The sequence below is a fragment of the Augochlora pura genome, chromosome 10 (assembly GCF_028453695.1).
Source record: "Augochlora pura isolate Apur16 chromosome 10, APUR_v2.2.1, whole genome shotgun sequence".
NCBI lineage: Eukaryota > Metazoa > Arthropoda > Insecta > Hymenoptera > Halictidae > Augochlora > Augochlora pura.
This window is the reverse complement of record NC_135781.1, coordinates 3,073,052-3,195,525: the sequence shown is the minus strand read 5'-3', so window position 1 is coordinate 3,195,525 and position 122,474 is coordinate 3,073,052. Positions and strand designations below refer to the sequence as shown.

The 122,474-nt window shown below is 39.3% G+C and overlaps 17 protein-coding genes across 25 annotated transcripts; 8 read left to right on the top strand and 9 right to left on the bottom strand.

Moving 5' to 3' along the window:
• The first annotated feature begins 35,052 nt into the window (after positions 1–35,052).
• Positions 35,053–44,640, top strand: LOC144475966 (band 7 protein AGAP004871). The gene is made up of 6 exons (XM_078192437.1): positions 35,053–35,113; positions 36,905–37,120; positions 37,487–37,667; positions 39,164–39,325; positions 43,341–43,506; positions 44,378–44,640. Exons 1-6 carry the CDS (start codon positions 35,053–35,055, stop codon positions 44,558–44,560), a joined length of 969 nt encoding a protein of 322 aa, XP_078048563.1. The 3' UTR covers positions 44,561–44,640.
• Positions 44,641–59,706: 15,066 nt separating this feature from the next.
• LOC144476277 (uncharacterized) lies at positions 59,707–62,124 on the bottom strand. The gene is made up of 3 exons (XM_078192990.1): positions 62,021–62,124; positions 59,951–61,172; positions 59,707–59,892 (listed from the first exon to the last, which is right to left on the bottom strand). The coding sequence occupies exon 2, from the start codon at positions 61,150–61,152 to the stop codon at positions 60,406–60,408; it is 747 nt and encodes a 248-aa protein (XP_078049116.1). The 5' UTR covers positions 61,153–61,172; positions 62,021–62,124; the 3' UTR covers positions 59,707–59,892; positions 59,951–60,405.
• Positions 62,125–62,761: 637 nt separating this feature from the next.
• Fib (rRNA 2'-O-methyltransferase fibrillarin) lies at positions 62,762–65,423 on the bottom strand. 2 transcript variants are annotated; one of them, XM_078192989.1, is made up of 6 exons: positions 65,313–65,423; positions 64,494–64,858; positions 64,239–64,412; positions 63,744–63,989; positions 63,482–63,663; positions 62,762–62,876 (listed from the first exon to the last, which is right to left on the bottom strand). In XM_078192989.1, the coding sequence occupies exons 1-5, from the start codon at positions 65,323–65,325 to the stop codon at positions 63,493–63,495; spliced, it is 969 nt and encodes a 322-aa protein (XP_078049115.1). In that variant the 5' UTR covers positions 65,326–65,423; the 3' UTR covers positions 62,762–62,876; positions 63,482–63,492. The 2 variants fall into 2 exon arrangements, with proteins under 2 accessions (XP_078049115.1, XP_078049113.1); XM_078192987.1 differs by lacking the exon at positions 62,762–62,876 and having other exon boundaries at positions 63,117–63,663.
• Positions 65,424–65,762: 339 nt separating this feature from the next.
• On the top strand, positions 65,763–69,122 carry Xpd (general transcription and DNA repair factor IIH helicase subunit XPD). The gene is made up of 12 exons (XM_078192844.1): positions 65,763–65,914; positions 65,992–66,091; positions 66,175–66,429; positions 66,527–66,760; positions 66,832–67,052; positions 67,126–67,259; positions 67,326–67,855; positions 67,930–68,105; positions 68,167–68,446; positions 68,520–68,630; positions 68,702–68,800; positions 68,859–69,122. Exons 1-12 carry the CDS (start codon positions 65,910–65,912, stop codon positions 68,991–68,993), a joined length of 2,280 nt encoding a protein of 759 aa, XP_078048970.1. The 5' UTR covers positions 65,763–65,909; the 3' UTR covers positions 68,994–69,122.
• Positions 69,123–69,255: 133 nt separating this feature from the next.
• On the bottom strand, positions 69,256–71,652 carry LOC144476187 (tubulin-specific chaperone E-like). 2 transcript variants are annotated; one of them, XM_078192845.1, is made up of 7 exons: positions 71,456–71,652; positions 71,088–71,270; positions 70,340–71,011; positions 70,149–70,278; positions 69,795–70,083; positions 69,506–69,723; positions 69,256–69,444 (listed from the first exon to the last, which is right to left on the bottom strand). In XM_078192845.1, exons 2-7 carry the CDS (start codon positions 71,267–71,269, stop codon positions 69,352–69,354), a joined length of 1,584 nt encoding a protein of 527 aa, XP_078048971.1. In that variant the 5' UTR covers position 71,270; positions 71,456–71,652; the 3' UTR covers positions 69,256–69,351. The 2 variants fall into 2 exon arrangements, with proteins under 2 accessions (XP_078048971.1, XP_078048972.1); XM_078192846.1 differs by lacking the exon at positions 71,456–71,652 and adding an exon at positions 71,322–71,450.
• Positions 71,653–71,920: 268 nt separating this feature from the next.
• LOC144476264 (lactoylglutathione lyase-like) lies at positions 71,921–73,544 on the bottom strand. Its single transcript, XM_078192970.1, has 4 exons — positions 73,423–73,544; positions 72,685–72,980; positions 72,520–72,587; positions 71,921–72,407 (listed from the first exon to the last, which is right to left on the bottom strand). The coding sequence occupies exons 1-4, from the start codon at positions 73,510–73,512 to the stop codon at positions 72,220–72,222; spliced, it is 642 nt and encodes a 213-aa protein (XP_078049096.1). The 5' UTR covers positions 73,513–73,544; the 3' UTR covers positions 71,921–72,219.
• A 59-nt stretch (positions 73,545–73,603) lies between these two features.
• On the top strand, positions 73,604–76,410 carry LOC144476263 (BRO1 domain-containing protein BROX). The gene is made up of 7 exons (XM_078192969.1): positions 73,604–73,815; positions 73,980–74,210; positions 74,286–74,381; positions 74,447–74,625; positions 74,703–74,878; positions 74,942–75,174; positions 75,270–76,410. Exons 1-7 carry the CDS (start codon positions 73,715–73,717, stop codon positions 75,514–75,516), a joined length of 1,263 nt encoding a protein of 420 aa, XP_078049095.1. The 5' UTR covers positions 73,604–73,714; the 3' UTR covers positions 75,517–76,410.
• Positions 76,411–76,828: 418 nt separating this feature from the next.
• Positions 76,829–80,412, top strand: L(3)02640 (porphobilinogen deaminase-like protein l(3)02640). The gene is made up of 6 exons (XM_078191800.1): positions 76,829–77,321; positions 77,861–77,933; positions 78,124–78,307; positions 78,657–78,927; positions 79,047–79,363; positions 79,450–80,412. The coding sequence occupies exons 1-6, from the start codon at positions 77,268–77,270 to the stop codon at positions 79,622–79,624; spliced, it is 1,074 nt and encodes a 357-aa protein (XP_078047926.1). The 5' UTR covers positions 76,829–77,267; the 3' UTR covers positions 79,625–80,412.
• Tom20 (translocase of outer membrane 20) lies at positions 80,401–82,552 on the bottom strand. The gene is made up of 4 exons (XM_078191801.1): positions 82,339–82,552; positions 81,975–82,069; positions 81,715–81,888; positions 80,401–81,640 (listed from the first exon to the last, which is right to left on the bottom strand). Exons 1-4 carry the CDS (start codon positions 82,463–82,465, stop codon positions 81,596–81,598), a joined length of 441 nt encoding a protein of 146 aa, XP_078047927.1. The 5' UTR covers positions 82,466–82,552; the 3' UTR covers positions 80,401–81,595.
• Positions 82,553–83,783: 1,231 nt separating this feature from the next.
• On the top strand, positions 83,784–87,615 carry LOC144475676 (WD repeat and HMG-box DNA-binding protein 1-like). Its single transcript, XM_078191797.1, has 13 exons — positions 83,784–83,894; positions 84,032–84,183; positions 84,269–84,377; positions 84,453–84,695; positions 84,770–84,985; positions 85,051–85,332; positions 85,417–85,633; positions 85,714–85,938; positions 86,013–86,233; positions 86,303–86,545; positions 86,618–86,993; positions 87,060–87,439; positions 87,522–87,615. The coding sequence occupies exons 1-12, from the start codon at positions 83,835–83,837 to the stop codon at positions 87,392–87,394; spliced, it is 2,679 nt and encodes an 892-aa protein (XP_078047923.1). The 5' UTR covers positions 83,784–83,834; the 3' UTR covers positions 87,395–87,439; positions 87,522–87,615.
• Positions 87,616–87,747: 132 nt separating this feature from the next.
• LOC144475677 (organic cation transporter protein-like) lies at positions 87,748–90,383 on the top strand. The gene is made up of 9 exons (XM_078191798.1): positions 87,748–87,856; positions 88,225–88,508; positions 88,577–88,680; positions 88,747–88,901; positions 88,982–89,150; positions 89,222–89,547; positions 89,628–89,932; positions 89,998–90,134; positions 90,250–90,383. The coding sequence occupies exons 1-9, from the start codon at positions 87,835–87,837 to the stop codon at positions 90,269–90,271; spliced, it is 1,524 nt and encodes a 507-aa protein (XP_078047924.1). The 5' UTR covers positions 87,748–87,834; the 3' UTR covers positions 90,272–90,383.
• Positions 90,384–90,748: 365 nt separating this feature from the next.
• Positions 90,749–93,280, bottom strand: LOC144475678 (epoxide hydrolase 4). The gene is made up of 6 exons (XM_078191799.1): positions 92,661–93,280; positions 92,094–92,218; positions 91,732–92,007; positions 91,488–91,645; positions 91,172–91,426; positions 90,749–91,103 (listed from the first exon to the last, which is right to left on the bottom strand). Exons 1-6 carry the CDS (start codon positions 92,871–92,873, stop codon positions 90,925–90,927), a joined length of 1,206 nt encoding a protein of 401 aa, XP_078047925.1. The 5' UTR covers positions 92,874–93,280; the 3' UTR covers positions 90,749–90,924.
• Positions 93,281–95,370: 2,090 nt separating this feature from the next.
• On the top strand, positions 95,371–108,295 carry LOC144475696 (guanine deaminase-like). 6 transcript variants are annotated; one of them, XM_078191838.1, is made up of 14 exons: positions 95,371–95,648; positions 95,797–95,968; positions 96,042–96,255; positions 96,327–96,454; positions 96,531–96,829; positions 96,906–97,183; positions 97,254–97,382; positions 97,455–97,660; positions 97,748–97,905; positions 97,980–98,212; positions 98,306–98,500; positions 98,559–98,699; positions 98,780–99,078; positions 106,341–106,471. In XM_078191838.1, exons 1-13 carry the CDS (start codon positions 95,549–95,551, stop codon positions 98,978–98,980), a joined length of 2,454 nt encoding a protein of 817 aa, XP_078047964.1. In that variant the 5' UTR covers positions 95,371–95,548; the 3' UTR covers positions 98,981–99,078; positions 106,341–106,471. The 6 variants fall into 6 exon arrangements, with proteins under 6 accessions (XP_078047964.1, XP_078047962.1, XP_078047965.1 ...); XM_078191836.1 differs by lacking the exon at positions 106,341–106,471 and adding an exon at positions 105,693–105,836; XM_078191839.1 differs by lacking the exons at positions 95,371–95,648; positions 95,797–95,968; positions 96,042–96,255; positions 106,341–106,471 and adding an exon at positions 105,693–105,836 and having other exon boundaries at positions 96,421–96,829.
• On the bottom strand, positions 102,055–105,832 carry LOC144475700 (uncharacterized). Its single transcript, XM_078191848.1, has 10 exons — positions 105,585–105,832; positions 105,174–105,250; positions 104,314–104,656; positions 103,880–104,212; positions 103,455–103,737; positions 103,226–103,391; positions 103,014–103,156; positions 102,607–102,934; positions 102,347–102,537; positions 102,055–102,191 (listed from the first exon to the last, which is right to left on the bottom strand). The coding sequence occupies exons 1-10, from the start codon at positions 105,697–105,699 to the stop codon at positions 102,101–102,103; spliced, it is 2,070 nt and encodes a 689-aa protein (XP_078047974.1). The 5' UTR covers positions 105,700–105,832; the 3' UTR covers positions 102,055–102,100.
• On the bottom strand, positions 107,864–109,411 carry LOC144475698 (low molecular weight phosphotyrosine protein phosphatase 1-like). Of its 2 annotated transcripts, XM_078191845.1 has the most exons (7): positions 109,249–109,411; positions 109,104–109,146; positions 108,838–109,028; positions 108,620–108,781; positions 108,464–108,542; positions 108,294–108,385; positions 107,864–108,003 (listed from the first exon to the last, which is right to left on the bottom strand). In XM_078191845.1, the coding sequence occupies exons 2-6, from the start codon at positions 109,138–109,140 to the stop codon at positions 108,360–108,362; spliced, it is 495 nt and encodes a 164-aa protein (XP_078047971.1). In that variant the 5' UTR covers positions 109,141–109,146; positions 109,249–109,411; the 3' UTR covers positions 107,864–108,003; positions 108,294–108,359. The 2 variants fall into 2 exon arrangements, with proteins under 2 accessions (XP_078047971.1, XP_078047970.1); XM_078191844.1 differs by having other exon boundaries at positions 109,104–109,411.
• Positions 109,412–109,637: 226 nt separating this feature from the next.
• On the bottom strand, positions 109,638–110,537 carry LOC144475699 (low molecular weight phosphotyrosine protein phosphatase-like). Its single transcript, XM_078191846.1, has 3 exons — positions 110,350–110,537; positions 109,958–110,071; positions 109,638–109,789 (listed from the first exon to the last, which is right to left on the bottom strand). Exons 1-3 carry the CDS (start codon positions 110,384–110,386, stop codon positions 109,776–109,778), a joined length of 165 nt encoding a protein of 54 aa, XP_078047972.1. The 5' UTR covers positions 110,387–110,537; the 3' UTR covers positions 109,638–109,775.
• Positions 110,538–110,757: 220 nt separating this feature from the next.
• On the top strand, positions 110,758–113,038 carry U3-55k (U3 small nuclear riboprotein factor 55K). Its single transcript, XM_078192477.1, has 8 exons — positions 110,758–110,886; positions 111,006–111,118; positions 111,184–111,287; positions 111,357–111,584; positions 111,662–111,774; positions 111,857–112,053; positions 112,130–112,467; positions 112,551–113,038. Exons 1-8 carry the CDS (start codon positions 110,836–110,838, stop codon positions 112,778–112,780), a joined length of 1,374 nt encoding a protein of 457 aa, XP_078048603.1. The 5' UTR covers positions 110,758–110,835; the 3' UTR covers positions 112,781–113,038.
• The last annotated feature ends 9,436 nt before the right edge of the window (positions 113,039–122,474 follow it).

The window sequence follows — 122,474 nt, the reverse complement described above, 5'->3', positions numbered from 1 at the left end:
GACATTAAAAAGCGCAACATTTGCGAAAGAATTCTTCCGCTTGATTCACGAGACCGTTTCAATTACGGAAGGAAAATCCCCCGGGTACAGGAAGGGGGGGGGAGGGGTCCGGCCGTAATGTACAACTTTATTCATATGCAAAGAGAAATTCCAAACAAGTTTGCGAACTTTCCGGTAGTGTGCCGCACGGAAAAGGATCGCCGCCGTTTCCCGAGCAAAACCTCGGAAAGGGCTCTCGCGTGTTCATCGGACGTGTTCCGCGCGCCGGACTCGCCGTCGAATCGAATCGAACGGAATCGGATCGGAGGGGCCGCGACGGCGGCGGCAGCGGCCACGTAAAAGTATTACCTGCCGTCGCGTCGTCCGGACGTAATCTGTTTCGGAAGACAACGGTTTCCACGGTCGCCTCTCTCTCTCCCCCCTCCCCTCTCCACCCGATACCGGATAAAGCAAAGACGTTTGCTTTCGTTTCGGTCGGTCGAAACGCAAACGTAATAGCGGACAAAGGACGCGGGGCGACGGCGGTGGGGGGAAGAGGTGAAGGAAACGAAAAGAAAAGCGGCTGTCGAAAGTTGGCCAACGGTTCTTTCGCGTTCGGCCGTCGACAACGTGGCGAAACTATTACCGGGGGGGGGGGGGGAAACTTGCCGGCTTGTCGCGAACTTTGCGACACGGATCGACGAGGAGACCGTCTCGAGAACTTCCAATTTGCGGCATCGACGTTTTTCTCCGAATCGGTTGACCGATGTTGTTCCGGCCCGGGCTCCGCTCTCGGTTTCGTTCGACGATTCTACGGACAAGAACCCGGCGGCACAATTGTGACACGCAAACACGTTGCCGGAACCGCCCGTCGCAATTTTTACACGGTCTACGTGGACGGCGGATGAGGCGGAAGCGCGGGCGATCGACGGTAACGGCGAAATAACTCGGACAAAGGGGAGGTTCTCGTGCTGGAAGTTTTAGCGCGGCTTGGGCAAACGATGTTTACGAATATTGTTCGCGGATCTTTTAATTCGATGATTCTTTCGGAAGAAGAGAGCTTTTCTTTTAACAAGGCTGTCGTTGTGGCATAACCTTGACATGCTATAATATAATAATATACTAGATATACTAGATACTAGATAATATATACTAGATACTAATATACTAGATACTAGATAATATAATAATAATACTAGAGCATATATTTAATATATTATAATATGTATATTATAGCATTAGAAATAGCATTAATATAGTATTTACATAATATAGCATTAGATATAACATATAGCATTGAATATAACATATAGCATAGAATATAACATATAGCATAGAATATAACATATAGCATAGAATATAACATATAGCATTGAATATAACATATAGCATAGAATATAACATATAGCATTGAATATAACATATAGCACTGAATATAATACATATCGTCGAAAATTATGGTACCATCGATGATGTGGTATGATCGATACGTATTTAAATAGTATAACTATGGTCTTTGAAACTTCCTTTGCCTTTCTTCACTCTGAAATAATGATTTCATCTTAATCGCCAATCTTTGTCGTAACATATTTGTGTAAACCAAATTTCATCGGTAACATAGGATTTAAAATCAACCACTATGTCAATCTTAAGTCTATTAATCTTATTAATTAAACTGCATAAATTTCGCGCAATTATTTAGAATACTGATAGGACAACGTAAATGTCACTATCTAAAAATTAATATAAACTCTGCTATGTTATTATATCTTTTTTGCCGCGCCTCAAAATTTACTGAATCCGATAAAAACACCAATAAAACAATAACTATAAAACAATCTGCTCAGCTGACTAAACACAAAATCGTTAAACGGCAATAAAATAAACGTTCCGTACAAGGTTCGCCGGTACAAAGATACTCCTCGCTGTTCGCAGCTGCGCGAGACAATCGACTGCTCCATTTCGCGCGACAGAATCGCACAGGTAAATGAAACGGAAGGAATAAACCCGCGCTGCACATGCGTCGATGGCTCGCAAAAGGAGCGCCGTGTATATTCTAATACGCAGAGAGGGGGTGAGAGTGGGTCTCGCTGAAAGGACACGCGCGACGTGCTTGGAAAAATGGTCGAAGCCTGGCGGCGATCGATCGATCGATCTACTTGCCCGGACAATGAAGATCGGCGATCGATATCACGGTAAATGACAACGATCGATGCCGGAGGGATAGCCGGACCGGCGCGACGGCCAATAAGGTTCTTCTTATCTGCGCCCCGATAGCGTCGGTGAACGCGAACGGTGCACAATGGAAAAACTGATATTCCAATTCCGGATAACGTTGCCCCGCCTAGACGCTTCCGATTCGCCGGGGACCGAATCGGAGAAGAAACGCCGCGACGGCTTTCCAGGAATTTCCTAATACCTGCAACGCTTACCCCGGTCCATTGCGCGGCGATAGGCTGTGTCCGGACTCGACCCCGTCCCGCGGTTAAAACACCGGCGATTAAACTGAATTTCGCCGTGCGATCGATACGCAGCCGCGTACTCTATTAAAAACTACATTCGTTCGACGGTATCGGCACGGTCAACCATAATAAACTCGTTCTTTCGATCGGACGCCTGTCGCTCGACCCTTTTCGATACGCGACTGTTGGCTCGGTGAATTAATTCGCGCAGCTCTGTGTATTATATATGCTTGCGATATTATATATACTCGCGATATTATATATGCTCGCGGTATTATAATGTGTTGTCGAATTAAAACTATTACCTTGACAAGTAATTAAATTAATAAATATCAATTCTTATTATACTCTTAAATATTAGTTTATTTTCAAGGGATGATACCCTGGGCTTTCATCAAATACTCGGGAGTGTCTTACAAAAATATTTCGTAAAATATGCGCACACTTAAAAAATACATATTGAACATAATCAATAAGTAATAAATCATATAAATAAAATGGCACCGTTGGGAAAATAATAAAGGAAAAAATCAGTGAGTAATAAATACAAAATAAATTGCATTTGACTTTATCACGAATGAAAAAGAATTCCGCATTAAATTACGAGAATAATTGCTATAGTTAAACGCCTAACCTCTTCAGGGATGAATTTTTATAGTAGGGAGCAATCTATTTAATTGTCTCTTTTTTATTTATCATCCATCTTATTTTATTCGATGAGGTTATGTTAGAATTGCTAAGGAATTCCGTGGCGAATAATTTTTCAACTGCTTCATATTTTCTCTATACTTAGAACTATAATTTGATTTTATTAAAATTTTATTTTATAAATAATAATTTTAAGAAAACTAAAGGTACACATACGTGGCCAAGGGAGTGAAGGGGTTAATACATATATACATATATGTGATAGAATAATTCTCTACGGTCTCTATAGTCTGAAAACCAGTGTCAAAAATTGTTCCACGCAGCTGGAGGTTTAAAATTGGAATAAACAATGCGACCGCGTTCCCAACAATGCATGGAAAAGCAAAAGAGAGAGGTAGAGAGAGAGAGATCGTCGCGGAAAGGGGGTGGCGGTTCGAGCGAGCTGGCCCGATTAAAAGACCACGGTCGGACAGTTCGACGTTGAAAACGCGTCGTCGAATATTCGGGCGCGAAACGCGACCTCTCGTCTCGCGGCCGTTCCCCGCTGGAGGAGGGTCGACAGCCGGGAACGGCCGCAAAACCTTGGGAACACGGAGCTTTATGAATGTTTAATGAAATTGGAATATTCAGGGGGCGCGGCGGCGGCGGCGGCGGCGGCGGCGGCGGCGGCGGCCACCCCGGGCTTCTCACAATACTTATTTCGCAATAAAACTTTTGGTGGTCCGCCGTCGAATTCCCGGGCGCCTCTGCCGTCTCGTTCGGCCGGGGGCTCCGCGGGTCTGAAGAATCCGCGATACGGTATCAAGGCCTTGCATTCTCAATGACCGGTCTAACGGACACCGAGACGGCGCTTATTAGACGCGAAAATTCAACGAACTCCGAACGTTTCGCGGGAATATAGTTTCGAGGGATCGATCGATGTGAGAACGCTCGAGGTGAAGGTTTATGCGAGATACACGCACTGAAAGGAATATTGCAAAAATTCTAGTAGATTTATAGAGGGAATTCCTAGAATTTATGCCTAAAATTCCTAACATTTATGCGTATCTATTTACGGCTAGATTTATAAATTATTATCAAGCATAGCGCTAATACGCTAATTGAATTTCTTTGACAGGGAAAGTAACGTTTTTAGCAGGCCTTTGAAACACTGAATTTTTAGTAATTTATTTTTTACTGCATCTGAGAAAGCGTTATTTTAAGAACAATTCTTGCTAAATTTCTGAAAAGGATACGAGGAAATTTTATGAATAACATTCCTATTTTATGTATTTCTTTTATTGCATTTATTTAATTTGTTTTATTTATTTTACTCATTACAATTAATTCATTATCTAACTAATAAAGTAATTTTAATATTTTCCCTGATTTTCTACAGTTTAAATATGTCATTTAAATATTAGGTTCTGTTGCTGCAAAGAAAATAAAGTCTCAGTGAACGAAACAATATACATATACCTTTCAGAATTTCTAAAAAGGATGAAATGCATTGAGAAACATGCTTTAAATAAATGAAACAAATATAAAAGCAGGTTAATGGACCTCTTACGTTTACAGCCGGATAATTAACCTTTTCACTGGCACCAAATCAAAGTAGAATGATCATTCAATCTTTTTCGTATCATATATCAAAAATAACCCTTTCATGCCACCTTTTTAGAGTAGAAACCTTATAAAACGCCCTCTATACACTGAGATACACTGAGAGACGTATAAACAGCAATCTAGAATTGTACCACCCGATATAGTGATCCACCAATCGCCGAAATTTCGCAGACCTCTCGCAGATCCCGCGAAACAGCTTCGCTCGCCGATTCGCGTCGCGACACGTTCGTATCGAGCGAACCGCGAGCACATTCTTCCGGTGTCCCAGCTGTTCCGTCTCCGACAAAATCACGCTCCGTCTATCGGCGCTGTGCACCGAGCAGTTTTCTCGAGCGGACATTGAAATCTTCAGACTCCCGCCGAGGGAGTTCCGCGATATTCGTTGTCGGCGAACACGTCTTCCGGCTAACAACTGCAAAAGACGCGCGCTCGCAGTTTCCGCCTCGATTTTTCGAGGGATCTCGATTTTCCCCGTCCACGCATTCCCAAGGGTTGATTGAAAAGTCCCCGTCACCTAATAAGCGGCCTCGATTCGTTGCCGTCTTTTTCCGCCCCGGCGCTTCAACAATCTGGAACGAACGTAATTTACGATCATCGTGTGCGACCGTGCCACGATGCCCGGTGCCTGTCGCCCGGCTAACTCCGCAGCAAGAGCCGATTACTTTGAAACTATCGAACGTACAAGAAAGTCTTTAAATGGAAATTAAATGGCACCGGGGGCTCAACTTCCCGGCAGAGATGAATCACTTTTTGCATTATTAATTTCGGAAGCGGCGGCCGGGTGCCCATTTTTCAAACGGGACCCGCCGGTACACTTTTAACTGTGCCGCGCGGCATCCGGCGACGGGAGAAACGGCCGACGCTGAATTCGTTCGGTATCTCTAACACGGCTTTTTATCGCGCTCGTTGCTTCGCGCGGTCGCAGTTTTACGGTCACGGTTGTAGAACGATCATTTGATTAGTGGAATCTGTGGCGGCGTGTCGCGGGAGACGCGCGAAATCGGAACAACTTGTCGCTATGGTTTCTTCATAGCTATCATGATTAGGTTCTTTTTTGATATATCCTAGTTAGAATAGTATATTTGTGTTTATTTTAATTAATAGCTTTTTTTAGTTTACATAAATTTTTTAAGTTGAAGCAGAAATTAATATAATGATGAGTGAGCCATAAGAAGCTATAATAATAATATATAAATTCTAATAAGTTATAATAATAATAATAATAATAATAGATCGAGTTTACAGATAAATAGATAGAGATTTAATATTAATAATAATAATAGAGGTTTTAATAATAATAAATGAACCCTAACAAGTCATAATAATAATGAATAAATAAATCCAATCTTATAGTTAAAGACAAAATAAAATTAGTAAAACAATAGAAAAGCGAAAATTTATAACATTAATCGTATAAATAATTGTCTTAATTATCATAGTCTCCATCAAAGTTCTGCAATCAAAAAATCGTATCAGTCGTACACGTGACATAACAGTCAAACTTTCAGCAACGTTTCGCGCGGAACAATGTTCACGGCTAAAAATGTAGACGTCCACTATACGCGGGAGAAAAGATACGCCGCCCGGCGAGTAAACACGGCTACTTCCGTTTTCTATGGAAATCGGACCGCCCAGGAATTATCATATTACCCGTCGTGACGGAATAATCTTCGCCGCGGGTCGCTTAAGTTATGCGACAGTGAAATTGCGCGATCCAAACGATCGCAGAGCCGCGGCACCAAGTCGAATAAATCGAGAAAGGGCGACGGGGTCCGGCCCGGCCACCATTTTACCGTCGCCTTGACACCTTGAACTATGATTTCATCCGCGGTTACATTGATCAACGCTTCCTCCACGTTGGTAAAGTTCTATATAAAGAAGAATGTTTGAATTTATAAATATTATATATAGAGAGTGTATAATACTGTTACATTGATCAACGCTTCCTCTTGTAAATTTCTATACGGCGAAGAATGTTTAAATTTATAAATATTATATATAGAGAGAGAGAGAGTGTATAAAAATTATTTTAACTTTGGGAAGTGAAGGAAGTGAATTCCTGGGGTCATTTGGAGTAACTTTTTCCTTTACAAAATTTCAATCCGCGGCGTCGTTAACGAGTTATTAGTGGAAAACGGTGGCGAATGAGAAGCGAGCGCACGTGGCGCTAGACGGTCGAGCCAATCGGCAGAGCGTCGACCGTTCGTTGGCTAGGCCGCCTAGCGCCTGCCGAGCGCGCCTCTCATTGGTCAGTATTTTTCGCTAATAACTCGGTAACGACGCTGCGGATTGAATTTTTGTAAAGGAAAAAGTTACTTGTATTGATCTCAGGAACCTCTCTTTAACAATTGTCAGTGATTATTGATTCACCCTGGTATAACCTTTGAAATAAATCTATCGACCTTCGAAGCGTCGTTGCATCTATAGTCTGACGATCCAAATGATTCGATTTGCGGATCCGTGGACGCGTTTTCCTTCTCCGATCGAAGGGGAAACGCGTCCGCCCCCGTGTCACGGCCGTGCATTCGCCCCGCCGCTGCATAAGGCATTCCCGAGTCGGATCGCTGTCGAAAGCCGTAAAGCCGTCGATCCCCGTGATCCCTTCCACCGCGAGAAACTCGTCGGGGTCGACGACGTCGACGTGGGTGTGTGTGTGCGCGCGCGAACACGGCGGGGGGGAGCGGGAGTGGTATCGACGCCCCGAGGATGGTAATTCGCGAGGATCGAGCCCGTCGCTCGACCGGAAACTTGGTATCCGGCCGATAAATACGCGGACGAAGTTTAATACAGGCCGAAGTGGTTCCCGAACACAAGGGCTGCAGTTTATGGGGAGGACGGCGTTGCGCGTCGCGCGGCGGCGACAGCCGGAGCGGAGCGCGCGCGGGGGCTTGCGGAGCGGGTTCCGAGGCGGATCCCCGAGCCGCTTGCAGAAACGGCGCGGACGCGACAGCAGGGTAGGGGGGGAGTGGGTAGGACGAGGCTAACGGGAGACGCTAAAGCGTCAATCTCGACGGAAAGTTTCGGTCGTTGCATCGAGAAATTTCGCTCGCGTACCTCCGGTAACTTCGAGCTAGTTATCGAGAATCGAACACAATCGGCCGGGGGACATGTATACGCGTTCTACGTGGCGCAGCCCCTTCCGACACTTTGCCGATTAGTTGGATGTATTCAAATTGTCGCGAAACTTGGCAGCGCGGTTCGTGCCGGAAGCCGGACCCCGGCGCCCGGGCCCTGTCCCCCCCCCTCCACCCGTGTCTGATTTCGCTGTCTGCCGCGGTGACACCGCCCGCGATACACGCCAATCGCCGGTCAATTAAAAAGATCTACCGACGCTGTCCGTCGAAAACTATTCCAATTCGTTTTGCCGGGCGTCGAGGTACCGACGGGAATTTTTACCGACGCCAATGTACGCTCGACGAGAATTTACAGCGTCGCGAAGATGATTATGTTGGAGTCATTGAGAGTCTTTATATTTTTAAATAGTTCCTTTCGATCCTTTGTGTTGTAGAGAATTAATAATAAGTAATAAGTGGACTGTGAATTTTAAGACAGGGAAAAGATTATTAAAATATTGTATTAATTTTAATGAATTGGGGCTTGCTATAATTTATTAAAATTATTGAAGAGTGAAGCTCCTGTCTCTTACAATCGGTGTCAAGGTTATGTATGCTTGCGCGCACATTCCCCGCTTCAACCATACTTCCGAATTACCATTTATATTATTATAACAAAATACAACTCTCGCAGTAAAATATTACAGCTGTCATAACAACGCTCAAATTAAAAAAATATCGTCGCCTTACAAATAACAGTCGATTGAAGAAAGTTCCCCGAAGCAAAGAGCAAACGGCGCATCGAAAAGTAAACTCGATGTTCCAACAATTCCGCGGTAATTTAAAAAATTCTGACGTTCATTAGGGGCAAGAGAGAGAGAGAGAGAGAGAGAGAGAGAGAGAGACTTTGTCATCCCTTTCAATAAATTAGACGGTCCTAATCGTTGCAGCAGCGAAGAAAATCACAAGGCAGAGCAAGGAGGACGACGCGTCTCGGGCCCGAGGAGATCGATTTCCGCGCTTTGTTGAGCCGGTTCCGCCGGCTTTCGGCGCCGTCGAAGGTTTTAGGGGACGGTAGAGGGTCGCGGGGGTGCGCTCGGATGACCCTAGAAATTCTCGCGTCGCGCGCTCGCAACACCGTTTCAAAGCAAACTGCACCGGACACCGTTAAAGGAGGCAAACTCGCGCGCCGTGGTACGTCTCTCCTGGAAACGTTCCTCGCGCCTCCAGGCTCCTAGCAGTTTCTTAATAATGGAATCCGTTTTGTCTTTTCTGCAGGCCTGTTTTCGTCCAGCGTTTCCATTTCGGCGGCGGAAAGAGAGAGAGAGAGAGAGAGAGAGAGAGAGAGAGATGGCCTTGTCGAGAGAGAAAGAGAGAAGCCTCGTTACCGGGCTCTTTTTGGAAACGATACCGTCCCGTGTTCTCCTACGATTCACGGGCTTCGCCACCGCGGCCGGGGGTGGGAGGGGAGGGAACTTTGATCTGCCGGCCAGGAAACCGTTTTTCCGCCTCTCGAAACGATTCAATAATCCGCCCCGGCCGAAAGAGGATTTTTCCTCTATCGGGAACGCGCGGCGTTCCTTCCGTCGGCTTTCTTTGTAAGCACCTTGCGGATCTTTCTGCGTTTCTCCGAGTCGTACATATTTCTCGAGATAGCGACCGTAGATAGGGAATAGAACTGATATATACGGTTTTCGAACCGCGCGGCCATCGTCTCTCGTTCGTCGAGCACGTTTCCCCGACGAGCCGACGGCAGTCCTCGAACCCCGACGTTACAAAATGATACGGACACGGCGGAAGTTTCGCGAAAGGCCTGGGCCGTCCGGGAGAAAAAGTTCGCGTCGATAAAATACAGGAAGAGTTTCCTCGACGAAGAGAGAGAGAGAGAGAGAGAGACGCGTGGCGGTCTCGCGCCAGGAATCCCGGCGAATCCCCGGGATAATTGTAATTGCCGGGTTGCTCTTTGATTAAAGCGTCGCCGGTAAACTGTGTCGGTAGTCGGTGAACGAGTTCATTAGCATGCCCGGTCCGACCCCGGCCCGACGCGACGCGACGCGACGCGACGTCTAGGTCGGAGGTCTGACGGCGCGGGGGCCGGGCTCGTTCCATGCCACCGACCTAATCTTCGCAGTTACCTGTCGGCTCCGCGTCCCACCGAGAAACTCTCCTCCCCGCCCGGCCCGGTCCCCCCTCCCCGCCGTGTCTCGATCGTCCCTCGATAATCAAGGATGTCCGGTAGCTTCGCGCTACGATCCATCTTACTTAGCGCAACCGGCGTCTCTCCTTTTTGCGGGAACGGCGGACCGTGGAACGGGTCCGCGCGGCACTGAATTTCCATCGGACCGCTGTCGCTGTCGGAAGTTTGATTCGAAATTAGCTGGCGCGACTACACTGTATTAATTAGGGCCGAGTTGTCCGGCGTATGGATACTTAAGCTGCTCGCTGTCCGAGTGATCCTTCATGAAGCGGGATTTAATCCTTACGGATGATACTATTGTTAACAAATGTTTTACTTATGAGATTGTGTGTGTGGAGGTATAGAATTATTAGATTTTATTTGTTTGCGACAAAAATGAGTAGGTTGTTTAAAAATTGAAACTGCATTGGAAGACGTTAAGGGTAATTTTATATTACTAATTTTATATAGAAATTAACAATCTGCAAACGGGAGATAGCTAAAATAATTTGAAGTAACTTTTTCCTTTACGAAAATTTTCTCCGAAGCATCCTTGACGAGTTATTAACGGAAAGCATTGACCAATGAAGAGCGAGCTCTACTGGCGCGAGATGATAGAGCCAACGGGGCCCAGTTTTGCTTATTGGCTCAGCTGCCTCGCGTCAACGGTGCTCGCCTCTTATTGGTCAACGTTTTTCATTAATAAATCATTAACAGTGCCGCGGAGAAAAATTTTGTAAAGAAAAAAATTGTTTAAAATGATGTCAGGTATCACCCATTTTTAAGACATTGTATAATGGAACTATAAATAAATTAGATTATTAGAATTATAATAGAAAGAAAATACAATTACAATAGAACAATAATAGAACTGAAATAGAACTATAATAGAACAACAATAGAACTATAATATAACCATAATAGAACTATAATGGAACCATAATGATACCATAAAAATGTTGTCGCGACAACGGCGCGATAACGTTACGTTCGCCGCGCAATATGAGAAACGTTCGGGCGAAGTCATTTGTTCGCGTCACACTCCCAAGATTGTCGCGTTTCATTTTTCACCGAAACAAAGAGGTTCCCCCACCCAGAGCCGGCCCATTAACGCGACCTTCATTGTTACCAGCGGGATCAAGTCGAACCACCCACGGCCACCAATAATAATCTCGTCGGACTGGCTCGAAAACCGTTCTCCCCTTCTCCCGTATATTAATTCATCCCCGAGCGCCCGTTGTCACGATTTTTCCCGAACGAAACACACATCGCGGACGTTATCGAATTTCGTTTCCGATTCAAAACCCGTGTACCCCGTGCCGCCGCCGCCGCCGATATTAAATTCATCGATTCCCCGTAAAAAAAGTAGCGCGTTGTCGGCCGTGTCGCGCTCCGTTGCGACCGGCTCTCCCAGCCGATTTTTTTCCCGGCCGTGGAAAAAGAGGAACAATAGCATTGAACTTGATATGTTTTCCCGCGCGTTCCGTTGATCACTTTAATACTTTAATCCGCGGAGAACAAAGCGGCAACAATGAAAAGTGAAACACAATTTCAACGGGATAGATTTTCCTCTATTCAGAGCGGGCTCGTGTTGCGCGCTGCGAATGGCGGCTTTCTGACGAGATTGATTCGTCGATAGCATCCTGGAGAGGGGACTCTGGTAGATCAGGAGAGCGGTCGACGAAGGATCATCGGCAGCTTTTGACGATCTCGAGCCGAACCGGCTTCTCCGCTGGCATGGAAAATGCCGAAGTAATTGGCGCTCGCGGAACCGCTGCTTTTCCCCGGTCGGTCGGTCGGTCGGTCGGTCTGGTTACATCTGCACCGAAACTCGGCGCGCAAGAGTCGAAAAGGGACTTTGATCGGGAGGCAAGAGCCGCGGGAGCCGGTCAAAGGAGCTCGACTTGAAGCGGTTCCGGATGGAAAAAAGAAGCAGCGCGCGGGAAAGAGGTGAAGCCGGATCCCTTTTCTCTCGCTGTTTAGGGGTTGTTCGCTACCCCACCTTCCTCTCTCTTTCTCTCTCTTACCCTCTCTCTCTCTCTCTCCCGCCTCTACTCTCGCTCGCTTCCGATGCTCGGAAGAATCGGGAAGTTCAGCGATGCCGGGAGAACTCGGTGAAACTGTATTTATTCACCGGCTTTTCGTCCCGCGATAAGGGTCTTTTCCTGGCTCGCCGGGCACCGTCGCCGTCCCGAGGAGAGACGCGGAGGCCCGAACGAAGAGTATCTTCTTCAGTGGCCGCTTTCTCCCTGCTAATAAACTCCGTCTTATCTCGAGCAATTCGGCTCGCTAGCTTCGTCCCGGCGCTGCGAGGAAGCTGCAATAAAACTACACTTTACCGAAGGTTTTTCCACGGCACCGGCTGGCAACGCCGGCACGCCGTTCCGCGATATATTACGCAAGAGCGTGTACAATCGCTGATTGTCAATCGGATGGATCGGGCCGGGCGATGCGAGGCTATTGCGGACAATTATAGTAATCGTAACTGGTGGTTGAGAGTAGCATTATAGAATTTAAGGGTAGTAGATTTTTATATATATTATATAAAGCGTTGTATTTTATTTGAATTGCATTTATTGTGTCCAATTTTATACTATTTTATTTTATCGTATTTTATTCTATTTCGTCTTATTTCTTGAATTTCATTCTACTCTATCTTGTTCTATAAAATTCAATTTTTAAGCAAAATAAAGATTGTCTAATTTTAAGTAACATAAACTCGGTATAAATGTCTTTCTAAAAATGACAAATAATAGCAAAATAGATTATTTCTTTTAATAAATTGTACACGATATAAAAATATCCTCAGATTCAATTATTTTCATAACAAAATACATAAAATCCACAGCCTAATTACAAATATACCAGCAAACCCCTTCATTTGTTCCTGAACACTTCGAATCAAAAATAAAATAATATAACTATTGGAAATAATTACCGAATTTTTTTAAATTACTATAGATTGTGTAAAAGAGAAGACTTAGATATAACCTGACAGACCTTCTTTAATTTACACATCGCATTACAAGTAAAAGAAAGAATTATCGACTAAAACATTTCGAAGAAACTGAAAATATTCAAACGATATTTGAACTCACTGTTTAACAAATCCATAGCGCACTCATCTTTGGCACAATATTTGATTGAGTTCGCGTAGGCGTTTTTGATACAGTAACACTTACGGTGGCGCGTTGTTTGCCGTGATCTCTTTCTCCTCGGCGGGGGGCATCGGAACCGTCACCGGAACCTTTCCGCTCGACTGCGAGGCTTTCGCAAACATCCGGTGTACACGGAAACGATTCCCAGGGAACCGTTTCCGATTGCCTATCGTCGGCAAATATCCGCGACCGATATCCTCCTTTTCCTATTCATTTTTTAACAACTCGCGCACGCGTCGAGGGTCCTCCGTTCCGCGACAGACGCTGCCGATTCAACGCATCCGGATACAAAAACGCGGACCATTGGAAGATCGACGTATCCAGGGACCTTTCTGTTGACAAATTTTGCCCTTTTGCGGTCTCGAAATCGAGTGCCTTCGTTGCAATAAAAAAATTTCGATTTCTTTGCGATGAATATGGTCGACGCATTGTATGCACTCGATGTTATCAGCTGATACGTTCATTAATTTATATATACATTAATTTGTTTATAAAGAGAGGCTATGTAAAAGTGATAGTAATTGGTTAAACAATTGAGGCACAGGCCAGAATTAAAATCTTTGTTAATACGATTTTTAACGATTTATTAACTATTTTATTTATTAAATAACTGTGTGGACCTTTTTACAGGAAATTTCAAACTTGTCAATAACAATAGCGTAATATAGATATATTTGTAATGAAATTGTTTTAGCTAAATTACTGATTCGGTGAGCTTTTATGTTCATATTAATATTAATCTTTTCGTTCGTTACTGTAAAAATGACGTTTATCCTTATACAGTAGTAGAATAAAATAATATAAATAAAATTAAATTTTTACGAATCTTATATCGATCTAGGATATATTAGAAATGCAAATAAAAATAAAAAATGGCTCAATTTTGTTACCGAACTATTTTATACAACTATTTATACCGAATTAATTTAACAATAGCCAAAGAAAAAAATAGTCGATTGAAAGCAGAGTCAATTAAAGAAAAATGATTGATCCGAGAAAATCAAATTGACACCCTAAAATCTATTTTCCACCCCGTCCGCACAAATATCGACTAGCTCCACTTTTTCGACAATAAAAATTCAGCGAGCTTCGTAGCCCTCCTCAGAAAACTCTTCGATTCGATTCTCTAAAAATTCATCGATCCGTAGCCTCCTCGACGAGTGAAAGACTCTAGGAAGAGTCTGCTAGACGCCGTACACTCGCGAAGAGAATCGAACGGATTCTCTCGGCGCCGGCAGCGAAACATCTCGACAAGGAATCGTTCGTTGATTCAGCTCGTAACGCGAGACTCGAGTCGATATTGAAACGCGATGACGACGACGCGTCGAACGTTCCATATTCCGTCCGACTTCTCGCGCCGCGACGAAAGCGTGCTGCGCGCGTACGACGAGGAAAGTCGCTGGTGCGGAGCCGCGCGCAAGTGAATCGAGCGAAGATCATATTTCGGCTTTGTCCTACATAAATGGAGACCCGCGAATTCGCGTCGCGATTATCCGACGAATTACCTTGGAATCTAGCCGAAGGAATTTAATCGATCGAATTTAACCACTGGAATTTAACCAGCGGAATTTAACCAGGGGAATTTAACCATTGCGATGTGACCAACGGGATTTAACCATTGCTATGTGACCAGCGGAATTTAACCATCGGAATTCAACTATTGAAATTCACCCGTTGAGATTTAAAGATTCAACAATCGCGATTAGGACAATACAATTTAATCATTGGATTTAAGCTATTACAATTTAATCACTGGAATTCAACTACTGGAATTTAATCGCTGGGATTCAACCGTTGCAATTGAAACGATAAAAGTTTAATCTTTGGATGTTAATTATTGATTTTTTAAGATTAGAATTTAATTATTTAATTTCAACCACTACAATTTAATTTCCTCAATTATTAAAATTTGAACGTACGAATTTAATAATTTGAATTCAATGACTGGAATATAGACAATAATATTGGATTTCAACCACAGGAATTCAGCTGTCGATTTCAACCATAAGCATTTAACCATTAAAATTTAAACACTGATGCCACCGATACAATTTTTAACATCTCCACGTTGCTCAGTCATTTTCTCATTCAATATTTTCCTAACCTTCCACCATTGGTTTTAATATTACGAAACGATCTATTTAATAAAAAAATTAACTAAAAATATTGCACATCAACGCATGATCAATCTTAACCACCCTCCTCGATACAATCACCTCCCCGTTCCTTCGCGCCTCGTCCATCCGTGAAGCGAGCAGATTACGCGGCAGTTCCTTGGCGAGAAAGACGAACGCCTGTATTTGATTTTGCAGCCATCGAAGGAACCTACCTGGCCATCCGTATGAACAAAGCTAGCTGAAAAAATTGCTGCCGCGTAGAAGAAGCCCGCCGACGGGGAAGCGGCCGGGCACGATGGCATCCATCAAGGCGATAAGAGGAAGGCAGGGTCGTTAGGGCCCTGCGAAAAACTTGATGGCCCGGTATACCTGCACAAGGCAATTACTTATGACCGTTCCCAATATTTTCGCCGGCGGCGCGTAGCGCCGGCTGCCAGCGACGAATTGATCAATACTGCGAAAAGCTCCGAGGCTAGGCTAGAGAAAATAGAGCGGCGGGCAACGACGGTGGCCGTGAACGCGGCCGGCGACGAACAAAAGGAACAAGGGCTCCCCCGATGGCGTCGTCGTCGTCGTCGGCGGCGGCGAGCGAAAAAATGAATTTATGCGACGGATCGAAAATGCTGGTCACGATGGAACTCGAGGGTATTGTCCTGGCGCGTTCTTTCCACTCCTGCGGGGATGCTGCACCGGCTCTTAGACTCCCGGCTCCGACACCTACCGGGACGAACCGAAGAGTTACCGTAAGTAACGTCGCTGCCTCGAAGATGGATCAAACGGGTTCACGGCGTGCACCTTACCTTTCCATCGACGGACTTTTTGACTGCCTCGATATTCTGAATTTAATGAAATTAAAGTGTTTCCTCTACGATTGGATTGAAATTGAATAGCGAAAGTTCTAAAGGGAAAGCGCTAATTATATATCGTTAGTCAAATTAAGGAATATCGAAGTATTTTGTTTGATAAAATGGAGATTGGAAAGCTAGGTTATATTAATTACTTTTTTAATGAGATTTTGAAATTAAAGTGTTTTCTCCGATCGGAATAGAATTGAAAAGCGAAAGTTCTTGGCGCTAATAATTCCATTAATAAAATTAAGGAATATCGAAGTATTTTGTTTAATCAAATGGAGATTGGAAAGCTAGGTTATATAATATTAATTACTTCTTTAATATTTTAGAAGACTACAGTATTTTATTTATCCCTTAAGGTCCGTCGTAGAGTAACTGACTACGTAGGGTAGCTTTTTAACCTCTGCAAGTTTTAGTAACAATTATTTTAGAGAAAATAAGACAATACAGTAAAATAGAATATAATATTTATTCTCATTGAAATCTCGTCCTTGCGATCTGAATTTTTCAGGTTTATAAAACTAGCTAATTATATCTACGGAAACATTAAAATCCGCGAACGTCCTCCAGAGTTAATCAAATCGAAATTGAGAGGTTAAACTACACGACGCCAATTAATTATTCGAGAAAAATTAAAAAAATAATAATCGGTGTACTTTGCATCGTCCAATTAAAAATGATAGCTTAAACTCTGTATAACTCCAATTCGTCTTGCAACAAAACTAAAAAAGATAAATATTTAATTTCGTCCAATTAAAATTGAAATGTCACACTACATGTCGCCAATTAATTTGTCAAAAAAAAAATGCTAACAAGTATATCAGAGTATTTGATACGGTAGAATTAAAGTTGGAAAATATCATTTACTTTTTCATATTTTTTAGGATTTTTCTTCTCTTAAGATTTTCTTCTTTTATTTCCGAATAAAACTAGGGTGGGGAAGCGGGTAGTATTGGCGTGCGAAGACTGATTTTGAAATCCGAGAAAATGATTCCGTCACCCGTATGCGGGCGACGCGGCGGCGAAAGTGTTAATAAGACAACGAGCGGGATGACTCGGGGATCCAATATGGCAAGGCTGTTTCCCGGGCCAATATTCGCGCAGGACTCGATTCGGCCACGTAGGCAATCCGCGAGGAAAGAATCGCGCGGCGGTGCCATTATTATTCGATATTGTACGCGGATACGGCGTCATGCATAAGGTAGGAACCGGAAGAATCTGTGGAGCTTCAGCAAAAATAAAGACATCGGATTTTTCGGAAAACACGGCACTGTTTCCCGACGCGATTGTCAGCTTTTGTTGCATTTTTCAGCGGACGGTTTCCGTCATCGATCGCTGTATCTTTCGATCGAGATACCTACTGTGAATAAAGAAAATTTTTAAGAATTTATTCGAACACCATTGTCCAATATTACATTATATTACTTTCAATATCCATTTGTTTAAGTTTATATGTAAGTCCTCGATGTTTCGCATCGCCGAATTATTATAAATATTGTGACAATTCATTCGTGGCAATTTGTGCTTCAATGTCATCCAAAGGTCACCGTCTAGCAGGTCGTTGTCTCTATAATTTTTTCTATAATATAATATATTGTAATAATTTGCTGTAAAGTTAAAATTATCTCCAAGATATATATTTCTCAAAAATGATATTTATAAATCGCCATCACGCTGGCAACAGGTCATAAGATTATACTAAATTATTATAATAATACAATAAATATTAGGTGCGTGCAAAATTTATTATTAAGAACAGACTGAATTTCCCGGTAGATCTAATATAAAGGTTATCTTATTTTCTCATCGTAAATCAATTTGTAAAACTTAATTAAATTTAATCGGAAATTTTTACAACTAAGAAATTGCAATTTCTTCTCGGTTAAATACCAATTCACTTTGACGGGAAATATTATTTTTTTAAAGCATCGAAAGGGGTTGAAAGCTCGTGGGAACTAATTTGTATCTCACCCTGTACGTGTACGTACATCGATGTATCCTATATAAAATGGATGCTATAACGAACAAGCGTCTAGAACGAATTCCGTGTTATCCCGTTCTGGCTAGAATATACCTATACGTATAGCCCGTGTACACATATAACTAGCTCTATTTATTTTCCAGGGGGAACAGCGCAATTTAGTTATCGTCGCGAACGCAATTACCGTTCGGGTTCGCAATTCGCCGAAGAAAACTTCGCCCAGTCGATCATGGTACAATTTTAAACGAAACAAAGACCGTCGGCTATTCGCTGTCAATAATAGACACGCGCGCGTGCGCGCGCGCTGGAGAACGTGTTCGGTTCTTGACAAAATTCCGGAATAATTCAGCGATCGTGCCGGGGACGAACGCCGATAAACGCGATCGAGCATTCCCTTTAGGCGGCGCGGCGCGTTTCAACGCGTCCAAGGAATTTTTCGTCAAGCCCCGGGAAACGATCGCGCGACGCCAGAGAAAACCTGTCGGTTTAAATTCGCGTTTAAACGTCATTCACCGTTATTGGCATCGAAAAGCGTCGCTCTGTCCTACGGACGGCGAAACGCGTCCGTTCGATCGCGTTCCACGATTCGGACGAGCTTTAAGTTTCTTCGTGAGATCGATGCTCGCCAAGACTCGGACAGAAAAGTTGCGTTTTTCGGCAGCGTAACAGTTTTGTAAAATTAACAATTTATCGACCGGTCATTTTTCATGTAACAATAATTTTCATGGAGGACAGTAAATGTTTATTCAGTCGTTAATAACGCTTTTATTTTATCCTTGGTACGTGAAATCGTATAATAATTTAAAGAAAATATTTACCCTCGCGTTAAGTTCTTATAATTTAGAATTTCAATAGGACTTTTGGGAGCTGGTATTTTAACCCTTTGCGCTCGAGGCGCCACTGAAATTATTTTATCACATTCTAAAATAATTATATACTAACCAAATTTACATTTAAAAAAATTGTTAACAATAAAACTGTCGATACGAGAGACAAGAATCAATTTTATACATATAAAATACACTTTATCACATAAAATGAAAATATTGTAAACCAAAAAATCGATTTCAGATTTACAATTAAAATGCCTTAAAATACAAAGTAGCCTTTCAAAACCTCAAATTTATTCCCCAAATTCTGTGCCTCGTACAAAAATATTTACACTCTATCTACCATCTGTACGGTCTATTTTCCCTTAACCCTTCACCGGCGACCATCCAACGCGTAAACCAAGACCCAGAGGTCGGACCAGCGCTAGCGCATCTCCCTTACAGCAAACAATGCAGCGAATTAGCCGAAACGCGGCGGCGAAGACCGCGGAACAATAATCAAGCCGGGTTTCAATGACGGGGTCAGCCGGGATCGGCCGCGACGGTAACAAACCCCGATGCTCGGAGGGCTGATAAGGGGCAGCGTGCGGAAACTGGGTCGAACGAGCCAGCAAGAAGACGAATTCATTTCACGTGAGGGAAGAAGAACTGGTGGCTCGAAGAACGAACCCCGCAAACCGTGTAAATCCGAGCCTCGGGGCGCTGGTTACACAACACCGGATTTACTAGCCCGCAAAGTTTACGCAGTCAAGTACGGGGAGGTTTAAAGAATCACCGTCGTACGAGCAGCCCCCGGCCCGTTCCCTCGTTTCCTTCTCCCGTAACACCTAGTTATCCTCGGGATTTACTAGCGGCGAAAGAGGGAGCGGGGCAGAGGAAGAGAGACAGATAGATAGAGAAAGGAGGAGAGATAGATAGAGATAGAGAGAGAGAGAGAGAGAGGTAGATAGAGAGAGGAAGGGAGATAGAGATTGAGAGAGAGAGAGGGAGAGAGATTGAGAGAGGGTTTCTCTCGCGCAGAAGCATAGGAACAACGGCATACATCGGGTGCACAGCAGCGGGATGGGCGAATGTACGCCAAGCAGGATGCCGAGGGTCGTCAGTCACCGATCACCGATCCCTGGATAGCCGATCTACACCGCTACGTACTTTGCTCCGCAGGATTTACACTGTTCTTGGCTTTTCGCCCCTTCCAATCGATGCCGCGTCGTCCACACGAGCACAGACGGCTCTTCAACCCTCTGTACGCCAGCCCTCCGAACTATAGCTGCCCTCTCATGATCCTCTCGGTGTCCTTCTCTACCTTTCTATAAAGAAACGTCGCGTCTTCTTTTAGTATCGTCATTATTTAATGATAATACTTGAAAATATAAAAATACGTGAAAATATTAGAGATTTTTGCAAAATGATGGTGAAAAGTTTATTAGTCATTACGAACAGTATTAACAGTATAGTAATAGTGTAATTTTGAATTCTTTGTATAAATTGTTGCGTCTTATTTTAGCTTAATTTATCGTATCTTATTCTGTTCTATTTTATTTTATTTTACTGAATTTTATTCCGTTCTATCGAATTTTCTTTTATTTTATTTTACTGAATTTTATTCTGTTCTATCGAATTTTCTTTTATTTTATTTTACTGAATTCTATTCTGTTCTATCGAATTTTCTTTTATTTTATTTTACTGAATTTAATTATGTTCTATTGAATTTTATTTTGATTTTATTAAATTCTATTTCATTGAATCCTACTTCATTTTATTTTACATTATTGAATGTCATATTACTTTGTTTTCTTATCCCATTTTATCGCACGGTATGCGACGTTAAGAGGACAAACCGCTCGCAATCCGCAATGTAATCAATAAAGTTCATTAACAAAGCAAAGTCCAGCGGCGCTCATTTTACATTGGTTTTAAAGCAACATCAGTTATTTTATTCTCCGTCGTTGCGGACTTTGCCTCGGCTTTACAGTATAGCCGCGGCCATTGGAAGTTGTTGAACTTATTTCTTTACCCTGAAGCACAGTGCCATAGAAGTTGCGAAGTATTTAAATGAATTAAAAGGATTGCGGTTTTGATGCAATCATCGCAAAATAGAGTAAATGCGATTTAGAATGATAAAACGGATTAAGAGAATTTTAAGATATTCATTTATTATTAGGAATTTATCAAAACTATTGAACAGAGATTTTTCTATTCCTTGAAATCGATGCGGACAGGTTTTATTTTTCCTAAAAATTCGTAGTTAGGTAATCACTGTCAGACTTCGTTAACAAATTATTCTATTCTCACCCGTTACACTGCAAATTAAATACTGGATCGAATCAAATATGGATCGCCCATCAAGAAGTAAAACTGGCAAATGGTTCGCTGAAAAATGAGTTTATCAAATACAGAATAGTGAAAATATTTCGCGAATTTAAAAATATCGTTTGCATTATTAACAACTCATATAAATGGCTAACCCTTCGTCCATAGTAGATTAAAATAAAAAAAATAATAATAAAAGAAGAATTAGTTGACATGACTATGTACAATAAAAGAAATATTATACAAATGTCATTCGGATTAAATTACTTTTCTTTTCAACGTATTCACATTACTAAGAACATTTGAAATAACTTTTTCCTTTACAAAAATTTTCTCTGAAGCATTGTTAACGAGTTATTAACAAAAAACAGTGTCCAATAAGAGACGAGATTAGCTGACTGAAGCGGCCGAGCCAATAAGCGGAACTAGGCTTCTCCCGCTACTTAGCTTAGCCGCCTCGCGTCAGCCGAGCTCGCCTCTCATTGGCCACTGTTTTCTCTGAATAACTCATAAACAAAGCCTTAGATTGCATTTCCGCTAAGGAAAAAGTTACTCCAAATCGCCTCAGGAATCTCTCACTTCAATTGCAACTGATTTTTTAAACACCCTATATACATCACATTAAACCAACTTTTAGTGTCAGGTACTAATCGTTCAAAGAGTTTCGATGCTTGAGCCTAGCAATGAGACAATTTCCATAGAGCATAAAAATCGCGGAGAAACGCGCGAGTCGCAAGGCGACCGGTAAAAATGACGTCGTACGATCGTTTTAATGGTCCAGCGATGATAGCAATCGCGTTAATGTATGTTCGGAGAGGCGGAATATCGATGAGCCCGCTATCGCGACAGCGGGGCCGGCGCCGACGCCGCCGGCGAAGACTCCTTGTAAATTGTACCGTAGGTATACTTACCGGCTCGACTTTAGGCGGCGGCTCTATACAATGGCCCCAAACGAGAGCAATTTTCCCGTCCTTTATTAGCGGCGAATCAAAATGTTCCTCCGCGGGACGCGCCGAGTAAATGGCGGCGTAACGAGATCCACGGAATTTCATCGCGTAATACGATACAGCCCCGGGTTCCCTTCCTGTAATCCCGAATTCCGGCGAGCAGATTGCGAGCGGCCCGTATCCGCTCCGCGCCCGCGCCGGAAACGAATCCCCGAGATCCGCAGCCGTCCCCTGCCCCCCCTCCCCACCGCGCGAAAAGTATTCCAGGGTTATCGGACGCGCGACGTTCGCGGGCGGACGAAGATTGCACGGATCCCGCGCGCCGGATCCAGGCGATGAGGAAGTCGAAACGACTGTTTCCGTTTTACCGCCCGGTCACGCGTGTATCCCGCGCTTCGGGACATCAATCGTCGCTGTATCCGCGAATTCTGACGTCGACATCGCGAGCTGATATGACGAAGATGTTGTTAGGAGTCATGATGTTTAATCAATTTTGTAATAATTCGACTGAGGATTTTTTTGCAAAATAAAAATTGTTCGTATTGATTGTAGGACAGGTTTTCTTGTCTCTTTGATCATTTTGTATAATTTATAATTTTACTTTAGGGTGTTTGCATAGTAATGTGTATAATATGTATATCATAGTATAATATAATATTGCATAACATATAAATATAATATATCAATGAATGTCAGCTGGCCTTACATTAAATATAGTAATAGTAATTTAATTAATTAAATATATACAGTATTACACTATGATATTTTATAATATTGTATAATATAGTATACCATAATATTGTTTAATATAATATTGTATAGTACAGTATACTATAATATTTTATATCACAATATGATGTAATGCAATATACTGTGATGTACCATAATGCATTGTAGTGTAATATAAGATACTGTAGCATATGATATAATATGATAAAATATAAATCGCTCTGTTATTAAAGCACCATATTCTTTAAAACGTCTTCTCATAATTCACCGACTCCCATTTTACATCACAACTTTAATAATTACACTTCGTTAATAATCCAAACTTTTAAACAATTACTAAAAACTAGAAATCGCATCGCGTGCGGACAAAGTATTTTGCAGCGTCTAAAACTGGCCAATGGCTATATTCGCGTCTGGCAGATAAACCGCCGCCATTGCTCGAACAAAATTCGTTTACAAGATAATCATCGACTCCATAATAATTCGTACATTATTCGCGAACTCGAAAATAGGAGAATTTACACAGATAAATTCGTGAATAGCTCACCACCGGTGCCGGAGGCGCAGGTAGGAGAGAGTATGTTAGCCGACGTGACGATCCTGTGGGAGTACTTGAACCGAGATCTCGTTGTTAACCCACCCTCAACTCTGCGCCCTCTCTCTCTCTCTCTCTCTCCCCCCTCCCCCGTCTCTATCTTTTAGTCTACGAGGTCCTCCCTGTCGTTGCACCGAGATTAACAGGTTCACTGTCAAAACCGCCACTCCGAAAAACCGCTTGAAAATCATGGTAATTTAGCTAACTCTATCTGAAATTAAACGCCTAATATTCGAGACTGCGATTGGATTGTAGATTGTGATTAAAGGTAAAACAATTGGAAAAGGTTACAATTTATTGCTACGCGCGTTGGAGGTATTACGTGTTAATTATTTTGTATATTTTTAAATTAGGTTACAGATGGGGGTGGTTTGTAAATGTGGGTTAAAATGAAGACAATTTTCATTTTTTATAAAAGTCCAAGATTTTGTTACATTTTGCTGAATGTAACGTTGCTTCTTTGCAAAACGTGATGACCAGATCAATTAATCTTTATGAAAAATAAAAATGCATTGATTCTAAGAAATGGAAGTTGACTGTAAAATCATTCTAATAATATATTATCGTTCTTAACTTATTCTAACGCTTTTATTACTTAGCGTGTAGTCTCAATTTAAAATAAAAATAAAATTCTAAAATGTCATTATGTTATTTTCTATTTATTAAATTATTGAAAAGAGACTGAACATTTTTATTTAGCATAAAAATCCGCAATCCAGTAATAAGTAACAAAATTCACCAACGTTATCCTTTCATTGAAAATAAAAACATAAATGAATCAACCCATACAAATATCTCGAACAATAAATTCTCTATATTAAATATTCGTACGAAATACGAAACAAATATTCAGACGAAATGTCATTAAATTTTCACATCAAATGTTCGTTATTATTTTTTCATTACTATCTTAATTACGAAATAAATATTCACTGCAAAATACCATTATAAATATCATCGAATTTTCACATCGAATATTCATTATTATCTTTTAATTACTATTTTCATTGCGAAATATTTATACGAGATCCCATCACGAATATAATCAAAAATTCTCATCGAACAATCATTATTATCTTTTCATTACTATTTCCATTGCGAAGTATTCGATCGGAACACCGTTCCCCAGCCTCTCAATTCTTAATTACCACCCCGTCGGTACTCGCCAGCCCCCACCCTACTATCCGAAACGATTGAATAACGATCATAACTGCGAATCAACATGACGCGCGTACAGGGGCGACGATCGCGATTAGGTTTGTCCCGTAGTTGATACCATCGTGGTCAGAACGTCGCTCGGGCAAAGGTTCGACGATCGACCGATCCGTACGGCGTCGGAGGCGGGCTCGATCCGATTCCGCTCGACCCCGCCCGATTATCGGCGCCCCCCGGAGTCGTTAACGATGACTCGCGATAATACCGGCCCGTCCGACCGTTTCGGCAAACGTTTGCAGCACGGGCTCGGTCGCCGCGAGAACGATCGGCCGTGCGTTTCCCGATCTCGGGCCACTAATGGGCGGGACGTGCCGCTCCGTCGAGCCGAGGATCTTCCGGCTGTCGAGCCCTCTGTGCCCGTGGGGCTCGGCTCGCCGACGCGTGTGCGCGACCGGGCCATACCCGTATCGCACCCTCTCGCGAGCATCGTAAACCCGGATTAGACGCGACGAAATTAGTGGCACTCGGACCCCTTCGCGGAAATTCGATTCCCGAAGTTCCTCTGGCCGGTTCGCAGCGATCGAACGTGGCCGATCCGTGGCCAGAAAGTCCGGCCGCCAACTTTCGGGTACGAAAGCCGAACTCACCGGCGCACGGTCCTCTCCGACGTGCCGCGRCGGCCAGCCGTTTCGGACATCCGTCGCTGTACGTCGAACGCGCACCGGCTTGCGGGAACGCTACGCGAGTTCATTGATTTCCGGACACCTGGCGGATCAGCCGAGTCGCGTATTAATGCTGCGCGGATGTTTAGCGAACGGTTGATTGCCGATGCGGCGCAAATAAGATCGTTWCGGGGGATGCGACGGGTTTAACTGTGAAAAGGGAGGACGCTGTTACGATTCCATRGACTTYGTTTYTAACYMCYTGCACTATAACARCGAGTCAAACTCGTGATTCCACGCAAGGTTTTACTAAATATGAATATTATTAATTTCTTCCAAATCGAAGTCAAATTGAATTCTTTGCTTCAAYTTGAAGTCTTTTAAATTGAAAACAAGGAAGTAAATAAAGACAATAGAAGAAACAAAAATGACGTGGCCCTATTAAAGAAAATATTAAAGACAAATAAGTGCTGATTAACGCGGCGTAAAAGTAGTCTTAATGCAAGGGGTTAAAAGCTCTGAATTGACACTACGTTGTCAACTTGGTTCAGAACCGTCGAACCATCATGTCAATTTGAATCTCTGTCGAATCCACGGTGCAAAAGACATCGTCCTCGCTCCAGGATCTTCCCATACCCACGACGCAAAATAATCAAAATAATAATAACGCAAAATAATCAAAATAATAATAACGCAAAATAATCAAAATAATAATAACGCAAAATAATCAAAATAATAATAACGCAAAATAATCAAAATAATAACAACGCAAAATAATCTCTAATAAAGAGATAGAATAATAATAAAGAGAGATTGAAATTGTACTAAATGAATAGAAAGAAGTATAAAGATCGATGTCCAGGATATCGCGCCTTTGTCGCGCGACCGAATAAAACCGTCTGGAACCCGCTGGAAAATCATAGCGGGGGAAACAGTGGCCGCGGCGCGTACAAAAGCCGGCAAAGCTATGAATCTCCGAGCGCAACGGGCAGCCTTGCATTTTCTTCCCGAATAGGACTTTGTCCCCAAAGAAATGCCATTCTAATTAGCTTAGCACACGGAACACGTCTGGCATATTTGCCCCGGGGCACGGCCATTCGTTTCGTCTGGAAGAGCCAGTTGATTCGCGGCCGTGTTTTCGACGTTTCTCCGGCGTTTCTTTCTGTTTGGTCGTTTCCACCCCCTCCCCTCCCCTACTCCTCCTCTCCCCCTCCCCCCGGAGTTGCCGGGGATCCCCATATTAAGCCGAGGAATTAAATTACCGGAATTACACCCCCAGGGCTGTGAACGCCGGATGGGAAAATCTGCGAGTCGAACGCAGGCACCGGGTCTCGCGCGCCGCCGTTCTTTCTGCGATGGTACGCGCCGCGCGGTATCGCTCTCTCCCTCTCTCTCTCTCTCTCTCTCCTCTCCGTGTCCGCCTCCCTTCCAACGAGATTAAGATTCCCTCGCCTTACATTAGCCCGGCGCAACCTTCTTCGCTTCGTCTACGACCCCGGGACTCCGGCTGACTTTGTTATTAGCCCGGCGATATTCTTACTTCGAGATTATGATGAAATTTCCGCGCGGCTCGCGCCCGAGACTTGGCGCCCTCGCGCTCGCGAGGACTCCCGCGACCGCTTCGAAATAACCCGTTCTCTCGCAAAACTATTGTGCCTGGAAATGGGCTCGTCAAAGTTTGAATAGGATGCGCGGGGAATCGACGAGCGATTTTTAAAACGCGAGCGAGGCGAGGTGCGAAGGGATAAATTTTTAAGCAATTTTAAGCTTACTCTAATCTTGTAGTCTTTTTTCTAATGGAACTGGGATCACGAACGCTGTACATTCGTTAAAAATATAGTACTGTTCTTTTTCTAGCGAGGTAATGTAACATGACGAATTTTGAAATAACGAGAAGGAAACACAGCCTGCGTTTTATTCTTCGCATCGGAAAAATCGAGATCCGCGGGAAACCGCTATGAATTTTTATAAACGACAGATTTTTAAAATTGAAAAAATACTACCAGCATTCCAAATCATACGGCAGCATTTCTATCGAATTTCAAGGGAATTCGTGATACAGTTTTTCCCAGAGAAATTCTCAAACGCGACTACAACCTCGAATACACGATACGAATTCAACGTCGAACGAAGCTAAAAAAGCGTCTGTACATTGCAACAAAAACCGTATCTCTGAAACAAAAAAATATCTTCAACTTTCCGCAACACGTATTAACATCCTCTGAAAGTTGCAAGAAAATCTGCGGCACAGTTTTCCCGAGAAAAATTCCCAAAGATCGTTATCCTTATTCGTCGCCGAGCAAGTCGATCGCCGTGCAGCCCGGCGAGAAAACGTCCGCAGATTCGACGAAGCACGATATATCCAAAAGTGAAAAATATTTTCCGTTTCTCAAGACGCCGCGGCAACGCGCCGGAAAAGTCTCGGGAAAATCCCGCGTCCGGTAGCTCGGAGAAAAATTTCGAAAGACCGCCGGTATCTCGACGAGGATTATCAACGTTTCCCGGCGATTTCGGAAAGAAAAAAAAGGTACGCCGTTGCGTCGAGATCGGCCACCGGGGTTTTCCGGAAAAACCGGGCGCGCGGCCTACGCGTCGGTCAGAAGCATAATCCCGGCGGCTGGAGGGTAGGATGGAGGGCAGGGAGGGAGGGAGAGAGGGCCGCATGAATTTTTCATGCGGCCCGTTAAGCGTTCATCCGGGCGGACCGGTTCGTTCGCGCGGCCGGCCCGGCGGACCCGACGGAAAATTTCACCGGCGAACGACTTACCGGCGGGGGAATGTTCTCCTCTGTTTCCGCGTGATTCGCCGGTGTGCCCGCTACCGCAACGGGGAATCCCGATGTTCCCGCATTTGCATTAAAATGCCTCTAACCGGAGAACCAGGAGGATGTAGCTTCTTTCAATGGCTTCCTGGGAATCTGGTCCGGTGCCTGTCCTCCGGCTCTCCGTGCGCGAACGATCTCGCGGGCTGCGCGAGAAACGAACCCCCGCCGCGGCACAAAGGACGCCCGTATTTATCCGCGACGCCGGTCCCGCGACGTTCTTTTTCGCCCGCGAGCATTTTTGTACGTTCCGCCGAGCGCCGATCGTACATTTGTTCGTACCTACGGCGACGGTGAAAAATCGGTTCCCGAGCAAATATCCTTGTCCCCGGTGTTGAAACAACTCGGAGAGCAAATTTCTCTTGCTAATACGCTTGCTGTTCTTACGTCAATGTTATTGTTCGCCTGCGGATTCTTATATAAAATACTAACTTTCTGTGATACTAACTTTAGAAACATTTATTTCTGTTTAGAATCAATTATATTCAAAATCATTATATATTAAAATAATGATAATATATATTACCAATATTATATCATTTGAATTTTAAAATCATGTATATTAAAATATTAACAATATTAACAATATTATTATATTATAATATAATATATTAAAATCATTTGAATTTTATGTCAAGGTTCTGTCTACTGTCTACTCATTTTTTGTTATAAATTCATTAAATCTGCAGTCTAGGTTATTATTACGATTGTTATAAAAAGAATCCATTCCTCCACCGATGCCTCTAATCAATTTTTGTCACGCGACTGCGATAAATAGTAATAATCGAAGGTAAAAAGATGATAATTTAACATAGAAAATTGATTGCTGCAATAGAAAAAATACTGGCAATAATTGAACCGCGAATATTTATACGAGATCAAAATCGTTCGCGTGTATTGTAAGAAGCTGCTAGAATGAATTTATTTATTCTAGAATGAATTTATTTATTCTAGAACGAATAAAGCGAATGAAATGTGCGAAATGAATGGACCGAGAGAAACGAATGAATTGAAATGAGAATATCGGTGCCGGTACCTTAGAACGAAAGACATTTTAGCCGGCGCAATATCCCCGGAAAATGTAAGCAAATTTTTGCGAACAACCCCATCCCCCTCATCCCGAGCGCTGTCTCAATCGTAAGTAGTTCAACGGAGGATTGCAGTGGGGGGGGGGTTAAGACGTTTTATTGGATACGGAAAATATTTCCGAGGAACGCCGTCAGGTTGTTATCGACTGCCGCTCTCTCCCCCCCACTCCTCCAGTATTTTTCTGTTTTTCGATTTCCGTGTATATTCGGCGCGCAGCTATTTCAATGTTTCCCGTCGCCTCTTGTCCGGTCGCGCGTAGAATTTTCAGCGCTCGGCTGCGGGACAGGAAGCCCAGAAGAGAGAGAGAGAGAGAGAGAGAGAGAGAGAGAGAGAGAGAGAGAGAGAGAGACAAAGGGGGAGAGAGAGAGACAAGGTTGTGACGCGTACGCGTTTTATTAGTCCTCGCGACATGGCCGGTCACCGTCAACCATTCATTGCAACGTATTGATAACGTTTTTCCATTAGCGACGCATTCATGTCTGGATTATTCCGCGCTATTTCATCGACAGTGGGTCAAATTGACCGGCCGGCGCGGGAAAGGGGACAGGAAACAAGGAGGCGATCGGTCCGGGCTGCGTCGAGATCGACTTCCGAAACGAATTATCAAGTTCGGAAATTAATTGGACGCCATTCGGGCAGAGCGGGCCCGACGAGATGAGAAATTGTTTAACGCGATTACGTTGCTCGCCGAGATACGATCTTCAACACTTTAACTATCAAATCTTTGAAGAAAATAGTTTATCTAACAATTTATCGCTGAGAAATATTTTTATAATTTCCAGAACCATGAGAGAAAAAATCAGAAGCCAGTCGCTTCGACCGGTTCGATGATTCCGCTGTTGAAACAATCCGCAAGATTAGTGAATCGCGTAAAAAAGCCATTCCGTCCATCAGATCGACACTGTTGCAAACCGCGGCTCCGATTTACACGATATAAAATTTATATATCCGATTACCGCAACGTAATCTGGCAGGCCGGAGAATCGCATAAAAAGCCGGCAGCACGCCGGTCGATCAGATCGACACTCTGTGCCGATTTCCATTGCGGTTTGCATAATATAAAATTTATATCCGGTTAGTATAAAGGTAATCCGTAAAGCCGGAAAATTGCATAAATACCCGCAGCTTATCGATCCGGTTAATTTTTACCGATACAACTGCGAAACAACGCGGCGTCCGCGCCCGGCCGTCCAAGAACAGTGCAAATTCCGGCGGGAGGGGGGGAAGAATTTATTAGAAATTTTATCGGTCGATGAAATACTTTTGTTAATTAGATTAAACCGTGAGAACAGCGAAGCGTTCGCTCCACGGCCCGGTTAACGCGAGTTACAACTACGATCGGACGTTTCTTCGGTCGCGCGGGTTTGCAAGACTATTCAATATTCGTGATCCCGCAACACTCGAGGCTGGTTATCGGTAGAGGGCAAATTCGGCATTACCCCGTGTAATCTAGACGGGAAGCTTCGCAGGTCGTTGGATACTGCTGCGTCGGCTTACCGTTGTATCCTGCGGCTGATTATTATTAATAGGGCTGCGCACGGCTAAAGACGGGCTAAACCCGACCGCGTTACCGGATGTCGCAGCCGCGGGTAACAATTTCTTCGGGGCTCCGCTAAACGGAACTCGAATCACAGGACGCCTGAAAATTCCGCGACGCTGAACGTCCACGGAGTGATCGGAACGCCGACGGTATTTACTCGAGATCTCGAGCTGCTGTAACAATTCGAGGATTTTTATATTTTTATTTAGAAATTTGTACGGGGTAAAAATCCATTGGTACGAAATATAGATAGGCCGTATAATGTGCACAGTCGCGACTAAGTTTGCGAGAAATGAAAGGTGCGAAATTAATCATCAAAATTAAGTAGACATTAATATAGAATTTATAAATAAAATTAATATAGAATTTATAAATAAAATTAATATAGAATTTATAAATAAAATTAATATAGAAATATAGTGTAATTATTATTAACGTTAATATTAACTATAATATTTAATGTTAATATACAAAGTTTAATTATAACATTAATGTTAATATACAAGGTTTAATTGTGGATTGCAGACTTGATTTTTAAAGGATTTCGCAGTCAAGAAGTTCCAGTTTTGTCGAGCAGCCATTTGCAAGACTGGAAATCCTGGTTATATAGGATGTTGTATATGAATAATATCGTACGAATTTTCTATGAACAATACATGAATAATGTCCTTAATTTTATTCGTAACATTCTATTATAAATAATATTCTACATAGCTTATAATATCTGACATACTATTTCACACAAAGTCGCAATTATACCATCGCGTTATTTCTGCTATTTATCAACGCCTGTCAATTTCAATTGCATAATTCTGCTATCAAGAATATTCGGGCACCCGGTATGTAATTTTAAAATGTAGATTTTACGTGCGCTAACTACAGTTTAGCATGCCAGCGCAGTGACGACCCTAAAAGGGTCATAAAAGGAGAAAGAGACTTTGACCAGCGGCGAGCTGTGAACAACGAGAGCCTTCGACCTAGTGGCAACGTTAATGCCCATATTTGGGCATGACGATAGTGCGAATAAGACAGACATGGAAAAATAGAGTGGTGCGTGGCGAGAGGGGTGAGTAAAAGGTCAGTCGTTGTTGGAGAGTCGTGGAGTAAGGGAAAGTCGAGGGTTGAAGTAGAAAGTAGAATCACGTGGTGATTTTAGTTAAATAAGTAGAAATTTAGAGGTTAGTTTAAACCTGTAACTATCTTATACTTGAGTCTACTTCTCACCTTTCCATTTTCTTAACCCCTCGCACTATAATAACTAAATACGAATATTATTAATTTCTTCTGAATCGAAATAAAATTGAATTCTTCTGTTATCAAAGTCTATAAACAGAAGTAAATAAAGGCAATAAATGAAGTAAAAATTATCTAGTCCTATTAAGGACAGTATTAAGGATAAATATATACTAATCAACGCAGCATGAAAGGAGTCGTAGTGCAAGGGGTTAAATCCATCATACACGTTATCTCACATCATATTTCTCGTCAGTTCATTCTGTCCTTATTAATGACGAACTTGAGGAAGAGCTGTCGAACATTCTGCTTAGTTTGTAAGTACCTCCGACGTCGCCCTAGTTGGAGGCGCATCAAACAGTTAGCGCAAGTAGCGTCACGCTGCCTGTCGTCGCAGACGGGGTGATTTATTCGCGGTCTTCGATCAGCTCCGTCGCCGCATGATATCTGGATCGTGATTGCGGCGATGTCCGAACGGTTCGACCGAGCGCGTCCTTCGCGTCCACGTCGAACGCGCTCGGACAGTTTCGTAATAACGAAATCATATCCGTCGACCGTCCGTTCCAGCGTCGCGTGGAACAATACCGATTCGCCGCGATTTTTCATTTCAAGCCGTAGAAGCAGGTTTTCCCGATGGCCGGGGCGCGAGCGAGCGCCGCCTTGACGGCATTGTGCCGCGCGGCAACGAAAGAATGGCAGCGCGCGGTAAAGGCCCGTCACGCTCTTGTTTCACGCTCGAACAGGCCGTAGATTTCAGGCTTTCAGCCGGAGATCATCGGGGGCCACAGCCGCCGCCGACGCCGCCGTCCGGGTTCGGCGTTCGCATCAAGGCGAGCGAGAGAGGGGCTTTCACGCCGTTCGTTTATCGTTTATCGCGGAATTGCGATCCTTTACGCGTCGAGATTCGAATCGAGGAAAAGAACAGTCCCGGGGCAACTGTAAACTCGGCGAGGCCGGCCGCGCTCGCGCCGTTTCATTAGACTAATGGATTCCGATACGGAATAAAGGAGATAGACGGCGGCCGACGCCCGCGCCGTGCCCAGCTACGGAGAGCATCGCGGAGCGTACGCGCGTGCAGATACGCGCGTTTCCACCGCTCGGTAACGGCGATCGATGCCGCGGATGCGATGGCGGACGCGGGGCGACGGCGATGCCGTTGACGACGCCGTTCGCGATGCTGAAAAAAGCCGCGAGAAGATTAAAATCGTGATGGCCGGAGTTGACGCCCTCCGGAGAAAAAGTAAATTGCAGGCGCGCCCCTCCGTGAACGGCTCTCTCTCTCTCTCTCTCTCTCTCTCTCTCTCTCTGCCCGCGGAAAATCAAGGAGATGCTTTTTCCTCGGCCCGTTACACACCCTCCCTGCTCGACGCCAACGGCCACCTTTACAGAGCGCTCCGTTGTCTTCGGCGACGCGTTGCGTCCGCTGCCGCTCGCATTTTGCCGCTTGATCTGTTCGAATCTGCGAATTAGAAGACGTGTTCCTGGCCATGGAAAATGATTAGACTGCGAATGATTTTTTTAGAGCGCGTGGGTTGTGGATTACAGGTTATGGAGGACTGTCAGTGGTTTAGGTCTGCGGCAGGTCCTACGATGGAAAGTGTGTCAACCCTTTGTACTCGAAGCTGTTCTACCTCGAATTTTAACACAGTTTTCCTGAATTACAGTATTTCCATTTTATACGAGTTATCGCATTTTGTTCATATAAAAGTGGATCGTGTGACTGCAGTTGCGCTTTTAATAGCTTTTTAAAGACTGGTAACTATGATAATTTATAAATTATTTTTATAATTACGATAGAACAATTTTTATTGGTGCCCTAGAGTTACGATTCGAGTGCAGGGGGTTGATATCTCTTTAAACTGTTCAACTCTGTTCAGATTCTTTCAAGGGACTTGAATTTTATTTAGATGTTAGAACTACTAGTTTCATTTAATATTAAATTAATATTATTATTATGAATGTTAATTATTGATATTAAAAGAAGAATATAGATTTTGAGAAAATATACATAAATTGTTGATAATGAAAAAGTTGCGTCGCCCAGACCTTAACAAAGACTGACCCCGCCATTAACCCTTTTGGTACGAGAGCCGGATATATCCGGCGTCCACGCGACGACCGCTCCGCTAGATCCGGCGCACGTGCGATGATCGGTACAAATAACAGAATTTTATATAAATAAATCTTAATATTTTATATAAATACCTCTGAATATCTCCTAAGTTACAAGCAACACTTTTGTTCAAAAATGTCGTTTCATTAAGCACAGTTTTTCTTTATCGCTTAGGAAATATTTTCTTATAAAGGAGGACCCGTCACGTGCGGCGGCAATTTTCGGCGCGGGGCCTCGTGCAGCGAGAGTGTCATGGCGGACAGAGTGCTCGTACCGAAAGGGTTAAATCGCATCAAAAACCGATTCCAAAGTTCAACAATTATCATCAAAAATCGGCGCGGATGAGCACTATCTACAGCCGCGCGAGCAAACTGCCCCGGTATGGTAAACAATCTCGGCGAGGATTTCGAGCCGATTCTAGCCAAGAGCCCACGGGGCGATCGAGAGGGAAAGGAGTCGCGCGGGCGACGAGATCCAGACGTCGCGCGAGTTTACGCTGTTCCGCGTGTACATAAACAGCGTGTGCGGCCGCGATGATTAACTCGCTGCAGGTTCGCGCTGTGCTGCGGACCAAAGAGAACACGGTTCGTGCCGGGCCGGGCCGGGCCGGTTAACCAGCGTTCCGCACCGGATGCGTCTCTCAGCCGCCCCCCGGGTCCCGGCGATCTAGAGATCATCTCCTCGCCGTCCGCGGATCCTCCTGCACGCTATTTCGGTAGCCGGTAATCGAATCGCCTGTTCCGGAACCCGCTGCGCGTCTAGCGATTAGTACGCGATCGACGCTCGTCGAAGACGGATCCGTCGCCGATCCCGTGGATCATCGTGCGTGAGGTTGGTCAAGCTCGGGGAACGGCGCTGGGTAGTCGAACCTTTGGGGATACCTTGGGAACCTTTGCCATACTTCGAAGGCGAGGTCGCTTCGAAGGCGCGAACACTTGGCGAGGTTTCTTCCGACGCGAGACACGAGGGAGTAGGAAGTTGCACCGTTTGAGCGATCCATGGTGCACTACGGGTGCACGAAAACCGACAGCGGAGGAGTCGAGTGCTTCGTAGAGTTCAGTGAGACGCGATCGATATCTAAGCTGCGGATCTTTATGCGAAATGAAAATTCGCGCGACTCTTTAAACTGACTGTGTCGATTGCAAGAGGTAGGAGCCGAACGCAAGTTTTTATTTTTCTCGAAGCCCCCTAACACATCGTACTTTGTAATATAGATCGTATGTACGAAGTCTAAATAAATTTAGTCTTGCCATTGTTATGTAATAATTATACGTCAGTCGCATTTAGGACTCGGTAATTCGAGCGTCAAACGCGAAACTGTGATAACATTAGAAGAATTTAAGAATATTGTTGAAAACAATATATTGTCTTAAAGCAAGACAGACATTTTTATCTTACATTTTTTAAAACTAATCTTGACCATTAATCTCGAGTTTCTATTTTGCACAAAGATCTGCAAGCTATTCTCTTTTACTCTTAAGTTAATTAATAATTAAGTGCATGCAAAGCTTTGCTCTATGACTTCTTTTGCAATTCGCATTTTCACCGATGGTTAAACATTGGTAATAGGGGAACAGTATAATGAAATAATTGTTTGGCTAACAGAATAATTACTCGGTTAAATTACTTGGTTAAACGTTAGCTGATTTGTGTAATAAACGGCGCTGTGTACCATCCTGTATCGATTTATCTACACGATCTACCGTATTTCTCTAGTCTATTTACATGATCCGTGTTATCTATTATAATCAAATTACCTACATTTACGTACTGTTTTTCTGTTTGCTGAAAAATTACGGTAGAACGAAACTGTGCAAAAGATATAGCTAATTATTTATTTCTGCTTCGTTCAACCGAACGAAATTCTCATCCGCACTCAACGTAATTGACAAATACGGCTGTCATGCTGCTCCGAATTAATTTTCGTTGAACAAACTGTAACACGTATTACGCGAGATTAAATAGGAAAAACAAATTTGTCAATTCTTTTTTGATATTTAGGTATGTGTGGCAAGATAATATCTTTTACTTTTTAGAAACATAAAAAGAAAGAAAGAAATTTTTTTAGTAGCTCAGAGAGGACATAAGACGGCAAAGAGTTAATTAATTAAAAAGAGGTTAACTTGACATTAAAAACCGAGAGATTAAAAATCCTTTTGGACTGAAAAGATCTGTAAATTGATGACGTGCCAAGTGAATAATTTTATTGAACGTATACTAATCAATCATTCAACACATTTAACCCTTTGTACTCGACGCCGTTCTACCACGAATTGCAAAATATTTTCCCTGATTTACAGTATTTCCATTTTATATAACCTATGGCATTTTATCCAGAAATTGAGTCCACCTATATAATAGAACAATTTTTAGTGATGACTCTAAGGCAAAGGGTTAACACGCGTATCGCGAAACCAAAAGAATCCGAAATTCGCCGAACAAGCTTCGAAAATCAGCTGCCGTCGCGCGTCAACTGCCTCGGTTTTCGACACAAGGGTTAAAGGGGGCCTCGAGGAACGGCGCTCGCGAGACGCGACGAAGAGCGTGAAAACGGCGGAAGCTTTTGTTTCCGAGGACAATCGCCTCCCGTTTGATCACGGACCCGTGAAACGTGTCTCGTCGAGATTAGCCGGGCCCCGTACATCTGTCGGCCCGTGGATCTGCACGCGCGAACGCGCCTCCGTCGATTGTCCCGGCACATCCTTCTACACCCTCTCTCCACCTCGAAAAAGACTCGTCTGACGGCCGGGTTGCTTTCTCGGGAAGCAACCCTTTCGTTCCGGCCGATCACATTTTCCGCTTCTCTCACCGCGATCTTTGCGTTTCCCCCTTTTCTCGCGGAAAGCGCAGAAGAGTCTCCCAAGACCGTCGGATCGCAGATGCCGGAACGACACAGCGTGGACGCGGCCACCAGGCTCATCGAGCTGCTTGCTACCATAGGATCCTTCCTCCTGGTGCTGGTCACGTTCCCGTTCTCCCTCTGCTTCACGTTCAAGGTCGTCCAAGAGTACGAGAGAGCCGTGGTCTTCAGGATGGGCAGGTTGAAGGGCGACGCCAGTGGTCCAGGTGATTATGATAGCTAATTATATCACGGTGTGATCGAGGCGAATTTTTATTCAATTTAATTATTTGAATCGCTATTTTAGTTATTAATTTGAAATATAAATTTGTTATTTTATTCATTTTTTATTTTATCATATAAATTTATTATTTATAATATATATTTATTATTTTATCATATAAATTTATTATTTTATCATATAAATTTATTATTTTATAATATAAATTTATTATTTTATCATATAAATTTATTATTTTATAATATAAATTTATTATTTTATTCATTTGTTATTTTACGATATAAATTTGATTTTATGTAGATTTCTATTGTATTTTGATTAATTTAATTATTATTTTTCATTTAATTGGCAGGGACGTTCTTCGTAATGCCATGCGTGGATACCTGTGTGCGCGTGGATCTGAGGACCGTTTCCTTCGACGTCCCTCCTCAGGAAGTCCTTACCAAGGATTCTGTTACCGTGACAGTCGACGCGGTTGTGTACTATCGCATCAAGGAACCCCTAAACGCTGTTGTCAAGATCGCCAATTACAGGTAGGAGGAATGCTTCAAGTCTTGAATGTTGTTATTTCTTAATATTGCTATTTTACTAACTTGCTTTTCTTAAACTTTGTTCTTTTAGAATCTCGATCCTCTTGAACAGTACTTTTATACAATTCTACCTTGTTTGAACCATGCTTTTATACAATTTTACTTTATTTAAACATTCCTCCTTTATAATGTTACTTTAGTTGAACCTTGTACTTTTATAATCTTGCTCTTTTTGAACCTTTTTTTCATCTTGAATTCTGCATTTTTAGAATCTTGATCCTCTTGAACCTTTTTTTAGAATTTTACCTTGACATAACCTCACTCTTTTAAAATCTTACTTTGCTCGAACCTCACTCTTTTATATATTCTAACTCTTTTTGAACCTTTTCTCATCTTGAATCCCGCTTTCCTAGAATCTCGAGCCTTTCCAACCTTCTTTTTACCTTGGATCTCGCTAACCTTGATAATCTCGAACTTACCCTTCTCCCCCCCCCCCCCCCCCCCCCCCCCTCTCGAGCCCCGTTCCACCGATCGTTCACCAGCCGGAAAACATTGGCCCGTATGAAAGCGACCGCGGAATCGATTCTGTTTGCACACGGGAAGAAAAACTAATGAAACGGTTGGAGGAGAGCCTTTCGTTCGGAAACTCCTCGGATCGAAAATTGCGGCGCGGGATGGGAACGAGTTAATTAACGCGGACACGATTTCCTGAAATTTTAATTAACGTCTCCGAGGGGACGCGGACCAACGGGGGGGGGGGGAGGGTGGTCTTGTTCCGTCTCGAGAGCGAATGCGCGACGACGGAAGGAGAAAAATGCGGAGGACGGCTCGTCGAGGGGCTACGAGAGCGTGACCAAATTACTTGAATAATTTGTGACGGTGCGGCGGCAGCGACTCGATTATTTCGCGTACAAGTCGCGCGACCATGTTTCTTCGACCCCCTCCCCGCCACGCGAACGTGGTCGCACGGCATCGCTATCCCGGACGTTTCGCTGCGAGAAACTTTTTCCTTCAACCTGCTAATTTCGTCTCTCTCTCTCTCTGCTCATTGGTGCAGAGCGCTCCGATGTCGCGGTACCTCTCGGTCGAGTCTTGAAAATCGGTGAAAGGTAAATATATAAATTGGTCAATATGGAGAACGGGTCAAGAGACCGCGACGATCCGGGTTTAAATCAGAGACATTGAAATAAAACGACGGAGAGAGCTACGAGTCGGGAATTGATTAATTAAAGAAATCGCTGCTGTATATTAATTCTGTAGCGAAAATAGATAAAATTTAATACACCCGAGAATATTAATCTCGACATATTACAATTACTAACGATGACAATTGAATTGCCTCCTCCATCTTGAAATCGATATTTTTATTTCGCACGGAGATCCGCAGGCTGTTGGTCGCAAATGAACAGTCTCTGGTTGCCATTGTAATCACGCCATTTGTATCGAATGTAAATTCTTACACGGTATCACCGGGGCGGATCGTCTCATTAATTTTCCAGTCATTCGACGCGACTGCTCGCTGCCAGCACGCTGAGAACCGTCCTCGGCACGAGGAACCTGGCCGAGATCCTGTCCGAGCGCGAGAACATCTCCCACACCATGCAGATATCTCTGGACGAGGCCACGGATCCTTGGGGTGTCAAGGTTGAGCGCGTCGAGATGTGAGTGTATCCTGCACGGGTTTTCGCGGCGATGGACGATCATCGCCGCGTACGGAAGAAGTTATCCTGCCGAAGCGCGGATAAACCAGCCGCCCGTAATACGCCGCGAACTATCGTTATCGAGTTTGACGTTGCGAGAATTTCGTAAACTCCTACCTGGCAGATTGCCGCCGACTGCGCCCGCAGTGTATCGGAAAACGGGACCATCATTATAGATTCGGATATCATCGGGAACACGGAGATCAGTTTATGCCGCCTGCGTTCGAAAGGATCAGTTGCCGCGAATACGAGCCTGGCTATCGCGCGTTTCCCGTGCTCGCGATGATAATGGGACATGTGCCGTTTCGAACGATAATTTCAATACGGCGGGACGGTATTTTCGTAGTCTCGAGATTATTAAACATTTCATGTCGATGGTATTTTAATTCGAAATCTGAGACAGCTTGTCTGATCTAATTCATTTCTAATATTAATTGCTATATTTCATACGCGTGAATTTTGTGATTTTAGCAATGGTTATTCTTCGCAGAGTTTCTATTTTAATATAAAAAAATTCGATGACGTTGAAATTATTTTGGAACGGGATATAATAATTTTTTTATGGCGGCTCAGAGTCATTGAGTGCAAAGGGCTGAACGAAGGAGGAAATGTTTTTACAAGGTTGCAAAAGACGGGATAATATTTTTTTATTTAAATTTTCGAGAGAAAGATAGGTTGGAGGAATGATATTATTGAATAGGAATCGAGCGGTATGTCTGGCTATCGCATACTAATTCTACTTCTCGTTATACTACGTATACAAAGCCGATGGACCTTTAAGTTTATTTCCCTCGAAAACACAGTCTTCAATGAAAAAATACTTAGTTAAAATTAATCACGCTTTTTTATCGACTTATTTCTCCATGTAAATTTATCCCGTGGCCGGTTGTACAACAATTTTTTCACCCATCCTGTATAACAAAATTCAACCCCTTGTCACATCATTTCCTTTACATTTACAATAATCTAAATTTTTCGATCGCAATAATTTCTTAGAAGACAAAGAAGCTTCGTATTTACATCTGTCTACTCGAATGTTTAAATATTGATAACAAGAAAATTGATTCCGACTTAAAGGAACTCACTTGCCAAGTGGTCAACACGTTGGTAAATCTCGACAACGATTGTTCTTTTCCCGTCGTCAGTTTCGGCAAACGTTAGCGCGGCAGTTCGATCGTTAATGCTTCCGTTCCCGCCGGCTTATAATTAAATAAACATTATTTCCGTTCCCCGAAATCATCTTCGTTATGAATGCATCAAATCTGCTGACGCGTTCAACGTTTCAATTTCCCCGGGATTTTTCTCTCCGCCGTACGAGCATTTGATGAAACTAAAATTCGCGAAAACCGACAGGTAATTACGCTGGAATGAAAACGTTAAAAAAGTGATTTTGGACGAGGGCGGACGGTGATTAACGATCGTAAAGATACAAAAGTGTTCTTCCAGCTTTCGTTTAGCTTTAACTAATTATAAACTGCATAGCTGGTCTGTCGAATGCCTGCTTTCGCTGCGTCCGCGCTACAACGAAATTGTTCGTTCAGCGATATTATCTATGTTATAAGAGAACAATTTTCGCGAAACAATTTCTTGTTGAATTATTGAAATAATCAAGGTTTAGGCCAATCGATGCGACATTTAACCCCTTGCACTATTATAATGAGTCAGACTCGTGATATAAATTTCATCCTTATATTCTACTAAATATGAATATTATTAATTTCTTCTATGCCGAGATAAAAATAAATTCTTCTCTTAAAGCCTAGAAACAAAAATTCATAAAGACAATGAAAGAAACAAAAATTGTCTGGTCCTATTATTAAATATTAAGGCCAAATAAATGCTAACCAACGCAGCGAAAGGAATCGTACTGCAAAGGGTTAACCGTGAAAAAGGTGCCAACGAAATTTCCCACGTGTTAGCAACAATTCGCGGGAACCGATGCTTCTTTAACAGATCGATTTCCGAGTGACAAGTGACGTCGGAATTAGGGTGGTAAGCACGAAAGACATCGACTGACTGCACGAGGGTTAGGGTACCTAAAGCTACTAGCCGTAGCGGGCTGTCCTAGCCGGCGAAGGGGCACGTGAACGCGCATAAACGCGGACACTCGAGTGCCATCGAGAAAGCCATCGAAGAGCCCTTTGGTCTCGGCTTCGATAGCCGGGCACGCCACCAAAGTCGGAGAAAGAGGTTTCGAGTGCTTTCGAAAGGGGTGGCACGCATAGTAGATGAAGGAAGAAAAGGCGGGTCGTGGAGCGTAAAAAAAAACCGCGGCGACCTGGCCTTTGACTCGCTTTTAGTCTGTCACCGGGGATGCGTCTTGGGAAGACAATCATTTCGGCTAATATAAATTATAATGTTCGTCCTTATAATATTAAACTCTTATAGTATTGAGTCTTTATAATATTGAATCCTTACAATATTAAATTCTTATAATATTGAGTCCTTATAATATTCATCCATTCATTGATTTATTTATTCTTATCTATAATTTTTCTCTTATTTTACTCTATAATCCTTATTTATCTGATGTAGAAGAACGCCAGCCCTAAAATAAATGAATAAACAAATAGACGTATCAGATAATCGTAGATATTCGCATCTATTAAATCGAAATTAAATTTTAATTCTTTTCTCACGAATATAATAAATATCGTAAATACGATAAAAATATAATAAATATTATAAACACGACAAACATAATAAATATCGTAAATACGATAAAAATAATAAATATAAATCCTCTTTCCCGCACGCAAATTTATCAGAGATAAAAAAGTGCTAGCCCAAAGCAACGTTTAAAGGAATCGCAGCGCAAGGGGTCGCCGGCCTCCCCCGCGATTATTAGCCGAGAGGAAATTGTCGAGTTTCTTTCAGCCGCCGGTTGGAAAGGCGATCGGTAAGCCGATCCGTTCGGACGCGATTTTCTTTGGCCACCGTAGGCGAATCCCGCATCGATCGCTCTTCCCGCGGCGGAAACTAGCCCGCAGAGGTAAAACACGTCCTTCCTCGAACCGAAATCAATTCACGGCGCCGTGGAAACGCTGCGATAGCGATCGTCGAAGAATTAAGCCGGATCGCCGACGGGAACGGAAGCAAACGGTCTCGCCGAATATATTTTTATTCCGGTCGAGTGCTCCTCCAGCCCGCGCGTTTCCACCTCGAATCCGGGGCAACCCTTAAATACAAACGAGGGCGCTAAACGCGAAACACGAGCCGCGTGAAACACTTCAGCGGGCCGGATGTTCCTGGGAATCGGGACAAACGGCGCGGATCCGGCGTGGAAAATGGTTCACGTAATTCCGCGTCTGACGATCGAGATCTCGCCGCGCGATGAAGTAAGACTACGCGCGGGGACTCTGATCGATTTTGTCGCGCGCGAGGGTTCCAATGCCGGCTAAAATTGTTTGCCGGCTGGTAATTTAGTAGAGTGGCGTGTGCAGCTGTTTAGTAGGGTACGCTTTAGCGCGTGGAAAAGTGGTCTGTTTGGTACGGCCGATCCATTGATGTGGATTTGCTTGGCTAAATTGTTTCAACCCCTTGCAGCACGATTTCATTAGCTGCCGAATAATTTCCCGGAATAAAACGTCACAATTTTGCTATCTTTTCTACTCGATTATTTTCTCGGATTCTAAATCTAGACATCTTTCGGTTTTAAATAAATCAGACTTTTATGAATAATTTTAGGCCATTGTCGCGTGCAAATATCAAAATCTCGACGCGCTAAAAATTAAAGAACTCTTGGAAGTTATGATTTAAAATGAAATATTATAAATACTATACTTTTCGTTATTATTGAAATATTAAAATATAAATATATAATAATAAGATATTATATTATCAATCAATGGAAAATAATTTACGGGCCATTATTTCAGACCAAAAGGTTTTGTTGCGGGCATGGCTCCGATATTTACGGACCGTTTCGAACAGGTCGCGCGCCGGGAACAATTAATAAGTGAAATTCCCTGTTCAGAAAGGACGTCCGACTTCCGGTGCAGTTGCAGCGTGCAATGGCCACGGAGGCGGAAGCTGCGAGGGAAGCTAGAGCAAAAGTGATTGCGGCGGAAGGAGAAATGCTGGCGTCCCGGGCTCTAAAAGAGGCCAGCGACGTCATTTCCACGAGTCCGGCCGCCCTTCAGGTAGAGACTCTTTTGCTGCGCCCTCAGTCCCGAACATTCCTGAGTCCTGACATTTTCATTTTTCTCCGTGGAAGACGTTCCCGGTTTCATTTCCGCGTAATGACCACGGTATGGTAATTCGAACAGTCGCCTAACCGCGCGTGTGTGACACGGAACGCGTTATTCAGTTTGCAATTTTTGCGCGAGCATGGCCTCGAATTTAAGGCGTTACCATGATGGGAGCGCTTGATATTGAAGATTAAAATATGACATCGTAAAGTAGAGATTCTAAGCTTTAATTTAAAAGTCGAGTGATAATTTTATCGCAACTTTTAACGGAGTTACAGCTGTTCAAAGATTGACAATTTTTTGGCGAAAAAATAGCTTTAATTTTTCTGAGAGTACCTAATATGAAACACCACGCAATTGTGACCCCTTCTTGAAACAGTGGCACAAACAATGCAATAAAAATTAAATGGAGCATATGAAAAAATTTTTTAACATTGTTCTTTATAAATTCACTCATAGAAATACTTTTATATAATGGTCAACTGTAAACAAAAATGTTTATTCGAATACTGATATTTCGAAGCGAAAAAATGCTTTTAAATGCTTTTCATTTATCCTTAGTATTTTCTAAAATTCCTATTAAATAAATATTTCAAAATTCATTATATTATCCAGAAAATTCAATCTCTCGAACAATAGTATAAATATTCAACAATAACGCTTTTCATCTATAATAAAATTTACGATAATTTTACAACCCCGTAAAAGCGTTCCATAATAGGTACTTCCACCTCGCACAGTTTTCTATCGGTTCCGATTTCCCCTCGTTTTATTTCGAAACGATTGACAAATTGTTCTCTAACTACGGCTTTCGCGCCGACAGCTGCGTTACCTGCAAACGTTGAGCAGCATATCAGCGGAGAAGAACTCCACCATCATCTTCCCACTGCCGGTCGAATTTCTCACACCGTTTTTCACCGGCGGCGCGAAGGCAGATCAGAAGATCTTACGAACACCGTCCGAAGAACATCCACCGAACCTGGAAATAAAACGAGCCAATCGATAAACGATGGAGGACGCAACTGCTCCCGCACGGTTCGGAAACGGATGAAGAAAGAAGGAGCTTCTCCCGCTCGCTTTGGGAAAAGGACGATAAAGAAGCACGGCGCTGGGAGTCTGAGCTTTTGTAAGCATCGACGTCTTACGCGACGGAAGGACTCGTCTTTTTACAACCCGGCCACGAGTCTCTGTGTACCTCGCTGTTTTTAAGAAATATATACACCAGAAATTAAATATAATGATACAGCATAGTCAAGTTTTTTTAAGCGATCATTTGCGGATCAATAAAAATCGTGGACTCTTGAAAGGACTTTCAGCTCTGGAAAGGGCCCTTTTCATTTTTCGGCATAAGCGACATTATGGTCTTGCAAAATCAAGATATTATTTATTATTTTCGGAAGACGTATCATATATAAATATATATAAATTTTTTTTTAATTGATCATTTATGGACCAATAGAAGGGACTTTCAACCCTGGTAATAGCCTCTTCTATTTTTTTGTCATAAGCGATATTATGGTCTGGCGAGCGAAATAAAAAGTTAATAAGAACAAGAAGGATAACCTCAATGTTTTAGTATTTATTTACAAGCTTAAAAATAATTTTAAAATATTATAGGGCCGTCGGTGATCCCATGGGGTTGTTCCAAGATTAAAAATATATGCCACGATTTTTCTTTCAGCCAAAAAATAAATATAATAAAGCTAAAGGTCCATCGACCTTTCCAATCGTCTGCTACAAATTCTAATAACCTCAATCGTCACCAACTTAATCTACCCTAAATCGACTCCGACAAATTCTTCGACCCCCAATTATCTCCAAGTTCGTCGACCTTCAAAAGCTCCCTAAAAGTTCATCTACCCCTCAATCGTCTCCTGTAAATTCTTCGACCCCCGATTGCCCCCAAGTTCATCGACCTTCAAAAGAACCCAAAGGCTGATCGAGTCCCGAATCATCCCCTATAGATTCATCGACCCTCGCCGAGTTTGCATCCGCCCCATTTCATCAACTCCTGCAGTACAGCTTGTAAAAGACAATGGACCGTCATTCGATCCTTGCTACCTTCATAATTGAAGCACCCAGGTTACTATCCCGCTGCTAGAAAACGTATAAATTAATAATATAAATCTCTTGTAAATTTTAACGAGAGTAACTCGTGATAGCGATTTTTGATAACCTAGAAACAAGCAACATTTCTCGAGAATATTGTCTTAGGTTATGTTTATATAACCTGGACACATTGACCTAATATTTTCACATTCTCATACAGTATATCTTTTAATTAAATTTTAATTTTTATTATTTACAGCACATATTAATTTATACACAATACGCAAGCGCATAGCAAGCTCGGTGCTTCCTTAACCCCTTGCACTATAACAACGAGTCAGACTCGTGACAAACATTTCGTAAATAATTTAATAAACATAACTGCCAGTCGTTTCTATTAAATCGAAACAAAATTTCAATCCTCTATCGACAAAATTTGGGAATTTAAGTAAACGAAGACGATTAAGAAATAGAGATCCTCTTGTTTTATCAAGGAAATTATTAAGGATGAAAAAATACTGATCAACGCAGTTTTGAAAGAGATCGTAGTGCAAGGGGTTAAATGTTACAATCAAGACAGATCCGACAGCTTCAAATAATCGAAAAAGAAAAGCGTTAAAATGATCGAGTGACAAAAGGAAGACGAGATCGAAAGAGGGTGCGGGGGACGCGTTTTCTCGCAGCGAACGTCGTAGTTAATTTTCTCGCCTATGAAATTAGTTTCGAGCTGGGTAGGTGCGCCGGAAGAAAAGTCGTTGAAGCATAGAGAGAGAGAGAGAGAGAGGCGGAGTGAGGGAGAGAGAGATGGATGGAGGTAAGGAGGAGAAGACGATGGAGGTGAAAAGTTCGCGTCGAGCTCCGGCGAAATAAGTGCGGCCGAAGAAAAGTCAGCGCGACGAGGGAGACAGCCTATTATAACGGGACCGGCGGAGGGGGAGGGGGAAACAGAGGGGTGGGTCGTGCGTTCCTCGAGGTTCCCCGCGGGCAATTCTCGCCGGTGGGGGTGAAGCAGGTTTTCGCGAAATTAAAAAATTTTTAATTGTAACCGTAAACCAGCGTCGGGCGTCGCGCGCTGGTCCCGGCGCTAGGTGCGAGCGGTTGCTAATTATCGTCCAAGAAATTACGATGCTGCGGAACGGCCGGCCATGAATGGCGAAATTCCGTGGCCGAATAAAGGGAGAACGCGACGCTTCTTTCGCTGCTCGTTGCCCCATGAATCGCCGGCGCTACAATTCTTTTCTACGCTTTTTTTTTTGTTCGGTGCGGCGCGGTTCGATTTGTCGAAGCCCGTTCGAGTTCCGCAACTTTGTGTTTGGCAAGTTTCGGTTTGGCCCACTGACGGCAGCCGTTCGAACGCGCGGACAGGATTTCGGTTTGGCAACTGACAAGGGGAAACGCCGAAATGACATCTTTAAATGTCGACGGAACTTCCGGGGACAATGTCTCTTTCAACCCCTCGCGCTCGATGCCTTTTTAAGTTTAAACTGGAAATAACTTTTCTCGGTGTTTTCATTTCCGTGAAATTGAGTCGGGAAATTTTCGGGTTATCGGCGCAAGTTTACTATAATAAATACGGTCCGTTTGCTCAAGAGATGGTACAGAGAAAAATGTAGAACCAATTCCCACCATCGCGCACAAACAAAAGACACGCAACGCCCTCGCAGAAGTAGGTTAAAAGCGTTTCCCTTATTGACAGAAATGGAGCCTTCCAATTAGTCCCCAATTTCCAGGGAACGGGGGACTGTTGACTGGCCGATTGTGAACAAACAACGCCTCCTGACTCCCTGTCTCGCCTCCCTATGCTCCCCTTCTAGCCTCTCCCATTTTGTTTTCTTTCCGGACTTCTGCTTATTATTGGCCAAGTTACGCGCCGAATAAGAGAAGTGATTAGGTGAAGCGGGCGACCGATCCCCTTTGCTCCTCGCTTCGATTAATTTATTGGTCTTCTTGTTTACCGATAGGGGTGGGTTTTCGGGAGGTTATAGACACGTGGGGGAACAACCAGCGTGTAAATCAAACGGAGCAAGAGAGATATCTCTTTGCAACTCGACAGAAATTGTATCATCTTTTCGGCAACGCATAGTGCTGTAGGGATTATTCTTGGAAAATCCCGCGAGACTCCGTGGTAACATGCAACAAGACCAACAACTTGAACATAACAGCAGTAGTTTGTTAACAGTACTACGCAACAACTTTTTACGAATTATGAGAACAATAATAATAGTAACAACGGCGATAACTGCGACAAGAATACCGTCAAAGAACACCGACAATAGCAAGAAACAAGGAGACACGCAAGAGTTTGCTTCGAATACCTTCGTCTTTCCCTTCGGCTCTTCCACCCTTGTCAGCCCTTTCTTTCATTACTTCTTTTTCTTTCGTACATTATCTCACAGTTCCCTCTCTCTCTCTTTTTCATTCTTTCTCTAGCTTACATTCTCTCTTTGACTTTGTCTCACTCGCTGTCTCATTCCTACTCAGTCTCTCTCTTTCTTTCTTTATTTATTTTCCTTTCGTTCACTCATGGTCTATCTTTTGACCACGCATGACTTCGAGACACTTAAGCAATAAACTCAAGTCACTCAAAATTGTCTAAACGCTCTGCAAATATTTATTCCATTCATTCAGCATTTTACGTCGATCACTTCGTCTTTTATACCCGGAAAAACTGTACTTGCTGTGCAACAGTTGCTATACAGTACTTACTATATAGTAGTATTTATTATACAGTAGTCCTCACTATACAGTAGTACTTATCGTACAGTAGTGCTTACTATACAGTAGTATAGTAACTTACTATACAGTAGTATAGTAACTTACTATACAGTAGTATAGTAACTTACTATGCAGTAGTATAGTAACTTACTATGCAGTAGTACTTACCGTACAGTACAACTTACTATACAGTAGTCCTTACTATACAGTACAACTTACTATACAGTAGTCCTTACTATACAGTAGTACTTATCGTACAGTAGGGCTTACTATACAGTAGTATAGTAACTTACTATGCATTAGTACTTACTGTACAGTACCTACAGTAAATTCGAGCCTCGCGCCTCTATTTCACAATCGCCGAGAGCCGGCAATTATAAAAACAAGCCTCGAAGCCCCAATAATCGTGTCTCCTCTTCCCGAATTGTCCACATTCGTCCACAAACTAAAAGACAATCTTTGCGCACTTGCTATACTCCCAAGACTGACCACACTGACCCAGACCCAAATAACAAACCAGACAAACGTAAAAGTACAGATCCCGCGGCCGACGCGTTAAACAAACTGTACAGCGACGCACAGATTGGTCCGGCAATAAAACTAAAAGATCTCACCTCTCCAGCGGTCGCGCGATAGCTCCTCGATCAATCGATCGCTCTCGTAAACCGTGTTCGAATCGAAGACGGCGTCTCTGACGAATTTATCGACCGATCGTCGTTCCCGTCGCGACACGAAGCCCGGGGTCTCTCTCTCTCTCTCCCCGCCGCGGGCAATCTCGTTTCTCTCCGCGGGCAACGGTTCCATCCTTCCTGTTGGCGACGCTCATAATTGGAATCCCTCGTAATTTCTTGCGTTAACCGCCGCGCGCCGAGCTATTCCGGCGCTGGAACTGGTATTCCCGGTACGCGGACCGTTCTGAAAGGATCCTTCCCTCGTAAACGCATCCTGCGCCTCGCAGGACAATTCGTTTCGCGCCGCCGTTCCTCCACCCTCCGCCCCCCTCTACCTCGTCTCCTCCCCCCCCCCCTCCCCCCCCCCCCTCTTTTCCACTGATAAATCGCGAACGACCGTGTCTCGCGAACAGCCATTTCGGCGTTCATCCGAATCGTGAGCCGAATAAAAGCACCCTCCACCTCCCCCTATCCCCTTCTCGGTCGCGATTCGCGGGCGCCGCGACAATGCCGGTCCTACTTTCAATGGGGAAAACGGTCTGGTGTTCGTCGACGGTAATTAGTCGCGACCACGTACACCCGGTTGCCTGTCCTATCCGCGGCTTCACTGGTAAACCGGGGAATTTTCGAGGACTTTCGCGGCAGCCGAGGAGGAGGAGGAGGAGAATATCGCTTTGTTCGGCGGCTCTGTGGCCCCGTTCTCCAGGCCTTCGTCACCTTCTTCGCTCGACGGGCCTTCCCGATCCCGCTCCGGCCGCGGTCGCGCCGTGCCTCGGTATTACCCGGCTAACCGTAAGTATGCGCGGACTGTGATTAACGAGCTTCCTTGGACGACGTGCCGTCGAACGATATAGGTAAGTATTGTTCGAGCGTCGCGATTTTTACAGATATATGGGGTCCGTTTTAATTTCTTTGCTTTAACTCTTTGCACTCGAAGCCATTTTAAACTTAGATAAAAAATTGCTACTTTGACCAGCTGCAGTATAGTACTTGGTATAATTTGCGTATATGAAGTTGAGTCATACAACAATTACACCTTTAACAATTTTTTAATCTAAGCTTTGGCGATGTCTATTAAAAATAATTTTGGAACGTGCTGCAATTTTCATGGCGCCGCGGAGTCGCCACTCGTGTGCAAAGGGTTAACTATCTAGTTACGCTTCAATTAATTAAATTGTTTTAACTATGTGGGGATTTTAGTGGTCGATTATCGGCGCTCAATGTGTTCACGTTATTTTTCTTTCAATACTTACTCTCGCATCCCTCTCCCCTAAATAATTATAAATATATCACAAGTACCAAAAAGACCATGGATTAAATTTTGTATAAATACCACGAACTAAACAACAAAAATAATAAAGAACGAGTCGACCCAAAAATTCCTAAATATCGTAATCAAGAAATAATTGTTGCTAATTTTTTAACTGCTGACATTAAAATGTTCCAGGGCCTGATGGGTCCGAGACCGATTCCGCACGCGGAATAACGGCCGGATAAGAAAAAAAAAGCCGGTCGTTTAATATCTCCCGGCGTCGTTTAATATTACCGTGGGCGCTGTCCGTTGCGTCGCGGTCACCGTTAACAAGCGCAACAACTCACCGAAGGATCCCCCCCCACCGTAAATAATATCCCGCGTTAAAGCTCCTCCGCTGTTTATAAAACATTTTGCGCGCATTACACGGGATATTTCGTTCGGTTAAAAACGGACCGGAAGGAAGAGCACGCCCTCGCCGCGGCGGCGCACAATAAAATTGAAATTTATCGTTCGAGTTCGCCCTCTTTAACGCCGCGCCACCGACGTCGCTGCGTCCTGCTCGAGTGCTCGGTCCCGCGATCTCGTCGTATTCCAACGCGTTCCACGGATCTCAACGTTCCTGACGTCGACGGGGAAAATTGGCCGACCGTCGTGGAAGCGTCTCGCAATGCCACGGCGACGGACCTCGTTTGGAAGAAACAGGATCTTTCGTCGCGGCGGGAAACAATGTAGACTTTTTTTGTGATTAACCCTTTGCTGTTAAATTTGTTATAATGGGTCAGACTCGTGATACAGATTTAATGCGAGGTGCACTAGATATGAATATTATTAATTTCTTCTATTTCGAAATCAAAATCAATTCTTCTATAATAAAAGCTTAGAAACGAACGTATATAAAGAGAATAAAAGGAACAAAAATTGTCTCGTTCTTTTATTAAAATATTAAGGATAAACTAGCGCTTATCAACGCAGCGTCGAAGGTATCGTAGTAAAAAGGGTTAAAGATTTCTATTAATCGAAGACAATGCGATTCGCTAAATTTCATAGCCACAAAATCGAATTTTCAATCATTTTAACAATTCTTGAAATTAAACAAACTATCTCTTAATGCTATACAATTTTTTACAGTGCCTTATATAACGTCACTCGGTTGCAAATTGCTACCAGACCAAACCAAACAGCTCCCCAAAGTATAAAAAAATCGCTCCCCATGCCACACACCGTGCGCCCCAAACATTCGAAAATGCTAAAAAGATAAATCGAAACGTGCCATCGCTCAGAAACGTGTCACATATACTTCGTTGATCGCGGCGGCGTTAAGCGAGGAACAATCGACTGCTCGTCCCGGATGATCGCTGGAAAAAAAAAGAGCATCGATTATCTGCCATCGAAAACGTCCGTTGTCGGATAATGAAAAGACCGTCGACGACAATTTCTGTCGGCTATCGTTGGCCGCGCGAATTTCACCGCACGATCGCTCGCGAAATTTCCATTCTACGTGGTTTCATAAAGGCGAAGGCCCGGCACGTACGTTTCACTTTTCCCGGACTTAAAGTTTCCGCGAGGGGGGGAGGGGGAGGCCCGTCGGGGCCGGCCATTTTTCGCCGTTGTAACTTGTAACGCCGGGAACGTGACGCGGGGAAACGGCGAGTCGCGCACACGCGAGCGACGGCACGCACGGCGAGTCGCGGACGCACCTGCATTCCCCTCGCCCCGCTGCGCCCGCGGGGCACTTATTTACGCGGGGCCGATCGTTCTGCGCCAGGAATCTCGGCGGAATTGCCGCCGGTCGGCCGACCGGTCGATTCCGCGGCTCTGCCACCCACGGCTGCCCTGCAATTTACGAGTTGCGAGTTCGCGAGCTCGTCGGCGACGTGACCCGCCTAGCCCGCCGCCGACGATTGAGTTATCCCTCGGTCTGCTTTCTCTCACGGTTTTATCGCCGGATACTGTTCGACGCTGCACGACGCTGTTCTTCCCTGTTCTTCGCTGTTCTTCCCTGTTCTTCGCTGTTCTTCGCTGTTCTTCGAGCCGTTCGAGAATCCGCGGATGTGTTATTATAATATCCTACTTGCTTCCGAAACTGTACTATATAAACGCCGTTGATGGATTCATGGCGTGGTCTAAGGATCCGTTTGGCCCGAAGGGTGAGTGATATTAACCCTTTTAGTACCGGCCAATAGAGTCTGTATCTGAGCGAAATGTTTAACACTCGTTCGAGAAAATTGCAAGAATTTTGAAAAGCCTGATAAATAACAAATTCAAAAAGGGAGAAGAAATAAGAAATTGTTTACTAAAAAATATTAAGAAAACTATCTTTCCAACAATAGCCAACGATATATCGTTGTTCGGTACTAAGAGGGTTAAATAGTCCTGATGACAGGTGACAAGATATCTGATGACCACGTTGGGTCTCCTAACCATCAAATATCAAGGCATTCTGAATCATTATAGAAAATATGTTTAAAGACGGCAAGCAACCGTCGTTGCATTGCCAAAGATTGAGAACTATGTTCGTGGAGAATATGGCAACGGAATGGGAAAGGCAAGGGTTGCTTTCGGGTAAAAAGACTGTGTTGGACCGCATGGCAGTTACCCCAGAATCTCGGATAATTTAATATCATATATTAAAATCTGGGAATGAACGTAAATGAAAGCAATGAAGAAATAAAAATCCTCTTCAAGTAAATTATTAATAACGAAAAAGTGCTAATCAATGCAGTTCTAATAAGAAGTCATAGCGCAAGCCTATAATAATAAATAAATATTGCCTTATAATAATTAAGACAGTGTTCATTCCTCCTTTCCTCAATTTTTACAACAAAGCTCGCCCGAATAATAACCAAACTGCAAAGGCGTAAAGCTCGACCGGATCTTCCCGCGTCGTGGACAATTCTTTCCCGTCGCCCGGTCGATCCGTTTTTCGCGCGTCCCCGCCCCCGGTCCGTAAAACGTAAATATTGTTCCTGACGCGTTTTGTTTTGCAAACGCAGCGCGCGCGAGGCTGCCGCGTTCGCGGGATTGGCCGCGGCGCCGCGCGTTGGCCGAAAATGTTCCGGTTCCGCAGCGAACGCGAAACTGCCTCGTATCCTTCCCGCGAATCCCGGTGCGTGGCCCGGTATCGGGAACCGAGATACCCGGCACAGCGGAGAGAACGATTGCGCGGTGGGAAATTAAGGGACGATCACGTTCATCCTCGGCTTAATCCCCGAGAAAGACGTGACTGGCTAAATAGTAGGAGGCTGTTGCCCGGATCGCGACAGCTCGGTCTTTGATCGGCTTATTTGGCTTGTTTAGCCGCGATAAACCGGCGCCTCCGTTAATCCCAAATCGAAATCACTGTGCAGCGAATTGTTCCGGTGTAATTCGTTACGGATTGTCAAATTTTGGGCGAACGACGTTCGCAAGATGCCGATGGTTTTGTTTTCTGATTGGCTCGCACGCTCTGCAGTAATTGCAATTTGAGAAAGAAATGGCGATTATGTATCTTTCTGCGCGAAATAAATATATTTTTGTATTATTTGCAACACTGATGAGCTAAGTATAATTTTCTTTCTTTATTTAACAGTGGTATTAAGTGGAAATATTTTTAGCTTATTTTAATCTTATTACTGATCTCAGTTGTCCCTTCTATTTTTGCTATAAATGCATATTAACATTTATATTTATATTTATATGCACAAGATATCTGCATTAGTAAAATGTGATGATTTATAGCAAGTCCTGAATTTTTTTTAAATGACAAATCTATGAAAAAGAGCAATGTTAAAATTAGATTTTGCAACCTTGATACACATTACTAAAATACGAATTTTACGTATTTATTATAATAATAATAACGAGCTAATCAAATATAAAACAGGAAAAGGATTGAAAGATTTAAAAAAATATGGTTGTGTTCTTTTCAGTTTATTAAAATGTCTTTAGGAGAAAATTTAAAAATTTTTATTTGGATTTAGTTTCTTAAACTTGCTGCAGGTATTTTTTCTTTTGCATAAAATTTCCGCAGTTTAGTAGTTACTATGTTAATGTTCGCCTTCAACGGATTAACACATTCGCTTGCAGCGTGTATTTTAACTTTTAACGACGGCTTTTATAGTTATGTCTCGTTAAACATGTTTTTCTCTAAAACGCGATTAAAAATGAGGTCAGCGAATAATATACGAAATTTTCTTATGATAAAATTATGTTTAATAATTTTGGCTGACAGATATACATAATAAGTATGAAAGAAAAAAATCACCGTCGCGAGATTTTCTTTACAATTACTCTGATTAGAATTGTTTCGACTGCAATAGTTTTCTTTAAATGAGAATATTTAAATATTGATGACAGAAGAATAAAATTTAATTGCTACTTAAAGGAACGGATGAACATTCATACCTAATAGTTTATAAATCTCCGTGGCGAGTCCAACTCGTCGGCAAGGGGTTAACAGGTAACCACCATAAATCCGCATCGGGAATCGGACATAATATAATCTCGCGCGACAATAAATCTGCCAGATAAATAAAAAAGATAATATATAAGACCCTGCCGTAAGCGCCAGCTGGACCTATAAAACAAATCTGCAGATTCGGGCAGCGCGGCCCCGGTTTTCCACCGAAGTCGGTCAAAAGGGCAATCGATGTTCCAACGAGACGAAAACTCGGCTTTCGGGATTTTTCACGTATCCCCCCTAGGACAGGGCCCGGTGTTCTCGAGAGGACGGCGATCGTTCCACGTGCCGAGAGAGTAGGTGCTTCCCGGCCCCACCCTTCTCCACCTACAAAATAATTTCTCGAAGGGATAGTCTGGAAATGGGTGAGTTATGTCGTCTGGAGTTTTATGTTCCCGGGCCCGTCCCCCTCGTCCGACTCTCTCGACTACGCTCTCTCTCCCTCGTCCCTTTCCTCGGCTCTCGAACTTTAACTTCTCGAACGGCATAAAGCGGGAGGTTGGAACGTGACTGGGACAACATCGGAACCAGCGGACGTCGTCGACGACGACTACGAGCGACTACGTCGACGACCGGGACGGCTCGCCGCGTTTGTTTTCCCGTGCATCGGGCAACAACGATATCGGGCCAATTAAAAGTTCGCGGGGGGGCACGGTCGGTTGCTAAACACCCGGATACGTAGTCCCGGTTCCGTCAAAATCCGTTCGCCATCCGAGCGGAACGATGCGCACGCGATAAACATGCTTATCTCTTTCATTAGCCTCCCGCTGGCTCTGTTGCAAACAGCTCCGCCGCGGTCCACGGACTTTCCCGTTTAAATTATTCCCGGCGTCGTTAAGGGAAGGATTAAGCGGAACCTACGGTCGAACCGAAAGGACTCAATGACTCGGAAAGAAATAAAGCCGCGCGCGCGCGCGCGAGAGAGAGAGAGCAAGCACGCTAGCACGCTTAATTTCACGCGGCGGAGTCGCACGCGAATTGGACTGCGGATCTTTACGCGTTTACTGCGCCCGCAAATTTCCGAGACACCGGCGAACTCTAATGTCCGTGAAACCGCCTGTCCCGTGATTTTTGTTCGCGTGAAATTGTTGGTTTGTAATGTAAAAAATTTATGGAACAGGTGTGGTTCTACAGGGTGTAGCAAAAGTCATTTGCGATGGAGAAATAAAGGGTTTCTGAGGTTATTTGAAGTCACTTTTTCCTTGGCGAAAATGCAATCGGTGCATTTGTTTGTGAATTGTTAATGAAATAAAGTGACCAATGGGAGAGAAGATCAATGGGCTAAGAAATAGTTTATAACAAATCTAGACTTAAAGAATTAATTTCCGCCACGAGAATAGATCGTAATGAATTTGTCTTATTATTGAATACGATTATTAATAATTACAGATAATATAGCATGATTTAGTGAAATAACAAATGACTAGAGTGAAGAGTCGAGTAAAAATAGCTCATCATAGAACGTGTTAAAAAACTAACCTTGTCGCACAAGTCACACAAAATGGAAGAATGTATCTCAAAAAGACTATCCTATAGTTAAAACGTCCTCAAGTACAAAGGGTTAAAATAAGAAAAACACGTTAATTGACACGTTTCCTTCCTCGATTTCTGCACGATAATTTACGGTGCAGGAACGGCATCAATTCCCATGAATTCCGCGCGTCAATCGGTAATCAACGGCAAGGAGATTGTCCTAATCGTTAAGTCCTAATTCAAGATGCGCGCGGCAGCCGTCAGATACCGATGACGATCCTGTCAGCCCGTCGACCCAGTTCGCCCATCGACAGCCGGAAACGTAGGGACAACAGGGCGGGGATCGATTGCCGCTCGATAGCCAGCAAATTGCCGTTGTTTCCTAGGCATAAATCGGCCACCATAAATAAGACGGCGAGGGGGGGGGAGGGTCGGACGATAGGTAACGCGCATAACCCCGGTGGGCTTTTCGAACCTTGAAATATCGTCGGGGAAAGGGATCGACGAGCGGCGACGAGGGTTGGCGATATTAGGACCGATCCCGTCGAGCGAGACGAAGCGGAGAGAAAAACGGTAAACGGCGCGACTCGGCGCGGCGGCAGGAATAAAAATGAAACGGTACGGGGTGGGTAGGAGGAGGAGGAGGACGGGGGGGGTGGAGGAGGGTGGAGGGGGTTAGAGAGAAGGTCTAAGGAAAAACTGGTGGGATGGTGTTACTGCCACCGGGTTTCATTATGCAGCCTCTTATAGTTGGCGTAACTCCCATCGGTCGTAAATATGAATTACGGCTGGCCGAAATAGCTTGGCGTACCTTACCGTATCCACGTACGAAAAACCCGTTTTCCCGCGCCAGTCCACCACCGAACGACGATAATTTATTCGCCGGTCCGATGAATGAAAATGGCCGCCGCTCTCTCGCTCGCGCCCCGCCCGCGCCCTGCCCTACCACCCCACCCCCCGGCCGAGCGCCCGCAACCCCCCCCCCCCCCCCCCCCCTCACGGTTTTATCCGCTTTTTGTTCTTTCTTTCTCGGTCAACAACCGCCACCGGCAACTTTCAACCAGTGACGAGACAGAAATTAAACGCGGCTGCGTGGTGTGGGGGGCAGTGGGGGGTTGGTGGCGACCCGGTGAAATTGCTACGACGATTTGAACGCACTCCAAACGATCCCTCCCCCGTGATCGTTGCGGACGTACCCGTCTATCTTCCCGATCTACGCTGGAACACGTTCCTCTTCGACGGGCCATTCGCCGCCCGGAATCAGAGTCTAGCTAGCTAGCTACCATACCCCCCTCCGGTACCCAACGGCTCGACCTCGTTCCCCCAACCTACCGCGAAAATGTGCCAACCCTAACGGTCCACTAATTTCCATCGACGATTTCTGCGAAATTAAACCCGATCGCCGAGCGCGTTCTCGGACGTGTGTCCGACGGCGAATGGCTCAACAGAATAAAAAGAGGGCGCCATTGGCGAGCTGCGGGCGTTTCTCCACTGCTAGTGATCTAGGGGGGTGCGGAACTCGTTGATGTTTCGATTTTTAGATTGCAGATGAGTCGCGACGGGTTGAAGTGCCGATCGATCTACGATGCTGTTCGACAAATGGCGACGTACAGGTGTCCACTTATTGTCAGATAGCGCCGATTGCTCTAACGTTAACCTGTGAGCTGCGTACTACGTGTATAGACGACACAAGGAAATAACAATTTTATATGTTACAAAATACTTATTCTAGGATTTAGGTTAACATGGAGTATGTTCCTAAATCTTGGACACTTTAGGATAATTTTAGAACTGTCAAAAAAGCTACAGCTAGATTGACAAAACTTTTCTCCGCGTCCGTTCGACGTATGGGGGCACGGATTTCGAGCGTCGGAGGAAGACGAGAGCGTGACAGAGGGAAGCCGGTCGAGCCGGAGCTCCGCCGGCCGCAAGCTGTCGGATCGATAATTAACGCGACGACGCGACGTACAGAGTGCGTACGTCGGGCCGTTGGCCACGGGTCTCCGGTGCGTACACAGTCCAATTATTGATATTTCGAGGGATCCGGGTGGCGTTAACTCGTTCCACGTGGCCCGTGCCGCGCTTACCGCTAGATTATGGTTTACACCGGCGCACCGCGCGCGCGGAATCGTGAATATGATAGTAGCCTGCAGGAATGTTGCGTATCGATTTTCAAAATTATCATGCAAACAGCGCCGGCTGGTCCCGGTAATAGGTTAATTACCGGTACCGGCCTTCCGTTAAATCCCGTTACTGTAAATCATTTTCGATTCTAACAGCTTTATACTCGCATCCAATAATAAATCCGGCGCGATCTAATTACCGACTCTTTGTGCCCGCGCGGGGGGGGTACGGTTCTCGGAATTATGCGGCACGGCCCATTGTTTTCGACTGTTCCCGGAACGAAAACCGGCGACCGTTTCGGCCAACGAGCCGCGAAAATTTTCTACGGACCGGAACCGCGGAAAAATCGTTAACGTTGCCGGTCGTCCGACCCCGACGATCGCGCTCTGCCTGTTCCCGATAACGCGGCCTGTTGCCGCGCGTTTTTCCGCGCTACGTGCTGGTTGATGCGCTACGATCCAGCTTGCGGCAGACTGGATCCGCGATTTTCAGCTGGCTGCTGCCATCAGCGATGATTATCCAGAAATGCACCCCTGAAATCATCCCTTATATAGAATTATCTTTTTACCGAATTAGCGATCGCGATATTTTATTTTTATAATTGGAAATTTGTGTCAGAATCCCTAACGGCATATCTCTAATAATTTTTTCATATTTAAGTTGTAATTACTTAGTTAAAAATAATTTTATATTCAATTTTGTAATATGAAGTATCGGAACAAATAATTCATGCCGCTTTTCTTATATGAAGCAATATAAAATCCAGCAAGAATCAATTGCTGCTTGGACGATTGTGGCGCCTCTTTCGGGGAAAAACTGAAGCTCTGCTTGCGATCTTAGCAGCGCCAATTAGTTAATGGCAAAACGCTGAAACTACTAGCCAAACAGTGGCGCACCTTGCGGCGAAATCTCAAAGCTTCGTTCGGAGGTCCGTACAGCGCTAATTAGTAAGTGGTAAATCGCTGAAACTACTCGTTAAACGTAGTTTGCCATTTTACCACTGATGGCGCCAGCATACAAAACCTATGAATTTTTATTTCGATGCCACCGCACGTTGCGGCGAAACTGTTAAACTGCTAGCCAAAATTATTCAGGAATGATAATTCTGTAAATTGGTCGGTAAATCTGTTTGAGCGTTAATCATTACACAGTCTTAAAAATCAGATTTAAGGGGCATAGACTTAAGATCCGTACAGCATTGCATCTTATGGACATTTCTATCTTACCTTTTTAGAACTCTAAAGCCTTCTTATCATTTCATATCGCTCCCAGCATTACCGACAGTGGCTACTTACTTAGTAATCAATTACTAATAGTGCTGAATATTATTTAGGGACAATAAGCGTATACGGCGGCAATATTTAAATAATGGCAATAGTATTTATTTCCTACTAATTACATAATTAGTAATGGTACATATATAACAATAGCTTTATACATTTTTTTTCTTACAAATAGGTATTTATAAGGTTTATAAATTTATAAGCTTCTCAGTGCTAGCATTCTTTTTCCAGAATGATTATATAATGTTTCCAGGAGAATATAAAAGCGGAAGAACATAGAAATTCCGGTTGCCGACGTCAGGATTACTGGACACGCTGCAGATTGTTGAACTGTAAGTAACAAATATTTTAGATTCATTGCTAAAGTAAAATAAAACTTAAAACTTGCCTGATTCTTCTTCTTTTTCATGCAACATCGTAGGACTCGCCCTTACGAGAGTATAGAATAATACTGCTACCATCACTCAGCTTACAAATACTTGTTGAATTAGCCAATAATGCCAAAGTTTCTCCCGAGCGCGGCAGTTAATTTATTTTCCAGTTATTCAAACATACGATGGCAACCGCGTACGTCAGCCAGGTGCAAAACTGTTCTGTCATTATTGTCTTTGGTGTTAAAATCGGCCGCCTTTTCATTTGTCAGAAATCCAACTATTTCCAAGTTATCAGAAATAGCAGTCGCGTGAAAAAAATTGTCATGTCGTTATTATTAGTCTCAGAATTAAAATCAGTCATTTTTACATTTGTCAGGTATTTAACTATCTCCGCGTTACCAGAAATAGCAACCGCGTGAAAAATTGTCAAACCATCACTGTCTTCAGTATTAAAATCTATTCGTAAAATCTAATCGCTTATCAAATATCTAACAATCTCCAAGCTGCCGTAGGCGGCAGCCACGTGCAGAACCGTTTTGCCATTCTTGTCTTTGGCGTGAAAATCAACTCCCGTTTCCTCTATCAGATATCTAACCAGTTCCAAGCTACCAGTGGTTGCAGCCGCGTGCAAGATCGTCATGCCGTTAGTCATTCTAGCATTAATATCGGCACGTTTTTTCTTTATCAGAAATTTAACTACCTCCAACTGGCCGAAGGTCGTAGCCGTGTGCAAGACCGTCGAGCCGCAATTCTCTCTAGCATATATATCGAGCCCTTTTTCATTTATCAGATATTTAATTATGTTCATGTGACCAAACGCGGCGGCCGTATGCAAAATTGTTTTGCCGTTTCTGTCTTTAACTTTGGTGTCGCCCTGTTTCTCGTCCACCAGAAATTTAATCATCTCCAAATTACCGGAGGCAACGGCCAGGTGCAAAACCGACGTGCCATTGTTGTCTTTAATATTAAATTCGGCCCCTTTGTCGTCCACCAAAAATTTAATCATATCTAAGTGGCCGAACGCGGCGGCCGAGTGCACTACTGTTTTGCCATTTATGTCTTTGGCATTGAAATTGACCCGACTTTTGTTCACCAGAAATTTAATCAGCTTCAGATTACCGGAACTAGCGGCGATATGCATTACCGACATGGTATCATCGTGCGTATTAACATGATTGAAACGAATCCGTCTTTTACTTTTCACAAATTTAACCATCTTCAAATTGTTGGAGGTAGCTGAAAAAAAGACAAAAGGAAATAAAAGAAGAAATGTTTGAAAAGCCGAGAAAAATTTCTACACGGCAAAAATTTTGTTGATGTCTTAGCCGATAAATGTAGAATTAATTATGCCCGAAAACGAACTAAAGGCACAGTAATTGGTCACCCCTTGATGACCCCTAAGTGATGACATGTTGCCAGAAGACATTGTAATTGAAAGAGATATATTTAATGATAATCGTACCATTCTTCGAACCGAGAATGATTAATGAATTAAATGAACGTAGCGGATCCTATATTGAAATATGTTATAATCTATATTAAATTAGAGGGAAGGGGTTAAATCATCATGTTTTTAATTTCGAAATTTGTTGATAGCTATAAGCACTTTTTGTTGTTTATAAAATACATGCTATAAACTAATCATAAAATCGTGTAAAGTACGGATAGAAAACTTTTTTTGAAACAAGTTTAGACGATTATATTTAATTGTATTTTTTGAGGTTAACAAACTTTGGTTAAGAAATATAAAAATTTTAGGTTAGTTGAACATAAATTTAAAACCATTGGATAATTCGTTCACTCATTTTTCGTCTGCTCTCGAATGCGGCTTAAAAATCAAGCTGCCTCGCTCGATTTACCCCGAATAACATGTTTAACATTAATCGATTAATTTAATCAATTTTCGAAGATTTTACATTATTATTAACAAAAATATTAACATTTATAGAAATCATGAACACAGAGATAAAGATTTCTAATCAAATTTCGAATAGATAACTTATTTATTCGAAGTCCAATTTCCAGAAAATTATTGTTGGAGAATTGATTAATTATGTACCTGGGTTCTAAAAAATATATCTTACTTGCTTAAATAATATATTCTTTACAGACACGTGTTCACACTTCGATACTTTGCACGAGAAGGACGAGCCTACGGGAACATACAATGTTAGCCGTTTAGCACCATAAACTGAACGTCCCGAACCCAACGGACATTCAAATCATAATAAATCGGTATAAAAACAATCTGGCAGCTTTGATGTTTGCTATATACACAACAATATACCACAAGATGACAACAATTGGTGTCGGTACATATGTAACAATAGTTTTACACATTTCTGCTTGCAGAGAGGTATTTACAACGTTAATTTTGCAAGCTTTACAATGTTAATAAAGTTGGCCTTAGCCGATACAACGAATCTACGACGAAAATAGCGAAATATGTTCCCACTCTTTCGACAGGACGATCCGTAATAAAATTCTACCCTTCGAGTTATCGTGGAAAGTAGAATAACAATTACGACACCGTAACTGTTTATACCTTTCTTAATATTTTTATACCAGGAAATGGTACCTATCGTATTAAAACAAGTTACTGTAATTAAAAAATTAGAAATGGATAATGCAGAAATTAGAAATAAATTTTTGAGCAAGTCAAGGAATAGCCACATAATTGTTTAATATAAGCATGTCAAATAAAAAATGTAGCTCAGAGTCAGACCCCAAGAAAAGGCTTGAACATTTTCGTGCAAGCATCGATGATTTTCGTAGAAATATAGCGCAGCAACAATGTACTTGGCAAAGCTGTAAATTTAATCACCTCTGACAAACACTTTCCTATGTCGCAGTTAGATATAGTTCACCAGATGACAGTTCCGCGTAGATAGAGTTCGCTATCGTACCACAACATTTTCTGCAGAGTCGGTAATTCAGACTCTGAAACAAAAAAGAAGTGTTATATGCAGTGCGACGCAATGTCCGCATTGGTTCTAAGTCTGACCACTACGTGTTTTGGCGCTGTATGGACTCCTAACTCTGGTTCGAAGTTTTGCCACAAGCTGTACTACTGGTCAATGTACATAATATGTACAAGATCACTGGACTTTACCACAAACTGAGTATAACGAAATCAGTAAGGATAATTCTTTAAGGTATGATTAAACATGACCCCGAGAGTTATTAAATGGTCTTCCTTTTTTATTTTATTATGAAAGTATAAGTGAGATGGTCTTTAAGTGATATTTAAAATATAAACTTTGTATTAAACAATTGTTACACGTACATTCGTGTCGATGTACCAACTATACAGGTACAAAAGTGAATTAAATTGCATTTATCAAGAACAACTCCGAATACCTGCATAATAATCGTCTAACTTTACATTATATTACAAAACTATTACGATCTGCGTTTTCGTTAAGTTCCATGAAATGTTTGGAAACATTATTTGCAGTCAATCAATCAATCAAAAGATATTGCATACATTCTAGGGGATGATGGTCAATCAAAATGATCTTAAAAATTAGATGATACATATATACATTTAGATATTTTAAGTGGCTTTTTTAGCTGGTGGCCTGAAGACACCGACTACTACAGCGTGGTCTCTCTCGTACGGTTCCAATGTGATTTGTTCCTGGGGTTTCAATTTATCGGCGATCAGTTTTTTTACTTCGGCGGCGAATACTGCTTCGGGTTGTGCCGTGGAGTCTATACAACTCGCCTGCAAAGGCAAATTTTATCATGAAAATATAGAAACTATATCGTCTATTATTAGACTAAGTATAAGTGAAAGAGACTTGCCTTAATGGAAATAACAAAGTGGCCTCCATTTTTAAGGAAGTACTGAGCATTCAAAGCTACTATTCTAGCTTGATCGGGCTGTGCAACATCGGCAAATATCGTGTCCACCATACCAACGAGCATTCTATACTTATGCGGATGTCTAGCATCTTCGATTATTGGAATTATATTAGTCCGTTTCTTGGCAACGTTTAGAAGATCTCTGCCAGATCTGTGTGAAAATTCTACAGCATAGACCAGTCCTTCCTGTAAAAAGGAAATAGGCATTAAAGCATTTGCATACATTGCAAAACGAAATTGAAATGTGATTGTAAACTTTTGTACACACGCCTTTTTAGAACAAGATGTGAAAGATCTTGCACAATGAAAAAACGAGAATGTAAATTGTTATGGCATAACTTCGACACCAATTCGATAATAATTCGTCAAACTGGCTCTAATGTATGCAGAATATATTATATATATTTTACTGAATTAAACTGTATATACACTTACAGGCCCAACAATATCTGCTACATGAGATACTGTAGTTCCAGAGGCAGCACCTAAGTATAATACTTTGCTCCCTGGTGGCATGTGAATTTGATCTACACCACCTAGTATGGCAGCAGCCAACTTCGATCTAAATGGATTCCACACTCTGTATTCAATTTTTTCAGAATTATCTGCCTGCAATGTTGACATACAAAATGTTATTATTATGTTTTCACTGCATTCATAAATATCATAAGAGTTACTATTGTATCATACCTCGACGCTAATCCTTTTTTCACCATATACTTCTGAACCTGGTACTAAATTTAATGTAACTAATGCGTCTTCTTTCCCTCTAGCTATAAACACTCCTTCGTGACGATGTGGCTCAATGACAACAGTTTTGCCACCTTTGAAACCACCACCTCCACGTCCACCTCTGCCTCCTCCACGGGCCCCACGTCCACGTGGCGTGCCACCTCCTCTTCCTCCACCACCTCCGCCTCTTCCACCCCTAAATCCTCCTCCACCGCCACCACCTCCGCCTCTTCCTCCCCTAAATCCTCCTCCACCACCACCTCTTCCTCCTCCACCTCCTCTGCCACCTCTAAATCCACCTCCGCCTCCACCCGGAGAAAATCCTGTAATTAAACAAACATTATAATCCAATAGAGAAAACATAAATTATATTTCAGTATATTCATTCTCACGAATATATCTACAATTCATAACTCATAATTATACAAATATACGTATATCACTTTTACAAACATTTGTGTAATGTATGAAAATATACTTTTTTTTTCATTTCCGGCACAACTGCACGTTGTTAGGTTAATATGTTACTAACAAGAAAGTGAATATCACTGTTAGTCTGACTTAATTGTATACACATTTCGATAAAAAAAGGATTCAATATAGAAAAGTCAATATACAAATACAATAAATTCAGTATACAATGTTTCACTACGAAAAAAAACCGAAATAATTATTTACATACTAGGTTACGGAAACGAGTGCGGCAATAATGTATAATTTTATATCGTAATGATTAAAACGAATAAAATATTTCATAGAACAGCAAACAGTAATTACCTGGCTTTCCCATCTCCTATTTTAAATAACTAAATGTATATACCCGATTAAATTATTACTTTAACTCTTCATACACGTGTATGTTGGACGCCAAACGATCACGGAAATTATAGAGGTTTCAAACATCGTCTTCCGGTTTAAGCTGCAGAACTATCGAATACGGTCGTAACCAGCGTATCGATAAGTTCGAATCGATTGTCTATTCAGAAAATATTTTAATATGTTCGATACATTTATTCAATGCAGAAAATATTTCCGATAATCTTATTCCATATTATTTGTATATGTAATTCTTTCTACTTATATATTTATTTTTTTATGAATAACGATCACGTTTTGTTTTTATCAATGGATGACAAAAAATATTGTTTTAGGAACACAATGTGTTCTTGCCGGTGCCGGTTCATTTACAGAACGGCAGAGCTTGAATCTTGAATCGGTGCGCTCGTTTTAATTGCGCTTCAGTTCAACACTTCGAGTAATGCTAATGCTGCAGTCGTAACCTAACGTTCATTATATTGTAGTCGTTACATCAATGAATAAATGACATTACAGTATATAGGATTCATATTTATGTAGTAAAAAAATTACACAAATATGAAGTAAATAAGAGTATTCACTTACTACGATTCTGAAATTACCCGAGAGAAAAAATATTACAATCTATTTATGTTTACAGAATCAGCGTTGACGGCTTACTAGTATATTTTCCTTACGATTACATTTATCCAGAGCAATATGCGTACATGCTCGAACTCAAACGTGGCCTGGATGCGAAAGTATTTGTTTTTTAATATTTTATATTACAGAATAATTGGCAATGTTTTTCATCGCATTTATGATGATTTTATTTACAATGTAGGGCCACTGTTTGTTGGAAATGCCTTCTGGCACTGGCAAAACAATCACTCTGTTGTCCTTAATTGTAGCTTACATGTTGGAACATCCATTGGATGTTACAAAATTAATTTATTGCTCCCGTACTGTACCAGAAATTGAAAAAGTTATAGAAGAGTTAAAGAAACTTATGGATTATTATGACAAAGAAACGGAGGATAAACCAAAAATTGTTGGCTTAGTGCTTAGCTCTCGAAAAAATTTGTGTATTCATCCAGAGGTAATTCTTTTTCAACTTACTTGTAGTTTTCTTATTGTCTGCTGTTTAGAAGTAACAACAGCGTACTCAAAAAATTGTAAAAATATGTTTTAAACAGGTCAGCAGGGAACGTGAAGGTAAAATTGTTGATGGACGTTGTCATTCTCTCACAGCATCTTACGTCCGTGAAAGGCATAATTATGATGAATCTGCACCCATCTGCAATTTCTATGAGGGATTTGACTTGGAAGGTAAAGAACAAATCGTGCCACCAGGAATATACTCAATTGATGATTTGAAAGAATATGGAAGGGACCGTAATTGGTGCCCGTACTTTCTTGCAAGATTTACGGTAAGCATTTCAGAAAGTAAACTCTAAATTTTCATGGTAGTTGAAGCATTAATATTTTTATATTATTTTAGATTTTACATGCTCAAATTGTAGTGTACAGTTACCATTACTTATTAGATCCTAAAATTGCTGAAACTGTATCAAAAGAGTTAAGCAAATCTTCTGTTGTGGTTTTTGATGAAGCCCACAATATAGACAATGTATGCATTGATTCAATGAGTGTAAAAATAAATAGGCGATCATTGGAGAAAAGTTCTGCTAATATACAGTTGCTTGAAAAAACAGTAGCAGAGTAAGTCAATACTAATATTTTATATAATGTTACTGCTTATAATAAGTACTAATGCATTATATCAATGTTACAGGATGAGAGAGGATGATGTAAACAAATTAAAGGAAGAATATGATAGATTAGTAGAAGGGCTGAAAGATGCACAAGTGGCTAGAGAAACTGATATTATTTTATCTAATCCTGTTTTACCAGATGAAGTTTTACATGGTAAAATCTTGATAATATAGATGATAAAAAATTATGTTACTAAGTAATTTTTTCTTATTGCTTCAGAGGTGGTTCCTGGTAATATAAGAAACGCAGAACATTTTGTTAGTTTCCTAAAACGTTTTGTGGAATACTTAAAAACACGTTTACGTGTACAACACGTAATACAAGAATCGCCTGCTGCATTCTTAAGAGATGTACAATCAAAAGTTTCAATAGAACGTAAACCATTAAGATTTTGCGCCGAACGATTGGCGACTCTGCTACGCACTATGGAAATAAGTGATTTAACTGATTTTTCACCAATTATCCTGGTCACTCACCTTGCAACATTAGTTGCAACATATACGAAAGGATTTACAATTATTGTAGAACCTTATGATGATAAAACACCCAATGTTCTAAATCCAATTCTTCAATTTAGTTGCGTAGATTCATCCATTGCAATGAAGCCTATATTTGATAGATTTCAATCTGTGGTGATCACATCAGGAACATTGTCACCTTTAGACATGTATCCTAAAATATTAAATTTTCATCCAGTGATAATGTCATCTTTTACTATGACATTGGCTAGACCATGTCTTTTACCTATGGTGAGTTTGATAACACTTCTCTTTAATCAATAATCTTATTATTACTGAAGAAAGAAAATTTCTTTCAACTTTAGATCATATCAAAAGGTAATGATCAAGTAGCAATTTCGTCCAAATATGAAACAAGAGAAGATGTTGCTGTTATAAGAAATTATGGTCAATTATTAGTCGAGTTTGCGTCAACCGTTCCTGATGGTTTAGTTTGCTTTTTTACCTCGTATTTGTACATGGAATCTGTGGTGGCTGCATGGTACGTATTAATTAATTTGTCTCATTTAGATTATGTTTTTATGGCATACCTATTTTTATAGGTATGACCAAGGTGTTGTAGACCAACTGCAGAGGCACAAGTTACTATTTATTGAAACTCAGGATTCTGCGGAAACGAGCCTAGCACTTATTAATTATATAAAGGCATGTGAAAGTGGAAGAGGCGCTGTTCTTCTTTCAGTAGCGCGTGGTAAAGTATCGGAAGGAGTAGATTTTGATCATCATTTAGGCAGAGCTGTTCTTATGTTTGGAATTCCTTATGTATATACGCAATCACGTATTTTAAAAGCACGTCTCGAATATCTTCGTGATCAATTCCAAGTAAGGAAGAATTTATGAATAGAAACTATAAAAAATATTAATTTTACTAAAGTATTACTGTTGCGTTGTTCAGATCAGAGAAAACGATTTTTTAACTTTTGATGCCATGAGACATGCAGCACAATGTGTCGGTCGTGCAATCAGAGGAAAAACTGATTACGGTATAATGGTGTTTGCAGACAAGGTAATGGTTAATTCTTAGAAGCTATTCTAACTTAGTCGACAATCTGTTTCTTAACATCATTTTAATTTTAGAGATTTTCAAGAATAGATAAAAGAAGTAAATTACCAAAATGGATACAGGAACATTTAACTGATAATTTGTGTAACTTGTCGACTGAAGAAGCTGTGCAGGTAAATCTTCATAACTTTAAGCCAAATCTTGAAATTATTGTCTGAATATTATTTCCAGATAAGCAAGCGATGGTTACGTCAAATGGCACAACCGTTCACACGTGAGAACCAATTAGGATTATCGTTGTTAACGCGAGAACAACTTGAAAAAGAGGAATATAGTAAGATCGAGCAGCAGGCGCAACAAAATTAAATATTTAGAGTATTGTGTTTATAATAAATTATTTATCTCATTTTGGGATAAATATGGTGACACACAACATGTAAAGTTATACAGTAATTTATACTTTACATATTATCTGTATTATAAGGAGTATAGAATATAAATATCTTTTCATAAATAAGGAATTGCAAATTTTGTCCTTCGTACATGTACAATTTTTTTAAGTTAAAGAAACAAGTATCGGTTAGTTATGGGTAACAGTTGGTAAGTTATTAATAGGATTCAAAAAATATACTTGTGCCATTAAAAAAGTTTAATAACAAAGTACGGTGGTGAAATTTTAACAGTGTACAAAATACAGTTACATCTATAAACAATTCATTTTGTATCACCACCTCACAAGAACTTGATCTCCGTCTTGTATTGAGTAGTAGCTTAGTTCTTGAAGTGGTTTGTCCAAAGGAATTTCGATTTCAGATAACTGTAAAAATAGAAAAGCACTGTATTATAAGTATATTGTAGACATACGAGTTTGCACTTACATTACGTTGTATAAATGACAGAGCAGGTATTTTTCCTCCTGTCCTAAAAAGTCGCTGTGCAAGTCCTATAACTTTCTGAACCTCCATATCTTTTAAAAGTTTCCTTTTGATTCCTCTGGGTTGACTCGGATGATCTGGGCATGAAAATTCTACCGTGATAACGTTGGAAATCATTTCCACTTTTGGTCTAGCTGATGGGATGCCAGAAATTCCATATTCTACAAACAATAAAATAGCGTAATTATTTCAGATATGCTTTAAATTTATATAAAATATAATTTCCACATACTCTCGACCAATGCTACATATCGAGGATGTTCAATTATGAATGCTTTTCTGTTGTCCGTATTATTTTCACTCTCAACCCATTTAAGTAAATGCAGCTTCAAATAATCGTATTCTGCACCCCGTCTTTCACCCAGTGCTATTTCAGTGCCATTCAAAATCTTTAATTTCGAAATTCTTGCTATTATTAACTGTCGTGCCGTCTCTAAATTTTCGTCTTTCAAAACTGGATTTTCTCTAAATTTCAGCTCTTCTAAATTATTAAGTTTCTCTAATTCCGATATAGATCGCCACTGAAAATTTCAATGAGATTAATGCTGCTTTAAAAACGATTCATATGTATAACGAGATCACATACCTCCGATATGTTATTCTGCGATAGGTGTAATTGTCGCAAAACTGGAAAGGCCGAAGTTTTCGCTGTTGGTTCAACAGTTGGAAATCTTATTTCGTCTATCTTATTTAAATTTAAATTGAGGTATTCTAAGCTGTAAAATGAGACCCTTCAATAAATAATCCTTTATATTCTTTAAAATTACTACACCTTACCGTGGAAGTGAACCCAATTTAAGGACTTCATCCCAACTGGATATTAAATTTCCTTCAAGCGTTAATCTAAATATCTTCATTAAGTTTTCATCTTCTAGTGGTTTCTGTATAATGCTGACTGTATTAAACGAGACTGAAAGTTCCTGGATAGATGGAAACATACACATACATTGTTGAATATCAAACCAGTTATAATTCATTCTTGCCATGTTTAAATCTTCAACCATTAAAAATGAGGTACTTAATGACTCCATATTTTCTTCAATCGGTAGATAATTTTCACTGACATTAAGGCCAGTAAGAGAATGAAGCTGACAACAAATATCTGCTACAATTCTCCAACTGTTAATTAAGTTTCTAGATATATCTAACTCTTCCAAATTTACACATAATTCTTCTAGTTCACCAGGTTTACCAGCATCACTAACATATTGATCTCTGAGCCATACCATTCGCAACTGGTCAAATTTACTTTGTTTTCTATTCACTTTCGAGAAACCAACAACTTCCAGAAATGGAGCATTAATTTCCTTTTGTAAGCTCATTAATGTGTCTCTATCGATGCCTGCTAATTCATCATTGATGAGACCATAACGAATCTTTATAGCTTGTGAACAGGAGATGCCAAATTTTGCTTTACCAGGGCGTATAAATGAACCCGATGTAGGATGCCTATTATAAAACATACAAAATATTATACTGATATCATTGTTGCAGAAATTAATGAAACTCTTTTGTATCACATTACCTAGCTTTGAAATATTCTACTCCTTCATAAGTTCCATTGTGTTTACCACGAGTAAAATCATCCCAGTCAATACCGAGCCACTGTCCTTTTGTGTTTCCAACGGGACCAACATATTTTAATGTACCTCTGTGTCCATCACACTCAATTCGGCTGCCAATTTCATATTTTTTGTCTTCTACCATACTAAAAAACAATCATTTATATAATATCGGTAATAGAACTAGTTTCCAATACTTTCCTATATCACAAACATTATGACAGTTGTGTTACCAAATGTTACTGAATACTAAATCGCAGTTTACACTATAGTGTTTTTATATAAATTGTTAGTACAAGCGTATATTTCACATTGCGGTATAAACTCTAACCTCAATATAATAGATGATCATTGAAAACAACGAGACAAAACGAAATATTAATGTTTTAAGCAAGAGATAATTGTCACGTGATATTTTTGCAGATAATATTTGTAACAAATGTGAACGGTTATACAAATATGATTTTATCAAAATTAAAAGTCATATACGGCAATATGACATTTCTCTGTTGTATACTACAAAAACACACCTACATATGTAGGAGCTCGATATGTAGTGCAAGATATTCCACTACTCACGGAATAGTAGAGCGTGTGGAGCGAACGAGCTTCATCTGTGTCTGTACATATATATGTGTGTATGTATATATACGTATACATCATGTGCCAAGAAATCAAGCAATGCGTAATATTCTACATCTCCATATAGCTTTCTTTCCAATGACTAGAAATTAAAAACTTCAATCAATATACGTAACATTATAGGTGAGGTATTTTTTTGTTGAGAAAATACTAATTGAAAAATAAATATTTTGATTTTATTCATCAAAAAGCATATATATGTTACATTGTACAGAAAATGCATATATTATAACATAATGTAATACAAGAATGTACAGGTGCTAAAAAATATAGTGTACATACCTACATATTAGTAATTACATTCTTAATATACAAATTTGCATATATATTTGCAAGTGCATATATAAACATACACATATGTATAATTGTTTGATTCTTAACCCTTGTTATTGAGTGTTTAATAAAATTGATGTATTGTAGAGTATTAAAAAAGATGACTCAATGTATAATACATTAATGATTCATGAATAAATTTCCAACATTGGATGGACTTAGAATTTCAATCCAGTAACCATCAGGATCTTTAATAAAAGCTATTCCTCTCATCTTACCATCATTAGGCTTCTTCACAAACTCTACATTTAACTTCTCAAATCTTTCACATGCTTTGTCAACGTCAGGTACTGCAAGTCCAATGTGACCTATAAAGAATTTCTTGTTGAAAAACTTAAATCTCAAAATTCTTTTATTCTACATGAGCTACATATGTTATCTGTATTCTTTTTTTACTGTATGATATTTAAAATGTATTACCAAATCCTCTTGGTTCACTGTTTCCATTATGATATTGAGCATCAGGATCTGTTTCAGTACCCCAGTTACTAAAAATGTAAGAGAAGTGAAATTAGATTTTTAATCATTGCATCCTTCAAGCTAAAGAATTAATAATCAATGTAAATTCATTGTCTATTCACATACTGAGTAAGCTCTATGGTAGCTTTGCGGCTAAGTGTCCACTCTATACATTCTCTTTTATCACTTGGAATATCCTTTTCATTTTCGTATCCCATAAAATACAAAGAGAATTTCAATTCAGGAACATCAAGTTTCTGTAATAAACGCATACCAAGTACTTCAGTATAAAAAGGTATTGACTTCCTTGGATCTTTAATACGATACATTGTTTGCTGCATAATGTATCCATTTGTTGCAGGATCAGGTTCCTTGCAAAGTTTCTGTACTTCATTATTTGTTAAACCTGAAGGTTCACCCATCTGCAATAATCATTAACAAATTTCCATTAATCATTGTAACATAATATAGTTGCGATATTAACAATTTTTATTATTAGTATCATTAAGGACATAAAAACTATTTATCAATTACTTTTCGATATAACGTTACTTAATCGATCTACAGATAAACTATCACTACTTATTGGTATGAGAGAATTATTGTCGATAATATTATTAGATCGAAGTAATTGGTTAAATGTCTGATTAATGCAAAGAATTGCAATAAATTACAAGTGTAAATACAATTTCTTCATTAGGGAACAATTTTACTGTTGTGTACTGTATCTTCCATTAAAATTATGTAGGTTATATTTAAGAAGTAACAATTTTTATAAAATTAGATTGTTACATCGATGATAACACAAATTTATTAACGGCTCATTAATATGAAACAATGAATAGATTAGTTTTCAAACCTTACTTTTTGTTGCTTATCAAATATCGACGATTGTCTCTTGATCGCACGATTACACGCGAGACGAAAGTGTGCGAATAACTGTGTGATATTCATATCTCACCAAAAAGTGGAATATCTTTCATCGAGTGTATGTATGCATGTACTGTATGCTATGTAGTGGTGTTACGTCGCTATTTTACCTTGGTTTCACTGGTTTCACTGTTTCACTTATCTGTCAAATTGAACGAGGTAGTACACAGTGGCGTTCAGTTATTAGGTATTTGAAGAAGCAGCTGGACATTTAACTTTTTACATAATGGCCCACTGGTTTCATCGGAATATGCTAAAAGCAACGACAAATCAAAAATTTGAAACCAAATTGAGCAATGCCACTGATTCTACAAAGAAACTGTGCAGGTTAGATACGAATAAAAATAATAATTTAATGTTCCACAGATTAATGAATATATTAAGTGTCACGATTTTATAATAAATTCTTATAGAACAATAGGAATGTAAATAATGAACTGTTATCATGTGTATTCCATAGTAAATATCCACTTGACTTTTCTATTTTTCAGTGATTTAAAACTGTCAAGAATACGTCTTTTAGACTTGATAAAAAATCCGAATAATTCGATTGATTCTGTAGAACCAGCTTTCCATAGTTACTTAAGTTTACTGTATGGATTTATGTGGGAAATAAATTCATCTGCTGAGCAAGATCAACATAGCGGATGTCCAAATCCTAGTAAACTTAGAAATGTACATGTATTCAAGTGGACGCACACATTATTGGGATCAAATACTTAGTAATATATTTATTATATTTATATTTCTTATTTTAATGCTCTATAGGAATATGTAATTGTGATTATTTATTAAAGTTCTAGAGCTGATGCTTTTTATGAAGCAGCTAATATGAGTGTAAATGTAGGACTTTGGTTTATGAAACATGCTGCGATGCTTGCTGCTAAAGATGAGTAAGTATTAAACGTATAAATATGATCCTAATATTGGAATAATATCAGACTAATCTTTGATATAGCATAAATATGAATGAAGCAAAGGATGTACATACAATGCTCAGGAGAGCTGCAGGAATATTTACTTTTGTACAAACAGAGTTCTTGCCAAAATTGGCAGATCCTCCACCAATTGGAAGCGATCTGGATCCACGAATACTAATTGTATATGTAAATCAGTGTACAGCAGAAGCACAAGAAGGTTAATTGATATACAACCATACATTACTATTCATTATTAATATATATGTATATATTTTCATTCGTCTGGTGTTACAGTTACAGTGGCAAGAGCAGTGGAATTAAAGCATAATGCTAGCTTAATATCAGCTTTAGCTAATGAAACAAGTAAATTGTTCGTAGATGCTGCTAATATTTTACGTCCGCTTAAGCCGGAGATATCGGCTCAATGGATTAAATATTTGACACTGAAAGCGTCATTTTATCGATCCTATGTAAGTGAATCGATGAAAAAAAATATGAAAAAGATAAACTTAATAATAAATTCACCTTCATAGGCTTATAACTATTGCGGTGAGAATTTATTGGCTATGGATAAATGTGGGGAAGCTATTAAAGCTTTGCAAGAAAGTGAGGCTTGCCTAAAAAAGGCTAATGCATTATGTCAAGAGTATAGTAAAATAAAAGGACCTGCTCCTAGAGTAAAGCCTGATGAACATGCTGTATTTAAACGGCTGGCTCCTACAGTCAAACTTACTCTTGACAAATGTAATCGAGAAAATGGTTTAATGTAAGTAGTGCATGGATTTAATCGAAAATGCAGTAGTATATTTTTCTAAAACATTCTTTATTTAATGATTACTTTTGTTTATTTTTATATTAAAGTTATCACCATACAATACCCGGAGAAGTCCCAGTATTAGACACAAAAGCCACTTTTGGTTTGGTGAGTCCTATCGATTTTAAAATGCAGCCTCACCATCCTCTTTGGAATTCGAATATATACAATGAATTATGTACCTTAAGACCGGCCACTATAGAAAAGGAACAAAATTTGCCACCTGTTAAAGAGGGTGAAGTTCATCACAGCACAAAGGATCCTACAAATGAAAGTGGCTGTACATTGCAATAAGCTTAACGTAGGAATAGTCAATTAAATTCACCGCGTTTTTACTGCAACAACACGGAGTTTTGCTTTAAACTGTTATACAGTTGACAATCCAGTATTGCATAATTATTTTAGTATTTTTTTCAACGCAATCAATAGTATACACATGCTTTTAACTAAAAGGTACAGCATGTATTGTACTCACGATAGATGAGCTGTCGAGAAGAATATTTTCAAGTAAATGAAAGAATATGTATTAAGTTTGTACATTTCCAGTACATTCTATTCACTACTAATATATACATATATATATATATATATACGCTTCAGGTCTGTGCAATAGATAATATATGCAAATACCATGCATAATGAACTAACGTATTTTATAAATTATTTATGTAATGGTGATTTTAAAATAATATTTACAAAAGTTTATTATCGATGAGTACTTCGAAAACTAGTCAATACTATAAAAAGAAGTATTTTTAATTGGAGAATTTATTTTTACGGGTGTGATGATGAAATCGTCACTGTTATGAATGTGAATATTTACTAAAAACGATTTTGTACGGCACGTATATTAATAAAAAATTTGTTATAATATTACTAGCACGCAGTACAATGAAAAGGTTGTATGTAACGTAACGGATATTTTGAAATTACGTTTCATAATTGAGAATATAATAAAGTGAGAAAAAGTGTATCATGTGATAAGTTACTTTTAATTTGTACATGTATCAGGAATCGACCAATATAATTGAACGTATGTATGTATTTTTAATCGTTATAATATATTTATTTTTACTCGCAAATGAAGATCGCACGATTTATGAACGTTTTGTGCAAAACACCACATAAATAAAACAGAAGTTATAATAAAGTACAAATGATGTATTAGTGTACATATTTCAATCCTTATTATACAAAATATGAAACTATGTAATCTATAACATTTCTAGAAATTTTAGATATTTTGAGTTAGCGTTAAATACGAATATTTTGTATACTATTGTAATAGATGGAAATATTTGAGTGAACCGCCCCTTTCATAGTACACTGAATCTAATATATACTATGTAGTGAGATCAACATGTGTATATATTAAGAAAGATGTATGTGTATACATAGTGTAACTATATATATATCATATGTACATATGCTATTCGCAAATATTTATATAATGTACATATGTGTGTGCATTTGTCTTCAATTGACATCCATCATTCATCTATGGCGCTGTATGCACTGTATCGCTATTGGTCAGTGTGTTTGGTACGCTACCATCTCTGCCACTGTGCCACTCACTACGATTTGCAATACAGAACACACACATACAGATACAGTACAGTTCATGATTCTTCAGTCTTCAGTCCTCAGTCCTTCGACAGTGGTGTGCAGAAACATTTCATGACAGAAGGACAGTACGAACAAGGATGTAGAAATTTCCATATTCACAATTCTATTTAATTTCACGTTCTGCTGCAGTGTCAGTAACTGTGAAATAATCTTCCAGTTGTCATTTAAACTTAAAAAGCTTTAAAACTGTTATATCCTGTTTTCCATTAATGCATTATACCTGTCGGGTGAACGTGCCAGAGAGTAACATGCAAGTGAAATGAAAGTTCTCTGTGTCTTTGACCTAATTCAGTTCCTCGTGCCTTCAAAAAAAAAATGTACATTCCAAAATAGGATAAAAACCATTACATAACGTTAATCGCGGATAATAGCATATTGTAAGTCAGTACGTGAGTGAAATAGAAATTTAAATTGCCGTAATGACGAGCGCGGACACACGTGACGTAATCCGTGTCGGATCTCGGAAAAGTGAGGTAAATTCTACAAATATTATTTTCGTTTTCGAAAGGTGAAAGTCTGTTTCCTCTCCACTCCGCGCACTGCGGTTTAAATAACGCAATCGTCCGAGATTTATGCGGCTCCTGGCTTGAAAGATAATAATAATATTGAATAGATAAACACGCTGGTATTAATCTTGGAAACCAATAAGATATAAAGAAAATATTTTCCTTGTGACCATGAGAAAATATAACTCTCCTCTTTCAAGTTCTTTTAATGAATAGGAGGCGATGTGTTATTTGTATATATCATGATGCATGATTTGTAGAATATTTTAATAGACGTTTCTCAGCAATCTTAATTACTCAGCACTTTTTAATCAGCTAATCTCTACTAGTAAATTGTTGATTACTGAATATTTCTGTGACACTATTGTTAAATGTATTTAATAGTATGTTTTGGATAAATTTGGCAATGTCACTTTTTATTTTTTAAAGTAAATGCAATTATTGTATAACAGTTTAAAGAAAGATTATCAAAATTTTATAGCAATATGCATAATTAACCATTTCAGTTGGCATTAATTCAAACAAGGCATGTTATACAGTGTTTGAAAGAATATCATCCAAAAAAGGAGTTTGAAATAGGTATGTGAAACCATTTCAAAAAGTTATTAAAAATATTTAATGCAGTCAATACTTAAAGTAATGTAAAGCATTATTTTTTAAAGTCTGATATAGTTCATAAAATATATTTACACGCTTATATAAGTACTATATATACGAATGTTATTTGTTTGATGTAACTATATTTAAATATGAACTTTAAATGTTATAGTTACAATGTCTACCAAAGGAGATAAGATTTTGGATAAATCTTTACCAAAAATCGGTGAGAAGTCCTTGTTTACAGAAGAGTTGGAGCTAGCTTTAGAACATGGACGCGTTGATTTTGTAGTACATTCATTGAAGGATTTACCCACATCACTGCCAGAAGGAATGGCTCTAGGTGCAATATTAAAGTAAGTATCCAATTAATGAAATTCTTTTATAGTAATTTAGCATGCCATCCATGTCTGGGTATTTCAAAATGTTGGTCTAAATATCTAAAATTTAAATTTCTGATGAAATTATCATCTTCATGAAAAAAACATGATACTGTAGGCAATGTAGGCTTGTTGCTTGCGCAGTAACTCTTGAATTTATTGCCGCTACCAGCTTTATACATCTCTTCTGGTATCATGAAAAAGAAGCTCCATCAAATCTGGTTTTTTAATCATGTTTTGTTAGTTTTATGTTTTTTAAAATCTTAAAATGTTAAGTTCTTAGTTATTTATATAATGAATATGTAATGAAAAAAATTTATTTCAGACGTGAAGATCCACGTGATGCAGTTGTTATGTCTAAAAAATATAAGGACAAAACATTATCTACGTTGCCTGAAGGTTGTGTAATTGGCACTAGTTCATTGCGTAGATCAGCTCAGTTAGCTAGAAATATGCCACATTTAAAAGTAGAAAATATTCGTGGTAACTTAAATACTAGATTGAAAAAGTTAGATGATAAAGAGGGACCTTATGCAGCTATTATTTTGGCAGCTGCTGGTTTAAAGAGAATGAATTGGGAAGATAGAATAAGTGAGGTAATTTTTAATTGAATTTTATGAAAAACTACAAGACTTTTAATGAGATATGTATGACTACTATTTTGTAATATAATAACTCTTTGAAATGCCGTTAATATATTTCTAACATTTTTCAGTTGTTAGAACCAGAGGATACATTGTATGCTGTGGGGCAAGGTGCATTAGGAGTCGAATGCCGGGAGTCTGATTTGAAATTATTGCCCCTTTTGGAACCTTTGTACGATGTGGAAACAACAATAAGATGTGTATGTGAACGCTCTTTCTTGAAAACACTAGGTGGTGGATGTTCTGCGCCTGTCGCGGTTTCGTCGACATTGATAGATAAAGAACTTACTATTACTGGTGCAGTATGGTCTTTGGATGGACAGGAAGAGATCAAAGATACTTTAAAAAGTAAATTGTATATACCTGACGACGACGGAAAACCTCCAAGGTGGAAAATAGAAATTTGAATTTTTCAAGACAGTATTGATTAAACAGGAATTTAATAATGCAACTTTTGTGTCATTTCTTTTACAGAAAATGTCCGTATCGTGAACCGAAGCTGTACTGTAGCGTTACTCCCGGTAAAGTAAGCGGTATAAGTTTAATGGGTGCTGAACAACTAGGAAAGGATCTTGCAAAGTGCCTTATTAAGAAAAATGCTCTTCGTGTTATGGTTGAGGCGAGAAATGAAATTTTGAATTCGAAATAGGATGGATACATAGCACTGTAAGAATTAGTTTTTCTTGATAATGGAACAATGTGTTGAATTTTGAACATTTACAGTAGTTCGATTGATTGGCATTGTAAGTAGCACTTTCAATGATGCAGATCTTGACAGGATTTGATTTCATTCAACAATTGTTATACATTTTGATTAATTTATAACTGTTATCATATTGATTCCTTTATTAGTACAGAATATTACTGCCATTTTGACAAATATATTTTAAAGAGATAGTTCGACTTCCGCTCTCTTTATCAATGTGAAAATCTATTTATGTATTGTACATATAAAATATGTTCTTTAGAATCTATTAATAGTAAACACTGAGTTAATACGCACTGCCATACTTTATTTCCGCAGTGGCTAAAAATCTTGAATTGTATAAAAGGATTTATACTGTATAATATGTTTTATAATTTTTATGAAAGTCATAAATACATCTGTAATGCTTGAAACTATTCCATGCATGCATTTGCAGTTTCATTTTCTTTCTTAATGCAAATGTCATTGTCAAGAAAACTAATCTTTTGTAAGAATGTAGTATTATCATGAGATATATTTATGAAATATTGAATATCTAAAAGCAAAGTATATAAATTCGTTAAAATTGAATTATATTATTTTGGAAATTATTAATATGTTAACAACTATTAAAATCATATTCTTTGTACAAAAATATTGTGTATAGACATAATAACTATTGTATGTTAAGGGGAATTAAAGGAAGTAATATAATTGTATATTATATATTGACTAAAAAATGCAAAACACAAGAGTTGTTTTATTAAAATGAAATCCTAATCCACCTTGCTCCTTTGTTCAAAATGTGTTTAATCTTACAATACATTATTACAAAAATGAAATAATATTCTGAACGTTTACATTCTATTCTATAAACAAACTAATTATATTACGCACATACAGTTGAGTATTTTTTACCATAGAACTTATTTCTTTGTTTTATTAATAACATTGAAGTCGTTTCCACAAGATACAGATTTTGAGAAGAATGTTTCTGTTTGATAAAAACTATGATTCTTTCTTATTACACTTAGTTTTATAAGAATAGAATATTTTTTATACAAAAAATAATTATAAGTGTTCAGTATGCTACTAGCATGAAAAATAATGTCACGTTATCTATGCTTAAGATGATGCGATGATACACCTATCACAAAGACATTAATTTCTTATTTACAAGGTAAAATAGACATTTGCATAAATTTGTACAAATTCCTATAAAATAGATTTATTTATAAGAGTACTTTTGTGACTACCTGTAAATGCATCCAGAAAAAAAGTATATAACTTCAAGATCACATTTTATACGAATTCCTTATCAAAGGAGTAAACATCCTATGTAGTAACCAATCTCTAAGTATTTTTTGTGTTTCCAAAAACTGAAATGCATAGTTGAAAGCAGATTAATCATTATTCTCCTTAATTAGTTGTTCTATCTCTGCATTTTGTAAATTTGTGGAATCCTTAATACGATTAATTTATTGTAACTATTCAATCTAAAGCCATAAAGGAATAGTTATGTGAATAGAAATCTTTCTACGTTCTATGTGCATTATGTATACATATATCTGCCTGCCATATTAACTCAAACATTTATTTCATTAGTATATTACAAATAATAATTGTGGCAGTTAAAATGTTTGAATGGCTAACATTATATGTAATATTTGAACGAAGGCTATATATTTTAACAAAGTATTACAAAAATTCTTTCCATTGGAAATTTATATATGCATAAATATATATATATCATACTTTCAATTGATATATAATTATCAAGGAGCATGGAAGTTCAATCAAGGAGAACAAGACGTACGTTTAACAGGATTGACCAAATAGAAGCCACACAATTATCTACGTTATCAAAAGAAGCATACACTTTCTACTAATGGTTAAATTTTATTTTGAAATACTCAACGCAATTTATATATTGTTTTATTCAAGTTCTTCGTCAGCCATTCCAGTTTGAGATGCTATTTTCTGTAACAATAAGTGAAAAATCTAATGTCCCTGTATTTTTTTTTCCAACTTAAAAAATGAATCGAGACTCATACCTGGCCAATAGCAGGTAATCGTTGCAATAAAAGGTAAAAAACTTGTGGTGGCAGTGTCTTTTGAAGAACTTGCAATAATTGTGAGGGTTGCCCACAGATTGCAACTGCATTAGCTAAATGTGCAATTCCACCATCTACATCACCGTTTGTAAGTTTTTCTTCTCCAAGCTGAACCTATGAAATATTTACAAAATATTGTACAGAATGAACACAGAAGATCATCAATATATTATAGTGATATTAAAATAATTTAAACTGACTTCATGTATGAAGAATCTTTGTACGCTTTCGTGATCATCCATATCAGGGAACTTTAAACTACTCTTTTCAGCTTGCTTCTTCTTAATTTTTCTTCCTTTAAATATAAAACAATAGTATCAAGGTCTCTGTACAAACTATACTGTAAATTTATTAAATAAATTACATGTTAACATAACTCTATTCGAATTTTATAATATTAATTATTTGCACGACAAGATGCAATTAAACAAAAACGAAATATTCTTGGCGACAATCGCTTCTATAAAAAAAACTGCATCAGCTTTCACACAAAATTAGTACCCACAAACATGCACATGGCTCAAAAGAATTTCTAATGATTGAGAAGATGATTGCTTGACTTACGTTCACGCAATTTCTTTTTGAACTCTGGATCGCTGCGACGCTTTCGGTCGAAATAAAAGCAGTATCCAACGAATATTCCAGCTATGCCAACGGCAATACCCATCGCAGCCTTCGAAATCATGGTCATTCTAATATACAAATTTCAATTTTATAATGACGAAATTTACAAACTCCTCATTGCACCTTCGGCCACCCTAGAAAAGGCTGCGTCTGCTATCAAACGCACAGAATTGAGTAGCAGAAGCAAAATTTAATCATGTGCTACAGAACGATGACATAGACTAGGAAATTCCCTAGATTTATTACTATTTTAGAGATATTTACGCGTTAAAATTTATATGAGCACTTTATGTAAATATTTTATCTTTTAAGACCTGCACTAGACATTTTGTTGATACACAACTACAGCTTCTATGCAGTTTTTCATAAATTTATTTGCTTATGCAATTTATTGCATTTTTTAATAACCAATTCTTACATGACTAAATATATAATAATATCTCGCTATAATATTCTGCTAGACTACCTTATTGTAAAGCATTTTTATCCTCATAATTTTCATGCGCATCCAATCCATAGTAGATCCTGTCTCAGCAGTTAATCTTTTGCTAATCAAAGAAGAGCAGTTTCTGTACTTGTTTCTATATTACTGTGGTGACCAATGTTCTCCGAGGCATCGTTAACGAGTTATTAACAAAAAAAAAACATTCACCAATGAGAAGCGAGTTTCGCTGGTGCGAGACGGCCGAGCCAACAAATGAACAAAGCCCAATTTTTGCCATTATTTTAATGTGTATCCAACTTCGCACAGTTGGTTTAAAAAGAGAACGAGAGATAATCAAGAGAGGCAGAACAAAAGCAACGGGCCCCGTGTGCGAGTATACACACGGAGCAGACTTGCTCACTTGTCACTGACTTTCTTTGTTTAAAACTATGAGACAGCACTGCTTAGATGTGGAGCATCGACCAATTAGAGAAAGGCTGTTTCTATACTAAACGTCAAATTTCTAAGCTCTGTATACTTTATGGATAACATATGCATTTGTTCGAATATCGAATCAGTGATCAAGGACAATCGAGAATGCGCGCCAAAGTATGTGTACAAAGAGTTGCAAGTAGTCGCAGTTTTGTGATGAGTTATTTGGCAAATTGATTACTGAACATAAACGCATTGTATAAATATTTGAAAATGCCATTAATAAAGAAACCTATGCGTTATGCACATCCGGAGGGGCACACGGATGTTTGTTATTTTACCGGTGAAAGGAAAGTAACGTTTTAAGTACATTGTTGCGAAAAGTAAACAATGCAAATCGTATTGTTACTAATTTTTTTTTTTGGAAAAGAAAATAATTTTCCAAGAAGCTTAACGTTTGTATAGAAAAGATAGAAGTTTATGCGTAGAAATTTAAAATTATTGTAACTATATCTTGCAATTTAGGAAAGGCCTTGTTACTTGTGGATCAGATGGAGATGTTCGATCCTGGTTAAACTTAATGGATGATGATCCAGCTGCAAGTTGTGTTTCAGAACAAGCTATATCAGTAATATCAAAGGTACAGAAAAAAAAATGTTGACAGTAATATACATCTATTTTATATATTGTTATTTATATGTTTTTTATTTTCAAGGATAATACTGTTAGATTTTCACATATAAGTTATTATTTATAATTCTCTACTTCCTGCTTTAGAATGGAAAAATATTTGTTGGTAATGATAATAACACAGTTCAAATACTCAACTATCCTGATCTGGAGAAAGAAGGAATAGTTACTAGGTTTTCAGCACCTGTGTCTGCATTAGCAACCACAAAGGACAGTAATATTATAGTATCAGGCTCATGGTATGTAGTATATACGTACTTTTTTTTATTCTTATTATAATATATTAATATTCAGTGTTCATATCGTGTGTAATGTAAATTGTAGTGACATGAGAATACACGTTACGGATATTAATACATCAGATAACATAGAACTGTTTGGTCATGAAGCACCAGTATTAGGTTTATCATTGGACCCTAAAGAAGAGTTTGTGGTAAAGCTTTTTTTTGATAATTAATATTTTTTTATATAATAAAAATAGTTTATCATCTGTTTATTTTGTGTCTAGGCGTCATCAAGCGCAGATGGATCTGTACGAGTATGGAATATTAAAGAGAAACGTGTTGTCAATGTTTGGAATAACATTGTACCCAAATCTAATTCATTTTTTACGGCAAAAGTATATTGTACTCCTTCCTTTGAAACTAAAGATGGAAGTTGTCTTGCATATCCACATGGGAAAGATGTAGTTGTAGTGGAAAGAACTTCTTGGAAAGAATTATTTCACTTAAGATGTATTAACATAAAAGGTGTAAGTTATCCATTTAGTGTTACTTTTGTGGAAGCCTTTGAAGCATCTTTCAATGTTTATTATTCTCAATATAGGATATTAATATCTGCAAATTTTCTGAATGTGGCAAATTTATTGCTGCAAGCACTGTAAATGGTGAAATAATTGTTTGGAATGCAATAACAAGAGATTTGATTGGGTATATCGAACATCAGCAAAACACTAAAATTACTTCATTGGCCTGGAATCTTGATGTACCAGATGAAATTGCATTCTGTGATCATTTAGGCCAGTTAGGGTGCATTGATGTAGTACGTATATTTATATATGCAACTTAAAGCTTCAGATATCATTTTTATCTTTTCTGTAACTGCAGACATTTCCTGATAAAGCTAACGACAATGAAGAAGCTACGGAAACGAACGGAGATATAAAAGAAAATGATATTTTAATGGACGAAGAAGACGACGATGGAGAAAATGTTATATCGTTAGATAAAATTAAAGCGTCCGTGAATCTCGAAGACGATCAAAAAAGCCATTCCGATGTAGATTCTGTGAAACAACAGATAGAAGCAAATATTTTTACACCAGAATTTAATTTGCAACCTCCTTTTCAACCGGGTTCATCTCCGGCTCATTTGTTAGCTCGTTTTATGGTACCAAATATTCCCATACTAGTTTTTCTTAAGATGATATTAAAAAATATGACAGTATATATACTACATATGATTATTTGACAGGTTTGGAATGACACTGGCATGGTAAGATGTTTTACTTCTGAAGATGACGATGAGAGTAGTATCGAAGTTGAATTTCATGATGTTACAATTCATCGTAGCATGCACATCAATAATTATTTAAAACATACAATAGCAGCTTTATCTCCGTATGCGCTTGTAATGAATTGTCCTTCAAGCAGCGACACGCGAAGTAAACTCGTTGTAATAGCGTTGCAGGGTTGGTATATTTTAAATATGAACGAACATCTATTATAGGCGAATAACACTTAATGAAGCACTATTACCACTTACCAACAGGTTGGGGTTCAGGGAATAAAGAATGGTTCTTAGATCTTCCTGAAGATGAAGAAGGACAATGTGTTGCCGCTGGTGATACCTTCGTAGCACTTGCAACATCAAAAAGGAATTTAAGACTGTTTACAGTAGGAGGCACGCAACGTGAAATTATATCTCTACCGGGTCCAGTAGTTGCAATGAGTGGGCTTAAAAATGCTCTAGTAATTGCCTACCATAATGGAATAGGTACGCCATTTACTATCCATTACTATTTTTCTTGTATCCAACAATTTTTTAATCTAACAAAAATATTTAAATAGCTGCATCCGGTGATCAAAATATGAATTTGCTATGGATTCAAATTCGTGGCTTAACTTTATTCAGCCGAAAATTGTCTCTTCCACTCTCTCCGTCATCAGAACTTATGTGGATAGGAATTTCCGACCTTGGATCTCCTGTTATCGTGGATGCCGATGACGTCATTAGAGTTTACAACAAGAAATCATCTCTTTGGAAAGTTGCCAGCGACTTATCTCGACAAGTAAATAATACACATTTATAGTATTCGTATCACATTTTATTGTATATTTAACTATTCTAATTTGCTCAGTCCAAAGGCAAAGCCGATCACTATTTCATCATTGGAATTAGCGAACAGCAAAGCATTGCTCGCTGTGTTTTATGTAAAGGAAGTCATTATCCACCGACAACGCCCCGCCCTGTAATAACAGAAATATCTTTAGTTCCACCGATATGCGAACCCGAAAGTGAAAAGTCTGAGAAAGAATTGAATTTGTGGAAATTGGGTATCAATCCTGCTGAAGAGCACGAAATAGTGTTGTCTCTATTTGCGGTAAACATAAATTATATATTTAAGCGTTTAAATGTTAACAGATATTTGCACTAATTAGTTTTATTTTATTAGCTCGCCTGTAGAAGGACTTTCGAATATCGAGCAGTGGAACTGTGTGAACAATTTGCTTCCGAGAAAGTTATAGAATTGGCAATTAAGTATGCGAGAAAAATGAATAAAATGGCTCTGTCGAATAAATTAGAATCTATCGCCGATATGAAGGAAGACGAGAAAGAAACAACGCAGGCGGAGATAACTAAAGATAACGATATAGAAGAAACTAAAAGCGATGATGAGGTTCAAAATGATGACATCGAAGAATCAACAATTTCGTTGACTAGTCAGAAAAAACCAGATGTAGAAATTAAACCTTTGTCTATGAGCGAATCGTTATCGATGAGACGAAGTAATCCATTTTTGAAAAGTGGAAACTCGCTTCCGGTCAAAGGTGTTGTATATGTAATATTTTTCATTACTTTTTAAGACATTCGCGTAATGATATCTTAACTTGTAGGATTGGCTGGATTAGATACCGCTCCAGAAAAAGCACAGAAGCAGTCAACACCTAATCCTCCAAAACCGAAGGCAAAGGAGACTAAAGATGGCCCTAAAAAGGAAACGTTTGTTAGTTGGTACGCCAAAAACAAGAAAGACTTGCAGGAAGAATTTCCCGAATTAAGTACTAGCGACCTAATGAAACAGGCTTTGGCAAGGTACAAGGAAAAAGATGCGACCCCACAAAATAACGGTACCACAGAATCGAAGAAAAGGAAATTAAGTTCCGACGATGAACAAAATAAACCTAAACGAGCTTCCAGTAAAGTACTCAGCTCATTTGCGTTTGGCTGATCGCTGCTTTGAAAATTAGAAAACACTTTTATATATTTATTTTATGTAACTAGGATTATTTATTGTTTTACGCTACTTCGACCGCTTTCATTACGTTGTATAAATAAATAATAGTATTTTTGAACAGGGGTGTTTGCTCATATTACTAACTTATTGGTACATCCTATTATAAGGATCACGTTGAACATTCTATGGCAGAAAGGGATCATGGTTAAAAGGATCGATAAAGTAGATACTCCTCAGAGTATTTTACGCTTCGCATATGTGTCACGGTAGATCGATAAAACAGATGAAGAGAATGGCTTGAATTCATTTTAGTCCACTTAAGTCTCTTAACGGGAAAGTTGCAGGAAGTTCTGAATAGTCAAGGACACAGTACACGTTGCGGCGACAATCGTTACGCAGATTGAAAGAAAGTTGCAGTAGATTTACGCGATATAATGCTTCAAAGTGCGTTAAAAGGTAAGCTGATATATTTGGCACAGTTTTAGATTTTGCACGTATTAGCATTCGAAATCGGGACAAGTCTAAATATACATTCAAGTTTGCGGCACTAGTCGCGCCTCTTCAATTGCGTCATCTTGATACGCATGCGAGAAACCAGTTTAAAACTTACATTGTTTCAGAGTTGAAAAAACTATGAAACTAATAATTACTTTGCATAAAAATATATTTATACGATTTTAGTAACAATAATGAATAATATATTTTTACTATCGTTTTCATAGCAACTAAGAAATTATGATTGCAAGAGAGCAGTTAATTTATTAATAATATTTAAACTCGTCGGAATTTAAAATAGATTTCATATTAAATAAAAATTATTTCAGAGCATGCATTTGTGGACGTCATACAAAATGCAATGGGTGTGATGGGCCCATGGCATATTGTGATAGCTGTAGCACTTTCTCTTGTAAAATTTCCAGTTGCCTGGCATCAATTATCCATAGTATTTCTTGCACCTCCAACTAATTTTTCATGTGCTGCACCACTATCAACAACCAATGAGTCTACAATAATGAAATGCTACGTAGATACCGGAAATGGTACTATGGAAAAGTGTACGAGCTTTAAATATGACAAACGCATATTTAAAGAGAGCATTATAACTCAAGTGAGTTAAATGTTTACTATTTTGCATCGTCTGAATTTTATAGGTCGACGAATTCAATTCTTTTTCAGTGGGACTTAGTCTGTGATAAAGAACAACTAGCAAACTTTGTACAAACTTGCACAATGTTTGGAGTACTCATTGGAAACTTAGTTTTCAGTATAATGGCTGATCGGTAGGTTGCTATTAAAAGAAAATTAAAAACTGTATATTTGAATAATACATGAAAATTTGTTTCCAGAATCGGCAGAAAGAAGCCCTTGATGATTGCACTAGGATTGCAATCATTAACTGGAATTATCAGTGCATCTGTTTCTTGGTATGAATTATTTTTACTATTCAAATTTATCTCTGCCGTAGCTACCGGCGGTACCATGCTCGTTAGCTTTGTTTTGCGTAAGTAAATAATTTACATTGCAGAAGCATTTACCATTACCATTCATACATCTTAAAATGTAGTTTTGAACGAATTACAGTCATGGAGATTGTAGGAGTCGAATGGCGCTCAACTATGTCGGTGCTATTTCATGTGCCATTTTTGTTGGGTCATTTAATGAACCCTTTAATTTCATATTTAACACGTACATGGGACGGATTCCAAATGGCAGTTTCTATACCATCAATCTTCTTATTATCTTACTACTGGTATGCAGCATTGGTTGTACTATTACTTGTTATAAAATCTGAATATCTTTAATGGTTTTCATTCGACATAGGATTATCCCTGAATCACCAAGATGGTTACTTGCTGTTGGCAAATTATCACAAGCTGAAGAAATCTTGATTAAAGCAGCTAACAGAAATAAAATACCAACAGAGAATGTTAAAACAGCAATTGAAACATATGAAGCCAGTGCAAGAATTAAACACGAAAAAGTTGAAGAGAAATACAATATCACACATTTGTTTAGGACTCCAAATTTAAGAATGAAGACAATTTGTATATGCGTCAATTGGTTTGTTTGTGGTAGCTGTTTCTTTGGATTGGCGCAGTACATGGGTTACCTTGATGGCAACATTTTTGTGAACGTTGCTGTATCAGGTACATTTCCTGTTAGGAAGAGTGAGTTCCTATTGAGTCAGAAGAAATTATTAAATCAACGAATATGTATCTTTTTTCAGCTGCTATTGAATTGCCTGGAACAATAATAGTCCTTGTTCTGATATCACGTGTATCACGATTAAAAATTTTGATAAGCGGCAACATTTTGTCAGGCATAAGCTTGATCTTAATAACTGTAATATCAAATTCTACTTTAACAGTATGTTTAGCTACTTTAGGACTTGCAGGAATGGCAATTAGTTTTCCAACCGTATATTTATATAGTAGCGAAGTGTTCCCTACTGTAATCAGGAACGTTGGCATCGGATTGGGAAGCGTTTGTGCGAGAACTGGAAGCATGATTGCGCCATATATAGCTACTATGGTAATACGTTCGACGTGTTTCCGATATATGTCATTTAGCTGACTAATAATGTTACTTATTCTTAGGGAAAAATTGAACCCTGGTTGCCACCAGTAATATTTGGCATTGGACCCTTACTTGGTGCTGCATTATGTTTCTTTTTACCAGAAACAATGAACTGCAAATTACCTGAAACTATAGAAGACGGTGAAAAGTTCGGAAAGTGAGTGTATGCAATAATGTAACGTAATCATATAATTATCTTGTAATATCTAAATATAATGTAATTATTTGATTATTTTAAAAAAACAAATCTCAAATTTTATTATGTATTCTAGGAAGAAGAGAGAAAATACATGAAAATTATATTGATGGAATCTTACATGTAATGGGCAATTCTTAATTTATTAGTTATTTATATATAAAAACTCGACTATTATGCTCATCATATTTAAGAAGAACATATAAGAATATAAAGTAAGTTTTTACAATAAATTGTAAACTTATAATATAATTTACTATACATCGTTTCTTGAAATATTATGTATTTACAGTATTACTAAATGTATACTGATATGATTAAATAAGAGATCATTTTATGCTGCCTTCACTTAAAACTATTTTTACCATATTTATATATTTGTTGTGTTGTATACGAAGACAGATCTTTAAATGATTTATGAGTAAATTAAAAGATTATATACATTTCTAAATCGACAGTGAACGAATATACATGCGTTAGTATAAAAAATATCTGAATATTGTACATGAAGCAAATAGAATTGCTTTCATGGAAAATAGCCTATGCTTAAAACATATATAAAAATAAATAACAACGAATCAGCCTTTGTAATGTAAATGAACATTTTCCTCCTTTGCATTACTGTATTATTGAAGATTTGGTATTCCTTTATAATAAATCTTTGGAATTGCTTTGTAAATGTTGCTAGCAACGAAGTTATTAACATGTAGAAACAAAAGACAGAGTGTCCTGCATTATTTTCTCTAAAGTATCAGTTTGTAGTATGACTCATGTAAAATACTTTACTAGGTAATCCATTCACTACATCGGTAGTTTTTTTCTGTACAGTATCAATCATGTGATTACCATACTTCACAGTATTACTTAAAGATCCCAACCACGAGGTCATGATACTTCTAGGTGGTGTTTTTTCTACAGTATTTGCTGTACCTAAATAATAAATTTGTCAATTTTTGCCTACAATTACTCAATGAAATCATAGTATGCGAATAACTTACCTATAAAAAACTTTAAAATTGCTTTGTTTACTATATCTGGTTTTTGTTGATGAGGAAAGTGTTGTGCACCAAAAACAACTTTCACATTGAACTTTTCAACATATTCAGAGCTTTGTACAATGTTTTCTATTGATACAAGAGGATCTATGTTTCCTATAATATGTAACATCTTGGTTGTAATTGGTTCATTAGACTCTGTGTTGAGTCTAATGAAAGGAAGATTTCTGTAATAGTTAATTGCACCTGTCCAATCCTCTGTGGAAGTAGTAATGGTCAGAATCCAAATGGTCACAAAATTATGATTTCATGTATTTACCTCTCCTACTAAATGCATATTTGTATGCTTCCACATAATTCTTTTCAGTACTTGTTTGCTTCACTTGAAGATGTTTGAATGTATCATTTATAATCGATAAGTCCTCTTTAAGAGCATCAATTTCTGGGAGGAATGGCAATCTACTGAAATGTATCCATCTGTGGAATAATCAGGTGGTTCATCAGGAACTGAATAGAATTGATAAAACCAATGGCCCAATTTCTTCATGCAATAACATATGTACTTTGAGTCAAATACTGAATCTCCAGGCAATCTATTCCAGTAAAAATTAGGATGGGGACATGAAATAGCAACAAATTTGTCAATCATTTCCTCATATAAGGCTACCATGTACCATCCTAGTAGTCCGCCTAGGTCATGTCCAATTATACTACATTGTTTCACTCCAAGCGATAAAATAAATTGCTTTAACTCCTCAATTAAAACTTCTAGTTTATAGGAACGTTTGGTTGATGGTTTGTCACTGTCACCAAATCCTTTTAAATCTATTGCCACTACTCTGAATAAGGAAGTTGTTCCATTAATTATTACATAGCTTCAGTTTAAGGTAAACTATATAAAGTGAAGACAAACAATGTGTTATACCTATAATGTTCAGCAAGGCAAGGTATTTGTTCTCTCCAAGACAACCAGCAATCAGGGAATCCATGCAATAGTAAAACAAGTGGTTTATCCTCATGTCCAGCTTCCACATAATGGAATTTTACACCCTAAATAGGGAATATATGTATGATATTTCACCTTCTTGTTGTCAATTTTTGTTTATTATACAACGGCAACAAATATTATTAAATTTTTTTAAATTGTTATTTGCAGCTAATTGTTAATTAAACAATTTTTTTTTAGTTGTCATATATCTTAAAAAATCTAAAGTTTCTCTAAATACAATAAACATGTTTGGGATAATCTTAGATTCGAAAAAAAGAACTCGATGCAACATCCGGAGAAAAAAGAACAGTACAATCATTTTTATCGATCGAAATCGGATGTGTGCATCGAGGAGTTACGTCGCGTCGTCGCGTCGCTAAGAGTTTATCAGAGGTCGAATTATTCTCAAGTATTCTTAGTATCTTCTTATGACTGTCAGATCGACGTTGTGCATTGTGACACATATATTTTCCGGAATCGATGATATAATCATTTCCATCTTACCTTGATTTTAACGTAAGAATGCGTTCCCAAATTGTTATCCACTAGACAGGGTGGAGGTTTATCCCTCTGTTGCATCATGAAGAACTTCTTCGGGTCCCAAGCCCATTTAAGGAACCGTTTCACTATTAAGTACAAACCGTACACAAAAGATAAGAAATGTAATTTAATTATTTCCCACGTCGATATCTGAACGATCTTGTCGTTTGTAATCATAGTTATTCATAAAGCGGAATTAGGAATTGATCCCGCGTGTTCCTACGATTTGTTTCTCCTCGTATTTTTCACAGAAATATTTCCTGTCGTCGGATCGGTCCAAGTTGCGCATCAATTAAGTTCAACAGATTTATAGAAAATCGTGCGGTCATATGCCCGCGGGCACGGACTTCTCGAAGCCCGTGTACGATTTAAATCACAAATATAAGTAATAAAATACGATCGATCGCGTTCCGTGAATGATCGAAAGATACGGATCAATACGGTTTCTGAGGTTAATCAAATATATGATCCTAAATCGTACGTTTTCGTTAAAACTGTCGCTGAATTACTGATTCAGACTTTCGTCGGAGTACACACGATCGCCAGACCTCATTATCAGTGGTGAGAAATCTTTTTATCGTAATATATAAACAACGTCGAAATGTGTGAACTTTCACGATGGTGTCGCGATTAGGTACTGGATACATAAAGCGAATTTCTATTTCTCAAAAGTGTTAGGACATCTACTGGGGATTTTGGGGGATAAGCAGCTCCGGGAATGATGAATCGTTTATAACGGGTTCTTGAATCTGTACTTTGAGCTTGTCATGTATCGTGTCAATGAATTATTGCGAGATACACGTGATGTGGTGCTGCAGACAGCCAGACTATGATACAACGATTCGATAAGTAAATCAAAGTGAGTGTCTTATCCAATCTATTAGTACTCAAAAAATTAGTCAACTAGTTTTCCTAATCTTAACACCAAACTTGCCGTACGGTCAAGATGTCTGACATGCGTTACTTTGTAAGGATTAGAAGATTGAATTTATTTAACCATCTTGCTATGCTTATTATAATGTATGTTTAAATTAAAGATATTTAGTCAACCATTTCCTTCGAAAGACTTTTTAATTTCAACACTTTTCACACAAAAATATGACTTTCTCTTGCAATATATTTTTGTGCCTCCGCAGCTTTCTCTTGCAAATTATTTAAATGATCTCATTAAGTAGAACAGATAAGATGTAGGGATAGATCTATGTAACTATTTGACATATAATAACACAGTTTTGTATTGTAAGATTAAAAATATCAGCTCCGCTAAAAATAAATGATTTCTGCGGTAATAGACTTTTTTTGGCCTAATTTTGTCGAAGAAGATTTGAAACGTACCGGTGTAACGATAAGAAATTTTATAAATGTTGACAGAGGCAATTCATATTTGAAAAATCTCTCTTTAGCGCCATTTCTCGTAGCGGCGAAACGCGAAGGATAAATGTTACCAACTGTAGGTAATACAAGCATAGACGAGGTATTAGAGTAGACTGGATACCGTATAGAATTTCATGTCGTGTTCTGATATATCGACATCGCTGAAAATCAGTTTTTGCGGATAACGTCCCGGAAGGCCTCTGACATCCCAAACGATCATTTTTATTCACATTCTAATGTACATGTTAATTCCAGAAATCGACTGACAATGGTAGCGATCATTACGATTATTTTAATTAATCGAGTTTTAATTGGAAGTTAATTTTACGAATGAGATTCTAATTGATTAGTAATACTAGTCACTCGAGAATGAATACTATTTTGGTAGAGTTGTATTTTTCAAAACCATTTAAACCATTTCAACTGATAAGGATAGAGAATTAATATTCTGTGGATACGTATTCTATTCAGATCCACATTGTAGTGACATAGATCCTATAGAATATGTGCGATTCGAGCTAATTTCGTTTTCAAAGGACCGACGCAAATCCACTTCCTAATACACACAAGTGGAAATTATGTCATGCACAATGCGCTAGTTAGTCGCTGTTATTATTATTAAATACCGTTCCATGTGCTGTTATTCGCACCCTCTCAAGTAACGCGTGGGCGCTGTATGTTTGACGTTATTAATTATTTTTATTACAAAATGTTATCACAAAATAGCCACGTAGTGCTTAATAATACAATTAGCAAAAAGAATTCTTATAAATATTAAACATCAAGAAGCGATCAATTTGTCAACAATTCAATCAATTTATTAACGCAACAATTTTTCGATTCTGTATCTCTTTTTACAATCTTTATTATTTCTAACTATTTTATAATTGTAAGAATTTCTTTTCCCATGATACCTTCTAATATTTATCGTAAACTTTAAAATCTAGTGTTAACAAAAATAGCTAGCAGAACTCGAGGTACAGAAGAACTTTTGAATTACCTTCGTTATACACACATTTTGATACTTGCAAAGATTCTGGCAGGAGATTTAAAAGAGTTGCTTGAACATATCGTTTGAATGATTTTTTCTGCGAAATTTAAATTTTTCAAATATCGATAACGATGAGCAAGACAGGGTAATGGTAATGACGCTTCTGAACTCCCGTTTCTAAGCGATAAAATAATACGTCGGGTATCAAGTCTACGCCTACACCTCGTCGGTGGTGCCATGATACTGTCGGTAAAATCACCCTCACGCATACCCACCCACCCTCTGTAATTTATATATTGTCCTCCACAGCTGATCGAAAGGAACCCACATAAACTGGGTAGACTAAACACGCAAACATTCCGAGCTAGTGTAGTTATTTCGTCGTGTATACAGAATGTACGAACAGCATAGTAACATAAAAAGGATCGATAATTAATGGAAAGTGAATGGAGCAGGACCGGTCGATAGTAGATTTAATTTTTCTGTGATGTCGAAAAAAATTGTCATGCTTCCAATATGTTATTTTCCGAGGCGATATCTTATGATCCTTCAACTTCACCTTCTTTTGTTGCTGTTGCTTTTCCCAGGTAAATGCTTGAACGTGCTGTTTCTGATTGCACCTGTTCCTACAAAGGAATTGTTATCTCATTATCATGCTCATATTTAATGAAGAATAAGTGTAAGTGTTATTGATGTACATATAAGTGATCTACACTGATTTTTCTGTGCTCTTAGCCAAAGAGTGCACTATGCCAGAAGCAAGTCAAGAAGGCTTGTTACATTCATTCAAAAGTTACTCGGATATAGCAATGTTTCATTACACGGTTCCAAAGGAGGTGCACAGAGCTACATGGCAGTTTGCTGCCTTCATGGATAGGCAAGATTGTCCAGAAAGAAAAGTACATATGTAAGTTACATTTGATCTTACATCTACTCTTCTGGAAGTATAACATGTTCTAATATGTTACTGTAATTTATAGATATCTACAATGGGGCAGTTATCCTGTGATATCTGTAAATAATGATACATTCCCTAATGACATGTATCCCAAGCGTAATCAAACAATTGTAGTTTCTGCAGTTACAACATTTGAACCAAAAACCACTGCAATTGTTCCAGTCTATGGACCAGAGTCTGGAGACTGGTTTGTGGGAGCTTATCTGTCTCATTGGGATGAGAAGGTTCAACAACAGGTAGAATTATGTCCTGTAGTGTGATTTTGTTTTAATGAACAGCATTGATCATTGATTCTTTTCTGCTTCAGGGGCTAGGACACAAATGCCATTATAGCATAGGTTCTGTAGCTATATGGACACAATCCAATAATATGGAAAATATTCCAATTGGCAGTCAAGTTACATTAAGAACAAGAGGAACTACTTCCTATTACAAGTAAAGAGCGTACATTACATTGTATTCCCTTTACTATGATCTGCACGAAAAATCAATATACTGAATACTCCCACAGAATATACATACCATCAGGAACATGGAATTTTCAAGTTCATGTTTGGGGATGTAATTTTACTGTTTACAAGTACCTGTATCCGTCTCATGACATACATGAACGTACTTGCATTCAAAGTATGGCCTTACAAGGGCGTTCATTACCCGTTTTTAACCATTCTGAACCCGGTGAAATCGGAAATTTTACCGTGCTAGATTCTTACACCTTTGTGGAATCTTCTCCATACGAGGATAGCTACTATTATCTGATGATTGTTTCAACTAGTATTATTAAAGTAAATATTGAAGTAATTACTTCAGGTAAAGCTCGCATACCATAGTATTTTTCGCATACAATCCCAGTTCGAATAAATCATTTTGTTCAATCATGTTTCAGAATGTCCAGTCAGAGTAACAGAGAAGTCTTTTGTAAGACAGTATTTAGACGCACCTTCGTTTTCTCAGGCGTTAGCTCAATTGCATATGAAAGATCTAACAAAACATCATATTCATCACGATGAAGATAAGAATAATAATGGATCATTGTACAATGGAATTGATGTTAGAAATCAATTTCACGTGTCGGATGAAAGTTTTGATGATCCGTGTGTTCCAAGATATCAACTTGCTAGGATTAAGCATTCACAAACATTTTCCGGTGTTTACTTATTACAGGTAATAATTATACTTAACATCCTTGAGGCAATAAAATAGGAAACATCATTCTTTGATAAATCTTCTTCAGGGTAAAGAATGGTTAACTTCCTGGGTAATGTTAACAGACAAACATCCAGTAATAACGCAGTTTAACATATTGCCATTGATAGATATCGGTGGTACACTCGATATTAGTGCACATTTAGAAATGGACAAAGTAAGCATAAATAAATTCAGGACATAAGCTGACGTTTAATCGGATTGTAATTTCTTTCTACGTGCATTTTAGGTAGTAACCAGGCAGCTGGTTAAAGTTATACTTTGTATACGGCGCGGTCGAGTTCCAGATAGATCTAGAGGTAATATAATATGCAACGATTCAAGAATGTCGATGAATTTGTCGTCATTCGATAAACATGATTCAAGCCTACTAATACCGTATCCCCAGCCGGATATTTGGTATGTTGCTTTGCAAGCAACGTGTTATTTTAACGGGTAAGGTTATTTTCTGTGAAAAGGAAGAGAATTGTACAATTAATTTGATTACTTGCACAAATGATACCATAATTATCTGCATATTAGACGTCCTGTAAATTGCGAAATGGAAGAAATTTTAGTATCATTGGATATACGAACAAGACAATGTGTATTTCCTGGAAATTATCCATGTGGCCATCATGGAATTTGTCAAGAAATTCACAGAGATATTCTTTATTATACAACATGCAAATGCTTTGAAGGTCCGATTATCATTCAGACAATAGAATTTCTTCGTTTCTTTTCAAATCTGTTAATTGTAAATTTTATTTTATAGGATACAAAGGCTGGGGTTGTACAGATGCTACTAGTGCCAATCCAGAGTCTTCTCTTCTTATGACGACATTGATGCTCACTTTAAGTAATGGTTTTTTCATACCTGCTATATATTTAGCTGTTAAGCGCGGATTATATACAGAAGGATTAGTGTACATGGCAACTATGCTTTTTTCGTCTCTCTACCATGCTTGTGATCAACATGTAATGACATATTGCGTTGCTAAATATGAAGTACGTAAATAGCTTTATTTTATAGTAATCACCATGATAATTACTATTTAAATTTTTATACAAATTGTTTCTATGAATTCATTTTATTTACAGGTTTTGCAATACAGTGACTTTTTTTCAAGTATATTAGCGTTTTGGGTGACACTCGTTGCAATGGCTGAAATACCAACTCATTTTGTATCATTGTGCCATATGTTCGGAGTTCTTATAATAGCTTTCGGAGTGGAATCTAATAAAACAAGCCTAACTAGTATATTGGTACCTTTGGGAATGGGTGTTATGATTCCAGTAAGTAATTCGATTTATTCTTTTTGAATACTTTCATTTTACGCTTGTATATCTTTAGATGGGAGCGTATGCTTACCGTTGTTATCAATTGAAGAAGTGGAAAAAACCTGACAGAATTTCAAAATTATTGTCGGGATTACTATTAGCAACAGTCGGATTGTTGCTCTTTTCTCTAGTTGAAACAGAAGCCAATTATCAAGTATGTGAAATATTTTATATATGCAGTCGCTGTGAAAAATTGAATAGAATATGACACTTTTGTATCAAAAATTGTTTCAGTATGTCCATAGCGCGTGGCATATGATAATAGCAATTTCACTAATATTTCTATTACCGCCATCGCCAATGGAACCAGCTAGTTCTTCCGGTACGAGCTCATTCAGCGACGACAGCGAATTACTCGATTACAAAGATGCGCATGGTAGTCCGATTTTTACGGTAACCACGGGCCAGGAAAGCTTGGTAATCGCGTTAAATTGAGGATTGTGTTAAAGATAAGTAGGACAAAGAAACCAAATACGTACCATTGTTTAAGTTATTTGTGCCAAAAGAGTGTTCTAATTCTCTAAGCAAAAAAGGTAGGTTACAATATTATGATAATCAAAATTAGAAGATGTGTGTACACGTGCACATACCATCTATGTATGGTGTCCCATTTTAATGTATGCCTACGATTATTTTCTAAATTATTAAAGAAGTGTTTCAAGTAAAACTTACAAGTTTCTAGGGGGGCCTTTAAGTGGTGTACGCAAGACTTGTATAGATTGAGACACCTCTGAAATTACAAGGTGACCACTAATTTTTTAAACGGAACTATATAAAATTTGCATTTACTGTAAGGTTCTCCTAGCCTCCAAAACAAGGGATAAGTTATATTTGAAATGTTTTTCTTTCAAGTAACGAATATTCAGAAAATAATTATTGTAGAGAGATAAAAATGGGACACTCTGTATGTATTGGGGGTATCCATAAGTAATGCACTTTTCTTTTAGATGGACTAAATATCGTCACCTTACTCGCGGATTTGTTTTAGTATTATGTAACATATACATATAACTACGTTTATTTACATTTAGTGTGTTTATTGTTATTTCTTTTTAGGAATCTGAATGTATCTTTACAATATGTTGACAAAAACTAATTATTTTTAATTTTTCACCGCACGTGCGAGGTAAATTCCATTAAGTAATTTACATAAAAAAAAGACCAATGGTTTACAACAGATCAGCTGATCTTCAACAGTCTAAAAATTACATTACTTATGGGAAACCCTAACAGATAAGATATGCATTTATGTATAATTTATATAGTAGTTCCTAAGTCAATGCAACTATGTGGTTATAGGGTAATCTATGTGGAGATTTTCAACTCAATACAAAATGACAAACGTGTATAGATATATTATATACATATAGTCATAAACATTACATCAACTTACGATGGTGCTAATAATCTTACTCTGTTGTGTTTAGACTATTGTATACTCAGCAATACTGACAGATCTATTTTTATATACTTCTTATTGTTGAAAACTATATTTTATTACATTGAATATGTTGTTAGGAAGTGTATGGCACTTGTTCTCCTTCAAGAGTCATATCACTTCATGATAACAGTTAATTATGTTTATTATTAACGCGAATATTTACGAGCCTTCATTTTAGGCGCTTTTTAACAGAATATTCACTCTATAAATGTGTGTTAACACATTTAAAATATACGAAGATAGAAACATTCGCACGTCTTTCCATATATTTTTGTGGTACTTAATTTACAACAAACTATACTATTTATCTTAGTTCAAAAAGCGTTGTAATGAATGGTATCTGTTTCTTCATGAACATAATCAATGCTTTATTATGCATTTGTAAACAACTTAATTATACAGAACAGGTTACTTAAGATTAAAAGTTGAAATGTTTTTGAATTCGATATGACATATATTTTCACTTCAGTCTTCTTTTTGTGAAGTGATTCGAGATGAAAAAAGTAGTATATGTGTTTGCCTACAAATTGAACATTAGAATGTTTATTATTAGAAATTTCAGCTTCTAGTCTGAGATACCTCATCCTGTATAGTTTTCCGAATATTTCGTATACCTTGTAATATTAACAAGTGTTTTAGTTCATAGATTACCCTATACAACCATGAACTCATCCAAAACTTATTATTACTTGTAATTTACATCATACTCCTTTTTTTTTACCAAATCACATCTAACGTGGATGTTCTGTGTAATTACTATAACTTTGGGAAATAAGCACCCGATTATATTTATTTAAATATAGTAGAGGGTCAACTAATGCATGCAATATTGTTATGTGTACTTTACGAGTCGTGTTCAGTGTTGCGTGAGGGACCACAGTAAGTAAAAGGTACTACTAGCATGTTAGGAAATGAAAGTATGAATGCTGTGCCTAAAAAGAGATAAATTATTCATGCATAGTATTCAAATATCAGAAATCTAGTGACCTAACGTTCTGCAATTTAATTATTTTCGTCACGTGATCAGTCACGAAAATGTTACAAAAAAATATACACAGATTTATACTTTTACTAAATACTGACTGTACTGATTTTTCTTTTTATTGTTTTTATATAGAACTATAGAATTTACATCTATAGTTGAATATGTGTTTATTGTTAATAAGTAATTTAGGTATATCGTAAGCTTTATATAAATATTAATTTAACGTTAAACATTCCCAAAGTTAATCAGCTGTAATACAGTAGATGCACAGACATTCACTGTGAATTAATTTTAAAATTCCATTTCCTTAGAAGTATGTGATATAATATCGCAATATTTTAGTAGATGATAAATAAGACGCTTCGTTTCGCAATCGTAATCTGATAGATTATCATTTATTGACTATTATTGTTGACAATTCAAATTATTGCAATGATTTATATGATATCAATTTTATATAACAAGTTACTAAAGTATAGTATCTATTTTATTTACTATTCAAATACCTCACAATGTTTAAAGTGCCATCTAAGATTTCTCTCTCATCCTATGCCGATCATATTACAAATTTTATTTTTACACTATTGAAGGAAAGGCAGGATGATCGAAAAGAAGAAATTCATATAATACAAATGTTTAAAAAGATTTATGTATGCTACATCAATTAAGATTTTAAACACGAAGAAAAAAAAAAGAATGTGTAGAGCGATGCGAGTATTGATACCGGAGAATATAATAAACGACATATAATTGTATTATAATAATAAGACAGTCACAAATTCGAAAAGTGTAAAAATCATATAAATTTTCATACTACGAAAAAAACATTAAAGAATCAATGGGTAAAATTATGCGTGTCATTAAATAAACTAGTTCAACTCTCAACGATCTATTACAAATTTCTTTATATCGAACGCAAAGCCCGACATGACAAATGAAAATAAAAAAATGTTGTGAACATATAGTACCTCGTCCAAATCTACATATAGCAATATAACTTTTTTTTTATTATTACAACGACAAAGAATTCATTACATGAAGTGCATGTAATTATTTGAAATCATTCTTTCTATCTTATAAAGTCACTCGTTCTTCTCGATGATCACTCGAAACAACTTACCAGTCCTCATTACTGTGTTCCATGTGTACTGTAAGTGTTAAACATCTTTCTTCTCTCGTCAATTACATTTAATACATGTTTATATTGTTGCAATGTGCACCTGAAAAGAAAATGCATGATACGTCCTGTCTAGCGATACGAATATAGACAAATTATAATAAAAAGATGTTTAGCATAAACACATCAAATATTTAAGAAAGAAGATTTAACATTTCAATAAATGTGATTAAATAATTTATATCATATGTCGCTCACTTCTCGATTGCACACTCCCCTATCCAATCCATTGCATTCTTCATTGCGGTACATTGGTTTTCTAAATACGACGAGACGCACAACATATTCGCGCCAATGTCAGTCTTTTCCGTCGATTGTTCGCATCCCTGTGTTACGTTAATTACATAAGTGTAACAATATTCTATTTCGTTGCTAAAAATTTTCCACACCTAGTGATTGTTTTAATGGAATTAACAATAGTTTGTTTACATTAAATATCTGCGAATAGTTCACGATACCTGTAACCATTTGTTTTGCAGTAGCTCTTTGAAACTTTCTCTCTCATTAAATTTTTGCAACGCATAAATCGCTTCGATACCCTCATCGACATTCTTAACATTTTTAAATATCTCATTAATTAAATTGATCACCATGTTCTCCAGCTGACGAACCACGGATCTAAACTGTTCAATCTTTTTCAACCAACCGGACTTCCTATTGTCGAATATAACGCCACAATCCGCTTTAATTTCGTCTAAACTTTCGTAAAATAAATTTTCTATTTCATGCCAGTATGCTTCGTACTCGGTCCCTCTCGGGCCACCGAGTAATCCTATTCTGTTGTGTCTGTAAAAAGAAGTGCAAATATTTCTCATAATAATTTATTCATAAATCTTATTATTCGTTAATTAATTTATAAGCGTACCTTCCAAATATCGCTAACGAATCGCAGATTTCGATCACGCAGTAACATCTTTGTTTGAAAGAATTAATTTTGTTGAAAACCTTCTCTTCACTGATGTTCCATTTTTTATTGGGATTAATATGCAAAACCGCATTCGTCATTAACTAAAATATATATACCACTCGATTTATTACTTGTCATGCAACAAATGAGTTTTAAGTGGAAAAACGTACATTATCATAAATGGTTCTGTAAATGTTGCAACAAAATATACATTTCTCCAACATTTTCTTCCCTTCGCTTGGATTACTTCCGAAAACAGCATCAATCGTAATATAATCTTTACATTGGAATATTATTTGCGAACTGAACGCTTCACAAAGCGTCTCTATATTCTCCCTGAAACACCGCGTACGATTAAGAATTTTCTTACCCTTGCATTTTCATTTTGTTCATACTGACGTGGTGTTATAAAACGGCGCTTCCATCCAAATAAATAATATTAAAAGCAACGCGTCCGTTATAGAGTTCTCGGCATCGTCGGGAATCTTTAAATTTTTACAGAAATCAAGCATAATATTTAAATACTTCAAATTCGAAGTCACTTGCTCGAGCCCTCTATCGATGCGCTTGGATAATTTTTCGAATTTGTTTACGCTAAGCGAACGACAATTGCGGAGTATATCGCTGATCAGTCGAACTTCCGGGTTCTGTAGTTGAGCACGCAGATAATTCAAGTTCGAATCTGGAAAAATTTCGGACAGAATTTGTCAAAATTGAAAAATCTGAATAATAAGTGAAATCTAAATTTTATAATAAATTAATAAGTTCTGATCACATCGATTTGTGATAGTTCCTTCGTGATAAACAAATTAGCGAATACTAACGTTTCGATTTCCAGTAATTGACTTCGTCCTGCATGCATTCGATATTTTTTCTATTCGACGACGTTACCGTAGTTTTATGTATTTGGACAATCCAGGACCAAGCTATCTTCTCCAATCTGCCGACTATCTTTCGTTTCTTCTCGTCTTCCTCCGGAAGTATCGTCGTTCGATCCTCTCCCAATAAAAAACAATCAATTCTGCTGGATGGCTCTAGAAACATTTTCAGATTTTCCTTTGGCACGTACAGAGTCGTCAAACCCTTCGCTTTGTAAATCTCTTCGGTCAAACGAATACTGAATTCATGAAAATTTGAGAACACTTCGTCCTTTACGACTGTTCGTTGTCAATGGAAAATTGTAGTTGCGACAAACTGTCTTAGGATAATTTTCTACAAAACGATGGTAAATAATAAAAATACATTTTTAAGTGGATACACGACGTATAGTCGTCGGTGTGAAGCAGAATCGGCGCATAAACGTTCTCCACGAATTTGTGAACGGAGCTCATCACGTTCCCAGAAACACTTCCGAGTGTGACGATTTCGAAAAAATTGTCCACCGTGCACGCTTGCCACGGCGATCTTAAAAAATACATGAACCCTTTCGGCGCATATTCCGGAAAATTCAAAACGGCGGTCAGCTTGTCGCCGTCGCGGAATACGGATAGCAATATATTCGATGGGTCCTCGAAATATTCTCGGATTGTTCGGTCGCAATTTTCATCCCAATTATTATCGTTAGAATCGGAGTAGATCGATAGATGTTTTATGTATTTCACCTGTAAATAAATGGAATGTTCACCTCGCTATCGTTCGTTAAAGTACAGTTTAAAAATGGCGCCGCCGATGACGTAATCGAGTCTTAGGAAACAGATGTTAACAGTACGTATACGTAGGATGCATCGTGTAGTAGCAAAAGTTTTTCATTAATTACTTGTATACTATAAAAATCTGGAAACTAAGATTTTATAATACGTCTCCAGTCCTCGTCTTGTACATCCCTTCCGAATTTAATTATCGATCGACCGCCAGGTCCCATTCAGAAATTTATCTTAATCATCGATCGTAAACAAACTTCGTAAGACACCGAGTCCTTGCATTGCATGCATGTTGAGATCGTGCTGTACAAATTGTTATCGCGTTTCTAATAAACATGTTCCGCAACGTATTACACGCTTCGACTTCATCCACGATACTCGCTATTCCGGCAAATTATGCGATTAGCGGGTATCAAAGTGTATAATGCGTCACTGCATCCGTTAAAAAATGAATAACGTGACTGTTATTTATACTGACTAATCTCAACAAGTCTTCCTCGGCGAATACTGGCTTTTCTGGTTCTGGAGGCAGCTCTTCTTCGAGTTCAGGTGACTCTGTGATGTAGCAAGGTATTTTTGTTATTCTTGCCTTATTGAAAATTTAAATATACATATTATACTTGCGGTACAGGAGTTAAATTATGAAGATTGAATTAGAATCGTAAAAATTTTCAAATCTGCGTTTACCGCGGATATTTAAATATAGCTAAATTGATGTCTATAGGGAGCTTCGTCTATCTGAGCATGCGGAGAATGTGATGGGATACCGAATAATCGGGCAATTAAAATGATTAAATGCGCTAATTATTCGATCTACGTGTATTCGTCAACTTCGATAAGTCACCATAGATAAAATACAAACGAATGGGGTTGCAATTGTTACTTATACCTTGCCGTCCAAAGTCTTCCTCGTCGGTGTCCATATCTAAAAACTCTCTATGCGCATCTGTCATCTTATCTGACTTTTTTGTGCTATCAGATTTTTGATCTTTTTTAGAACTCATGACTACAACTATAGCAGTAACGGGGACACACTTGAAACGGTCACTTGCTGTAAACGTGTGCTCGCACGCAGCGGACAGCCTTTGATTTGAAATCGTGTGTTAGATCGATAGAATCTTCGTTACCTATACCTTGCCGTTTCTTGGTAAGAATACTTTAATTCTTAGTGTTAAGACGCGATATGCGATTGTACCGTTCCGTCTTTGCGTTCGGGTTTAGGCTACGGTCACTTAGATTATTGCCATGTTTTAGAATCGATTTTTAATATTTATTTAACGACTTAATTACTTTACCGCACTGACGCGGCCTAATAGTACTAAATGACATACCTGGGAAGTACAGTGCCCCTCTATTTTTGTAAATTCCTTGTGGAGGGGTTTTTCTATCTACAGTATTTAAACACCTTCGCTGAATATTGGGTTCAGTAGAAGACGTACATTCGTTGCGAAAATATTACCTGCGATCCTGTACGTACCCTTAACACTTAGAAATCACGTAAGTACATATGTAAATTCATGTGTCGATCGAAAAAAGATCGCCGAGAAACAGTTAACGCAGAGATCGCGCAATAACAGTTTAACGCGGAGAGCAGAATTTTAAATGCTCATATCAAAAGTTTTTCGTAATTTTCTGAAATTTCTAGCATCGAGACAATTTTTTACAATGCAGTCGACGTATAATGAAAAAATATTTGTCGGTCCATTTGCTCATACCAACGAATCTGGTGAATTAATTACCGTCGATCATGGTGCTATTTACGTGAAGAATGGGAAGGTATCTATGAATTAATTATTTTTAAATACAATAGGAAATTTCTTCTTTTTATTTGTAATATTAACATGCGATGTATTATTTGTTTTTTAACTTTCAGATCTGCGACATAGTAACGAACCCGAAATCGATTGATACCGGAAATGAGAATGTGATTGTTCTCTCTAAAAGTCAATTTTTAGTACCTGGATTTGTTGATTGTCACACTCATGCGGTGCAACTTCCTAATCTAGGAATTGGATATGACAAACAGCTTTTAGATTGGTTGGATACTTATACATTCCCCTTAGAAAGAAAGTATAAAGATGAAAAGTTTGCTGATAAAGTATTTGATGCAGTTGTAGTAAGTTTAATTCCGATATTATTAACACGCATCAACGTATTTTTTATACGTTTTAAATTAAACGTGACCGATATTATAATTACAGAAATACACTGTTTCGCAAGGAACGACAACAGCATGTTATTTTGCATCACTTTATGCACGTGCATCTCTAATTCTTGGTGAAAAAGTAGCTGCTATAGGTCAACGTGCTCTGATCGGTAAAATTACTATGAATGTCGAACGCGACGATGGGTACTATGAAACTGCCAAAGAATCTATAGCTAATCTAAATAAATTCATAGATGATATTAATGAACTGAATGTACGTTGTAAATACTATTTTCGGGGAGAATATTATATATTACTGTCTTTACATAATATTTTATTACGAATTTTTTTATAGAGTCCTCTTGTAAAACCGATTGTAACGCCAAGATTTGCTTTAAGCTGCGACATGACACTATTGAAAGAATTGGGAAAATTAGCTAAAGAAAAAAATCTTCATATACAGGTATTATACAGAATGGGCCATATAACTTGAACACCTAATATATTTTGCAAAAATGTTTTTATAAGCAAATATATAATTATCAATTTTTATTTTATATGCACCATTCATTCTAACACGCATAAAACATTTCAGAGCCATATATCTGAAAATATAGAAGAAATTATTGCTGTGATAAATATGTTCCCAGAATGTTCTTCATACGCAGAAGTCTATGATGAAGCCGGCCTTCTTACAGATAAAGTATGTTACTTTAATTTACACGTAGAAATCGTAACAAATAATCATATAATTTATGCATACAGACAGTGATGGCTCATGGAGTGCATCTCACAGACAACGAAATAGCATTATTGAAACAACGCGGCACCGCTGTTATCCATTGCGCCTCTTCAAATACATGTTTGAAGAGTGGTCTTTGCGATGTACAGAGACTGAAAAAGAACGGAATAAAAATTGGTCTTGGCACTGGTACAAGAGAAATTTAATTAATCTTTTTTTAAAAGCTTTCTAGTAGTAACTTACGATTAACTCTAGTTATATTTTCACAGACGTTGCAGGCGGACAAAGTTGTAGTATGTTAGATGCAATGAGATCATCTTTGCAAGTATCAACGCATCTGTCCCTTCTTACAACTGATTATAAAGCACTTAATTTCAAAGACGTATTTCATTTAGCAACTTTGGGTGGTGCAACAGGTAACTAATAAAATAAATAAAATTTTCCATTACTTTCGGATAAATGTATTAAATTCTATAATGGTTTTTCTAGCACTTGCAATGGACAATGATATAGGTAATTTTGTAATCGGTAAAGAATTTGATGCTCTTGTTATTGATATCAATAATAAAGATACCTGTTTAAATGATTTAAGAGAGTATACTTTAGAAGAAAAGCTTGAAAAGTTAATATATTCTGGAGATGATCGTAATATAGCGGGTGTGTATGTAAGTGGATGTAAAATTAAATAAAAATATATTTTTTATACTTACAAGTTTTCTATTCATTTGGATCCCATATGATTTGATTCCTTTAGCAATGTAATAACGTAATCACAGTTAATTCGAATCCGCAGATGAAACAGCTATATGATATATATGTTTTGTATAAATTATAGTATATTATGTGTAAATTAAAAAAATGTTTCATGAAAACAAATTACCTGAATATTGTTTTAAAAATACTTCTATACTTCTGTTAGCCTGTTTGAATGCTTTTTCAAATCCAGCACTATCATCATCCTATAAGAATAAAGAAATTTCATTAATTTATAGGAACATGTTTTTAATACAAACAAATAAATGCAAATAATATTTACAAATAGAGGATCCCGTATATTAAGTTCTCCAGTTGGATCATATTTTCCAAGAAGTTCAATTTTTGCTTTACTGTCTGCTGGTTGCATATTACACAATTCATACACTATTCCACTATCCATTCCAAATATCCAATCAAATTCATAGAAATCTTCTTTTTTAATCTAAAATCATTACTTATATAACTCAACAATATCATAAAAACTTTAATTTCACTTACCAATCTTGCTGTATGAACATATTTTGTAATGCCATTCTTTTTAAGTGTGCTCATAGCCCTAGGCTCCGGACTTTTACCTACATGATACTGCAAAAGTGCAGCACTATCTACTTCCCATAAATCAGTCTGACTGATTTGTTTCAACTGATCACAGAACACAGCTTCTGCAATTGGAGAACGACAACTGTTCCCTATAATGTAAAAATGTAATGAAAATACTTCTGTCTCGATTTATTACAAAATTTTATCCATGTTTTTACACCTACCTAAACATACCATTAACACTTTCCTTTTCTGTGACATGTCTTCCTGTAATAACTCAAAACATATCTTTAAGGTTATGTGAGAATCCTTCAAAAAGTATCTATGTATATGTATGATATGATAGGATATATGACGTGACATATGTACCGTTCACTGTTCATTGCTCACTTGAAGTCCCGTTTGTACTAATCCTTTGCTTGTCGCGGCAATTCCCCTTGCCTCTGTGCCGTCCGCGGGACTTCAAGTGAACTGCGGACGGTATTTCAAATCATTATAATCAATCAAAATTTTTCTATTTCAACAGATATTTATTAATTTTACACATTTTTAGAATGTAGAAAAGCTTTAACACACCGAACACATTGTGCATATACTTCACGAAATCCTTCACTGTTATTGTCCTGTAAATAAGAGCTTCATCAATTTAGAAATCATTATAATAGAAAAAATGTAGAAAAATATATATAGTCATAAATAAATATAAAATATATTTTAATTCAAAATAAAAATTAATAATAGTACATACATAATAAGGATCTCTTATTATGGTCTTTCCTTCAGGATCGTAACTTCCAAGAAATTCGACTTTAGCCTTGGAATTTGTGGGTTTCATTTCATTTAATTCCGCGATATTGTTATTATCCATTCCAAATATCCAATCATATGTATGAAAATCATCTGTGGTAATCTATAATGAATTATATAAAAGTATTACTCTTGAAAGTAATATAATGATATATTAATTATCCTCTTCTCATAATAATGAAACCTTTACTCACAGGTCTTGCTTTATGAGAGTAATTTGTAATACCATTCTCTCTTAACACTGACATAGCTCTGTGATCTGGACCTTTACCTGTGTGATATCCAATGAGTGCTGCACTGTCCACTTCCCAGGAATGCTGCACATTCAATTTATTCATTTGTTCGATAAATACAGCCTCTGCTATAGGTGAACGACAAATGTTGCCTGTATAAAACGATAGTAATTTTTAATATCATTAATGTATATCCTGTACTTTTTAAATCTATCATACAGCATGTTTCTCTTGCCAAAGAGGCTGGGCAATCCATGACAATTCATATTGCTTGTATGTATGTTAATTGCATAAAATGTTAAGAGTTTCTGTCATCTTTAGTCCCATAATATGGGCCTTAATAATGTAACAATGATGATCAACAGTTGGTTTTCGAGCTACTTAATTATTGAGATACATAATTATCCTGTAGAAATATTATGTGACTCACCTAAGCAGACCATAAGAACTTTTTTCTTTGAGTCCATATTGTAAAGGTTTTATTACGTTTTCAGCCTAAGTGATGTATGGATTGAAACAGTTTTAAAATATTATCGTATCGTGAGAGTGATAATCTTTTGATAATAGATAAATTAATGTTTTTAGGCGACCCTGTATCGTGCATATGGACCGAGACGATTCTAGCGCCTCTTTCGGAAAAATAATGAAGCTGCGTTCGATGTCCGTACAGCGCTAATTAGTATAGTGTCTAAATGCTGAAACTGGAAGCCAAATTTATCAACAGTTGATTTTAGCTAACAGTTTGAGCGTTTGGCCACTATACTAATTGGCGCTGTACGGACATCGGACGCAGCTTCATTGTTTCTCCGCAAGAGGCGCCGCAATCAGGCACGAACAACTCTTGTGTATACGAAATGCATGCCATGTGCTTTGAATGATTTAGGTTAGACAGTATAAAAAACATTTTTAACATACCATGTCATTTTTCATTCGAAATAAACAAAGCATCGCAGGGAATAAGAGGAAGGTATGTTTCATACTTACATTTATTTTCAGTAGCTTTTTGTTCCTGTTTACATTAATATATTATAAGAGATTGCACACCTGTATATTAATTTTAACGATATATTTACATTAACTTTTTAGTTCAATGGTCATGCTGCGAAGGCAAAAGGAAAGAAGAATATAAAGAAATCTGTACCCAACGATAATGAAAGTATTGCTAGTACAGACGAAGAACTTGCAGAGGAGAATGAGGAGTATGCACATTTTGATAAACGTACAAAATTTAGGCATCCTTATGTGATAATATTGCTGTTTACAGACATAGATCTAAGCACTATGAAAGTGAGGAGGAGGAACAAGAAACTGCACAGGAGAAGCGTGTAAGACTCGCAAAGAAATATTTAGAGCAAATTGAAGAAGAAGGTAATCTCTTGATGCAATGTTTTAGTCTCATATTTTATGAGGTTACAACTTTATTGTTATGATTTCTAGAACGAGATAGAGCAGAATTTGAGCAGGGAGCAGTAACAAAAAGGTTACACGAAGAATATTTAGAAGAGAAAGGTCGGTTAAGGAAAACAGTAGCATCAAATTATGTTAGTCACGACGAGCCAATTGTTTTGAAGTGCAAAGACCACAAAAGTTCTATTACCTGTATATGCCTTTCTAGCAATGGGAAGTTCTTGTATTCTGGCTCGAAGGATGGCAGTTTAGTCAAATGTATATCACCTATAATTGAATTATTACCATATTTATTTTTCGAACATTGTTCTATTTCCCTTTCTATTGTACCTTAGGGTCTTTGAAAGAAAGGACTAAATTAAAATCAATGCGAGGGAAGAGAAAGAATCAAAAAGAAGGAATGAAATATGTCCAGTGCATGGCTATTAGTACAGATAGCAAATTTTTGGTGAGACTACAAACGAATATTTCAATGTAATCTGCTTCAGCGTACGAGTATACAAATATGAGCATAATTCTTTGATTTAAAGGTAGTCGGAGATAATGGTTGCAAGGATATTAAAGTGCTATGTGCAGACACACTGAATCACATAAAGAATTTGCAGGGTCACAGAGGTAGTGTGACTGGACTAATCTTCCGCAAAGACACGCATACGTTGTATTCTGCTTCCGAGGATAGAAGCGTGAAAGTATGGAATTTGGATGATATGGCATATGTTGAATCATTGTAAATATTTTTGTGTATAAATTTATGTAGCTTACCGTAACATTCATTTTGAAGATCGATTGCATCTGCTTAATAGATTCGGACATCAAAGTGGTATTATGGCGATTGACGCGCTGGCCCGGGAACGGGCCATCACGGGCGGCGGTTTTGATGGGACAATTCGAATTTGGAAAATTGTTGAAGAATCGCAGCTTATATTTAATGGACCAGGTGGTAGCATAGACGGCGTGAAACTCATAAACGAAGAAAATTTCCTCAGTTGCGGAGACGATGGACAGTTGTCTGTCTGGGGTTGTTTGAAAAAGAAACCCTTGTGTGTCGTGCAAAACGCGCATGGAAGGGATGAACTGAACAATCAGCCAATGTGGATATCGAGTATAGCCACGTTACTTAATACCGATTTGGTCGCATCAGGTGCCGTAGATATTTTCCATGACACGCGGCAAAATGATATTTATCGAACAGTCTTAAATATTTGATGTTTATTAATATTACAGGCTCGCGAGATGGCTCTATAAAACTGTGGCAATGCAGTGATAGCTTCAGGTCGTTGAAGCCGCTATTCGAGATTCAGTTAACGGGCTTCATAAATTCACTGTACTTTACCCCGGATGGAACTGAACTGATCGCTGGCGTCGGTCAAGAACACAGACTTGGACGATGGTGGCGCATACCGGAGGCGAAAAATAGCATTGTTATAATACCGCTAGTTCAGACAAAAAAATAAATAGTTTATGCAATCAAAACTAAAGAGAACTCAATTGTACAGGAATGTAGCGCGATACCGAAGCATTATTTGCGTCTATAAAACAGATCATTATTTACTTTTGTACTTGGCGTAGTTTATTTTTTTTCATGGTCGTCGTCGCCCGCAGAGAGTCTTCGAAATCGTCGAGCTCGTTGTCTAATTACGGGGTGCTAATGAAATAAAACAAATATTGGTCCACAGTACAAGTATTTATTTATTCTGTACAAAAGTTGAGTTATAAAATATTATGTCCCCATTTTAGGTCTTGTTCTTAGTCTTGTATACCATGCCGTCTTGAATTCGTTCGTATAATAACAATTATCGCCGCAGAGGACATTTGCGCTTACGTGAAATAAGCGGCTCGGCCCACTGATTGATTTTCGTGCCACCGGCAGTCAAACCGGCGGGACATAATAATCGATCGATCGACATATTATTCACCCTTATTCCATGATAAACGCGCGTGTCCTCGTGCGAACCTCGGGCTCACCGTGTACATATAAATCAAATCGACTTTTAATTCGCGTTGTTATTCGCGTCAACAAACGGTACAGCGAGTGTACGCTACTTCGTGTGCATTCTTGCAATAAGTTTTCAAACGAGTGCGACAGTACGTAGGCCATTCTAAATAGGCGTATCTCTCATCGTTTCATGTGCTCCACATTTTAATTACCATCTCTTTTATTCCCGTATTGTTACTTTTTTTTTTCTCTTATGCTTAGATCTTAGGACGCGAGTGTGCCATTCCGCAGATAAATCGATCAACGTTACCTTTTTTTTTCTCTCTCTTTTTGCCTGATCAGTGTCATCCCCGTTTAGTTTTACTTTCACTAAGAACTCCGTATTATCTTAGTTTCATACGTCCCGTCTAATAATGCTTCCCTCCTTTCGTCTCGTTTCTAATTAGTTCGAACATCGCTGTCGCAATTGATTTCGCACGCTTCAAATCGGGCATCGCTTTCGTTCATGCTATTATACCTCTTCTTCACCTTTCCCTTTTCGTTTTTTTTAATCTTTTCCGCGCCGCGAGTCTGTCCAATTCTCTCACAAATCAATCGTTATTGCGTGAATTAAATCGTTTCCAAACATCCGATACGACAAACGAATACATTTTTTTCTTCGATCACCTAATAGAAAGCGTATGAACGAGAGTGGTTGCGAAGGAAAGCGATGGCACGGAAATGGCACCAATTGACGCTAATTGTCGGAACTTATCGCTAAACCGTTCAAAATATAGTCCGCATATCGTTGCATATTCCCAAATCAGTGGCGCCGACGCATCTTTCTTTTTTTTTCTTTCTCGCAGCTGAAGCACAACATCATACGCGTGTAAGACAAAACTTATGATACAGCACGTTTACAAATATTTCTCTTAACAACCGTGTTTGATCGAGCTTACCTCCCCTAAGCTCGCGAACGAAAATAAACGCAGCCTACGCTCGAAAATTTTCTTATTAACCTCGTTTCAACGTGGTACAGAGGAACTGAGTTTTCATCATATATAGTCGTTTCAGAAAGAGACACGATTCGGAAGTTCCACGACATTCATTGTTTCCGGGTTGCGTTCACAACTTATACAGTTCTAAACGAGATACAACTTCGTGAGAAAATACAGAATTTTCCTGACAAAAATTCGTTCGAGGATCAATGTATACAGAATGTATGTATAGAAGAAAAAAAAAAAAGAAGTTAAAAAGAATAAAGAAAAGAAACTGTCCACGAGAGAATGGCTATCCTTTTCTTCTGCAAGTTCTGTCTTACGTAATAAAAAAGCACTGCACTGAAATCATTGGTGTCGAGGGGTCGCGAGAACTGTTGCCAGTCGCGAGTCGTTTGGCGAGTCGAGAGATTCGTTGTCTGTGAAGCATACACGGCTACAAAAACCTTAGGCAGAATGAAAAATCGAGGCTTAATCAAATTGGATCGAATCGACTTGAAACAAGTGGCATGGCCGCGTTTGCCCGACGGTTTGGGGTCGGCGCGTCTCGAAACATAATCATCTTCCTTTCACGGCACTCGCGAATCGTGAGATTTCGTACACTACACGCCGCCGCAATTTTTCCTATTATGTATACGCTATGTACATTCGATCCCATAAAGCACACGATATCCCATAGACTCGACATTCTTACAGTTAAACCATTCCGTATCGCTTCACGATTACTTAATTAAAACGATTATATCGAATGCGTCCAGAATAGAAATAGTATCCTTGATATGTCCTGTTGGAAGTGTAAATAATCAGAAACAATCGATATCGACGAATATTATATATATATATATTAAAAATATAAATTAAAAGCGCGCCAATCGGAAAGGATCAATTTTCGTCTTCCTAATACTACACCGGTCGTTGCTCGAGCCTCGAGTCGCTTCACTGTTTTCTCCGCGATCCGATGGCTGTTATTTTGTCGAGTACTCGCCGCAAAATATTCGAAAAGGGGGTGCAAGACGCATAAGAAACTTGGGCCTCCGTGTTCTACGAATACTCGGAAGAACCTGCGATATTGTTTTGTTTTAACGATTGACCAAATCTTTCGAGGATTCCCGGATAAACGGTGGATATAATGTGCTTTGCAAGATGTACTGCTCGTGAATGTAGCGCGTACGCCCGTCTATGGGAGACGACGTTTCGGTTTTTTCGATGGAACGAATTGGAGCGATTCCTGCGATCGGTACCGAAATGACTCGCGTAATTGAGATATGCGATCGAACCGGACATCCGCTATCGCCGCGAACTCTCACATTCCTTCTTTCCCTCCGCGCAATACCCCTTCTCGTTTCTCTTTTCGCATTCGTTCCGCAAGGTAGGACAACGAACAAACTTTACGACTATTCGATAATTTGTCAATCTTCCGAGGGCATCGATGATAATGACTGATGACGGTAATAATAATAATAATAATAATAATGATAATGATAATTGAAAATGGCAGTTTTCGTTTTCATTTCATTCGAAGTAACGCGCGACGCGAGAGTAGCTCGCGCGAAGAGGAACCATTGTTTGTTTCTGTGCGTTCGAAACCGGATATCGTGATCGCCGCGGCGAAACGGTATCGCTTGAAACCAATCGGTAACACGTAACAAATTCATTCTTCCTAACACCGAGACTCGTGAATTACCGAAAACTAGAAAAAAAAAGAAGAAGAAAGAATCGAAAAGCCAAACAGAGAATACGAAAGAACGCGATCGAATAACGATCCCGAGTTCCTCTCGCGCCCCGCTCGTTCACAATCCCCCTAATAAAGTGTAGTTAATGAGCCCACGTTCGATTTGTGCACACCTAAAACATCGATAAAGTCTATCCGGTTATTAAATCAGCGCAACAAAGTGTGACGTCAGAACGTGTTCCCGCTCATGCGGTTTTCGAAATCATCGTCGCGTTTTTACCGTTTGTACAAGAAAATATACGTTCGCTTTTATTCTTTTTTTCTTTTCCCCGGCGGATCCGAACGGTCCACGGTGCCCGGTCTCCGATAACGTTCGCGTCTCGCGATTCAGGCAGGCCGGCAGAAATCATTTTCGGCTCTCCTCTTCTCCCCCGTCGATTTTTTTTCCCCCCCTCTCTCTCTCTTTCTCGCCGCTACGAAAATTTTTTTATTCCAGGAACACGTTAATGCCTGTCAAGAGTTGGAACGGAAAGAGCGTGACACGCGATTTCCTCAAATCTAACCGGCTATTCAGCACCGTGGATCGTTTCGGGCCCCCCCCGCACAACCCACGCGGATGGCGTTGGCCGGTGCGGCGTCGCCGATGACCGTGCGTTCAAACGCAAAAAAGGAAACCTGGTTTCACATCGAATCCGCGGACTTGGTGCTCGATACCCTGGTCTGAACCGCGTGGAACGTGGATCGCACGCATCTCGTCCACCGAGAGCATTTCCATTTTGTACTAAACAATTCGAGACGACTCGCGCAAGGTACTTTCAAAACGAAACGGCGTCGACGTCGTGTCGACGTTACTTCTCTGTACGTGTGTAGCAAACGTGTCTGTATAATGTGTGGATGTGTGTGTATACCGCGTGTGTGTAACAAAGGGGGGACGCCCGGTCTCCCTGTCCGGCATTATCTTCCTCTCTCTCTCTCTCTCTCTTTCTTTCTTTCTCTTTTTTTTGGCTTTTTACATCGTAGTTTTTCTTTTACTCTCCGCCGTTACTTCGTCGTCTCCGTTCTCTTTCTTTTGTTTACTTTCGTTTTCCATCGATATATGTGACCGTATATCGACATAGATAATACAATATACCTATTATAAATCCGGCGACGCCGACATAAACCGCGTTTAGGCGCCGTCGACCCTTTTCCCTACGTCTCTCCTTTAATCAGAGATCGGTGCACGCGGTTCGCGTTATCTCTCGCGTGGCCGTCGAAATTTGCCTTTCACGTAAATGTTCTGCGACTTGTGTGTATGCTTGTCGAAGGTGTGCTGTGTGTGTGTGTGTGTGTGGGTGTATGAGTGTATGTGATCATGCAAATGGACGCCATCTTTTCTTGCTCGTATTTTTCTTCGGAGACGTCGCGATTTCTCGGCGACCTCCTTCGCGCTCACGATTCTGCTCTCCTCTCTCTCTCTCTCCCCCCTCTCTCTTCCTTTCCTTCCCTCTTGCTTCGTGTCGCGAATGTGATGCCAATGACTGTGAGTGCATTTGCATGTGGATGTATGTGTATGTACGTATATCCATGTCATCCGTGTATGCGTGGTCTTCCATGTACTTCATGAAGATCGATTCTTTTATTTAATCATTTTTTTTGTTCGTTGAACGTTTACTCAGTGTTACGGTTAGCTGCAATTTTTTTGTCGATTATGTGTCTTTTTTTTTCCGGTTTTTTTGTCTGCTTGGACTGTTTAAATACTATTTCGCTACAAGTGGACTACCATTATGAAACTCTACGCTACTTTGTATTGTATTTGTAATGCTTTGTAATGAACGACTGTACTGTACTGAACGTGCATACTTGGTGAGCACACGCAATCTATAAAGTGATCCCGGTATTCACGTACGTCACACGCGGGCCGCGCTTCCCCGTCCTCCTCCTCCTCCTCCTCCTCCTCCTGTCCTACCCCCGTTGGTTTTCGCTTTCGTTCGAACGCGTCTCTCTCGCCGCTGATTGTTCTCCGTGGATTGCCCGGACCCTTTAAGCACGGCCGCGCAACCGAATGTGACACCGTCGATGAAAAAAAAACTGTGACCGAACCGTCGAAAGAACGCACGTTAATCGGGCGTATTGTGATTTCACGCGAGGGGGAGGGGATGGGACCCCGGAACGCGTCGATGAGAATGGCGTAACGGCGGCGGCGGCCCGTGCGCGCTCCGTGACCCCGGGACCGTATTTGTGTCATGTAATGTACCTGTTACAAAATTAATATATGCAACTGTGAGAGAATTCATGACCTGGCTAAAAAGTGTGGTTCTGTATTCAAACGTTCTCGTTTAATTAGTACTTGTGTTCTCGGTTATGAGTAATAATTCATACTTTAATAATAACCACTTCGTGTTCTTCCATCTTGTTAAAAATCTTAGACATCAACGTACATTCACTTTTATAATAAATCGTTATTAGAAACCTATCCTCGTTACTTGCTATGCATTTAATATAAATTTCATCGTGTTATCGTTATTGATCGTAATCTGGTATTATTTTTTTTTTCTTCTTCTTTATATTTACAACGACGTACCTACGAAATCATCTCGATCCCTTTTTTTACGCTCGATAATCCGCGGCCTGTTTCTCATTACGCGGGTGGATATAATTGAACCTCTTTTCCTCTTACTCTTCTTTTTTTCCTTTCACGCTTTCTCTCTCTCTCTCTCTTTCTTTCTTTCGCTCGTTCTCTCTCTCTCTCTCTCTCCCTTTCTCTCCCTCCCCCTAATCGCTTCCTTTGTCTGTACTCGTTCACTTTTTTTTTTACTCCACGTTTACATCCCCCTATTTGAAAAAAAACCTCTGTCTTGAGAGGAGAGGAACAAGTCCTTCGCGTACGCAACGAGAGTACGTGCTGTATCTTCCTCGAAGACCTCTAATCTCCTCCGACATTGTTCCTGAACACGCACACGAGAGGATAACACAATGAAATAGCGAAAACGAACGATAGAAATCGCAGTCGGGCGGTGGGGGGGGGGGAGGGGGTGGATGGCGGCGGGAAACACACGGGGATGTCTTTGGAATGAAACGTGAAACCTGTTCCTCGTTCTGTTCTTCGCGGATCTGCTCGGAAACGTGCTGCCTCGCGACGTGTCTCGCACTGCCTATTTTCTCTCTCTCCCTCTCTCTCTCTCTCTCTCGCCTCTCTTCCGTGTGGTACGTGTATGCCTGTATGTGTACGATACTTACACGATTAATGGTGTGAAGGCTAATCTTAACGCGCGACCTAATTAACTGTTCCATTAGACGTTAAAATTATTCCTGTCGACATGTCGGTGCCTTTAACTCTCTAATATATCGAATATCTACACATTATACTTTCTACTAACGATTTAAATACTTCAGACGACGCCTGTACCTGGCTTGCTGGATAAAAAAATATCTTTTCCGAGGAGCAGAGTTTCACGTGTGTGTGTGTTTATGCTTTGCTCTGTTTCTGTGAATTTGTGTGTGTGCTAATTTGCGTAGGTGTACGTGTATAGTGTGTTGCGGAGGTGTGAAGTATACGCGTGTGTGATCGGTTCGACGAGTGGGGCTGGAGGGAGGTTGGCAGGTTGCGGTGGACGCTGGTCGCTTGCGGGTGCTTTGGAACGGATTCGTAACGAAACAGAAGAAGGAAAGTAAAATAAAAATGAATTGCAGTGAGTGACCTTGTCTATTTTCTATCGATAGTTCGAGTCTATATTATTGTTATTACTATTATTCACCTATCGTCCGTAAAAATTGTGTACCATTCACAATGGATCTATGTAACGTTGCTGCATTGCTATTGCATTTATGTAATTCATTTCTTGTTCATTTTACGGGCATCGTTCCGCTGGTTCCGATTAAATTCGCTACCGAGCCGATCGATCGATCCGTGTTCGGCCGTGTGCCGAGGGGGGGGAGTTTCCAGTCCTCCGTTGCGTCCACGATTCCGATTTGCGTGAATGCACACGTGTGGGCGCTCGCGTATCGCAAAGCAATCAACGTACGAATGCGTCGCGACCCGGTGGGTACACCGGCGTGCACACCACGTACGACAGAATGAGATTGACAGCTCTGAGGGACCCGCAAAACGAACTTGTACGTAAGAGAAACATTTTGTACAGCGCGCGTGAAAATGCTCCTACGGTGTGGGACAACGACGAACGTTAATACGTATCTATGAGGGGTGGTTATCGTGGAACGGCTACATACGGGGGAGGGCGAAAACTGGTCTACGAGGCCGAGGGCGTTACGCGAACGCGGTCTTTACACTGTGCACAGGTGATTGTCTTTGGGTTTTCGATTTGCGGGTTGGTCAGCGATCAGTGTGTACAACGGTTCTACGACTAGAGAAACTAAAAGAAAAAAAAAAGAAACACGGAGAAACGTGCCTTTCGTGAACGCGACGCAAAGGACGAAATGGAAACGCGAACGTTAAAGGGCACGTGACGAACGACAGAGGACAGAGAACTGAAACGGAAAAACGTCGAATCGTGGACACGGGAGACCGACCGACGGTCCCCCCCTCGTCGATCGCTCGTACGATTACGGATTGCTATTGCGATTAACACATGGGTCGGTAAAAGTACAAACTGTAAACAGACAGGCGAACGGACAGACAGACAAACAGACGTGGATCGGAGGCATGTAATACTTAGGCTTACAATACTGTATTGGATAACATTATACACGCATTCAATTTCCGACGTTTTCCCTCAACATTCCCGGCTGATCGTTGTGTCGTTGACCTTTTCCTACTTGTTGTCGCGTTAGTAATCAAGGACCATGGATGAACCATCGATGAACGATGAAAACGAGTCGGTCAATCGAGCAGCCTTCAGGATACATTTCATTTTTTATTAGCTACGATTCGGAATTGGGGTCGCTGTTGCTATTTCTCTCTCTCTCTCTTTCGCTCGCTCGCTCGCTCTATTTTTCCCTGTTTCGCATTTTCACACACGCTATTCCTCTCTCGCGCACTGCGTCATACGATACATCTACCTTTCTCCGCGTACTCGTATTTACAATAACTCGTTACTCTTCTAGTCGCCATTCATTTTTCTTTTACCCTCGGCCGACACGAGACACTTTCTGGTCGCCGTTCATTCTCGCCTTTCTATCCTCGGACGATCCTCCCCAAGATGTTAGGTAGCTCGCGTTAATCAAGCTCCGTTCACGCCGGTGTTTGGCGAGCGACTCTCTCGCTGAGACAGAGCATCGAACATAATTCCCCGATCGTCGAGGCGAATCGTGAATCAAATCAGGCACGCAAAAGCAACGTATAAATAGGCCGACGCCGTATACTCGCGGGAAACTTTTCGAAAAGTTTCGAATTGAAGTACGCGCACGGCTGGAGGGCGTTGCGGCCGCGCATGCGCGTCGACGAGGTTGTCCCGCGATTTAATCCAAAGATTACGTGCTCGACGGTTGTCGTTTGGCGTCCGTGGCCCGTATATGGCAGTATATACTGTGTTCGGCAGAGATACAGAGATATAAGGTTGATCGCGTTCGCGAGATCGTCGTGACAACGATGGCCGGTACAACGATCGTCGAGACACGCGGTTTAACAGAGGATGATCGAACGGTGTGTGTGTGTGGTGTGTGTTCACGTTTGATTCGTGAACGGAGTTTCAACGCGTGCGCAGTGGTCGCTGTCGTCGGGTTTCGCGCGGTACAGTTCCGAGTGGCAGCGCGAGCGACGGTCGTGTAACCGTTTTCCCGTCTTATTTAGTTTGGTCGGACACGCGTTAAATCCTGCACGATTGACAAAGGGACGCGGGCTGCGCGCGTGTGGAAACCAATGTATCCGGCGAACAATAAATAGGGTGCGAAAAGAAGAATGGCGGTACAATGGAACGCGAACGGTCGCAACGGCCGACCGGTCGATGCTCGCGCAACGGATCGGCTGCGACGTCGGGTAAGCGGGTCCGACGTTTCGTGCCTCCCACGCTCGAGGAAATGTAAAAAGAAGAGAACAACGAACGGCGCGCGGTCGATCCGATGATGACAGGTGAGCCGGTCTCGTGTTCTACCCTTCGCCTGCTCGCGTCGTGTCGCCCTAATAACCCCCGCCGAATACGCAATTTATTCGCTAGTGAAATTTGATATTTTTACTAGTAAATATAGAATATCGAGTGTGATTATTCGTAGCGTAATGATAGCGGAGAATAAATATAATACAGATCTATAGATAGAGTTCGGTATGGTACAACTATGATACAAAAATTTCTCTTCAATTGTCTCGCTCCGCGATCAGTCTCTCTCTCTTTCACGCATGCGCACTCGCCCGCTCCAACGCTCGCTCGCTTCATAGTAGTAATTCGACGACGTCTGACCGAAGCGAGGAATTCATTTTTCGTCGCGGCAAAGAGACGAACATCGTGCCGCTTCGTTTCTCTCATCCTATTTCACGTACACACGCGCGCGCAGACAAATAAACGCACAGGCACTCGCTCGCACACACACGATCCCGCCGGAACATAACAAAGGTTCGTCGCACGTTTTACTGTTTTATGACACTGACGATCCTCGTGGCGCCGATCCTCGTTCGATCCGCGCCAAACAGA

Excerpts from the sequence above, each read along its gene's own strand:
- LOC144475696 (XM_078191838.1), top strand. The coding sequence starts at position 95,549 with ATGTCGAAAAAAATTGTCATGCTTCCAATATGTTATTTTCCGAGGCGA. Across the intron at positions 96,256-96,326 it reads ATGAGAAGGTTCAACAACAG|GGGCTAGGACACAAATGCCA; the intron begins GTAGAATTATGT and ends TTTCTGCTTCAG. Across the intron at positions 97,383-97,454 it reads CACATTTAGAAATGGACAAA|GTAGTAACCAGGCAGCTGGT; the intron begins GTAAGCATAAAT and ends CGTGCATTTTAG.
- Tom20 (XM_078191801.1), bottom strand. The coding sequence starts at position 82,465 with ATGACCATGATTTCGAAGGCTGCGATGGGTATTGCCGTTGGCATAGCT. Across the intron at positions 82,070-82,338 it reads CAAAAAGAAATTGCGTGAAC|GAAGAAAAATTAAGAAGAAG; the intron begins GTAAGTCAAGCA and ends TTATATTTAAAG. Across the intron at positions 81,889-81,974 it reads AAAGATTCTTCATACATGAA|GTTCAGCTTGGAGAAGAAAA; the intron begins GTCAGTTTAAAT and ends AATATTTCATAG.
- LOC144475700 (XM_078191848.1), bottom strand. The coding sequence starts at position 105,699 with ATGAGTTCTAAAAAAGATCAAAAATCTGATAGCACAAAAAAGTCAGAT. Across the intron at positions 103,738-103,879 it reads CAATTACTGGAAATCGAAAC|ATTCGAACTTGAATTATCTG; the intron begins GTTAGTATTCGC and ends AAATTTTTCCAG. Across the intron at positions 102,192-102,346 it reads GGGGAGTGTGCAATCGAGAA|GTGCACATTGCAACAATATA; the intron begins GTGAGCGACATA and ends TTTTCTTTTCAG.
- LOC144475678 (XM_078191799.1), bottom strand. The coding sequence starts at position 92,873 with ATGATTACAAACGACAAGATCGTTCAGATATCGACGTGGGAAATAATT. Across the intron at positions 91,427-91,487 it reads ATATGCATTTAGTAGGAGAG|AGGATTGGACAGGTGCAATT; the intron begins GTAAATACATGA and ends CTACTTCCACAG. Across the intron at positions 91,104-91,171 it reads AATTTTAAAGTTTTTTATAG|GTACAGCAAATACTGTAGAA; the intron begins GTAAGTTATTCG and ends TTTATTATTTAG.
- LOC144476277 (XM_078192990.1), bottom strand. The coding sequence starts at position 61,152 with ATGGTTAAATTTGTGAAAAGTAAAAGACGGATTCGTTTCAATCATGTT.
- Fib (XM_078192989.1), bottom strand. Across the intron at positions 63,990-64,238 it reads TAGCAGATATTGTTGGGCCT|GAAGGACTGGTCTATGCTGT; the intron begins GTAAGTGTATAT and ends TCCTTTTTACAG. Across the intron at positions 63,664-63,743 it reads ACTTTGTTATTTCCATTAAG|GCGAGTTGTATAGACTCCAC; the intron begins GCAAGTCTCTTT and ends TTGCCTTTGCAG.
- U3-55k (XM_078192477.1), top strand. The coding sequence starts at position 110,836 with ATGTCATTTTTCATTCGAAATAAACAAAGCATCGCAGGGAATAAGAGG. Across the intron at positions 111,288-111,356 it reads AGAGCAAATTGAAGAAGAAG|AACGAGATAGAGCAGAATTT; the intron begins GTAATCTCTTGA and ends TATGATTTCTAG. Across the intron at positions 111,775-111,856 it reads GTACAGATAGCAAATTTTTG|GTAGTCGGAGATAATGGTTG; the intron begins GTGAGACTACAA and ends TTTGATTTAAAG.
- LOC144475699 (XM_078191846.1), bottom strand. The coding sequence starts at position 110,386 with ATGGACTCAAAGAAAAAAGTTCTTATGGTCTGCTTAG. Across the intron at positions 110,072-110,349 it reads AGTTCTTATGGTCTGCTTAG|GCAACATTTGTCGTTCACCT; the intron begins GTGAGTCACATA and ends CGTTTTATACAG.
- LOC144476187 (XM_078192845.1), bottom strand. The coding sequence starts at position 71,269 with ATGGTAGAAGACAAAAAATATGAAATTGGCAGCCGAATTGAGTGTGAT. Across the intron at positions 70,279-70,339 it reads AAATTGGGTTCACTTCCACG|CTTAGAATACCTCAATTTAA; the intron begins GTAAGGTGTAGT and ends CTCATTTTACAG. Across the intron at positions 69,724-69,794 it reads ATATGTAGCATTGGTCGAGA|AATATGGAATTTCTGGCATC; the intron begins GTATGTGGAAAT and ends TATTGTTTGTAG.
- Xpd (XM_078192844.1), top strand. Across the intron at positions 66,092-66,174 it reads AACGTGGCCTGGATGCGAAA|GGCCACTGTTTGTTGGAAAT; the intron begins GTATTTGTTTTT and ends TTTACAATGTAG. Across the intron at positions 67,856-67,929 it reads GACCATGTCTTTTACCTATG|ATCATATCAAAAGGTAATGA; the intron begins GTGAGTTTGATA and ends TTTCAACTTTAG.
- LOC144475676 (XM_078191797.1), top strand. The coding sequence starts at position 83,835 with ATGGATGATGATCCAGCTGCAAGTTGTGTTTCAGAACAAGCTATATCA. Across the intron at positions 85,634-85,713 it reads CGTTGTAATAGCGTTGCAGG|GTTGGGGTTCAGGGAATAAA; the intron begins GTTGGTATATTT and ends ACTTACCAACAG. Across the intron at positions 86,546-86,617 it reads TAGTGTTGTCTCTATTTGCG|CTCGCCTGTAGAAGGACTTT; the intron begins GTAAACATAAAT and ends TTATTTTATTAG.
- LOC144476264 (XM_078192970.1), bottom strand. The coding sequence starts at position 73,512 with ATGAATATCACACAGTTATTCGCACACTTTCGTCTCGCGTGTAATCGT. Across the intron at positions 72,588-72,684 it reads GCTACCATAGAGCTTACTCA|TAACTGGGGTACTGAAACAG; the intron begins GTATGTGAATAG and ends TTACATTTTTAG. Across the intron at positions 72,408-72,519 it reads CAGTGAACCAAGAGGATTTG|GTCACATTGGACTTGCAGTA; the intron begins GTAATACATTTT and ends AATTCTTTATAG.
- LOC144475966 (XM_078192437.1), top strand. The coding sequence starts at position 35,053 with ATGGTGCACTACGGGTGCACGAAAACCGACAGCGGAGGAGTCGAGTGC. Across the intron at positions 39,326-43,340 it reads AAGGTTGAGCGCGTCGAGAT|AAAGGACGTCCGACTTCCGG; the intron begins GTGAGTGTATCC and ends TTCCCTGTTCAG. Across the intron at positions 43,507-44,377 it reads CGAGTCCGGCCGCCCTTCAG|CTGCGTTACCTGCAAACGTT; the intron begins GTAGAGACTCTT and ends TCGCGCCGACAG.
- LOC144475677 (XM_078191798.1), top strand. The coding sequence starts at position 87,835 with ATGCTTCAAAGTGCGTTAAAAG. Across the intron at positions 89,151-89,221 it reads TTCTTATTATCTTACTACTG|GATTATCCCTGAATCACCAA; the intron begins GTATGCAGCATT and ends CATTCGACATAG. Across the intron at positions 89,933-89,997 it reads CGCCATATATAGCTACTATG|GGAAAAATTGAACCCTGGTT; the intron begins GTAATACGTTCG and ends ACTTATTCTTAG.
- LOC144475698 (XM_078191844.1), bottom strand. The coding sequence starts at position 109,242 with ATGTCACGTCATATATCCTATCATATCATACATATACATAGATACTTT. Across the intron at positions 108,543-108,619 it reads ATATACGGGATCCTCTATTT|GATGATGATAGTGCTGGATT; the intron begins GTAAATATTATT and ends TTATTCTTATAG. Across the intron at positions 108,386-108,463 it reads ATTTTTAAAACAATATTCAG|CTGTTTCATCTGCGGATTCG; the intron begins GTAATTTGTTTT and ends TATATCATATAG.
- LOC144476263 (XM_078192969.1), top strand. The coding sequence starts at position 73,715 with ATGGCCCACTGGTTTCATCGGAATATGCTAAAAGCAACGACAAATCAA. Across the intron at positions 73,816-73,979 it reads TCTACAAAGAAACTGTGCAG|TGATTTAAAACTGTCAAGAA; the intron begins GTTAGATACGAA and ends TCTATTTTTCAG. Across the intron at positions 74,626-74,702 it reads TACAGCAGAAGCACAAGAAG|TTACAGTGGCAAGAGCAGTG; the intron begins GTTAATTGATAT and ends CTGGTGTTACAG.